The following is a 105,216-nucleotide window of genomic DNA, read 5'->3' as shown; positions in this document are numbered from 1 at the left end:
AAACAACCATTTAAGCTGTTGAATTTCTTGTAGAGAGGTTTCCTGCTAATAATACAAAAAAAAAAAAAAAAAGAATAAAAAAAAAAAGCTGTGTGGTCTAGCCCAGCCAGCCAGCGCTTGGGAAATGAGTCACGGCCGACGTGCGTGGGTGGCGTTTTTAAAGCCGGGCCCGCATTTCACTATGAGTCACTCACTCCAGCTGAACAAGGAGCGCTTTGTCGGTGGCGCGACACTGGACCACCGAGCAGCCGACTCCGCACCAGGGCTCCGGCAGCTTCGCAGCGCAGACATGGGCTTTAAGACGATGCTGTGTGTGCTGTGCACAGCCATGGCCGCCGCCGGGGCCGAGCTGCAGAGAAGTAAGAGCGTCTTTACAGCGCCGGGAGATGGTTAGAAAGGGACAGCTGAGTGAAAGTGTGCGGAGAGGTCAGCCGGACGCTGCTGCTCTCACTCTCTGAAGCCTTGACATGCTTTTGTCTTGGGGTTTGATTGGGTGTCCTTGTTTTGAATATGTATGTAGTATATGGCTATCATATTGAACATGGAGGGGTGTGATATAGCGGTTTGCTCCTTTTTATATCAGTGTGAATCTTATAACTGCTTAGGCGCAAAAAGATTATAGTTTTGTATTCTTGCTCAGGGGGCGGCAGAGTGTGTGTCCAGGAGTGACCGGGTCCAATTAGGGTTAATTGATTATAATTTTGCGTCTATGTATTAGGGCTGTGTTTGTTTGTTTGTTTTTTGCAGCTCTTCTGGTGGGTGGGATGATCTTGTTGTGGGTATAATATTACTTTATGTCGGTGTGTGTATGATTCAATCTTTGGGTTCAATCTACTCTGTCCCTTATACGAGTGCGGGACTGTCTTGAAGCTGCGGCAGCAGTGCGGTCGCCCCCAGTCGCAGGCGCTGTAAGGTCGCGTTGGTGTTGCGCGGATGTCCGCAGTGCTGCGCTGCTCCGACGATGGGATCGGTGGGCTTCTGCGGATCTGCGCAGACCTGCGGAAATCTGCGCTACAAGAACGCGTCCTAAGTGTGGGACTCGGGGAGCAGCGGAGTTTTTCATAGCTGGCAATACATGCTATATTGAATAGGTACTGTAACACGTGTAAATAAATGCTACGAACTTTAATTCATTAAACTCAGACTATATGTAGTTTTCCAGCCTTTATCCGTGTATGAGTTTTCAATTGCGATCATAACAGATGGCATGTTAAAAGAATGGTTATACTATATTATATAAGCGTGTGTTTTAGATAAATATTGTATTAATCTAGAAACCACACATCGGCCACCCCGACCAGACATTATTTCAATCGCGATGATCTTTTTCCTTCTTGTTGTAGCTGTTTAAAGTGACTCACAGAGCCCGCATTCCTCTCCTATGATTTCACTAATGTAGCAGCTGCATGGAAAGCGGTGGGCGGAGCCAAGTGATTGTTGGAACTCCATTCATTAAAAAGTCATGTCGCGCTGGTACGTGTAGAGACGGGATAACGTTCACCTTCACCTCACATGATTTTTATTTAATATTTTAAAACCCCACACCAAACTCCCTTGGCGTAAAGTTCATTTTTCTGCCCTTTTGAAAGAGTCGCTGAAATAGAGATATAGCAGTCCAGTAATACGCACCATACGTTGATTTTGGAAGAAGATCGTTTATTTTATTTTTAATTTTCTACAAGGAACACCTGTCAACTGTCCCTTATTTACCATGCATGTCTTTTATTTTGGAAACGTTTCGTCGTTAGCATTTCCACCCCATGTTCTAAAATTGTACTGTTGCCATATGCTAACATTTTCAATAGAAAGAACATAAGAAAGTTTACAATCGAGAGGAGGCCATTCGACCCGTAGTGCTCGTTTGGTGTCCATTAATATCTAAGTGATCCAAGGATCCTATCCAGTCTATTTTTAAATGTTCCCAAATTTTCAGCTTCTACCACATCGCTGGGAAGTTTCTTCCAGATTGTGACGCTTCTCTGTGTGAAGAAGTGTCTCCTGTTTTATGTCTTGAATGCCTTGAAGCCCAATTTCCATTTGTGTCCCGGGTGCGTGTGTCCCTGCTGATCTGGAAAAGCTCCTCTGGTTTGATGTGGTCGATGCCTTTCATGATTTTGAAGACTTGGATCAAGTCCCCACGTAGTCTCCTCTGTTCCAGGGTGAAAAGGTTCAGGTCCTCAGTCTCTCAGTAGGACATTCCCTTCAGACCTGGAATAAGTCTGGTTGCTCTCCTCTGAACTGCCTCTAGAGCAGCGATATCTTTCTTGAAGTGTGGAGCCCAGAACTGTCCACAGTATCCAGATGAGCTCTAACTAGTGCATTGTACAGTCTGTACATTACTGCCCTTGATCTCAATTCTACACTTTTGACAATATACCCTAACATCCTGTTTGCGTTTTTTATTGCTTCCCCACATTGTTTGGATGGAGAAAGTGAGGAGTCCACAAACACTCCTAGGTCTTTCTCACGCGTTACTTCATCTAGTTCTATTCCTCCCATAGTGTAATTATAGGTGCAATTCTAACATAATAAGCATATCCCCCTTTTAATATTGTTATTAATTCCACTTAACAAAACACTTAACACAGCTATCCCATGTTAGGTCAATTTGAAAGCATGTTTTCCAAAGTATGTGTTTTCATAGTTCTGAGTCATTCTCAGTTTCACAGGCTTGCACATAAGTGAGTATGTGGTGCTGGATATGTCAGGCTTGCTAGCTTGTTTTGAGGAAATCTGCACAGGCAGAGAAAGAGTTCAGATACTGATCGTTAATTTGGCCATTTTCTCCTCTCCTTGAGAAGATCACGGAATAATCCAGAATAGAACAAAGCACTTGAGAATGGGGACTCTCATCTCTTATATGCTGCTTAGAAGTTCAGAGAGAATCAAATGAAAAGTAGGACATCAATAGGGCAAATGAATGGTCTCCAACAGCCCTCTGTGCCCCATAATTTCCCAACACAGAAACCTGTTTTTTGGTCATCGATCAATTAAACCAATAGTGACTCATTTTGCTCAGTTGAATGACCTCTTCTTCAGGAGGGAGTGCTCAGCATTCTGAAATGCGTTTGTTCCCAATCAGTTTTTCATGACTGATGACTGATGGACCAAAACCCTGACAGCTTGATGTTCCCAGACTGAAATGCTTCTTAGAAATAATTTAACATCTTAAGGGTGGTTTCTAAAACCTGTGGGACCTGGAGATCCTGTGTAAAGATGCATGGCCTCAGTTCCTGGAGGGAGCGCAGCAACTATCTATTCCAGCTGGAGCTCAGTTACTGATTAACTTTTATTTTTAAACCAAGACCTGTTGTTTTATATTTTTAACTATTTTAAAGTCTATATTATAATATATCAGATATTTTAAGGTCTCAGGACAATCTGAAATAGTTTTCACATTTAAATATTGTTTTGATTTGAGATGCACCGCCTGGAACGTTACTTGTGACCTGTAGAGAAGTATTTAATTCATTCGGTTTAATTGGACCATTTAAGGAACTGGGTTGGAATAAGAATAAGAAAACATGGCAGCCCCTGAATCTGAGTAAGAGACCCCTAGTATAGATACATCCTTTGTATCAGTGATGGCCAATTCCAGGGGGGCAGGTTGCTGCAGGTGTTCAGAACTGGAATACATGGCTGATTTGAATTCTTCTCCTGATAAAGACTCTAATTAAGTAATTGAACACAGAGGTGGAACAGAAAGCAGAACCGCCCCTCCAGCCCTCGAGGAACAGAATTGCCTCCTCCTGCCAAACGTCTGTTTATCTTATCAAATATTTCACATTGACATCAATCAATCAACAAGTAATCCAATGAACTAGTCTGTTATTCCCCTGGGAGCTTACAGGAAGTAGTGTCTGTATGTATTTTTTATTGTATGAAATGCAGAGTCAATGGTGGGACTTTAAAAAGTTGTGCAGTCTGTTTTGAGGTTTTCTTCTTTCTTTTGGCCTTTAATAGTGGTTAATTTGAAAAGACGCCTGTTTGGTTTATTTGAGCAAGTGCATATTTGATTGAAAGCAAGACCAGGTACGGTTTCGGTTTCAGGCCCGGTTTGTTTTGACGTCTCCGGTCCTCCTACGTGAACTAGGCGGCAGCGTTTCCACCCCACTGGCTTCTGTGGAACCACTGTTTCAGAACGCCCCAGCTGAGGCCTGTCTGCATTCGACAGGAAAAGGGGGTGAAAATAAACTAAAGAGTAATTTTCTTTAAATTTAAATATAATTTGTAATTCATAAATACGTATGGCAGCCAGTTCACTTCCTGAACAGCTCATTTTGTGATGCCTTTGCTGACGTCAAGAGGTATCGCAGGACTTTTTTTTCACTTTTTTTTTTTGAACTCTGGAGGCTTCTCGTTAAAGGCAGACTTGATTCATTAAGAAGAATTTGAACACGGGTGGAAAATCGCTCCTCCAAATGCAAATCGTCAAAGCTTCCTGTCTGCCAAACTGCCTGCCCATATAGGCTGCCCTCATGTCACAGAATAAGCTCTTCAGCTCAAAGCATTGACACGCTATATGCTTCCCACCAATGCCCTGCCATGCCTGTGTTGTAAATATCAGGGTGGCCTTTCGACATGGTCCGACTGGGCCAGTCCACCGAAGTTGCCATGTTTGTGCCTCCTCCCTTTTGTGCCTGGTGCTATGTCTCCGTGTTGTCAAGCTCATTTTAATGTACAGATCTATATAATAAGTGGGATGTGTGTATACACTATTTGTGTGTATATATATATGTGTACAATATGTGCATGTGTGCACATATGTTGGTATATCTGACACATAGGTGTATTCATGCATGGGTAAATACATAAAAAAAAAACACTGTAAAAAAAAAAACAATGAGCAAACCATTGTAGACTTAGCATAATTATTTTACAAGCCCCTTTTCCACTTCTTCAGCATCCCCCTACTCTTCAACTGAGTGATAATTTGGAGGACACTTGCTATTCGGCTTCCGCCCAGCACTTTGTGCGGCACACACTTCCTTTTTCCTGCCAGTTCCTAAGAAGTGCTCTCCCCCCTCCCCTTTCTCTCTGTCTTCACCCACAGCCTTGAACTGCTTACCAAGTGAGGGCCTTGCCTAGTCCTGGCAATACGGCTTTGATACCGAAACTAGCTTTGTTGTGCAACCAATCCTTCCTCGAAATGAAGTTGACCTCACCTTAGCCACCAGGTGTATTTCTCTGCGTGCATGTGTTCGTGTGCATTTCACTTAACCTCATGGAATTCCCCAACACGCTTCTCAAGAAAAAACAGTCTCCAACTGGTTAGAAAAAAGCTGTTTTCTGTAACCCCCCCCCAACCACCCCTTAGGTGTATCTGAAATTATGTACTTTTTCTTAGAAAACAAACCAAAGAGATATAGGGGCCGGGTTTTGGCTAGTGTGATGATTCTTGAGGACCTGGAGGGTGCATTTCTCACCATGCAACTCTTAATAATAATAATGTATAGCAACCCATCTATATGGTCTCACAGGACTTTAAATGTGTTGATTATTATTATTATGTTGATACAGAATGGAAACTGACAGATTTTGGGGCCATTCAACCAATCAACCAACCAATCAACCAACCAACCAAATCCTTGTTGTGCACCCCACTCCCAGAAAAGTCCCCACATGGTTCTGGCTTTTGACTGTACAGTCCTCAGGGTCCACAGCAGACCTTTCATGGACACTGAAAACAACCAAAAACTCTTTAAACAGGTATTGGCATCTCACCCGAACAGTTGAACAATAAATGAACTGGGAGTGACTAGATAGGAAATGCCCTGGTAAGAATGTGTGCTTGCAAAAATTTACTTCCTGTCTGGGCTTTTTTTTTTTTTTCCCCTTTTCATTCAGCAGCATCTTGATGACACGGTGCAATTGCTTGTAAGAATAGTCTGAAGTCTGTGAAAAGCACTTCTGGTTTTACTAGGCCTTGTGGCTAGTTTCATTTACAGTCATAACCAAAAACTATAATATATATATATATATCTGTAAGAGCAATGCAATATTAAGAGACTGGTTTAGTTTTTCAGAAGATCTTTTATTTCATACCTAAATGCTTTTTCTTTTGTGTGTGAGTGCATGTGACTTTCATATTTCCCTTGTACGTCTCCTAGAGAAGAAGGAAAGAACAGAAGTATAAAGGAAGAAATGCAAAAAGACAAACCAAAAGAGATTGCGCTTGGTTTTTGTTATCTCTCTTGCTACCTTTCCTAAACAATAAAGAGTTTCACAAGAGACTTTTAGCCCCTGGAAATGATCTTTTTGCCCCAAATGCTGTCAGTGTGTTTCTGCTGTGCAATATTAAGAAATGAGACTGGCTTAGTATTTTGAGATATTTTTTGTTTGTTTTGTGTGTCCGTCTGTGAGTGCTCTCTCCCAGTGAAGAAGGGAAGAACAGAAGTAAAAAGAAAAGCAAAAAGCAAATGGATAGAGAACACAAAAACTCCTAGTACTACTTCTCTCAAAACACATTTTTAAAAGTGTTTCACAGCAGATTGTGAACCCTCTGAAATGAACTTTGTTTTTTGTTGTCAGTCTGTTTTGGACAGAAGTCTTTAAAAGGAATTAAATGCAATTTAAATAAAACAGACATCACAGTTTTGGCAGACTTATCTCTGCAGGCTGATTAAAATATATACAAAGTTGGAGTAAGCCCAATATTTGTCTTTTAAAGGGGGTGTGAACATGGCCTGAAGCAAGAAGAATGCATTTGATCTGTATAACAACATACAGAGCATCAAAACGCTCACTTGGAAGGAATGAATCCCTGCACTGATTTGTTTTCCCTCACTGTTGAGAAGTGACTCATGACTCATACACTGTATGACTGTATACATGCATAGTGATCCAGTGATGGGAGCGCTCTTGGGAGGGTTGCATTTTCTTGAGTTATGGGAATTGGTGAGTGAGTCACAAGCATTTGAAAGGCTCCCAAAGACCACAGTTGGGGCTGAAGAGGTTGTGTAATACTTTAAGAATAAGGGTCTACAAGACGTTTGTGCCCTGTGGACTTGGAATGAGGAACTGTCTCCTTTCTCTTTCCTAGAAAGCTCGATCTTTCGAACTTCAGGGAAGCTTATCATCGGTTTCCAGTAAACCGAGCACCCTCAACAGGGAAATGAAATCTGGGGTCAGTCCAACTGAGTTACACCCCATCAGAGTGAAATGACTCTGTTCACTTTGGGGATTCATGTAAGTTTCTTTTGTTTCTGTTTTTCTTCAGAAATTTTATGAACTTGGCTCCTCTTGTGTCATCTTTTGGGACAGTGACGTGATGTCATACAGCATTAAATTTCCCCCACGCTTGGATGGCGATGCGTTCACAGTGCACTAAAGAATATGAAGTCAATCTCTTCAGTCTCCGTTTCTTAGTTTGGGTTTGATTCAAAGACATTGCAGCCAGGCCTGACTTTTGGAGTGCTCGCAATATTTCCAAAAGCAGATGTAGTTGGTCCCAACCCCAAAAATAATAATAACAGAATAAAAACCCAAATCAAAGAACCAAGGCTGAGACCAAATCAAAACTTTGACCTAAACGCGAATTGCAAATTACAAACTTGCACACGGTCGCCTTTTTGATAATAAGCAGGCGGATAAGTGGCCTTTGACGACGCAATACACTGCCAGTGGCTTCAAGTTTGTAATTTGCGATCGGCAAACCAGGCACAGTCTCCATCTGGCCCAGGTCCGAGTGCGAGTGGTTAGAACGAGAACTTTGCAGTCAGCTGTACTCTACTCTGGCATACTAGTTCCCTTCGCTATACCACTGCCCTAATACCTTGGTATTATTTTATTTGTCTCGTATAAGGCCCTCCTATCTTTGGCCCCAACCACTCTCTGTAAAGTAGGCTATCTCCTTCCACAAGCCTCTAATTTTGCTTCGTTCCATCAGTTTTGTTTTTCAGTTTCTCACCCTATTTTTCAAACTGCATTTTAGCCCAGTCTGCTTCCATCCCCTCAACCAAATCAATAGCGACGGGTTTCTGTTCTTAATCATTCTAATATACACACGCCAGCTCCAGAATTCAGTCTCCAGCCACTGTGATGCTGGTTGCTATGGAGAAGTAATGTAAACTTTTTTTTTCCGCCTCGCCACATGAAAGTCCTGGCAAGCTGTGTGCATTAGCCCAGTGTTTCCTGTGAAGGGCTGAAAAGGTTTTATAGTCTTTCTAATAGAACAGGAGTCTCTTTTTCTTTTTTGAAGATTGGAACGGAAATTACTGCAGGAGGAGGGGTGGGGGAACTGGGGAGGAGTGATTGGGGGGGGGGGGTGGTGGGGGTTGGGGTAGATGATGTGGTTTGCAAAAGCACTGAAATTACCAGAATATGCAGCACAAATGCAGGTAAGAGAAAGAAGAAGAGAGCAAAGTACTGAGAGAAAATTCTGCTGATAAGACCACAGCCTCCTGTCACCATTTCTTTAAACATTACACAGATACATAAAAGTTGTAGGTGCATTTGACTCAGAGACTTTGAATGTTGAAGGTCTGAACTCTTTCTTGATGTCAATGGGTGGTAGGAATCTGAGGATGCTTTTGAACAGGAATGACATACAAACTAGGTTGCAAAGCTGATTTTGAGTCACTGAAAATATAGCTTCTAAGTAATTGTGTCATGTAACCCCTTGTTGAACCTTTAAAATGTGTTGAAGGGTTTCAGGCTTTACAGATCTTGTTGCAGCCTAGTATTTGCTGTGCTTTAGGACATATCAGTTTCAAGGCAGTGCGGTGTGGGATGAACATCACTGATTAACAACTCCGAAAAGCTTGTCCTGGTAGTGCTGATATTTGATTGTATTTTTGTTTTGTTTGCCTTCTGTTCTATTTGTTGTTGTGTCTCTGCGCTTCCCCTTCACTAAATGTGTGAATATTGGGTTTGGTTCTTGATAGTTCCCCTGGTAACCTCTCAATTAAAACCACAGGGATGTTGTCTGCCTCTATACTCTGTTGGTGGCTGTGGCTTTCAGAAGGCGGGAAAAAATACAAAATAAAATCTCTTTTCACTGATACACAGCTTTTATTGTTTTTTTACATCTTATTAGACTTCATGTAAAAGAGCATTTTTAGGGTTCATGGCATTAAAAAACGGCCTAGTTTTAATTCCACAAGAACAATGTTAGTATGCAGTAGTATTGTAAACAAAAGGAATTATGCTAACACACTTTACACTTTACGTGCACCACATTGTCTCATACCATGTAGAAGTCACGAATCTGCGTCTGCGGTGTGTGTTGTCAACATGACACACTTTTTCAGATCTCCTGATGAAAACAAAGCTATATTTTACGTACAATATGCTAACCGAAGCACCAAAAAATACCCTACGCCATCACACAACTCTGATAATCTCTCTTGTGCTGCCGATTTATCATCATGTGGTTGAGGCAACCGGTTTCATGATGAGTCTTCCCAGGATCTGATGAAAGATACTGAGTGAGTTTCACGTCCTGCCGTGGATCTGTGGCGGCCGATATTTAACTGCTTACTCAGAACTAGATCACAGTGCAGAATCAGAGAGAAGAGGCTCCCGATGTCATATCCAGCCTAGAAGGTTAGACATGACGGTTCATGTCAGGTGAACAAAGTTGGAGGGTTTTGTTTCCCAGTGCCTCACAATGTAACTTGTTAAACTGGGACAAATTGTCTATTACAATTTTCTAAGGGGAGAACGGAATCGGGTAACATCAGAGCTCCACCCACTGGGCTAATGGAATGCAGTATATATAGGTAGTGTCTGTGTGTGCGTGTGTGTTTCATCAGCTGAAGCCAACCTTTTCTCTTGGCCCACACACAAATTCAGTTACCTACTTCCTTGTGCCCTTATCAATGCAAATCAGAAAGTAAGCCCTTCTGTTTTATGTAAATTATTTTTTATATTGATTCATAAGCTATTACCTGGGAATTGCACTTAGGATACATACTAAAGCAAAAGGCACCTGTTTCCCCTCTTCAGATTACAGCCTCCACTCTATGATATGGGTGAAGGGTTAAATGCACACTCCATCTTTCAAAGTTCTGAAAGGAAAAGGTGTCTGCGTCTGGTTCTGTCTGGTTCATCCCTGTTGAAAATGCTTGGTGCCCAAATGGTGGCTTGTTTCTTTGCTATAGCCCCTTATTAAATATGCATGTAGGAAATGCAGGTCTGTTTCAGTTTTAACTGTAAACTTAGATGACCTACTTTTGGTTGAGCACTGCTTTAAACATGAATGCACCTCAAGAAACGGGTATTCCTGCTTTTGTAATGGCTGTGGTGTCACAATACGGTATCATTACTGTTCTTGCTGATTGAAACTTCACCTTCATGTCAGACCACATCAGAGCTACAAAAGTTAAGCAAATGGCACTGAAGTATTTTATTTTTTCGTTAATTTTATATGAGGAGATTAGATTTTAGGGCAGCGGTGTTTCAAACAGAAACTTTGCCCACATAATTTCGATGCCGATACACCACCTGTTGCCGGGAACTCAGGCCCTTGCCGTGCTCAGTGCACACTCCTTTCTCGGCTCCAATAAAGGATCAGGAAATACTGCTGTTTGGTTAGTGTTTTTCCGTGTTTAGCTGGCGTACTGAAACATAAGTGTTATTTCCGTCTTCCTGATTGAAAAGGCCATAAGGAAGGAGAGATAACGACCTTCTAATCACTGACTGAATTGTTTTTTGGTTCATTATTTCTGCTAGGAAGTGAACATAGAAATTTGCCATTTTGAAGGTCATACAGTTGGACTTCGATTTGATACTTTATGAAAAAGGTATGGTAACACTTTAGAATAAGGTACTGGAGTTCTGATGTTGAGCACATGAACCCTAACCCTAAAACCTAACCCATGTGATTAACATAAGAACTCAGATGAAGTGCATGACATATTCATGTGTTTATCCTGTGATATTCATATATTAATTCAAGAGTTATACTGGTACCTTATTGTAAAGTGTGACCAAATATATTTTAGTGTATTGGATGTTTAGCACAAACCTAGTATCTAAAACACCACAGTGTGGCTTCTTCCATTTGTGTTTTTGCCTAATAGCCTATTGCATTTAAAGAGAGGGCTCTTAAACCAGAATGCAATGTTACGGTTAGAGTCTGATACCTCGGCAAGTATCAGGTAGAGCCGCTTTAAAGTGTCCATGATTTCAACCTGGTCATTCTTGGCTCTTAAACATTGTGGAGATCAAAGCAGAGCAGTAATGTGACAAAAACAACCACAACTGGGGCTAGAATGAAGGCATAACATTTACATTTCTGGTAAAAAACTAAAAGTTTGCATAACCCTGGTCGCCTGGAGTGGAGGCAGCCATTAGAACTCAGACGGTAAGAGACTTCTTCTATCCCCAGGGAGTTTTTGGATTTCTCTCCTCTGCATTTAATGGTTCATTCATGTATTTATAGACTTCTACCTTGTGTAGACATGCTCTCTGTAAAGAGTTTGGAGGCAATTCCTTTGTGAAGGGAGACGTATTAAATAAAGATTGACTGATATGTTGTTTGACTCTTGAATCCAGGCCCAAATGAATCCCACATGATTCTGACCAGTATTCGCAACATCCTGGATGTATGCAAACATGAGACACCATACAATTTTGGGACTCTAGAAGGTGAAGGGCCACCTGAATGAAGTACAGGGCCACACATTTGGAACCCTGAAGTAGCCACGCAGGCCACCTCTGTATTCGTCTCTGTGTTAATTGTGCTTTCTAATGGGCGCCTCTCTGTGTAAAATTCTCTACTAATAGTCCATTCTTTTGCCTCAGCAGATCAATGCAACGACACACAGTTTTGGAACAATGAAATTGGACAATGCTTGGACTGCAATATGTGCAAAGAATTCCCCAAAATGCCATCTTGTGACACTTGTAAGTAACACCCATGACCACACACCACCTAACCGAATGATAGGTTGTTTAATTTCCTATTGGTCTATGTCTCCAGTTATCTTGCTACCATTCCCACTCACAGTGCAGTTCCTTTCCTAGCCTATAATAGGCAAGCTGTGTTTGTGTTCACCTCAGATAGGTACCAAACTGCTAGGACATCCTCTCATGCAACCAGAGGTGTTCCTGGAGTTTTGGGGGCCAAAAGCAGAAAGCCCTCTGGGGGGGCCCCACAAACCTGCTTGTATGCACCCCCCTTTGAGATTTATCTTGAAAGTGATTCTATAATATTTTATAATACCACACCATCATAAGTCTCAAGGCCGGTCATCTTACTTACCATTTTGACTGCCTGTCAGTGCATCTCAGAATCTGTCTGTGGCAACCGTGCTCAAAAGACTGTCAAGCTTTCCAAAAATTTAATACATTTGTCAAATAAGGCTTTTAGGCCTATATTGTTTTGTTCAGAAAAAGGACTCGGTTGGAATGAAAACCAGCATGCACACGGCCCTCCAGGAATTAAGTTTGACACCACCGAAATACATGATCAATCATAATTAAAAAAAAAAAAACCAAAACCTAGATAAATCCCCTCCCACTTAAATTTGTTTTAAACCAGCAACTAGGCTAAATAGTTTCTCATTTGAGATCTTGAAAACACTATTGACAAAGATGAAAACATAGTGGGCTGTAAGAACTTTCAGGACACCGATAGTTCTCTCTCCTTTCTCATACCCTGTTTTTTGTATGTCATGATATCATATAATTATCATCCTTACAGTGTAAAATATCCATGATGTAATGGCGTTTCATTATCTAATCGTTGCTAACTCTGTCTAAAACAAAAGTTCAGCTCAGGGCACCAGGCATTTGCATAGTATGCCTACCCCCTAGCTACTCCTCTGCATGCAACTGTACCCTGGTCAGTGTGCCATAGGATTTCTGCACATTGAAGATGGTTTTACTGGGGTTGTGCCCTAGCTTTACAGTGCATATTCTTTTAACATGCCTTAACTGGCTTATCCCATGAATGAACCCTTGTCTACCATAGTCCACAGGCCTTAGAAATATGCATCATTGGTGTCCCCATGGTCCAATGTTAGTGAAGCACAGTGCAGGCAGATGGAACACATAGGACACCACTGTAAAACAAGGGTACCATAACCAGTACACCCATCTTCAAAGAGCAACAATCCTATGGCACATTTTCCATGGTAAACTTGCATAAGGGTTAGGCCACTTTACTGAGAATCCTGGAGGTTCAAGTGTCCTCCAGCCCTAATGGATTGTGTCCTGTTTTAAGGCCTGAAGATGGAGGACCCCAGTCCCAACATGTGGAAAGTGGTTGCCCTGGTCAGCTTCTCTCTCATTGCTGTCTTGGCCGTGTTGATGATCGGTGTTTTGGTACATCACTGCAAGTCTGAGAAGAACAAGCCTTTACGAGGTAAGGGTCCCCTGCTCAGTCCAATGGCCCAGTCCTATTGAGGAGGGCCTCAAGTGCTTAGCTAAGAGGAGTAAAGCAAGGGTTTGGTTTATCACAGAAGGGATCTGCAGAAGTTTAACCAGGTTACAGCCACCACTCAAAAACCGGGGAGAGACATGTATTTCTAAATGGTGCCGGTTCCAATCTGGACGATGTCATTGGCATCAGTGGGGATTCATGCATGGTGGGGGGACTTGGAAGTCAGAGTGGTGAGTCAAGTTGATGAATAAATTGGGAGAGTAGAAAATAAATGAATTTGTGATTCTGAGATGAAAACTAAAATGTAAACACTCCTAAAAGATGCAGTTACATTCCATTGAATTTCTGGAGTGTTGGGCATAGTTTGTTAGTCCATGACCTCTACAGCATAAGCCAAAATGCCTGCACACTACAACATCTCTATAGGAACAGAGTGCATAAAAGTTGAATCGTGGAACGTCATGTTACATTTCCTTCCTTTTCTAGAGCCCATCGAAGAGACGGCAGGACCACTCTATGCAGCGGTATAAACATCAGAATAAGTGAGTAATATGTGGGCAGATGGGAGAAATGAGGAACTGAGAAATCACCCAGACAAACTTTTGTTGGGCTTTTGTGAGGAAATGGATATGAACATTGAGGGGCAACCACTTGGACTGTTTTGCGAATGGAGAACCCAAAGAAAAAACTAGAATTGCCTAACCTAAGCAATGTCTGGAGCTGTGGGCTCCCACCCAGTTCCTGGAGAGTCCCTGTCAGACTTGAGTCGCACAGAATCCCCACTTGCAATACACTGGGAGTTTTTGATCATTTAAGTAAGCACAGTCATTTGCTCAGTAAAGGGAACTTTGGTCCTTGAGTAGCCAGTGAAGGTTCAGATGTTTCCTCCCAGTGATCTGTGAAGGACGGAATATAGAACTTATAAGTTGATGGTTTCATGATAACTAATAAGCTCTGTTAGACTGGGGCTCCCTAGGATACAGTTTGGATATATCTGGATTACAGTGTGTGTTTTTTCTTTAGTCTAATATTATAATGATTACTATTATGTAATCATTTATATGAATCTCAGTATACACCACTTATTCCCATTTATTCACAAAGCAACAGCATCACTCAACATGACAATAGAAAGTCAATTGTTAATGTTAATTTTTCTCTTCTTCAGAATGCTAATAGTTTCTCTTCCCTCTCTTTTCTCTAGAACCTGACATACTTGAGATAAGGGATGAAACTGCAGGACAGTAGAAAGAGAGCAAACTGGTCTTCATGATTAGTTCGGGACAATTTCGGACCATTTCTAAGATCTGACCAGTTGTGTTTCTGAGATGGCCTTCCAAGCCATTGGATCTGCTGCAGCCTCAGGCCTGGGATACTTCTACTTTAGTGATTTGTTTTATTTGTTTCTCATGCCCAGTTTAGGCAAGAAAAGAAACACTGTCTGCCTCTTTTCGTCATCGCAAACCATTTTTCTCCCAACTGTAAAAGGCAAAGGCCTTTGGGCTTCCCTTGAGAAACTCTGTGTTGGGAGAAAAATGTTTTTTTTTCATAATCTTTTCTTATTTTATTTTTTTTTGTATACGAGAGGGTTTAAGCCCTGAACGTATTGCATTCAGATATTCAGATGAAGCACTATTTTTAAATGGAGAACGGCAGACATCTGAACAATGGGCCATTTTTGTTTCCTTGTTTTTGTTTCTAATTTATTTATTTATTTTTACCTAGAGCTAAGCTTACTCAATTTGGTTTAGTTTTTGTTTGTATAGTTGTTTTGGCCACTGTACAGAACACACAACCTGCCTTCATTAATTTGACCCAATACATTTAATTGGATTTTAATATTACGGATTTTATCCAATGTGGGGGTCGGGGGAGAGCATATATTTCATATTTTGTTAGTTTCCATTGTGTTTCATGATTTCTGCCGGGTTTCATTTCAAAATATTTCCAAGGTTCCTTAGCTTTCCCCTTCCCTCCATTTTGCGCCTCCAAGAGTCATTCTCTTCCCTCTCCATTTTTTTTTAATGCTGTAGGACAGTCATTCCTGAGAGTCTGTTGTATTTATGTATTTATTTATTGAACAGAAGAATAAGTCACCAACCTCCTTTTGTGACTCTTCCCTTCCTTTTGCGCCTCCATTTTTAGCCACTGCTCCATTATTTCGTATGGAAGCTCTGAGAAGGGTTTGGCCACTTTTTGTCACTCTTTACCAAAAATCTGCTGGGCCCAGAGTTGACTACAGTTGCTGGTGCAAAATTAAACTACTAAAAGGATGGTCTTTAGTAAAACAGTCATCATGACGGGAAAGAAAATACACTAAAGCAATGGTGAAGAAATAAAAACCCAGTGTAGAAATCCAAGAATATTTAACAGAATATAGGGAAAACAAGCAAGCAAAATGGCTGACAAAAAAGTGAATGGTTAGTTTGGAGCAAATGTACATCCTCAGTTACAGTAACTTTTCATGTCTTCAATTGATATTTTGAGGCAGAAAGCATTCAAATCACAGTTGCACAAAACAAGAATGACTGCTTTGAAAGTCCTACTTTTTAAATCCATCAACATCCATAAATAAGACTATTTAACATGCATTAAACATGCTCCTGGGGGGGAAAAAGATATTAACCCACATCTGCAGCGTTTCCTCCAAGTTCCAAGACATTATAGTGATTAATCATGCATATGAAGTGGTTACGCTTAATTGCCTCCCTTTGCCCCACACAGACAATCATTAGCACAAGCTGCTGTTTGGTCAGCGTTGGAGAAAGTGGAGCAGTTTCGTACCCCTATGACAGAGGTCCCGTGAGACTTCATGCTTCCACTTCCTTCAGTTACTTTTATGTCACGAAACTCGCCGTGTTTCGGAGCGAGAAAGGGGCCGTTATCAAAACAAAGCACTTGGAGCTTTTGCTGAATCGGAGAAACTCAATCTCACTCTTAATGAACATGGAAGGGAAAACTATATATATATATATGTAATAACTTTAAATACATAAATCACATCCTTACAGGAGCTCTTCAGAGGAGAGAGACCTACACCGCATCTGTTTTTGCAGCTTGTGGAAATGGGAAGCTGGTTAATTGTTAATTGCCTTAAGGACCTAGTCTTTAAATGATTTCCCTGCCCACACAGTGCGAGACAGTAAAAGCTTTCAAAGGGGCTTCAAAGGGGCTCTACAGCTGGGTACAATTTGACATTAATTGTGGGACAACTGTACTGCCAGCTATATATGTCTCTCAGGCGTTCTCTGGTTTGATTGAACTTTCCTTTGGTTTTGGGTTTGGTTGCAATGTGCGCCAAACTTTAATCTAGGACGGGTTGTGTTTCCTTAGCAGTAACCGGTAGTGGATAAGTCAGAGGTGTGTGTGTGTGTGTATATATATATATATAAATAAAATAGCATTTTAATTTCTTCCTCTTTGCAAAATCATTAGGAGCCAACTTATGCTTAGGCTGGCTTTGTTGTACAATATTCCCTTAGGTGTGTACATGTGTGTGTGTGTTTTTTACATACTGGCACTATTAGCCTCCTGGTGAGGTCTGTGCAGATGCAATGTAAATTGATTCTGGCTGTTAGTTTCGTATTTGCTGCTAAAGATTGGATAGGTTGATTATAAGCATTGTTCCCATGAATCTCGTAGCGTGGGAGACTGACAACCAGCAACAGAGGGAGGAGCTCATGTAGCTTTTTCACGTGTTTTTCCTTTCTGCGCTTCCTGTCACCCTTTTCATCTCCTTTTTGGGATCCTCAAAAACCCATCAGCCTTTTTTCTCCCCTTACTAGGCTTTGAGCTGCCACTGGTGGCAAGTTGCAATGGGGAAGCATCCCTGGCTGTGCTTTTTTAACCTGTCAGTCTCTCCTGTTTGAATGCTTCTAGAACAGTTTCTGGGCTGTAGAATAGATATCCTTTGTGAGATTCCAGTGCCTCTCTGCCACCTAGCCCCAGTCTGCATGAACAAATCACAGCCCCTACCCTTCTGCAAGTTAACCATGGTAAATTTACCATAGGAGTCCCATTTCACATGGTTTCACTGTGCTTGTGGCCTAGTGTTCCAGTGGTCTCCTATGGCTTCCACCTGCCTTCACTGGGCTTCACTAACACTGGACCATGGGGATAGCAATGATACACCATCAAGGCATTTTTATAGGCTTTTGTATTACCCCATGATCCAGTGTGGTAAAGTTTCCCTAGGAAAGCACTGTAAAACTACTGTACAACCGAAGTAAAATAAAAAGTAAGTTAAAAAGCTGTCTGGGAGAAACGGTTATGGGCGTGAGTGCAGGCAAACGGGTTTAGGCTTAAGAGAATATTTAGGCTTGGAACTCCATACTGGGACCACAATGAGGGTGTGGCTTGGTTTGGGTTTTGGACCCTTGGCAGGACCACACTGGTGACTTTCCCTGTGGCTCAACATGTGAAACCAGAGCACAGAGGAAGACTACTGTACTGTACTTGCTCAATCAAGTAGCAGATTTATTTTGTTTATTTCCTATTTTTATTTTTATTTTTCTGTAGCATGATCACACAGTAGCAAGGGCAACCAGCATGTCCATCACCTTTTCTGTACATCTGCTGTGAAGCAGTGTCGAGGGCAAGGTGCTCGATGTTCTCTGCTTGATCCCTCCTTGTATGACTGCCATGTATTCCTCTGGATGGAGGGTCTTGAGTCCTGCTCCTGTACAATAGCTACATCCCGGTGTCCTCTGGTTCTCATGGCAGTCGAGCTCTGAACAAAGTCAAAGGTGAAGGTGATATTCAAGCCGGAAGCTGATTATTATAGGCTACAGGAGACAAGTGCATTGTGGGAAAATTGGATAATGCCAGTATATATATTAATTCTCTCAGTGAGGTAGTTAATTATTTTAACAATGCAGGATGCTGTAGATCTCTGCAACCAGGGCTACTGTCTGCCTCTTGTGGTCAGTGTCTGAATGTTCCCAGCAGACACACATGTTCAACAGCTGGGTGACTGATCTCTGTAAGAAAGTCATTTAGCTGCCTTTTAACACTCATGGTGGGTGGTAGGGGAGTGGTCTCTGCTTCTCAGGCAAGAGTTCAATCAAGTGTAAAACCAGATGACACCGATTTACTCCTTCTGACTCCCTTGCAGGCTTCAAAGGTGCTGCTGAATTTGCAAAATGTGCAGAAACAGTTACAATTTAAAACAATTGTTGCCCCCTTTTTTCTTCTTCTTTGCAAGTCTGACCATTACAATTCCGGACATATTAAATTATGTTGCTGCTGTGGGATTAGAAAGACAAGGAAAGGTAACGGACAAAGCAATGGATCCCAATGGATAGCTTGTGTCCAGTGCATAGGAATTGAAACTGCATACAGCCCATACAGAATCAAGTGTACATTGAATTTTGGCATCTCGAGCGTGATCATGTAACGAATTGGGACAGAAACTGAATGGCAATCGCTCAATTATATCAATTCCAAATAAACCCCAGGCCCACGGACTGTTTTTTCCCATCTCAGCAGTGTGCCTTTTGTGTTTTGTTTTGTTTTTCCTTTTGAACCCATTTATAAAAACTTATTACAAATCTTCCAGCAAGACGAATATATTGAATGAATGTGTTTTGGCTTCCTCTGTATCGATTGTTCTAAATGAATCTGAATAAACTGAGCACTTTTTTGGGGGGGTTATTTGAATCCATGTCTCTTGTCTTTATTCCATGCCATTACATGCCAAGGGCACAATGGGACAGAGTTTGCTCTGGTAGGAATAGATTGGTCTCCGATTACCTTTTTAAGTCCATGTTCAAGCAACCTGTCTGTTCCTCCTCTGCCCGTGGAGGAGAGCATTGTCAGACGCATTCCTGGTCGCTGACTCAGCTGCTTCTCATTGTCCACCAGCTGTGACTCACGCAAAGTGCGGCCACTGCAGACACGGACGCGCTTAGACAGGCAGCCGGCCTGAAAATATGTCGAAACGTGCGTCTGGCAAGCCATCAAAGTAGGTGCTGTCAGACTGTGCGCCATGTAACCATGGAAAGAGACATGTTTTTTGTAAATACAAGCTAGAAAACTGCCATCCACGCCACGATGGAGCTAATCATTTTCAAACGATTCAAAACAAATGTACTTATCTGCTTATTTCCTAACTGTTGATGTTTGCAGTGAATTCCTATGTTGAAACGTATAGGTTTTCAAAGCATTGCAAAGTGCAGTACATTCAGGACACACTACAATCAGCATGCAACCCAGTACAAACGAGCTACCAGATGCAAACGTCATGGAGTTAAGACCCCGGTATGTGCGGCAGGGTGGGGTGTGCATAGGAGAAGTTACTGTTGGATTAGAAGAGTGCCAAAAATACATAAGTTATCAACAGTAGTAGGGAGCATGATTCAATATGAAAATGCCTAAGAGCAAGAGAGTGGGGTTGTCCAGGGGATTAGGAGGCCGTTTCACTGCTCCAGTCAGAACAGGTGTGTCTTGAGCAGACGCCATACCCGTCTCCAGTCCTGAGCCCATAGCCAGCATTTCACGCAGGTCAGTGGTCGGGCCATGCAGAGATCATTGGGAACAAGTGCATTCCTGCCACCCACGCTAGGCTTCACTGATTAACGACAGACTGCCATGTGCTCCCAATTTTCATAAATGTGATTTAGAGCTGACTGGGTTTGGGCTCTCGTCCAGGCACGGGGGCGGAGAGCACTGATATTAAGTTTGAAGTTATGATATTTCTTCTCCAAGGCATGTATTTGTAGGACATGGGTCACACCAATCACTGGGCTTTCGTTTCTAGTGGATATTGTGGAAGAGAGCCAGAGACGTCACTTCCTGGGGTTCCTTCATCCCACCACCAATTTATCCTATGATCACCCCTTCTTAAAAGGTGGGAAACACACACACACACACACACACACACACACACACACACAATTTCATGTGTTGTTATTAGCTTACATGAAAAGCCTGGGAGATCTAAGTTAAGACCACATAGTAGCATGGACACATTCTTGATCTGAGGAATTTCTTCAGATGTCTGGTTCCTATACAAAAATGCGGTCACATTCTTATGCACGGAAACCTTTGCTCTAGCGAGGCTGCAATGAGGCTTGACATGTGAATGAACTTTTTTTCTTTTCCTCTCTCCAAGACCTGTTCAAACTAGTTTCTCTCTCCCCCTCTCGTTTGTAAATGCTTTCAATTAGTTTCGACAAAAGACCATTCCTTTTTTCCAGTGACCGTCTCCGGCTTTTTTTAGCATCTGAGTCACTCTTCCTAAGAAAAGAGATGCGGGCTTATATACGAGGCCCGGCGAGCTGCGTCGTGGGCTGCTCGGAGCGGACCAATGGCGGCGTGGGAATGGGGTGCCCGGCCACGCCCCCTCGACTCCGGGTGCCAACCGGGCATTGCGCCGGCGTGAGCTGTGCGGCAGGGAAAGGGCAGGATCTGGGCAATAAGCACCTGAGGCTGACTCATCCCGGGCTGCCGGGTCATGCGTCCAGCTCCACACTACTCAGAGAGTAACTACTTCTTTAGTAACAGCTTCAAAACAACAACAATAGTGTAACAACGACAGTTTTAGTTGTTTTTTCCAACATACAAACGCTGGCAAGGCATCGACTGCTCTAGGAGTTGGTTGCATTTTAAGATATGGGCAGATAGGATAGTTAGCTAACTTTATAATAGCCTCGTACGATTGTATTATAATTGTTGTGGCTATATTATATACACACTGGGTAAGAGCCCAGATATAAATAAGATCATTATAATAACAATATTATTTTGTCTAGGAATTATTATTATTAATAATAGGAATTAAGCTTACAAAACGACCGCTTTTGTGTTTAGATTGCCTCTTTCTTTATTTAAACGGTCTATGATATTCTGAACCCAAGTGTCTATGTGCAAATATGAGAACCGATTTTAATATCTCAGTGCCATTAAACCCCAATTCCGTGACTTCTGTAAGGCGGACATTTGTGTCGTCTATGAGACACTTTCTTCATTCGAGTAGCCATGCACAGAGACACAGCTTGAACATGACTTTTCAAAGGACGGTATTCATAAAAAGAAGATAAAGCGACCCTGGCATCTTGTGGACAGTATTGAGCATTGCAGCGGAGGTGGAGAAAGAGCAGTTTACACTAGTAGCCTTTTCAAATATGGTTGACTTACATACACGCTTGTCTTGTGTAAAAGAAGATATTTTATTATCGTTGATAGTAACTTAAAATACACTGATTTGGGGTTTATAGCAGAAATTAGGACTACTTTAAAATGTGTGCAGTAGTATTTAAGTTGCTTCTTTTGAGAAATCATAGGACATAGTAGGACATAGTACACCAACTCAAACCCCTACACATTCAACTCAAGTTAAACTATTGACTTTTATAGTTGTATGTACTGTACCACACTGTCACCACTGTTCTGTGTGTAGGCTAAACTATACCATATTTTGAAGTGCACAGTGCATTTTACCCTATTTTTTTTTACCATGGTACACTGTATCATGTTGGTACCATGTTTGTAACATGCTTTTGCATACTATTGCATACTCCCTCCATTATTCTCTACAACTATACCAAAGATAGACTCATCCTGCTTTCTTTCAGCACCACTGCCAGCTGTCCGCTTTCAATGATTATGAACATGGAGCATATGTCACGGTTGCTTCGTGAGAGCACCATAAAGCTAATAGAGAAAGGACCCAAGTGCAGAGCTACTACACTGAGCAGACAGAATCCAAGGAGAATCCAATAGCGAGGTTGAGGTCACAGGCAAAAGGTCGAAGTCCAGGAGGTCACTAGAAACAGGTAAAGGACAAGGGGCTAAGGCGAACAAGGAACCAGGAGAACAACGGCTCCGTGAAGCAGAAGCAGACAACACTTTGCCAAGAGTGAGGGCAGTGAGGGGTTTATAAAGGAGAGCAGAAACTAGGAAGACAAGAGCAGGACCAATGAGAACAAAGGACAGAAGCAGAAGTGCACAAGGGTGAGGAGGAATGTTAATTGATAGAATGAAAAAAGGAAAGCAGTGAAGGGAGCAGGAAAAGGCAAGGGAACATTGGCGGCCTCTAGTGGAGGAAGAGGGTCAGGGAACTGTGACAGTATATATGTATTTGATGTTCATTTTGTTTTTCACATCTGACTAAATGACCATGGCATAATGTAGCCACTAGGACTAGAACACAGTAGAGTGGAAGGACGGTAGTGTTAAAAGCAAAGAGCATGAAATTCTGACAATACATTAATCTTATAGCCTTATAGAACATTTTCCTTATTGATCAATTTATTCTGATAAAGTTTCTATAAATTTCATACACACAATGTTGTAATATTGTTTGAAATAATGCTTCATTAGTTTAATTTTGGGAGTGGTGTCAAAAAGTTGCTTGTTGAGCCACCATTCACATTTTGGTTGTTGTAAAATAATACAAATGTTTAGAATTGGATTTAGGGCCGAGCGCACCAACAAAGATTAAACAAATCTTGGTTAAGTGCTAACCTTGAATTAGTTAATCCAAGATTACTTTTAATCATGGTTGCAATGCACCACAAAAAGGTAAATCAGGAATAATAATTTATGATTAACGACGATTTTTGCAATTGCATATTGCTTATTTTAAAATGATAATGCATGTTTTTGCACCAATGTTACATACAATACTTGTATACATTTCTTCTAATTTAAACAATATAGTGGTTAATGATTTTATTTGTATTGTATATTATGACCATTATCAATACATTGAGATACCTATGCTAGCACTTTGCTGCTTCTTCTATTTATGGTTTATGTACGTTATTTTATTAAATATTATAATTTACATGTTTTTTTGTGGTTTGTTTGCTTGCTTTTTTTAAAAATGATATAAGTTACAGGTAAAGTTAACAGAACTTGTACTTCCTCATGAGAAATCTCTTCTGTTATAGCAACAAGCCTGATGAGAGCAGATAAAAAGGAAGACACCGGTACAATCTAATTTAATAAAAATTGATATCTCAAACTAAGCAGATCAACACATTTTTGAGAAGCACCTGTTACTGCATGCATTGTACAAATGTAAACCACCTCCAAGCCAGGTTTCAAATGAATCCACATTTCACATTTAAGCCTGGGTTAAAAACAGTGGTGCAATATGGTTTATATTTTAAGAAATGTTTAACCTTGGAATAATATAAAACCGATCAAATATACAACCTGGATTTTTGCAACCTGGTTGAAGTATCTGAGGCCACTCTATCCCAGTGGGGTTCAGTAGGTTATGGGATTGAGGTTGGGATTCCGAACAGATGCGCCCATCTCCTGGCATTTGGCTTCATATCTGCACCAAGGACTACATTGTCATTTGTTTTGTTTTTTGTTATTTTTAATTATTTTTAACACTACCAACAATTAATTATTCATCTATTTTTTTCATGATCTAAATCCTTAAAATGATTCCTTCCCAGTCCCGTATTCTTTGCCCCTAACAAAAACACACACACAGAGACCAGTATCACTCCTACGACTTTTATTAAGTCCCCTGACTAGAAGAAATTAAAAATAATTATAATAATAATAATAATATTAGTGCAGACTCTCAATCACAAAATCAACAGAAACCTTTTAAAGAGCTCCCCATTTTGCTTGTCAAATTTAAGACATTCAATAACCAAATAGCCAGGTAATTAAATACAATTATGAATCCATAATAAAAACTTTATGCCAATATAAAGGGTATGAGTTTGATGCTGAAATGCACCCCAGTATAATATAAATATTAACAAACTTACATTTTTGGTTCAATTAATTTCACTTATGTCTTACTTTACAACTGATGACTAAAATGAGTTTTGTACTGGGAGGTGTAAACTTTGAATATATGTATTTATTGATTCGAGAGTAATTGAATAATTTATTTACACCCGGCTGGCATGAGACAGGAGGCAAAGACAGCAAAAAACACACACACAAAGGTTTATATTAAAGGATCTGTTGATTATGTGAGTTGTTGTGCAATATCAATGCTTTGAATGATCACCAACATTGGACATCGATAACATTGACTATTATCTATGACAATGTGAAGGATATATGAGAAAGCCACAATCTTCCAAGCCACTGTATATAGGCTTATAACTCAACAACAGTAATAATATAGTATGGATTCCCCAAAAAGTGCAAAACATTGCAAAAAACATCAGAAGAGATTCACCCCAAATCCATATTGGAAAAGAAAAGAAAGGAAATCTAAATATTTCTTACTTTTCAATTATTATTTTGGATAATAATGGCTGTGAATAAAAGCTTGTATAGAAACAATAAGCAGTCAACAAAACATTGCATCCCTATATTCATCCTTTTTTAAAAGCATAGTCTACAGGATTACATATTAAAATCTCTTTTAAGGTTTTTAGTTGATGAAAGTGAACTCCAAGTTTCTTGGGACAGATCAAATCGAACCTTTGACCCACCCGCTAATAGCAAACTACAAACCTGTACATCATAGCGGTTACATTTTAAGTCATTTTCTTATCAATGTCACAGGCAGATACAGACAGAATCACATCCTTTTTTGGCCCCGCTGTAGTGTTTGTTTGAAGGATCATCTGTCATTTCCCGGTATGAATATGTTTGTGTTTCTAAGAATGTATTCTTGTGACAGATAGCACAAAGATTAAAGATTACCTACCGCTTATTTAATCACACACTATTTCTGATTTGCAGAAGTATTTGTTAGAGACACTGTTATTAATGGCTGGGAGTGGGGAAGCGGAAACATGCTACTGTCCTGACTGAGTGATCGACTGTGGCATAGATTCTGCAGACATTTTGCAATAAGGGCAAGTAGGATTATTCTTTGCAGCAGAGACAAACAGTGCAGACTACTTTTGGAGGGCAGTGGACCCCATCTTGTCAGGTGTCTCTGAAAGCAATAGAGGTTAAATTAAAATGCAGAACCACTGTAGTATAAAATCGTGTAACTATAAATTCTTGATGGCACAGGTATTGTCACAACTTCGAAGTAGGATAGGATCACAATTTTGACTGTTTGGGTTAATCCATTGTAACAATTGTGTCTTAGGACCTTTCTGATTGGATGGATTGAGTTTTGGTTAACTTGTTTTCCAACATTTAAATCCCAAACTATGAAAATCTGTAGTCAGCCCAGGACTTTTTGAGAAGTCAAGACAAACACCTCTACTGTCATGACCTATTGACCAGCATGTCAATGCCAGCAATGGAGTGAAAAGTTGAAGTTATGGAAAACATAAATGATAAATACTAATTAAAAAACAGTTTAGTCAATATACTTACAAGTAGCCCTCAGCTCCAAAATCTCTTACATATCAGGCTCTGCAAATGAACAAAGGGGAAATAAAAGTCTGATCATGTATTACTTTACTAATTAAGTGCTTAATTAATTCAGATATAATAAATAAATAAGCTCATAATAAAATTACAACAGGCCCAAAACATACTCAGAAAGCGGCCTCCTTATATTAGCTCCATAGCAACACCCTCTGTCTCACTCGTTAAGGCTTAATGATTACCTTAATGAGAACTGAAAATTAGTGTAAGGACACCTGGAAGAAAAGGGGCAGGCCCCACTGTCTCACCCCAGCTGAAGGTCTGGCCCTCGGGGATGGTGCTGTGTGTCACTCTGCAGGAGTACTCATCACCCTTCTTGGGAGTGAAGGGCGCAGTCTTGGTCAGGTGGAAGCGCCAGCCCTGCTCGAAGGCCAGGTCGGACTGCTTGAAGTCAGTGATGGGGTGTCCGTCCTTCAGCAGGTCGATCTTGATGTCAGGGGGGTGGAAGCCGCTGACGTGGCAGATCAGGGTGTTATCCTTGTCGAACTCGCCTGGGTTGCGGCTGTACACCTGCACCTTGGGGCGTTCTGTGAATGTACAGAAGAGGGACAGACAGAGAGCAGACCTGGGGTCAGTTCGTTAAAATGAAAAATTAGCCAAAGGGCATTTTTTTCAACTGCAGTGAGATTTCAGTTACAGTCATGCCAGACTCGTTCACAACTTTCAATGGACGCCAGGAACGCAGCTTCAAATATTAAACCCAATGCACCAGTCACCCGATTCTTTGTTTTTAATTATTATTAACCCTAGGCTGCAGCTCTGGTGTGCAGGAAGTCCCTCCTTCTATTGATTACACATATATTCTTAATAATTAGCTGAATTTAGTATAAGCTTCATTTAAACTGTTAAACCCCAAATGTCAGGATTTGAAGAACACCGCTCTGGTGTTATGTGTGTTTCTGTCCGCAAGGGGGAGACCTCTACCCCTACCTGCCGTACAAGGTTTTCATGAAAACATTCTTTTAAATCAATTATTAGAGGTTGCTTTATTAACAATTTCAATAACCAACTAAGAGACAATTACTTGAATAAATAAGTCAAGATTAATGAATTCACTGTGATAAGTAGTCCATCCCCGCCAGCTGTTCCCTTCATCCCCGGGCCGATTTGTGCGCACGTCACTGCCCACTATCGTAGGAGGCTGGACATTGATTTTGTACTTACAGATACTAAACCATTTAATAGAAACAAATCTAATTTCCGTCAGTTATATAGTTACATTACATTAGTAATCATTATCGTATTATATATATATATATATAAAGCCTGTATGTTTCTCTTTTTGTAACTGGACAATAAGGTTTTTATCTTAATTGAATTTGTTTTGTAAACGACCGTAAAGACGAAAAATAAAGTCTGGCATTATATATATATATATATATATATATATATATATTCGTGTCACGTGCTACCGCGTCATAGCCACTTTTTAGTTTTTTAAATTGCTGTTCATATGCTTATTGATTATATAGGATTTGTGATTATTCTCCATATGTTCTCTTCTCCTATTGGTTTTTGTTTGGTTTGACAAAATGTTTTTTATGACTAATTTGCCCTGTTTTTGAACGGTGTCCATGACATTCGTAGTGGTGTTTATCCCCAATAGTGACGTGTTTACTATATTACACTGTAAACGTGGCAATAGTTATAAGACATTGGGTCCAGGTCTGCGCAGTCAGACTAACACAAACTAAATCCAGCAAAGCCACGAACGGGCCGTAAGAAGTGGGACTCTGCAAGTACTAACCTGGCAGTTTGTGTTTTACTTACCCTGTACTGCCGCCGAGTTGTGCACGACGACGCACAGCAGAGCAACACACAGGACGATCTTCATGTTTAATTCAGCTTTGGATTTCTCTTCAGACAAGGAGAGCAGCGTTTCTTAAGCTCCTGCCACTTTGTAACGAAGCACACGCGTCATAAGTGCTCAAAGTGAAAGTAAACGCGTCTGTGCTGCCGGCTTGTACCGCCCGGGTTTCCGCCAATGAGAATCGTGTTTTACTGTCGCTGGGACAGGGTTTGTGGCCAAGGTTGCTGCTGTATCCTGACTCGCTGTTTTATTCTGCAGTTACACAAAGATCCGTGAAAGTTACCCAACACAGCATTTAAATAATAATCATCATAATCATAGTACACTCAATTAAATGTAACACATTCAGAGATTGTTCAAGGACACCACCACTTCATTTTAAAAATGACCAACTTAAAATACAAGAATGTGTTTCTCACACACAGACTTGTTTAAAAGACACATTATCGTGTTGTGCTTTGGTCAATTTTGAACACAAAGTTGTTGTCTTTTGAACAAACACACATTGTTCAATTTAACACATAAGTTCTAAGAGTGTATTGTCGGCATCATATATAAATAAAGTAGGCTACATATAAATATATACATATTGATTCCAAAGATAACAAACAAATCACCCGCAGTCATATTCATTTAAGCACTTCACATACGTGGTGTAAAAACGACCACGTCCTTGCAAAGTGAAAATAAAACTCATACTATTTGATCGCCAGGTTAAACAGGTTAAAATGCCAAACCCATTCTCTCCTGATATCCCAAAGGCAATTCAGAAAGCAATAGTCTAAATGTCTTCATCGTTCATAATAACAGGTTATAATGTTTTTTTTTTAAAACAGATTAGTTTAATCTGATAATATAAAGTTTTTAAACCTATAATAAACTAATTGATTTAACTCAAAATTAATTATGTTTCAAGTATTTGAGGCAGTTACCTATACGACTCTTCTTTTGTTGCTTTAGTCATTTTTTAATGTTCTTGACATATTTTTTCCTACCAAAAAAAGAGGTTAACTTTACTCTGCAGTCATTAACAGTCCTGTGAAGGATTATTCTTCGTGGTTGCCGCCTTGTAATTTACAATTAGCAAGAGATGGGCAAAACTGAGAAACGTCCCTGGCATCCACTCAAAGATCCCCTCTAAGGTTATTTACAAAATTACATTTCTTTACTTGGGTGTTGTATGTGTTTCATATAACCATTAAAAAAATTACCATATTACACATGTATAAGAAATGTAGGCCTACAGACCCATGCCAGTCAGTAGGCAAAGCAAGTCAACATACCAGTCTGATATAGCTTGAGTGGCTTGGTCTGAATCTCACATAGAGCGCAGATTAACCCATTAATTGGTAATTAAACTAGTGTATAAACCCTAGAATCGAATACCACATTTGCGAGATAATTACAATGTTGCTGCATGAAGGTGGCAATCTGACTAGGAAGTAGACCAAATCAAAACTCTGGCCTACATACAATTACAAAATGTGTACACAGTTAAGTCTTGATTTATCATTAGAAGCCACTGTCTAGTAATGATAAATAAAAATGTGGTTGGGTACAAAGCTGTCACATGAGATTAGCACAGGCAAAGTTTGGATTTGGTCTAGGCCTGAATTTAAAAGTGATGATTTCATTTTTTCCATTGCATATGTTTTCTTCTGCAGTATCACATGAAAAAAAAAGACAGAAGAACAAAAGTTCATTTTTGTATTTTTTTTTATTTAATGAAAAAACAAAATGTACACCCTCAGCATTTTTCAGAATACCCTAACAGCAATCTTACAGCATAATGTAGGGAAAAAGAAGAAAAAACAATCATTATTTACAATGTGATTGTTTGTGAGAGAAAAGTATCTGTGTTCTCCAATAAGTGAGTTTTGACACTTATCTGCAAATGCTCTGAAAAAGTATTATTAAATTACAAGCAGATTGTGTGTTACTTTGTAATTAAATATTTTTTATATATAGAATTCGATTGACATATTCCAGATTTTAATATTTTAACATTTAAGCCCCTGCTTAAAGTAATACATGCAATTTTTGCTTATAAATCTTATATTTCAGAGGTAGTCCCCTGGCAAAGAGCCGAATAACAGTTGGTTTTGCGGGGGACAAAATGTGATACTTATCACATTGCCTTTGAGGAGAACTGAAGTGAAAGAGCATGTCATAATCTACATTAACTACATACTTGCATGGGTATGAAGGGGTCTAGTGGGAAGTGGTGAGCGACAGTGCTGTCTACCTCGACCAACACACAAAACACAAAGTCAAAAATGTCTCATGGTTTGGTTGAGAGGAGCTTGAGGGGTATGACATTTTTAATATGTAATCTTATGACTTTTCCTATACAGGTGTTCACTGTACTTTTCTGATACAGTATTGCAGGTGGAATGTAGAAATGATCAGCCTCCAAATTGATCTAATTTTGTTTCTTTAAAGCCGCAGAATCCCAGAAGAATATAAGACCAAGACAAGGATTTGACACCTACACCTTTTTTTTATTGCATCACTGCATCATAACTGGCAGACGACATGTAAACACAGTCTATCTGATCTTCCATGGAAGCCCAATTTCTACCACAGCTTGTTTTAAAGCTTCAGGTTTGGGCAGGTTTTCAGGTTTTCCATGTGCTACATTTTCATTTTCATTTGACAGCCCAAACTCACGCCAGACTCCTAACCCACCTGAATGGAAATGTGTGAACACCGATCAGGTATCAAGATGGTAGATAGAGTTAGAAGACCAAAGCGAAGAGTGGCAAAGAGGTAAGAAAAGCCCTGTAAGAAAAGTGTGTTTCAAAATCTGTCTGGTCTTAAAATCTCCTAAGATTGTAGGCCCTAGTTCGTTATGGCTTGCATTCGGTAATATGCACACTGTACAAAATCAACAGATAATCCCGTCACACACAAATATTTCTAATAATAAAAAGGTGCACTATCCCTCTCCCCTACCATCCACATTTACAGAGCCTCCCCCCACCCCTACAATCCCATCCCAGAGTCTAAGGTCAGGAAGATCACATTGGAAACTGAATTAGTTTTATAGAAGAGTCACAATGAATTTATGATGTGTTATTGGTAAAGACAGTTGTCCATACAGATTGGAGAGAAACAAAATGAGCTACAGCCAGTTGGTTTTGGTGTGATCTCAACCTGAAACACAAGAAAGAAGAGAGAGAAAGTCAGGTATTTGTCAATGATGTCAGATCTGCAATTATTATAAAAAAAATTTTTTAGCAGACATATTAATCCAGGGCGATTTACACTTGTTACAATATATCGCATTATCTGCACAGTGGGGCCTGTTACAGTTAAAGCAAAAGATACACATTTTACTGTTCTTGTGTGTTTTTCTTCTCTGCTCAGTGCCGAAATAATTAAAACAGCCTTTGATTTAGTCATCTTCCTCTGTTTATTGCCTGGCATCTGCACCCGTTTGTCAGAAAAGCATCATAAAAGATGTGATAAATTCATTTCCAGAACGAAAAAAACTAAAAAATGTCTTACCATAGATTGAATGGTGATTCTCTGATGGACTCTACATGTCGGGCTCTGAAATACAAAGAGATCGCAACATTAAATAACTATATATTTTTCTTAAACCAGGGAGCAATACAATAATATCAGGGTCTATCAGTTACCTCTATGAACATTAAAAGTACACCTAAAAATGCCCTGACACAAATATGGTTGTTGATTTTGAGTCAGGCTTTAATACTCCAATTTAAACCTACTTTTCACTGCTGCAGACAGTTTTCTTTTAAATAATTATTTCAAAATGACTGACACATTTTACTGAAGAGCAGATGTCAGACAGAGACAGAGTATTCTGATCTTTCACTCAGTTACTTCCTTATTTATGTGGCTTATGCGAGATTATCAGATCTTATTTGTACAGGTAATCATTTAAAACATGGTGATTTCAGACAAAACATTGCAGAGTCTGGCGAGGATTGAGGTAGAAAATGCAGCACTGCAACACCAACTAGAAGCCACTACAGCTCTCTGAGACTGGACACTGTAACCCTGGTTTCAAAGCACAGCATCTGGCACGACTGACGCTCCTGAATGCTGCCAATGCACTGAAGTCCTGAATTGGGGTCAGCCAACCCTTGACTGGGAGAGCCACACTGCTTTCTGGGTCTTTTGCTGCTTAATAGAGCTAGTTTATGGGCTTTGTTGGTCAAAGTTTCCACATGTTCAAGGTGTCCAGCGAGGGTTAACTGAGAGTGGGAAAACTGCAGGACAGTGGCTGTCACCCCCCCCGGCCAGTTCTGGATCCACTGAAAGAGGGAGTATAGAACAGGCAGAAGTGTCTCACCCCAATTGTAGGTCTTGCCCTCGGGGATGGTGCTGTGTGTCACTCTGCAGGAGTACTCATCACCCTTCTTGGGAGTGAAGGGCGCAGTCTTGGTCAGGTGGAAGCGCCAGCCCTGCTCGAATGCCAGGTCGGACTGCTTGAAGTCAGTGATGGGGTGTCCATCCTTCAGCAGGTCGATCTTGATGTCAGGGGGGTGGAAGCCGCTGACGTGGCAGATCAGGGTGTTATCCTTGTCGAACTCGCCTGGGTTGCGGCTGTACACCTGCACCTTGGGCATTGCTGTGAATGTACAGAAGAGGCACAGAGAGCTGGGGTCAATTATAGTTGCAAACCCGTTTTTAAATTAGACACAGCAGGTTTTTCTGAGTCTGAAAATTAGTGTTTCCCCAACCATTATACCGGGGAGGTGGAGCATGTGTGCTTGGGTGGTTATGTTTTTTCTGTCATTCAAGAGGGGGCAGCTCATGAGCTTGCCACCCCCTTGAATGATACAAAAAAAGAAAAGAAAAGCTCAAAGGCACATGGTGCCACCCCTTTCTCTTGTTTAATATTGGGAACCCCCCAGTCAACAGTCCACCTGAATGTCCCCCAGTCAACTACAGAAATTATTTTTTGGGGGTGATATTTATTTACAATGAAGCTGCACAATTACAATGGCAATAAAGCAATAGCAATAGCTAAATAAATAACATTTGCATTGAGAACAAAGAGGGTCGGAGTCTGCTCCTGTAGTTGGGCTCCTCAGTTGGGTTTATATTTCACACTGTCCTTTTGCAGCGCATAGCTTTTAGTATGAGTCCATTATGACAGGTATGGTACACAACAAGACATTCTAGAGTCTGGAGAGAGAGTGTTCAGTTCATCCAATTTATCATTTTATTAGACCACTTGTGGAGCTGAAAGCTGAGCTGGTACCACAACCAGAATACACTTAATAATCCTCAAGGAATGAATTCTCACTACAGACTGGCTGCAGGTATGTCTTTATCTTACAGATTTTCCTATCAGGGGCCTTATTTGCACTGATTTAACAATATGTGTTTGGCCCTGGATTGGCGTGCTGAGACGGAGATCACAGAGAGATGCTGGTGGGATTAAGAGCTCCAGGTGTTTCTACACTTTATACATCTTGCCAGCCAGCACCATCCAGGGATGGCTTTTAATAGTGTATTAGTTCTGGGATCTGCTGGGTTTGGGGTGGGTAAAACAACAAGGCCAATACAGAGGCAGCCATCTTGGATACAAGGGCGTCAAAGCACGTGACAGAAAGCAAGGCAAAGAGATCCGTAAAATACAACTGAATTAAAATAGATCAATGTGAAGGCACACATGATAATAATACAGAATCTGTGCATGTTTTATTTACACTTACACTTACATACCTGGAAGGTTTAAATACATTTGATCTTTTCCTACCTGAAGATTTTCAATAGGCCTACTGTACTTGATGTAATGATTTAAAATGCCAAATAAATGCTTAAACGTGTTTCATTTTTGTGTTTAAAATGAAAAGAACAAGGAGCTAATGATATACCTTATTCCATATAAACCCACAGAATATTTTAGCAACTTGCCAAGGAAGCATTACAAACTGCTACGGAATCGCTTCTCAGTTAATAAGTAGCAGAAAGTGAACTCCAACAATGAAATAAACCGCGATCAGGAACAATGTATTGATTTGCAAATGAGCAGGTAGGGGTAAAGTGTCTCCCTGGTCTCTATGAAGTTAGCGCTGCCTGCTGGCTTCACTGCTCTGGTGCATCACGAACTCATGTGGTTTCTCGGAAACCAGTACTGCAGGACAGGGGGCGCTGTTTCGCTAATAACACATACATGCCTGTTTATTGTTATATTAAAAACGTGCTAAATTAAGTAAAAACTAAATATTCATAACTTTTAATCGTATTGTTCTCTTCCAGAATTAGTCACCTTTGTATACATTAATACGAGCTACTTAGGTTGAATAAACTGTAAGCGGTGAAACGTGTTTATTTACTGATCGTATGTATAGCAGCAAAACCGAAAGTGCTTTTAACTTGGCTTTGAGGGGAAACACCTGACACTCCGCCAATTGCACCATTCGCCGTGACAACTTGCATATTTCAACTGACTGTTGCCCCCAAATAAACGAATGGGGGTTTCCAATGACACACCACATTTGAAAATATAGCCATAATAGCAATTCACGGTTTTAATAGATCATTTGGCTATGCGTTAAAAGAGTGTAAATTAATGGTGTAGATCATTGACTTATTTTAACATAAATTCGTCTTGTAGTAAATAGTATTAGATAGTAACATACATACATACACCAATAAATAATGTATATTACCATAAGAATAAACCATAACCACAAGACAATTCAATTACGTCATAAACGTTTAAAACCTCAACCTCCTTTACTTATTAATACAAAGATGCAACGAACATGAATGATAAGCAAGAAGGGATGACACAGAAAAATAAAGACAGCTATAGCACGACCACAAAAACTTATGACATTGTTATGAACTCCACATGCAGTTAAGTGGATGTTTTAATTTGATAAAGTACACAAGATTACCTTCAATCGCGTCGCCGGTCTGTAGATAAGCAAAACAGGCTACAAGCGTAGCAAAAATAGTAAATTTGAGCTCCATTTCCCGGTTTCGTGTTTTGCAATTGTATGTGACTATCTATGTGCAGCACCTCTGTGAGAGAAAGCACAGAAAATGTGGAGCGGCGGGGCTGGACACAGTATAATAGCGCACCGCTGAGAGGCGGATCCGCACGCTTCCACCAATCATGGGCTGCAGTCTCCTATGATAATGGAGTACCCAGGCAGAGTTGATCATTTTAGGTTCAGAGCACCCATAGTGAAAGAAAATACAGACTCTTAGACAGACCAAAACAAAAAAACATAAATAAAACTAGTTACATTCTTAGAACCACGCAATAGGCTACTTTGTTGATGGTACGCCATATAGACCACACCACATATTCAGCAATCTTTTACTTGTTTCATATCTTTATTATTATTATTATTATTATTATTATTATTATTATTATTATATTAGTAGTAGTTATCATATTAGTGTTTGCCCAGTTATAAACTTCTTATTTGTGAATTCATCACACTGGCAACTGTCCAGGGTCCTGTCCGAAATTGTTTCCCACAGACCCCTAGTCACTATTCAAATAACGCTCATACAAGTACTTCTTCATGACCTCCCAGGTTCCTCGGGAAACGGCTTTGTGAGATACATAAGTAAATAGGCTAAAGCAAAAGGCTATAACAGGATTTCAAAAGACACAAATACTTTATTTGACTTATGTTTTCTATTGACACCGCTTCAAAACACACCAGCCGACCCAGATTGCTACATAACTGCAATTTAACTATATCTCTGTACACAATGCAGTTCTCCCTTCACTATACAGTAAATGTACACTATTTAGCTGTCAATGGCAATAAAGAGCATTAGGTTGGAAGATGGCAGGCAACACTGCCCTCGAAGCAAATTGTATGTTTGCGCCACAGTTAAAGATGCTGAATCAAATTTCCATGATCACTGGTACGTATTTTCGTGGTGTTGACCATCTTTTTCGAAACGTTTGTTGCTATAGAAAATGCAGTGCTATGTAGCGATCTGTGTAGGCTGATATGTGTTATTTAGATTCGTCCATGAGTTGTAACAACTGAGTTGTACTTTTAAATCCTGCTACAGACTTTTGTTTAATGTATTTGTTTAAAGGATATTGATGACAGTGTATTCAGCAGTCAATAACACCATTTGTGTTGTGCTGTAAATGAGATGGAGATGTGTCTGTTAGACGGAAGGATTTGATTCTGTTTTTCTGTGGCTGACGTCGTGTGACGCTCGCTGCACTAAACAGCAGCACAATTAGCGCAGAAAGCGAAAGTAAATGCAGGCGTGGTCGCGGTTTTCCCCTTTGAGTCACTGCGTCCTCAACACACAACAACCTCGCGTTTATTGCTTTGCAGTTTGATGGCGACAGGGAGTTTTTCTTGGGACTTTCTACAACAGGCATGAAAAAAGAAAACTCTAAAGACTTCCTGCATATTTACTGTCAAATATAAGATCTAGGGGGTCACTAGTAACCCACCTTAAACTCTTATCAAATTGTGTATTTTGTAGCAAATACTGTCTGCTTATAGCGCGACTATAAATAATGCGATTTAACACGCATTTAAAAAAAATCTAGTCTATATTTAATCTACAGAAGCCAGAATTCATTTTTTTCTCAATCACTTCGAGCTGGAATTCAGAAGCGGATGATTAGTTTTTCCCGTGTAATGCGTTTTAACGCTGCAACTGAATTACTGCATGACATCATGAATGCAGTTACAGCCGTCTCTTAAACTGAAAAGTTGCTGTATTTTGGGGCGCATATTTCAAACGTCCATCTCATCAATTGCAATACATATTAAGTGAAATGTTATTATTTAACACACGTATATACATAGTTAGTAAGATTTGTCAAATAAACATTACATTGTTTTTTAGTTATATTTATTTGTGAGCATATTTTTAGAACCTTGTATTACAATATTTAGACTCGGGCCCTGCAGTCTCCACATTCCTGTTGCTTCAATGCATTGTTGCCACAGTGCTATTTGGTTAGCCAGGTATTTATATCTTAAGGTGAAACACACTGTGATTCAGTCATTGATTATGTTTGAATTTGGAGGGAAGCATTGGGACAAATGAAGTTACACACTCTGGTGACATTTAAAGCATTTTAATGAAAGGTAGTGTGCTCTCAAAACCAGCTGCAATTGTCATCATCGTCTCCTTAGCAGATTATATTCAGAATAAAAACAAGAGTGATATCCAGTCCTTATTACAGGGAAACACTAAGGTAGCTGCTATTATGCTGGATACAGGGGGAGGTTATTTGATCAGCCTTGACAAAAAAAAAAGGCATCTGGACTTGGCTGGAGCATTTTTCTGCCCCCTGTACATGTTTGTGTTTATTCTTTTTACAGATGTCACTGATTTTGTTTGAACTATATCCAAAAATACCGTAGTTGGTAACTGCACAGTTCTCTTTGCTCCAGTTTTGCTCTGAAACAAGTATGGTGTTCAGATTGTCAGAGGTTCAAAAGACTTGTGCGATCTCGAGTGTATGTGTAAAGGCAAGACACTGAAGGGGCTAAAGGGCCTGTCAGTTCGACTTGACAAACAGGATTGATCCAAGATGTCTCCCCAAAGTGCGTTTGGTCCAGCACTCACCGGGTAGCTGATGCCCACATGCGTCACTCAGTCTTATCGATGAACACGGTTGTGGTGGTGGAAAGGGTCTGGAAGGTCAGGGGGACGGTGAGTGGCAGGGTTTGGGCATCTGCAGTGGGGGAGGCGAGGCCCTGGGGCTCGGTCTGTGGCGAGGGGTAGGAGTCCCGGTGGGTGCGCTGGTGCTTGCGCAGGTAGGCGGCGAACAAGAAGGCCTTGCCGCACTGGGGGCAGGTGTGCGGCCGGTTGGTCGAGTGGATCCGCTCGTGCTTGCGTAGGCCGGCCTTGTTCAGGAAGCCCTTGTTGCACTGGGCGCAGGTATGGGGGCGCGCCTGCGGGTGAGATTTCTCGTGTGCCCGCAGCTCTGCCAGGGTGGAGAAGGCTGCCTGGCAGGTGGCGCAGGTGTGGGTCCCCGTGCTCTCTGGCCCCGGGGACGGGTGAAGGGCCTCATGGGAGTGGAGGTCGGCCCAGCTGCTGAAGACAAACTCACACTGCTGGCAGGAGAACTGAGGAAGGGTGGTGGTGGTGATGGTGGTGGCGGCGGCATCGGAGGCAGTAGCATCGGAGGCAGTAGCAGTGGGATCCGGGGGACAATCTGAAACAGGGATGGCCACGGCCTGGGGCCTGTCGGTGAGATGGGTGCGCATGTGCTTGCGCAGGCTGGACGCCACCACGAACGCCTTGAAACAGAAGGTGCACTTGAAAGGGCGCTCGCCCGAGTGCACCCGCCGGTGCTTGTTGAGGCTGGAGCGCTCGGCGAAGGACTTCCCGCACTCAGTGCAGGAGAAGGGCCGCAGCCCCGTGTGCACCAGCATATGCCTCCGCAGGTCCCAGGAGGCCACGAATGCCTTCTCACAGCTCTGGCACTTGTACGGGCGTTGGCCCGAGTGAACGCGCTGGTGCACCGCCAAGTCGGCCGGCTGCCGGAAGCGCTTGGCACACTTGTCACAAGGGTAGGGCTTGAAGCCGGTGTGGGCCCGCTGGTGCCGGCGGAAGCTGGACGGGTCGGAGAACATCTTGCCGCACTGCGGGCAGAGGAAGGGCTTCTCCCCGGAGTGGGTGCGCAGGTGGCTCTGGTAGGAGGAGAGCTGGGTGAAGCCCTTGCCGCACTGCTCGCACTGGTAGGGCTTGCTCTGGGAGTGGATGCGCAGGTGGCAGGCCAGCGAGGATGAGCGTGAGAAGGCCTTGCCGCAGTCCGAGCACAGGTAGGGCTTCTCGCCCGTGTGCGAGCGCTCGTGGTTCTTCAGGTCCTTCAGCTCAGTGTAGGTCTTCCCACACTGGCTGCAGGCATAGGGGCGGTGTCCCTGGTGGTTGCGCCGGTGCTTGCGGTAGACAGAGGGGTCAGCGAAGCTCTTGCCACATTCCCCGCACAGGTACGGCTTCTCTCCAGTGTGCGAGCGCTGATGAACCTTGAGCTTGGAGAGGGTGGGGTAGCTCTTGGCACAGAAGGGGCAGGCATGGGGCCGCTCGCCGCTGTGCTGGGTCATGTGGATGCGCAGGCAGATGGCCTGCATGAAGGCCTTGCCGCACTCGGTGCAGACAAAGGGCTTCTCACCCGTGTGGCTGCGCAGGTGGTTGCGCAGCTCGGTGGCCGTCTTATAGGCCTTGTGGCACTGCAGGCACTGGAAGGGGCGCTGGGCCGAGTGTGAGCGCTGGTGCTTGGAGAGCTGTGCCCGGCTAGGGAAGGTTTTGGTGCACTGAGCGCAGGCATGCAGCTGCTGCTCCTTGCTGTGGGAGGTCCTGTGCGAGCGGAGCAGGGCGGCGCTGGGGAACACCTCCTGGCACACTGAACACTTATAGGAGCGTGCCTGCTTAGTCTGCCTTCCTCTTCCTTTCCCCCCACGCTTCTCCTCCTCCTCCTCCTCCTCCTCCTCCTCTTCTTCTTCTTCTTCTTCACCCTCCTCCTCTTCCTCCTCCTCCTCCTCTTCCAGCTCCCGTACTGGCTCCCCTTCCACCTCCCCACCCCCATCCCTCTCCTCCTCCTCCTCCTCTTCTTCGTCCTCATCCTCATCCTCCTCCTTCATCTCCTCCTCCACTGCCGGAGGGGTGTTCTGCTCTGCAGGGGGGGAGACCCCTGACTGGGGAGATGCCATCTGTTCTGCAGGTGGGAGGCACTGTCTCACACAGATTGAATGGTAAATGGGGCCACTCTGTGAATAGAGAAAAACAGAAAAGAAACAGGTTGGAGTTGATATACTTAGGTCTTCCTACTTCATGTACAGGTCAGTATGCAGTGTCCATCAAATTGATGGCTTATGTTACACAGAGAAAGACGCATCGGAATGGTTCCTTTCTCTGTGGGCCCTTTATGTATTTTGCTACAGAGGGATCATTCCAGGGTGATCCAGACATACCTGTTACTACCGATTTATTACCCTTTATAAAATATTACTTCAGTTAAGGGTTCAAATTTCCTAAATCAGAGCCTTTTAATTATTTTAAAGAGTATGGGGTAAATTAAGAATAGAATGGTATAAAGAACCAACTATTTTATTACACAATTTAAAAAGTAAAATATAAGCAGAATGTTACTTCAGTTAAGGTTCAATAAAGTAATTGAGAGCTCGGTTGGAACAAAAACCAGCAGGGTAGTTGTTCTTCCAGGACTGATTTTAACTGGTTTAAAGCATGTTCTAGTACCCGTCTCAGTCAGACACTGTTTGACAGCCAAGTAGAACTGCTACAATTGAACAGTGTTTACCTGTAACCCAGTTAACTGCCTCCTATTAGCTGAACTGCTCCAAGAAAAGGTGCCACCTACTGGACAGTATGTTCTGATGTGCCACCAAGCAAGCATTGTAGTGAGCGACACCTTGTTTAGCACAGACTTCCGAGCAACAATGGCTCAAACATAATGATTTGCTCATTTGAATTAAATTGAATGTATTGATATAAGTTGACAAAGTACAATAATCCTTTGCAAAACAATCTATTTCATTTTATTAATTATTTATATATTTTTAAATTCACTTTGTATACTGTCAGTTACATGCAAGCATATTAGTATTATTTTAAATATTTTTCATATATATATATGCACCACATATGTTCAGTTTTCTACCGATGTCTAAGGGGTGTACAAACTTGTCGATAAGTATATACATTATAAACTGTAAAAGGCCTTTACAATGTTGCGTTAAGGTGTTTCCCATTACATGCATCGCTACTAAATCAATAAGACTGGATTGGGATTAACATGTATTGTCTACGAGGCAAGAAATAAGTGAATGTTATAATTAAGTACAGGCCTTTAAAATCTATAGTCTAAAACATAATAATCAAGAAGCTTTGTCGAAAACACAAAATGGCGGGCTCTAGGACCTCAGGGAGCGGGGAGAGGAGCTGCTGGAGGAAGTTAAACCATCGCAAAGCCCTCCGTCGTTTTGTGCCATAAAAAGCTGCGCTCTGGTTGCGTTTTAAGACATTAAATAAGCACATTATGAAACAAGATAACATCAACCCCGCAGTTAGGATGCATTCAAACCAGTCCTCACATCTCCTCGGCTTCAACACAACAAAGCAAAACAACTTAAGAAAAGGAGAGAAAAAAAGAGCAGCAGACAAAATGGCTGGCTTTAGGACCAGACACGACAAGGACCGAGTCAGACGCACAGGCGGAACCGGTGCATTTTTGCGGAAAGCGTGGACGCAAAAAAAAATAAGACAGACAGAAAAGGGCAGCCCGGCCGAAATTAACTATCATCCTTACCTCTCACGGCTCTTCTATATAAAAAAAGACCCAAAGGAGAGAATGGTTAATGTCACGATGTTTCCAGGCTGCTGTGCGGGAACAGATAGCGCCGAGCCAGAAGCGGGCTGGTTTTAGGACCCGGGGGCGCACGGAGAAGGGGCGGAGAGACAGAAGTGGGACAAGATGCGCAAAGTGGCGCTTCAGCCCCGGCCTGCGCTGCACTTCAACTAATATCACCCTCATACTCCACCATAACAACAACAGGAGGAAGAGTAGTGACTGGACAACTGGTTTTGTAGGGGCTGACAGCCTGTGCTAGTTAAGTCCTCAAGTCTGGCTTCAGCCACTAAACACTAAATGTATATATAGCCTGACCTCCCTCACTAATATGGCGCAGTGTAGCTTTAAATTGTGTGCTACTCGTGTCCATTGTTTACAACAGCCAGTGCCTGTACCGCTGCAGCCTATGCGGACATCAGGATATTTTTGGTGTGTTATAGTTATATATGATTGCTATTCAGAAGCACACTGGATTGTAATTGAGCTTCACTATTGCTTAGTCACATTTTCCTGTACATGTACTATTATAATATATTTTTTTAGGGAGGGGGTGCTATGCATGATGATAATAATTGATTCGGCTGCTAATTAATTTTGGTATTGATGTTGTCGCCTTGGATAAATGCTTCTGTTAAATGACACACACAGCTCATTATGTTATTTGTTCAATACACAAAGATGTATAAGATTACTATATTTAATCTATTCATAGATAGACGGATTATTCTTGTAAATGTACAATTTGTATCCTGTATTATTGTTGTACTCAATCTATGTAAAGTTTAGTTATTTGCTGTAAAGGCTTTATATAATCTTGTCATGCCAATAAAGCTCTTTTGGATGGATAGGTAGACAGTAAAACAATTATGTAGGACAATTAAGTATAGGTCTTAGGAAAGGGATGTAGTATTATATTTTCCTACTCATTACACTTTAAACTTTAAAGCGACCTGAAGCACAATAAGTACAATTTCTACCGCACTTTGTGGAAATGGAAGACTTTCTGTGCTGCTTAATTTCTATTAGGTTTGATCACCCCGACCTGGTTTCGTTTGTCATGTTATTGGGTCAAACGCATGCAACCTTTAGAGGAACCAGTTTTTCCTTTACACTGTTTCACATGGCTGCCTTACAGGGGGCTAAGCGAGGCAAACACGTCTAGCTTTTGTTCGCTTTTAAGTGCAATTTCACACGACACCCGCCGACACAGGAAACCTGGCCATTCAGTGAGCGACCCGTCCAGATCTGCGGCTCTACAAGTCTGAGGTGTTGGTTTTCATGCATCCATGATAAGTTTGCGCTCCTGCTTCGACTTATAAAGAACCCAGTCCTATTCAAAAGCATTTTTTTGTATTATTGTTTGTTAATATTTGTTACCCTTTTCACACTTTAATTTGTTAAATGCCACACACACCTACACACCCATTATATGTAGCACATTTCAATAGAACACACAACAAATACTTGTTTATTCTTCAATTAGTAAATGAAATTACTCAGCGACTATGCTATTTCTTAGTAATATATAATGTTTGGTAGAAGTTGATAGTAATATATTTACTTACATGTTACATTACTTATGTTCAGTAAACAAAACAGTTACTGTTTAATATAATAAGTAAAGTCACTTTAAAAAAGGGCCCTTTAATTAATAGCTGATGACAAATTCAAGTAATCCAGTGGCTTGCTTTAAGCACTCCTGAAAGAACAAGTAAATCCAGGTCAACCTGCCGTTATTAAAATATAATAGTATTTCGTTGTAATATGCAAGTTAATGATTTAATTGTTTCAAGTGAAATACAAATACAAAGCCATGTATTTTGCTGAGATTAATATAGAACACTGTGTGGGCGGAATACCATCATATGTTTTTTTTTTTTTTAAGTCGACCCATGGTGTAAAACAAAGGGGAAAATACACGCAAGCCGACTTTCATGAGCGCACAGACGTGCAAAACCCTGCATTTGGGCCCAACTGGAAAAGCTGACTAGCGCATCTGCGGGCCGGAGCGGAAGCGAGGGCCATGTGCCAACTGCGCCGCAACTGCGCCTCCCGCACCGGCCGCCGCGGACTCAGTGGGCCGCGATTTGCGCTGAGCTATCGGAACAGACGGCAAAACACGTGTAGACAAGCACACACGGGTATTTATAGCCCCGGGACGAGGGCGAGTGGATTTCGTAGCCGGGACGTCACCCCCTCACATCAGTCGCGGGTGGATGTGAAGGGAATCGGGCTGGAAGGTCACCGGTGTTGCGGGTTCGGCGCTGCCTGTCCTGCAGGAAAACACAGCAGCTGCGCCCCTGTGGGCACCATGTGTACGGAACCCCCTAAAAGCAACAAACGAGCAAATCCGCTTTATTGATTGAAGACCTTTGCCCACTTGGAAGAAAGTGCCCGGACGTCTTCGATGCGACTCGCCCGCCACCGCCGTCTTTCCTCGCACGTCGCTCGGGCCGGGGGTCCCGCACGGCACGGCGGCTCGTGCGCCGGGGGACACATTTCGCAGGGGCACATTTCCTGTTTCCTAGCAACAACAGCAGGAAGTATGTGGAATTGAAAAAAAAAGGAGAGAGAGAGAGAGCGAGAGAGAGAGAGAGCGAGAAAGGCAGTTCGTGGACCCGAAAGAATATCTGAATAAAATCCCAACTTTCGCTTTGAAACCCCCAACACGACGCAGTAGCGCAGGCCGGCCGGGCGGCATGGCGGCAGACGGGGTAAGTTCGCCTCGCTGCGCTCCCTCCGCACAGGCTGGATCCCCCCTCGTTTAAGTGTTTGTTTAGGGAAGCGAGCTTTGTGTGTGTGTAGAAATAACAACAGTGAACTAGAGCAAACCTAAAAATAACATTTGCAATTTGTTCCAAGCTAAGTTTACAGGGGCAGTGAGCAGCTGGGCTACAGCCCGGGTTGAAACATTGCGTTTCTTTGTGTTCCTGCAATTCTCCCAACATCTATTTGCTCCACATCAGCAAAACAAACACAAGTGACTCGCACGGCGGACGGGAATGGGCAGCCCAGCACACAGCGCCGCACCGGACCAGTGATATCGGTATAAGTTGTACAATGAGCTCAAGGGCTCTTAAAATACAACCTCGCACACTTTCTGATCGCTGCACTTTCATCGTGTTGAGTTACTGGGGATTAAACTGGACGACCACCCCGCTCTTGGAGGGGGATCCGAGCAGCGGGTTTGCCCTTGGTGTCAGTCCTGCCCGGGGATGTGTATCTCCAGTTCAGACAGTTGCTGAAAGTTTCTTTTTGTGCTCGGACTCATAGTTCCTGTCAGATGGGCAAGGGTGCTTTTGATGTCTTCCGATCAAATGAAACCGCACCGATATCTAGATGGTGGCAGAGGTTGGTTTCATATGGTGTGGGAGAAAGTGCGGACTCCTCCATCTCCCCCTAGAGCTGAAATAATGTCCCGCCTGTGTGGGTGAGCAGTAAGAGAAACTCGCGGTGCACTTCTTTATCGCTTTAATGCAAGCCGCTGATGGAGCATAACTACACCAGCAAGTGCTTATTTCCTGGATGAGACGTGCATTACACAGTCATTTCGGATGCGTCAATTTCGGCTCCCCGGCTTGTCGTTTCCTGTCCCGAGAATGAGTGCCGACGCGGACGACGTGTAGTTTTTCTTCTCCCGGGACTTTGTTACCGGGCAGCGGGGCAAAGTTGAAACACGTCGCTCGTATCTTAAATTGAGCCGGAGAGGGACGAGGTTGATCCCCGACCCCTCCCAGGACAGCGCCGACACGGGAGCGGGTTTCCGCGGCGGCCCGGATTAGCTGCGACGCGCCGGGCTGGGGTGAGCCGGTTTAAAGCCCCGCTTATTCAATATAGCGGCAATGCATGTCATGTCCGGCTGATAGATTCGTAAAATGTGTGTATGAAACTGTGTGTGTGTCGGTACACTTTCATTATAGCCGCTTGTCGGTGGCAGTGGGTTTAAAAAGTGAGTTTTAATCCTAGCCATTTATTTTGGGAGTGTAATACAGAGCTCTGCTTCATGACTCAGGCGCTGCTCACACTGGAGTCTGTGCTGGACACTTTCAAATCAGAGATGATGTACTTTGTTTTCAACAGCTAGCTTTTAAGTAGGTCTTATTCGTCTAAAGGGTAAATATGCACTTACTCTGAATAGTGAATGGAGAAGTCAAAGCCACCAGACGTCATAAAGCTGGGGTCTCAAACAAGGACCTCCCTGTGTGCTGCCTTTTGTCCTAGCCAAGCGCTCAGTAACTTAATTGGTCTGATTAGGTAGCCTACTTAAATCAATGAATTAAATACTTCCTTACAGGCTGCATATTATGTGTCAGGTAGTGAACCCCAAATCAAAATCATATTGTGAGCCATTGACCTGTAAAAGACCTTTAAATAATGCTAAGGGAGGAAATAACTAGGTTAATTAAGTAATTGAGAGCTTACAGGGAGAGCTTCATCTGTCAACAGTGACAACAAGAGAAGTGGAAGCGTTTAAATCCATAAGATGACCAATATTACACAACAGTGCCTCCCGAAGTGACCACTTTGTCAAGCAAAGCACAGTGGAATCTAATGATCGTCTTTTTAGAATTGTAAACTCTGACTAATGTTTGACAAACCACTGCCTCCGAAGCCTTGCATCCTTAAAAATAGATAATATGCATGTATTTTTAAATTGAAAACGGGCAGTCTTGCTTGGCCGTCTGTGTGTCTCAAATGCCAATGCTAGTACCAGTTAATCAGATGGGGGAGGTGCATTCTTCCCACAGTTCCCCACATGTCCTTCTCTCTTCCTCACTACTGAATAACAGTGAATAAGTGTGAATGATGCCAATCGTTTGTAAAAAAACGGAAAAAATAAAAAGATTTCTGAATCTCGCAAGGATGTCAGAATGAGACAATTTTAGAGGTGTTTCTGAGTAATCTGAAATGCATGTGACCTTGTAGTTTCGAGAAATAAATAAGAAAAATCATCTGTGACAAACGGGTTGCTGTAGGCTTTAGTTTCCATGGTATAGAGGTGGGGTTTTAAACATGGGATGCAACCTCAAAAATAAAGACGAGGCCCGGGACCCTGCATTTCAGGTTTGCGCTGGGATACCTACATCAAACAATCGTTCTGGGTGCTGTGATACTGCAATGATGTACTTTTAAGCTGCTTATGAATCTGATGAGCTAATCAACAAATGTATCTGACTTTGCATCAACTAGGCCAAAACAACACTTAGTGGGATATATGCAGGATGCAAGTGATCCCTCCCTACACTGAATTCACTTTGTGCAGGGAAGGCACTCCCACATATACATTAATACAGGAATTGAGACGGGAGGTGGTGTAAACTTTGTACTGCCACCCCATTGAATTCTATGTAGTCAACCGTTTACCCTCCACTCCCCTCTTAACTCCGTTTAATCAACTTGAATCTTTATAGTTCCCTAGGGCGAATCAGTGCTCCGCAAAACAAAATAATTATAGTTTAATTAGCAATATTTCATATACCAAATCGATTACCCCAATAACAACAGCTGCATATATATTTGTGTATGCTTTTTTTTTAAAATTTTTTGTACTGAAATGTATGAAGCATCCACCCCATCTTGTGTATTCTTCCGCGCTTCATTCTCACCAGTATCTCCCACTACCAGCATCATCTTTCGCTTTCTTGTGTACTGGTCATAGTAGTGTGTGCATGTGGTCTCGTTGCTCTGTGTTAACTTAGCATAATTTAGATGTTGCAGTTATATTTCAGTTAAAATCATGGCCCCTAAATGTGTGATGAGTACATAAAACAAAACATAACTTTTTATTATTTAATACAATAATTACTGGTTACATTACCCAGTATGTCATGGTATTTGCATTGCATTGCTTTTATGTTATTTTGTTTTTAATTTGTGTTTAATGAAGGAAAATGCAACCTAAGACTTTAATAAGTGTAACTGGAGCCATAGAGAACCTAACCTCCTATTTCTCATGTTTCCCATTAGTATTTACCAACTGTGATGTTGCCAACCAAAAACATCAACCCCTTTTCTGAGGGATTGTTGTACTTTCTAATACCTTTGAGAGTGCAGTTTTTGATTGGCTTGACACTTGTTCATGTAGAAATAGCTGTACAACCCCGTTTGCAACGTTGACCTGTATATTTTGCAGTATCCCGATTGTAGTGCTGTGATCAGTGAAAAAAAATCTAGGTCCTGCTTGTATAGTGATGCAAAACATGCGTTGCTTTACTTTGGACCTAACAGCAGCCTTCCTTCTTTGATATAGCGCAGTGGGTACACATGAAGTTGCATATTAATTATAATGTATGCTAATGAACCAATAGTGATTTCTGGGTAGCAATACTTTTTTACATTTTTTGTTTTCCTTTGATAGTTTTAACAACGGATAAGTATCCCTCGGGAAAGGAATACAATTTTGCTTCAGTGGATGTCTATGAAATTGTGATTTTAGCCATAATTACTGGAAGGGGTTGAGCTTAAACTTAACAAGTTGTGTTTTCACATGCATATAATTTCACAAATCAAAGCACAAGTAGACAATTTCAAAGCCCAAAATATTTCTCATTTAAAAACTTAAATAAAAACGGTGTAAGCAGCAACGTATCAGTGTGGGTCTGGTGTAGAGTCTTTTTGTAAGCTTTGTTTGTTTTCTTCAATTTATAACACACTCAGTATTGCCCTGTGAAAAATTATAAATTGCTTTCCATTTGCAATGTACTGCAGCCAGGGAAGTTCTAATGAGAAAGGGAATCATGCCAGTGCCATCATCTCTTAGTGTTATTTTTGAATTGAGAAGTGGAAGTCCCTGATTTTAATAAGCTAATTGGTACACAATGTGACGCCAAAGTACTTCTTATTTATAGTCATAAGTTCTGCTCTCTGTCAGTGAATGCAAATGAGCTGTCTTCCATTGATCTTGTTCGAGTGCCACTAAATGTTTGTCAATTTAGAGGATAAAATAGAACTCTTAAATTGGTACAACTGACTCTATATCTGTCCCCAGGACATTATAAAATATAAATAGTAAATATTTGTTTTTCCAGTAATCTTCAAGCATATGCCAGCTTGCCTCAGGTTTACTGAAAAGGTGCTAATTTTTATTCCCCTTTTGTGTTTTCACAGCTCCCAACTCTTATGCTGTCTGTGCCGTCAACACTCAGTATTCTTAGCAATATTCCTGGGAGAATGGCTCTGAACGTCTGCTTGCTGAAGGGTGAGCTGGCTCTTTGAATGCATCGCACTTTTGAGCAATGCAGAGCAGCCAGACATAGCATGCGGACTCTGAGACTAAGCTAACTGGAGTGGAAGAGAAACTAGTTTTGTTCTTTTATTGCTTCCAAAACCTGCCTTTGTGACCCCCACCCACCAAACCCTCCCCCGCAATGCAGGACCAAGGACGGACGATAGGCTTCCAGTGTAAGCAGTGTGATACGGTGTGCCCAAGCTGGCCCAGCCTCTTGGAGCACGTGGAGAGCCACTACCAGCACGAGGAGGAGCGCAGGTTCAAGTGCAACCAGTGTGGGCGTGGTTATAGGCACGCGGGGAGCCTGGTTAACCACAAAAAGACCCACGAGGTCGGCTCTTTCCAGTGCGCTGTGTGCCAGCGGGAGCTCACAAACCCTTTAGCACTTAAAAATCACCTCCGCATCCACACGCCGGGCAAGAACTTCCCCTGCTCGGTGTGCGGGAAGGCATTTCGGCTGGCCACCCAACTTGCCACGCACCAGAAGGTCCATAGCCTCCGAGGCTCCCCGGGCAAGTCCAGACGCTGCCCGGCTGCGGATGAGCGACCAGACGATTCCTATGCCTTGCCCGGCAACTCCAGTTTGACCGCAGACGCCTCAGACGTCTTTTCTGCAGATGCAAACGTCACCCTGGCTGTTGGCGATAGTTTGCAGCTCCACCCTTTTCTGAATCAGGCGGATGACATCCTCGATGACCACGAGGGTGGTGCCAAGCCGAGCTCGAGTCCGGGGAATGTGCCAGAGACTGAGGACTCTTCAGATTCTTCTGGGGAGAGCCAGAGGAACCACGCTGTCAACCTAGACGATGCTGGGACGGAAAAAACAAACTCCGATGAAGACCGTCCTTTTAAGTGTAACCAGTGTGAAAAGACATACCGGCACCATGGTAGCCTAATTAACCACAAGAAATCCCACCAGCTTGGGGCCTATGAGTGTAATGTCTGTTACAAGCAGTTCACTAACCTGGCAGCTCTGAACAGTCACCTGCGCATCCACACCAGATCCAAGTCCCGTCCCACGGCGGTTCCTCTGTCTGATCCCCCCACCGATAGTTCTGTCCCCCAAAATGGCGATGCTGCCAATTTCTGCCATTTGTGCGAGGTGGCTTTCTCCAGCGAAGCAGAGTTTCAGGATCACATTTTGCTGCACAACAACGCATCGCTATCGTTAGCGCTGCCTGATGATTTCTCGGAGGACCTTTCTTATGAGTACGGGGCAGGTGGATCCCCAGATGTGGATGGGTACCAGCCAGCCTTGAACGACTCCCTCCTGGACAACGCTGATAGTAAAGGAGAGGCCTACGATCAGGATCTGAGTTCAGTGAACGGTCAGCTATACACCTGCGCCTACTGCGGGGAGGGCTACCCTGACCTCGATAGCCTTAAAGAGCACTACCTGACGCATGACTCAGGCTTTCAAAGTGAGGAAGTGGTGGCCGACATCAAAGAGGAGGAGCCACAGCGTTCTGAGGAGGTGGCAGTGACTGTGGAGGAATCTAAAGCCAACATAGCTGCCACCACCGACCAGGCCGAGTCGGGCGAGAGGCGTTTTAAGTGCCAACTCTGTGGCAAGAGCTACCGACATGCCGGCAGCCTCATCAATCACAAGCGCTCCCACCAGACTGGCATCTACCAGTGCTCCATCTGCCGGAAACACTACCCTCACCTGGCAGCCTTAAAAAGCCACCTCCGCATCCACAAGTCCAAACCTTCTATCCTGCCCCTGAGCACGGAGGGAGACGACTGGCTGTCCCCAGAACCCCTAACCCTGGAAGGGCAGTGTTACGGCTTTCCCTTTTCCACCCACGGCGAAGAGAATGAGTTGGACATGCCCGAAGACATCGGACAGGGTGACAGCGCCGACGACCTAGAGAGCTTGGAGTTCCCGCCTTTTGATTCTGAGCTGGCTGAGAGTGCTCCTACTTCTCCCATCCTGCCGGATACAAGCTTCCCGGTGGAGAGGCACATGTGTGCTGACTGTGGGGAAACGTACGCGGATATCGCAGGCATCAAGGCCCACCAGTGCCCTCGCCGGGAAAGCATGAATGGCTTTGTGCATAATGTAGACTTCCAGGATCTGGAGGAAGGGGTTGACCATGACCACGATCTCGGCCATGACGATGAGGACAGTCAAGGGCCCGTGGGGTCCAAGCGACGGAAATGCGGCCCAGCCCAGAAACGCGTGGATGATTTCGAGGACCCAGAGGACTATGGTGAGATCTACCAGTGCTCGGTTTGTGGCAACCGCTACTCTGGCTTGTCGGCTTTGAAGAGCCACATGCGCTGTCACACGCACCCCCACGACACCCCCAGCAATGCAAGCCGCAGCTCGTCAGTCTCCACATTGGACGACGAGGCCAAGGTAGAGAGTGAGGAGGAGGAGGAAGAGGAAGGCGGGCTTCTCATCTGCAGCACGTGTGGGGAGAGCTTCTCAAATGAACGTGATCTGGAGGCCCACCAGTTATCACATGGACCACACGACGCTCTCCATGGCAGCCTTGTGCCGATGAAAACAGAGGACAAGAGCCACATCTGTGGGGATTGTGGTGTCACCTGTGCCAACTATCACGAGCTGGAGACCCACCACTGCGTCCACGAATCTGCCACGGCTGCCATGGAAGACGAGTTCGATGAGGAAGGAGACGCCGGGGAAGAAGGAAAAGCGGACCCTGGCTTAACTGCAGAGAGCCCAGGCTCTGCTGATCGACCCCACCGCTGTGATCAGTGTGGACGGGCCTATCGCCACGCCGGCAGCCTCCTCAACCACAAGAAGTCACACAAGACCGGTGTCTTCCGCTGCTTCGTCTGCCAGAAGCGCTTCTACAACCTGCTGGCGCTCAAGAACCATCAGAGGGTCCACTTTGATATCAAGAGGTGAGACTGGCTTTAGAGGAGCAGGCTATGGGGGAGTAGGTGTAAGGGAGGAAAATCGGGGGGTGATTGTTGGCTCATAAAAAGGTTCATATAAAGCAGTAATTCTGACCTGTGTTCCTAGAGGTCTTTTGTGTCAGGCCCGTTGCCAGCTATGTGCCTGACCGATCTCTCCCCTGTTTTAAGAGTTGACAAGTTTGAAATAGGACAGTTGTGAGTTCAGTGGGAAACCACAAATGCAGAAGCAGGTTGGGGAAACGCTCATCTAAACCAGTCATTCTAATATGAAATACTTTTGTTTACTTGTTTGAATCCCCAAATGATTAAATCTATAGTTCAATTCTGTCATGTGTGTTTTATATGTGTAAATCATTGAAAAGTTCAGAAGGCCCAGTTTTTTTGGAAAACTATCTAATTCCATCATTTGGGGTTCCTGACAGTTAAACATATTTCATGGTTTAGCGATAGATTTACATGAACCTCATCATTTGTCAGCTACAGATGTCTTTATTTTATTTTAAGCAGACAGAAAGCTCCAAGCCACTGGCAACAGTCAATAGTTTATTTTGCTGCTGTTTGTCAGTTACAGATGTTTTTATTTTTTCTTAATGAGGTAGAATCCCAGGGGGATGATCACTTGTGGTTGTAGGGTAGCTTACTTTGAAAAGATTCAGTCACTCGCCAGTGTGTGAAGGAGAAACTGACAGAGCTACAGTTTGAAGTGATTCTTAAAGCAAACGCTGATCCTCTGGTACAGTTCAAAATTCCTCTGGAGGCGGCTCACAAAGCTTGATGTTTGCTAGTTATAAAATAAATAAAATAAATAAATAAATAATACCCAGTTCACACAAGAAGTGCAAAAATATTTTCCTAAGGTGTCTTAGCTGAGAATGTGCTGTTTTTTAACCTGTTAAGTAGAATCTGTGTGTAGCCTAGATCTCCACTTATTGATTTTTAGCAAGTGCAGGCAAGTCACTCCACAGCTTGAGATGTATAATAGTCTGCTCTAAAAATCATATAGGATGTATATATGTGTATGTATATATGTAAATGTGTTGCATTCATTTGATCTAAGTGTGGGATGTCTTAACTGTTTAACCCAAGTGCTTTTCCTGCAACGTTGGGCTTGCTTCACAAGAATATTTTGCTAAGCATTATTAAACAAATGAATTGACACAAGACAAAGAAATCTAGAGTAAATATTTGAGCATTTAATGCACCTTATAACATGAGCATAATTTTTGGCCAGGCAGGATTATATAGATACTTAGGATTATACTTCTTGGTGTAATTTATGAAGCTTATTTTGAAATCAAATGATCTCTAATGAGGTGATTTGCAGTTTTCACTTTCCTTGGCCCGAGGGATCTGCATGTTCCCTGGCTTTTAACTCATCACTCATCAGTTTCAGTTTGAGTTACGACTGCAGATTAATTAAATGAGACCAGTTTATATCTCGAGGCAGTGTTTAGTTGCAGGGTTGAATCAATGCTGACTGACATCTGCCTACTCTGTTGCAGCGCTGTTGAATCGAACCTGTAAATGGCAATTCCTAAGGCAGTTCGAGTCGGCTGAAGTTTAATAGTTTAGTGGTACACCAGCAACAGTCTTGCTAAAGCAGTGCTCGTGACAGACCATGTCAATCAAAAGCTACCTTACCTGTCCAACCTACATCCATCTGCCATGAAAACCAGTTGTAGTTGCCCGCTAAAAATTGAGTCTGGTTTCCCCTCTCACACAATCAATGAAGTGGATCGGATTAATCGGCCATTCCCAAAACCGGTTTGGACAGAAAAATGACCAGGAGGCAAACTAAACCGTAGCTGGTCCACAGACAAGCACTTCTAGTCATTTTGTGACTGATGGAATTTAATCATTACCTTACTTCTGCATGTTTGAGGTGCATCTTTATTGTAAATTGGCCATCTGCTCTCAGTGGACATTCCTGCTTTCATAAAGATCAATAAATACATGGTCCTAACATTACTTTTGCACTCTCTCTCCCTACTGTAGGCACAAGTGTACTGAGTGCGGGAAAGCCTTCAAGATCCAGAAGCAGCTGGTCAACCACCAACGCATACACGAAGAGAACCGGCTCCGGACCAAGGAGCTCAACCTCCAGCTGCAGCACCTGATGCAGCTGAACAGGGCCGCCATGGACCCTACCGCTGACTTGCCCTCACTGCTGCAGCATTCCCTGGCTGGCGGGAGCAATGGCACCTCCTCTTGGCTGCAGTGCGGCAAGTGTGGGGGAGCCCATGACCCAGAGGGGGGCTGCCCCGGAAGGGGTCACCAGGTTGCGCATGCACAGTCTCAGACCTCGTCCTCAGAAGCCGTGGTGAAGAGTGAAGCCCATCTAGCCCCAGCTGCAGAAAATGATGCCAGTGCTAATGGGGAGGGCGTCAAGCTGGAAAAGCGTCCCTATTCGTGTGATCAGTGCGGCCGGACCTATCGGCACGCGGGCAGCCTGGTAAACCACAAGAACTCCCACAAGACTGGCCAGTACTACTGTACCATCTGCAACAACACCTACCCCAACCAGCTGGCCATGCGTAACCACTTGCGGCTGCACTTCGCTGTCAAGAAGTTTGTGTGTGCCGAGTGTGGCAAGGCCTTCCGCGGCCAGAAGCAGCTATCCAGCCACACTCAGGCACACGCCTGCCGCAAGAAGAAGGCCAGGGAAGCAGGGAGAGGCAGGAGGGCCAGCCAGGGTCGAAAGAGTAGCGGGGGGGACTCTGATGGCAAGCTTATTCCGAGTACCCGCTGCGTGGTGTGTGACCGCAATTTCCCCACAGTGGCCGAGTTTTCCACTCACGATTGTGTGACCAACCCCACCCGCCTCCTCCCTGCCAAGGTGGAGAATGGCAGCCCCCCCGCCCAGATCCAGTCCCCCGAAGAGCGACCCTTTGGCTGCGACATCTGCGGTCGCACCTACCGCCACGCCGGCTCACTGTTGAACCACAAGAACACCCACAAGACCGGCAGCTTCAACTGCTCTGTGTGCCTCAAGCCGTTTACCAACCCCATGGCCATGAAGAACCACCTGCGCATCCACACCCAGGGCAAGCGGCACATCTGCGCAGAGTGTGGGAAGGCCTTCCGTCTTGCCAGCGCCCTCCTCAACCACCAGAAGGTCCACTTCGGGGACGTGCAACACCGCTGCCCTGACTGCGGCAAGGGCTTCCTGGGCAAGTCGGGTCTCAAGCGGCACCGATGCCGGGTTCGGCTGGCGGTGGTCAAGCATGAAGCCAGGGAACAACGGGGGGTAGTGAAAATGGAAAAAGAACCGGGAAGCAGTGACCGAAGATACACGTGAGTTCCTTAGCCCAGCAGAGGTCAGGTCTTTTACATGCCTCAGAGGGGCTTGGTTTGTCTTGTTTGTCTACACTAAAGTGCTGTAGGGCTGGGTGATATGACCTAAAAATAATATCTCTATTTTTAAAAGTTTGGGTGATGCACAATATATATCTCTATTTCTTGTTTTTCACCAAACAAGCTACAAGAAAATACAAAAGACATTCAAACAAGTTTTCCTTTAATCATTAAATATGCAAAACTAACAAATTCCACATGCCATTACATTAAAAACCTAAATATATTAAATAACAATAGAAACATGCCTATAGTATTCCTGTAAAAACTATGTGCAAAATGCTTGCTATCAAACTACATTTTGACAAAAAAGCATGGAATACACTCAAGCCTGCAGAATAGACTTCATGAAGCCCGCAGAATGCAACACATTACAGCGCATGTGTTGCATGATTACTAGTACTTGTGCTGTTGCTATGTGATGTACACACACAGAGCTCAGCTAACACACAACGTTGCCACAACTTTCTATAACGTTGTGTCAACATAAATTACGTTCCTACAACGTTGTGGCAACATTGTGTGCTAGCAGGGAGTATTGTTTACTATCACATAACAACAACAGCACAAGTAATTGTAATCATGCAACATATGCGCTGTAAAATAGTATAGATTCAAGTATATTTACCACATCCAGGTTCATATTGGTGTATTTGTCATCTGTTCTTGCTAGACGGGTACATTTCTTCTCTATGATGGTCGAGTTTTGATTTTAAATTTGGTACAGCACTGTGTAATGTTATATTTCAAAATATTGTTATTATAATCAAAAAAAAATTTGGTCACCTTCTTAATAAAAAGAAAATGAAACATTCTGCATTATTTTACATTGCCTTGTGATGCCTTGTAATTCACTGTATTTTTGCACTTTGTTTGCACTTATGTTGTAAGTCGCCCTGGATAAGGGCGTCTGCCAAGAAATAAAAATAATTGCTTTCAACTTATAAGAGTGCAAACAAACTTTATTATTCTTTAATTTAATTATATCTAAATCATAGGGGGGTGCAGGGTGCGATCATGTATTGTCGGCCTGCTTGCATATCGAGTTTGCCCAAGGTGAACGAGAGCGGGGCAGTGCCTGTGCGCTTGTGCTTTAGTTTCTTTTTGTTATTATTTTTCCCTCAAACTTATATTTGGCCAGGTGGGCTGCTTAGTTTGAATAGTGTTGCAGGAAACGCTGTATATTTATAAATCCGTATTCGCTTCTGTTTTTAGTATCTAATTTAAACATTTCATTAAAACTAGATAACTTTATTATTTTGTTCATTCGCTTCCATTGGTTTAAAAAATCGTAATATATCAAGTGTAGCATTCAAGATCATAATTCCACTAACCCATCCGTTTTATAAAATTGTAAAACTTTATAAGCAGTTGCATCTCCCAATTTAAAGACCTCAAAACTACTCATTTACTAACATCAACATAACTTATTCCATAGTAACACACCACAGAGACACATTTGCTCTCTCCTCTTCATTCCTTCTCCCACCTTACTTTTAGAAGGTGATTGGCCAAATACAAAATGACTGATAAGTGTCTTCTGTAAGTGATTGGCCATATAAAGATACACATTTACAGTTACTCCTGCAATATTCCATAGTTTCCAGGTCTACAGCTATACATACTTGCAAAAAAATGACAAAAACTTGATTCTCACAATATGTAGGTATTTTGCAAAATAATATATCGAGTATATCACAAAAACTCGATATATCGCACAGCCCTAGGTGCAGCCCTTGAATATGACTGGCTGTAGTGGTTGGGTTTGTCACTGTTATTGTAGAATTGATGGAGATTAATTAATGACCTGTCTCTAAATTAATCATGCTGCCAAAATCACCTTGCCCTCTCCCAGACCCAGGGCTGCATCAAAGGCTTAAAGAAACAAGATCTTACAGTGAACAGACCATTTTATAAAGTTTTTACTTGCATTTAAAGCAGAACAGGCATGCTTTTATTCCCTCAATGGGTCGAATGGCCTCCTCTCATAAACTTTATGATCTAAGAATGTATTTATGTATTTATTTAAAATGTCGTGTCTTGGTTCCCTTTTTTGCTGCAGGTGCGAGCAGTGCGGCAGGTCGTACCGGCACGCGGGCTCCCTCCTCAACCACAAGAACACCCACACCACCGGTGTCTACAACTGCGCGGTGTGCCTCAAAGAGTTCTCCAACCTCCTGGCCCTCAAGAACCACAGCCGCATCCACTCTGAGGCCAAGCGCTACAAGTGCCTGGACTGCGGCAAGGCCTTCCGGGTCTCCTCGCACCTGCTCAGCCACCGGCGCGTCCACACCAAAGAGCGGCCGTACTTCTGCTCCCCTTGCCAGCAGGGATTCTCCAGCAAGGGCAGCTACAAGCACCACCTGACATTGCACCGCACCCGGCCCCAGGACTTCGCCAATCAGAGGCTGGCGGAGGACCACGGAGACGGCCAGCCCCCATCCCAAGACGGAGGAGGAGGTGGACCCCCGTTCGCATGCGATCAATGCCAAAGCCTTTTCGGGACGCTGGCGGAGCTGCAGGAGCACCAGGAGGGCCACGGAGGCGAGAAGCCCCATGTGTGCGAGCACTGTGGCCGCACCTACCGCCATGCCGGCTCCCTGCTCAACCACAAGAACAGCCACAAGACGGGCTCCTACTCCTGCGCCGCCTGCCAGAAGGAGTTCTCCAACCTCATGGCTCTGAAGAACCACAGGCGCATCCACACCGAGCCCAAGCGCTACAAGTGCCCGGACTGTGGCAAGGCCTTCCGGGTGTCAACGCAGCTGATCTGCCACCAGCGCGTCCACACTAAGGAGAAGCCCTTCTCCTGCCTCCAGTGTGGCAAGAGCTTCTCTAGCAAGTCCAATCTCAGGCATCATCAGAAGGTGCACAAAGCCAGGCTGGGAGCACTAGGTCTGGATGCCCCCTTGGACATGGGCGGCAGCAGCCTGCTGGGCTTCAGCATGGACCTCCTGGCCGATTGCTGATGAGAACTGTCACGGGAGCGGTGGAACACATGGGAGGTTCAGGGAAAGACCCGCGGTCCCGGTTATCAAGGTTTTTAAAGCCTATGACCCACCCTCACCTCTTTAGCAGTAATTTAAAATACTTTTTTTGTTTATTTTAATAAGGGCTTCGGATCATACTATAACATTTACCGGACAGTTTTTTCTTGAATTCCTTGAAAACCTTTTTCTTTTAATATATTTTTCTTCTTTATTTATTTTACTTCTAACATTGAGATCACTGCTTGAAAGGAAGTCTGCCATCACACTGGGTTTTGAATGCTGTTTCTTTTAGAATTCTTTTTTTTTTTGTTTAAAGAAATTACCTCGAATACCCTGGAAATCTTCCTGTCTGATGAACACACCCCTTTGCTTAGAAAAGCAAAACTAAATTGACGTCCCTGAAGGAAGCGTAAATTATACGTCAAAACACAAAAATAATATTAATAATCTTTTCTGTATTGGTAAAGAATGAAAGCAATGCAATGGTGCCCATCAGTATTAGTGCCAGAAAAAGGTAATCTATTATATGTATTTATTTACCAGTGCTAAATGTCAGCTATGAAGGTCAAGTTAAATTCTCCAGTAGTGTGTTTGAGAAAACTGTACTGTACAGATTAGTGCCCTTTGGTGTGAAATGGCATTAACCCAGTTCGATAAGGTATAGAATAAGTTTTTTTTTCGGTTCTGATGCAGAATTATTTAAAAGCAGAATGTCTGTCTGTTTGTGGCCCCAGTGTAAGTGTGGGTGAGATGTAGACTGTACAGGTGTCCTCCAAAACGCAAGCTTCCTGGACGTATGCGATTTTCCTGTCCATGAGAGGTGCACCTTTTTAACCTTGCGATATATATAATTAAAATTCTTAATTTAATGACTTGAGTTTAAGTGACTCCACACGGTACATGTACAGCTGCATTCAAAATGGTCTGAAAGTGAAATACTATCCAAAATATAACATCTTAGCGTTAGGTGTGATTTTCCACTCTTATTTACTTGCATAAATAGGCTTAAAGGGAAATGCAAGCAGAACAGGATATACAATATATTTTAAACCATGCAGAATAAGTATTTAGACTAATGTGAACTTCCCCTGCTTTTGTCTCGGCTCGCAAGTTTATTAAGACAAAGCTTTGGGAAAATATACAGCTCTGGAAAAAATTTAGACCACTGCACATTTTTCTTTAAATCAGCATTTCTACATTTATGGCAGCCATTCCATTCCTGCATGAATCAAACCACGTACAAGGTTGTCCTGGAAGAAAACTGGCTTCCTGTTTGTTTTTTCCAGCAGGACAATGTTCCATGCCACACAGCCAGGTCAATCAACCTTGTCATGGCCAGCCCAATCTCCAGACATGAACCCCATTGAGAACCTCTGGAATGTGATCAAGAGGAAGATGGATGGTCACAAGCTATCTAACAAAGCTGAGCTGCTAGAATTTGTGCACCAGGAGTGGCATAAAGTCACCCAACATCAATATGAAAGAGTGGTGGACAGCATGCCAAGACGCATGAAAGCTGTGAATGAAAATCAGGGTTATTCCGCCAAATATTGATTTCTGAACTCTTCCTAAGTTAAAACAGTATTGTGTTGTTTAAAAATGAATATTAACTTATTTTCTTTGAATTATTCGAGGTCTGACAACACTGCATCTTTTTTGGTATTTTGGCCAGTTGTCATTTTCTGCAAATAAATGCTCTAAATGGCAATATTTTTATTTGAAATGTTGTCGGTAGTTCATGGAATAAAACACAAATGTTCGTTTTACCTGAACACATACCTATCGATTGTAAAACCAGAGAAACTGATCATTTTGCAGTGGTCTCTTAATTTTTTCCAGAGCTGTATTTACTGTCTCCATTCAATATAGTTGTAGGATGTTTGGGATCACCAGATCAGATCTCCCTCATTGTTTTTCATGACCACCCTTAACTTAAAACTGTAAATAGACTTTTTTTTAATTACTTTTTCTATTGTTATTATAATAATTGAATGTCCTCATAAGGGAATTAATTATTAATATTTGTGAGCGTGTGTGTGTGTACATATGGTCACTCAGACCTTCACAAAACGGTGATCAGAGTTAGAAATAATATATTTTTGGTGGTAGGCGTTTTATAGTATAGTGAATTGAGATGGTGGGTTTTCCACTTTTTGCTGGGGAAAGTGGAAAGGTTTTTCATTCAACAAGGGGTGAGAACAACCATGCAAATGAAGTGGAATCCACCAATAACATTTCACCTTCAGTGATTCCTCTGGTGTTGCGACGTATTAAACAAGACCAGCAACGAGGAACACAAGTTGGGGCTACAATGTTCCCAGTGCACTTAAGGCAGCTAAGCTTTGACAATGTCTTTTCAACTGTTCAGGTTCAGGTTCAGTGACTGAAGATGCCTACAAAAGCTTTTGAATTAGGGCTCTCCAGGATCAGGGCTACTGACCACCTTTCTCCTCATCTCCGTACTTTAAAGGATCAATTTGTAGGGACTCGGAAAAGGCTTAAACGTGTTCCAATGAGGCAAGTAAGCTGTCCGTGACGGTTATACCGTGCAGAGTGGTGCACGCCCACACACAAGGGAGCACCCAGAATATTGTCATAACACGCGTTTATACACATCCAATATAGGAAGCAATAAATATATAAACGCCATCTGAACAAGAATTTAAGTAATAGTATAATATATAGATTTTTTTTAAATAGGTGTACCTGAAGTTTTTGTGACTCACAGTTCTAACAACAATATCAATGACACTTAGGTTTTTAGGTTTCAATTTGTGTTTTCTAGTCAGGCTTTTAGATCATCACTGTTACTAAATAATCATAATAATAATAAATAAATCTTGGTGGGAATCAAATGAAGTTGTAGTTGAGATCTCCTCTAGTGAGAGGCCTTACTTTTGGGCACCACTGTACTTCACAAAGATTGTTTTTACTGTTTGTTTTTAAAATATATATATTTATTTGTCATCATTCTGGTTTCATTGAAATGATTTGAACAGTTTACACATTGAGGGTGGGGGATGGGGGGAGCTTGGATGATTGATAGTTCCCTCTAGATGGATTATTGGAGAACTCTTATTTTAGAGCAATGCATCCCTTTTTGACACTGTCCTGCACACGATACCCCTCCTGTTAGACATGTGTTTGGTTGGCTAATGTGAATTTAAAAGAAAAAAGAAAACTTAAAAAAAAAAAAAAAAAAATCTATTTTATTGAAACTAATGGGCCATTTTAGAATCTCTGTTAACTGTACGTTAGGATTACTATGGGTAAAAAAAATTAACATAAAAATAAAAACTCATTGCCGAGCCTTAAAAAGTCTCTTTCCATTGAAACGTGTGTCCGATTGCTTTCCACTCCAGGTGAACTCCCCAATGTGCTCCTATTGGGCCTTTTTATTTTATTTTTCTTCTAGCTCTGAAAGTGGTGACAAGATTTCAAATAAAAAATGAAAATTATTATATTTTCAGACGCTGAAATGTTACAGAGCTCAGAGACGTGTGATCAGCCCAGCCTGAGGACATCGGCTCACATATCGAGAGCTTACCTTAAATGAGGGCCATCTGAGCACTGGCCTCGAACCCAGTCTTCAATCCATTGCTGAAACTCAGGCTAACTTTGTCCAGTTTGAACCAGTAACTGGATGGGTCATATTATTGTGCTCTGGGTTTAAAGGGTAGCACGGGGGATGCCGAAGTGGCACGTGCACAACTGACATGAGTAAGAAAAGAAGTTCATTATCAGCCTTTCCAATGCACCCAGGTGTAAGTTAAGATGTTGAAAGATGTGGTTTAATGGGGTTGTTCAGATGCAATAACAGTTTAGAAATCTGTTGCAGAGTAGGCCACAAGATGGCAGTATATCGTTTATTTCCTTCTCCATCTTGCAAATAACGCTACATGCCTTCCTTGTTAAACAGACTTGCAAGGCAACAGAGCACAACATATTAATTTGGTATGTGTGTTTGTTTCCAAATGATACAACTGCTTCTTCCTGATAGATGCATAACTTATCTTTTGACTGTAGTTACAAGATTTTTAGAAACCGTGTCGAGTGATGCATTAGTTCAGGGCAGCTTTGCAAGGGACAGAGGAGCTAAGTTTGGGGGGGTTGTATTCATGGCAGTCTGGGGTCGGCTGTGGAGTTTGTTGCTATCTGCTTCTCATTATGCGAGGGCCCAGCAGCAGGTAGGCGGTGTAGCCCACGCTGGCTAGAATGTTGACCGAGGAAATGAAGCCCAGGGTCACGATGGCCATCTGTTTGTCCGAGCGGCCCAGCACCACACACTGCAGCTTGGCACCCGGGCAGTAGGAGGTGCTGGTCTGGCAGGCCACGGTGTGGGGCGCCAGTGTACGGGCGTGGACCGCCACCAGCACCCACAGGAAGGAGACTTCGATGGCCAGGAGGAGGGTGAGGAAGAACAGGAGAGGGCAGGGCCGAGGGGCGAGGGGGCGGGCAGATGGGCTTCCCTCTGGTGTTTGACAGGTCGGCTTTCCAGACGGCATCATGGCAACTGTGATCTGTGTGCCTTCGCCTGCAGGACACAGAACTGAGCATTATGGGCCTGTAGCATGCTGATGTTACTGGTACGTGGTTTTGCACAAGATGGATTGAACCGTTCTGAGCCCTCTGATCTCCTCTCAACTCACAGTGTATCTTCCAATCCCTGCTCTTAACCTTTACCTGCAGTAACAATTTGGCTACTCTGAGCTTTTTCAGTATCTGAATCATTTGGAGAAGTTCAAAATTTATAAGGCGCTTGAGCTTTCAAACTTGTAAGCTAAACAATTTAAATATGAAACCAATTTATTTCAATGAAGTTACAGAGGGCTTGACTGGAACAAAACACAGCAGGATGAGAACCACTGCTGCTACTCACCATCTACTGGGCTGCTTTCATGTCTCCGCTTGGTGGCCACCTGAAGCAGAGTGGTGGCCACCAGGGCGGCCAGGAAGCTGCAGCTCCAGAGGGCAGCGGTCGGGAAGGAGAAGACGTGGTTGAAGCAGAAGGCCCGGCAGAACTCGGTGATGTTGCGGTTGCAGACAAAATCTTCTCTCACACCCCGCCAGCTGTTCTCGGCGCTGAAAAGGGCCAGCAGGCGCAGGGTGAGGAGGCCGTACCACACCGCTGGGCCCCGGCACTCCAGTACCGATGCCACCACAGGCTGCAGGAGGCGACCCAGGCCTGCTGTCAGGGAGGCCATCTGTGGACCGGCAGTGGTCAGGTCAGTGAAGAGCAATTCGCTCACATGAAGGTCAGGACCTGCACTCCATTTTAACGGCTCAGTGGTTTCCCATTCTGACTGATATTTTCAAATGTGCACTCAGCATTTTTGGTGTCATGAAAATAATTAATTTGCCCTCAAGGATGCACAACGTTGGAGGGGAAACCATTGTATTCAGTAATGTGGGGACTCAAGGGTACTTAGTATTATAGAACACATTTCCCCGACCATGCACACACACACACACATACACACACACGCACACCTCAAACCCGTCTGTTGTTTTTCACTCCAACTGAGCTCTTGACTGGAGTAGCTGACAACAGCTGGGGCTGGGACTGGAAAACTAGCAGATGCAGGGGGGTCCTCTGCTTTAAGTCCCTCCCTTTTAAAGGTGGTGTGCTCTACAGGTGGGGTAGGTCTGCTCCAGTGCCTGGGGGCTACTTAGCTGTAGTCATTATAACGATAAATGGTCAAATCACCTGGTTTATTCCAGGTCTGAATCAGTGACCGATTTAAATTATCCTGTTAACCTTGCAGGAACCCAGCCCCTGAAGTCTGGAGTTTTCCATCCACATGTCAGCGGTCAAGTCTGTGTGGTGCGCTGTAGTTGATAAACAAATCTGATCCATTGAATTTGTAGGGTGGTATAACTATTCTAATTTCAGGTCCAGCGTCCTACAAGATTATCTGCCCTGAATATCAACTCTTTCCGGGCAGATTTGCACACCAGTTCACAGACAACTGAATCTGGTACAATGTAAATCTCTTTTTGCATGGTGCTTAAAACCAAGAAAACCAATATGAAACCGAAGAACTGTCATCTGCAATGCATTCACAGAACAACACTGATCTTTGTAAGGCCCCTTGCTGTACCATGTGATCTACAAATAGCTTCTGCTTTCTCAAAATGAAATAATGTATCTTACAAGAAGAGTCGAATACACTGAGATTTTCTTATAGTAGTTTTAGCACTGTCACACCTTCGTTTTATGTCCATCCTTTATGATTACATAATTTTTAATTATTTCATTAAGATCATGGTTCCCCTCAGCTTTATTCACTATTGGCTGCTGAGATTTTAACATAGGTATAATTAGAATATGAATTTTCGACTGGAAGATTGAGCTTTGAAGACATTGCCCTGTTCCTTTCCCACAGTCCTGCAGTGTTTCTAGATGTCTTTAAATTCCTACCTGCTAACAACCTGAAACAATGTTGAATGGCTTCAATGTGGCATATACATAGTTTTAGTAAAGTAATTTAAAGCTCAGAATAAATAAAATGGCAACTCTGTACTGTACTGAACTGCAGCCCTCAATGACTGCTCTCCACCCAATATAGAGGTCTAATAAGTCTCTGCTTACCGTTTTTTGAAGTGTGTCCTTCAGCTAAAAGAAAAAGTTCAGTAGATGGCAACTGACTTCATATGATTAACATATTTTGTGAAGGATGTGAAACCATCTGAGCTGCTGTTTCAGGAAGATTCAGACAGTCGCTGGGTTGAAAACTTCATCTTTCTAGGAGAGCTCCTCCCCTGTTCCAGTTCCTCCTCAGCAAGACACAACCACATTTGATCTTCGCCTCTGGTTTCCAATCGAGCAGCATTTTTTGTTTGTTTCTTTTAACCTTTTCTACTTTAAGAAGCAGTGTATTGTGTTTTGCTGTGTTGCTTTGGGAAAGTAATGCATGTAGTTGTGGTGGTTGTTTTAGTTCTAACAGAGTGCAGAAGGTTTTATTGGTAGTTTGCAACAAATGTACTTTGCTGTATGTTTGTGGTTTATTTCATTTTATTTAACTGGCAATGTTCCCCAATACAGATCCCTTTTCACAAGCAAGTAGATAACATCCCATACACTGTCTGTTGTGTGTGCATCCCTGACCCTGTTCATTGTTTCACATTTGCTAAACTGCTGGTGTTCCCAGAATCGACCACTAGTGGTCAGTAAAGCAAATAACATCAATTTTAAAAGTACATCATGAATGATGGGATAGGACTGTCTTTAAGATTAGAAGTCTTTTTCCATGTTGTTTTTGATTCTGTAAAATGTAGATCAATTATTTTTACGTATGTAATTTTTATTCTTTCCTCATGATTCTTTTCAACCCTTTTGTACTCAAAACACATTTTAGTGCTTTGTCTGACTGGGATGTAATTATATGGAGATCCTTATGTTTAATTCAATTGACTGATGTTAATAATGAGGTATGTTTAAATTCCCTCCAATCACACATTACGTGGCTGGCTGCTTTGTGTTTTTCAAAAAATACTTAAAATAATGTCTGTTCAGTTGCTGTAACTCTGCAACTGGTCCTGATGGAAAATTCTCAATTGTAGCCCTTTGCAGATGTTTGTGAACTAAATTCTCACACTACAGAAATATAAGCCCTGCACATATTCACCTCAGTTAAAGACTCAGACATGTTCAGTGAAAGCACCAAGTGTTTTTATTCACAGGTTTTCTACACATAAACATTCTGGGCTAAAATGTTCTTCATCAGGCTATACATAATATTCCCCTTTTTAAAAAGTACAACACCTGCATTACATTTAACACCAAGTCAGTTGTGGTTAAAAGGTGTCACAATCTAAACCGCACTGTCCTGCAGAATACGGTCAATCCAGAGATTTTATTCTCCACATGAATAGGTAGTGTAAACAACTAAGTGGAAATTATCAACAAGTTTCAATTATGTCTATGATTCTGTAAACAAGAATCTCACTCAGTCTCAGTCATTCAAAACTTTCTTTCAAAATAAACAAACATGAATAAAATAATGTAAAAAAATGTACTTCTCCATGTCAAATCAAATTCAAACAAACAAAACATGCAAGCAAATAGAAAAATAATAAAGCATACAACCATTGCATTCTCTTCTGATACAGTGTTATAAAATGTTATTTTCTTTAGTGAACTGACAAACTATCCATGTATAGGCTATTAACACTGTGGAGAATCTCCCGGAAATCCTCCAGAGAAAGGAAAAGTCACAAAACAATGTAGTTCTGAGAGCTGTTAATTTCATGATGGAGGGAAGTGTACTGCCTGTGACAGAATAGTGTCATGGGAGTAACCTGGGTGAAATGCCAGTAAGGAGCAAATTATGTTTTTTTTAATGGATATGAAGCATTTGATTCAGCCAATGGTAAAGCTTATATAATTATGTTGGTTTGTCAGTACATGTTGTGTACAATATGTGTAGTGTTTTAATATTACAGCCGTAGGCAGTGATTATTTGTAGTAGCAGTAGTAGCAGCACCAGCAGCAGTAGTTGTTGTACAAATGTCTTGTGTTGCTTCCACCCACTACATTTCTCCTTTTGTTGTCTGTAATGTTTCATGTGAACCTCTGAAAATAAATTAACCCATTTATGAAGCATGTAAAACTAAGCTCCAGGATATGGGAGAGTAACATGGGATGTTAATAACAATAGATACAATTTGGATGTACCTTTTCAGAAATATTTTTTTTTTTAAAAAGGTTGGAAAAGCTTTGTAAACAGGGGGTGGGTGTGGGGTGATGCCAGCGTTTGAAGTGCTTTATTGACTGAGGTATTCGTTCTAATCTAGCAAACTGTCGCCTGGGTTTAGGAGACGCTCTCCACCCAGGCAACCAAGCATTTCCTAAAACCACTGAGGTGGCGTCTTTTTGACATGGGGGCTCTGTATCTCAATAGTCAACTTCTGGTCAAATCCATTTGCTAGAGGCTAGGCCTGCTACTTCTCAACCTGTTTTTGGCCGTACTTTTTCCCAAAATATCAAGCGATCTCATGAACCAATCCAACCCAATTGAAGTCGAGTGCCCACTACTTGCAGACACACACACACACACAACAATGTCCAGCTTATCTGTTACCGGCTGCTCTTGTGCTTTCCTATAATCAGGTAGTGGCACATAGAGTATAGGAAGAAGAAGAGGCTGGTGATGACGACCACAGCAGAGAAGGAAGCCAGGGAGTAGATGGACATGCGTTTCTCAGCGCACGCCCGCACCACGCACACGTAGGTGCCGGGACACAGACTGGTCCGGCAGATGATGGGTGAATCGTCCACTTTGGGGAGGTCCCAGAAGAGCAGGGCGTACAGGAACCAGGCCTCAATGGTGCCGCGCAGGAGGACGCAGAACAGGTAGAAGAGCAGGCTGGCCTTGTGCTTGTGGAAGTCGATGACCATCTTCCTCTTGGGCCCATCCTGCTCCTTGGTTTCTGTCAGGCTCTCCTCCATCTCAATCTCTGTCCCCGCATCCTTGCTGGGCTTCTTCTTGCCCTTCTTGATCATCTTGACGGCAAGGAGCTCCATGATCAGCACCGAGAGCATGAGGAGCACGTAGCAGAAGTTCCACGCCATGACAATCGGCACGTCGAAGTGTTGGTTGTAGCAGGCTCGGTGGCATAGCTCACGGTTCGTTGTGTTGCAGCTGAAGTCCGTGTCCAGCTTCGACCATGGGAGCTGTGCCACAAACAGGACCACCAGGCGGATGCTGAGGAAGCCGAACCACAGCGTCCGGCCCTTATAGTCTGAGGAGGCGTCCACTGCTGTGCGCAGGATGGGGATCAGACCTGTCATTATTGCCGCCATGGTCGCTCCTCACAGTTCTTGTGTCACTGAGATTCCAAGAAGCAAAAAAATAAAAGTTAAATTAAGATACTGTAATAATTTTGTAATTATTTTACTTAGGGTGTATTTAAAACCATCAATACTATCAGAAAATGTAACGCTGAACTGTTCTGTGCAATAAACACACACAAAGCAGAACAAATTGGCCGTGTCTTGGGTGTGTTTGCATCTCCTTTGCTGCCTGATGCTGCTACTATACCAGTCTAGATTGTTGACATAAACCATGAAGGGCAGTGGCAGTCAAAACACAACCTTGAATATCGATTTATCGCTATCGGCTGCCCTCTCATTACTACTCAATCTGCATTACTCTGGATTCACCGCCATTTTCAGGGTGAAAACAGCCCACTACTCGTCTGGAATTAAAATCCTTCTATAAAACATACGACAGATTTATATTTTAATGCCATACCAAACATCTTTGTTAAACATTTAGTAAATTTGCCACCTTTTTTATGAATGAAATCTAAGGCTCCCTTCTTAAAAAAAAAAAAAAAAAAACGACCTCCCTTAGTCTTATCCAGGCTCACGTGTGTGAACTTGTCTGGCTTTCTGGGTTTTGCTGCAGCTTGGGGTCAGGAATGTGCAGAATTTTAACCGCAGGAGACTCCGGCCAATTAGTATGTTGTCACTTGTAATAAACCTTAACTACAAAAGGTGGTTTTATATTTGTTGCCACCACTTGGAAAACCACTTTAACCAGTTGTTGCTACCCACGTTCGGCACTTTAAGTTTGGGTGCCTAACAAACTGAATTCCTTTGCATTCTTCTCAGATTTCAGATGATTCAGATAAACCCTCTGAATGATGCAGTTTGGATCTGCTAGTGATAGTCTGCAGAGGGCTTCCAATTTTAAGAGCAATTCATCTCTTTAAACTCTAAATTTCACTTGCTTTCATTATTATTATTATTATTATTATTATTATTATTATTATTATTATTAATTATGTAGCCTATTTCTTAGCAGACGCCCTTATCTAGGATGACTTACAAAATATAAGTTCCTCATTTAAAAGTCTTCACATAATTTGTAACTAATATCGGGGCAGGAAGGATTTGTGATTTAGATTTAATTCTTTTTAAAAATAATATTTTTTATCTTCTGGGTTGTGGGGTAAAACAGCAATGTTGTTTATTCCAAGTTTCGAGTGGGTTGTTTATTTCGAGGAGCTCTCCTTGGGTGCGTTTTGGAATGCAAGGAATGGTCTCTCTGGCAGAACAGAGTTTCTACATATGAACCAGGGGGACAACAATACAATCTTGGTGACTGTGTTTATTTCAACCCCACCAGCAACAGCACATACTGTACTTTGTATATAATTGTCCCACCTGTTGTAGATCTGAGGTGAAAAACTGGGTCTCAGCCGTGTTGTGACTGTCTTCCTGTTTCAGTCTTTTGCTTAGTGTGTAGTTAGTCGTTTGAAATATGCTGTCAGCTCGAGATAGTGTTCATTAAATTGTTTCGGAGGCTGTGAAAGAAACAATTTTAATCCTGTTTATATGGTAACACAGGAGGCTGCAGTGGGAATAGAGCCCCATTCTCTTGTGGCCTAAATCGTGTCGCCTGGCAAGGTGGAAGTAAGGGGCTACGAGCTTTTTGGGCCTGCTTCCAAGGCTGCATCATACAGTGTAATTCAATATCTAAAGTAGTTATTTGCATCTAGATAATTTCCCCCGAATACCTTGACTATGAATTAATTAAATATTATAATTATCTATTATGTGTGTGTGTGTTGGTCTTTCTTTTAATGTATGTTCCAAAAAGCGTATTTGCTTTGTCTTTAAAATAGTTTTCAAACATGCAAAGAAGAGCCCATTGACGTGTACATATACAGTGAGGTCCATAAATATTTGTCATCATGTTGGCTCTGTATGCCACCACAATGGATATGAAAGGAAACAATCAAGATGTGATTTAAGTGTGGCCAAACTGGAAGCACATCTTGATCGTTTCCTTTCAAATCCATTGTGGTGTAATTTGATACAGAAAATACTCAATACTTTGGCATTGTGGCCAACAGGGAATGCCCTGCAGCGTCGTTTCTGCAACACAGTTTCAGTGAACGTGGACTTTGCCGCTCTGTTTGGCAGGTTGGCATACACTCTGTATGTAATATCATTACCCCCTCCCCCACCCCCCACCACACACACACACACACACACACACACACACACACACACACAACACACACACACACACAACACACACACACACACACACACACACCACACACACACACACACACACACACACACACACACACACACACACACACACACAACACACACACACACACAACACACACACACACACACACACAGGAAAAAAAGCTGACGAGGGCAATAACTCACCCCGATTTGTTAAACCGCGCAAGCGCAATCAATAGGTGCGTTAATAATCCGACACGCAATTAAAATCAACGTGCAGAGCGCGTCTGTGTCCAGTGCGGTAAATACAGGACCGAGTGGCAGCAGAGACAGCTAACACTGAATATCTACACCCTCGGCTGCCTGTGTGAAGGTAAAGCATGGGCGTGGGTCATATGTCATAACAGTCCATAACATATGGAAATACCTGTCTGACAAGGTACGCCGCTCTTGTTGGTAAACTTAACCCTTTCCTGGCCCTTCTCTGGCAGGGAAGCGCCGAGGAATCGAGCAATTTGTCTGATCCATTAGTCATGCCCACTCTTCTGAAAGTTATTGATTCACTGCTAATCAATTTGTTGTATCCAGTCTTTTTTTTAATGTCAATTTGAATGGCTCCAACGCGTCTCCGCGGATTAGTAACATCAAGACTGAAGATCATTTAAAGGTTATCCTATAGAACTGGTTTTGAGAAAACGAAAAATCTTTCGGTTACCATAAAGTGTATATTGTTTGTTAGAATACAGCATGGGAAGTCAAACTCAACAAACGTCTGCAAACTCTTGAGAAAGGTGTGTGTGTGTGTGTGTGTGTGTGTGTGTGTGTGTGCGAGTGATAGAGCAAAGGGAACTTCGTTTGGAAGCGCAGTCGTATCACCAGCACCGCCCATGCAAATACCCACCAATTTCCATACAACGAAACAAATCGGAGCCCTGCAGCGTAGGACTACTGCAGACACATGCATTGGAAAAAAGCAAATGTGTCATCCTGATAAAATGAGACATATGAGACACATATGAGTGTGTTAAAGGCATTGTAAGGGCAGGATGCACAACACATAAACGTGTAGTCTGCAGAGACCGACTGCTCCACAGCAACAGTCCCACAGGTGTCCGTTTACGCGCGGTGCTCGGAGACGGGTAACTGAGTCGCGGTCTCGGCGCAGTGCTGCAGCTTTTACGCCTTGATTTGTATGGGAAAACGGTGAATACAGGAAAGAGAAGAGAGGGTTTTGAATCCTCACTACCTCCTCACGCCTGCACACTGCTCGCTGATGTATTTGGACTATTTCAATCGCTTGTATATTATTTTAATTGCCTATAAAAATTTAAAAATAAAGCTGATCTAGTCGGCTATTCTTTCCCACAACATCGCTTACCCACATTTCTCTCGGTAAAAAACCCTTAGACCAACCCCACCACCGGGGCCACTGAACCAGAACCAGTGTAATCTAGGGTCTTACTGGAGTGAACATCCCCCCACTAACGGCAGGACCTTGCAAACTGGTTAACCATCCCCAGCGACTGCGTCACAGGCAGCTTGTGCTATTCTGGGACAAATTCTGATTTTAAAATATATGTTTTGAGATATTATAAAACATGTTTATTTTGTTATTCACGCTAAATTGAATGTGAAACTTTGATTGTAAGATTGTGAGAAAAATGTGCTAATATTTTCATAGTCGTTATGAATGTCCATATATTATCAGTAATATGTGTATCCACCTGTTGAAGAGCAACTAAAACAATTCAGACAATACACATTACTAAAAGATCGAAATCACCACTCAACATAATTATCTTTCACAAAATGGATAATGTGTTAGGCCCATATAAATAAAACACTCCTATTACATGCCCGGGTCATTTTGACCCAGCGTATGCATTATTGTGGGGTCAAGTTCACTATATGCATCCTAGGGCTAAAGTTAATATTTTATTCTATCTCCTTTACCACTAGAGGAACAGCGGAGTAAGCAGGACCGTTATGTCATTTTAAGACCTGGAACAAATAAAGCGAAGTAGCTTAAATCCGGAGTCAGACAGTATAGGCTATCTATGCAAAGCCAGGCAGCCAGCATAGCGGACTTCAAAAAGTACAGCAGTGATATCGACCTATCTGCATCAAGGGCTTCCTTCCATTCATTTCTAAGTGAATGCACGTAATTCACAGCACAGTTGGGCTTAGAGATGCTGTGCGTAAGAATTTGCATAAAAGCTGTGGTGGCTATATTCTGGAAGCCCAAAACCTTTTCTTTTCCAATGCACCCGACGTCTAAATTGTTTAGACTGGCTCAATGATAGATTTAATAGATAATAGGTCTGCATATAGAGATGATTCAAAGCACTATAAACACACACAGACGATTGTGAGCCCTTACATTCTAGAAGAGAACTACGAAATTATAGCCTTTGCGCAGATGGACCTGTGTGCGTCCACGCTGACCACAGCTTTGCGCAGTCAAGTCAGATCCTTGTCTGTTCATATTTATTTTGTATTTCTTGGCTGACGCCTCTACCCAGTGCGAGTTAGTTTCACAAGAAACAATTTCAAACATTACAAAGTGCTGTAAATCCTAGTACAAACATTCTAATACAAATGAGCTAACAAGTGCAGTCATGCAACCGGTCCTTATGGGTGGGGTAGGCAATGCCATATTAGAAGTTACAGTCAAATTGTAGAAGTGCTAACACTACATAAGTCATCAGGGGTATAGTTTAGTAAAGTGCATAAGAGCAAAGGTGCAGAACAGCACAGGAGATTAGGCAGCTGTATTATAGGTACAGTCTGAACAGATGTGTTTGGGGTCATCTGTATGTTGCGGTATGTTTGTTGTATGTTTACAACTCTGGAAAGCGCTCTGTGGCTACCCTGCTAAGGGCGCTATACAAATAAAAGTGGATTGATTTATTGATCTCTGGAAGGTGGTCAGGGAATGTGCAATAATCAATGAAGCGTACAAGTAAAACATCGGGGGAGGGGGTTACAAAGGAAGGTTTAGTTTGATCTCCTAACATCACCCAGATTTCTGTTCAAATCTGCGAGGGGGTTCGGTAATTATACACACAAACTCCATCAGAGAGATTTAAAGAACGGCCACAGGCATAATTAAAAGAAAAACAAATACAAACAAAAAACAAACATTTAAACTGTTTGCAGATTTAATCTCAATACAAAGTTACTTGCTCTTAGATTTTTTTTCTCCCCACAGTCGGAATACCCCAGATTACGCAATGTGTCATTTCATAAAGTTGAAAATCCTCCAGACCGGGGAAAGTAGTTTACCAAGAGGCGAAGCTCGTTTCAATTTCGTTTCCCCTGTGTGTTGGCATTGGGGGAAATGCCCACCCCTTTCATGATTTGATCAGTCAATCCCATCTGCATTAAGAGAAAAGGTGGGTCCATGTATCCCGCCCGCTAATAAGGAAATAAAGTAATAATAATATAAAGTTTATCGGAGACGAGAGCAGACACGTCCTGGGACAGGGATATAAGATTGAACACTATTGGTAGACCATGTATATCGCGGTGGTCGTGATTCTAATACTATTCTGCAACAATTCAGTACGAAGTGGTAAGTATTATGACTATTATTATACCGGTTCTCTGGTCTCTGAAGTCAAGGGTTAATCTCAGGTGGGGGTGTCTGCTACTGTACACTTGAGCGAGGCGCTCTAGTAAAAACTCTATATACATTGCATGTAAAAATAATGTGATATTGTTACAATTGTAAATTGCCCTGGATAAGGTTAACATATAACCTATAATACTAGTAGTGGTGTTCCTGTTGTGGGATTGCATGTTTGTTTTATTAGCCTATACCAATGTCTCGCAGTTGGGAACATTAGTCCCATAATACAACTGATGGAAACAAGTACAGTTATCATGCACATAATTCAGAATAATATATCAGTTACCAGATCGACTACGGAGCCCGTCTGTAAATGCACAGTTTTGGAAAGTTTAGGACTGTGACTCCTATCTGAATGCGTCTGAGTTGTAGAGAAGAAAATAAAATAAGAAGACAATAGGATAGGAAGAATAGGAAGACAATGGCACTGAATGCGCCACCTCCCTGAGCTTGTGTGCGCTAACGGGTTTGATCGCCTGTCTGCTGACTGTCTCATTATCTGACGCCTTGCAGCTGCTTGAGAAATCCTTGTGTAAAGCTTGGCACAGCTGAGCGCAGTTACTGAATTGTATCCGGGTAGTGTGTGGATTAATTTGCATGTTTGTGCAGCGCAGATGTCCGCAGTTCTACGCTGCTGCACCAATGGGGTCGGCGGAATTGTGCAAATCTGCACAGAACTGCGGACATCTGCGCAACAAGAAGGCGACCTTTAATAACAAGTCACACCATGCATTCCGGCAAAGCTCACAAGTAATGCAGTTTCATACTCGTTTAATGTTTTTCTTCTATGGAAACAAACGAACATAGCACTGACATTTCCAGTTTCCAACTTTATTACATTTGAGTCCAATTTGTTTATATAAGTATATAGGCCTATTGAAAATCCATAGTTTTCTTTTATTTTTATTATTTCATGATGTATAACATAACCACATTTCCTAAGAATAAAGTGTTCCTAAGTCTGGAACTAAATATTGATTCCTACATAAATGTTCACCCTTATACTGCTTTGTTCTGACAGTGATAGAAAACCCCATATTAAAGCCCTGTGGCCAGTTAAGCACTGCACAACCTCACTCAGATAAAGCAGATGATCCCTTAACTAGAGGTATTGACTTATATGTGCTATGGCCCTTTTAGACAGCACCCTCACACACTTTAGGGGAAACATAACTAACTAACAGAAATCCAATACCATTTCCATACCCAGCCACAGTCAAGACAAGCACCTCTACTGTAATGAGTCACAACTTAGTCACGGGCACACAGACCCAGACTATGCCTAGATACTAGCTCAACTGAGCTCCTTATTGGCGTATTAAGACCACTGGTCGATTGGGTGCGACCTGTACACTCCCCAAGGCCTCCAGGAGTGGACCTGTGTTCTGATCTGTGTGTGGGTTCTGTTGGGTTTCAGATGTCCTGTGCGATGAGGCTGTGGAGATACAGGGGGGCACAGTGGAGTTCCTGGGGGGCCGGGCGGTGGGCAGCGTGCTCCAGTACGTGTGTCCCCCAAACTCCAGGGCACAGCCGGTGTCTTGGAGGGTTTGTCAGAGCAGCGGGAGCTGGAGCCCCCTGAGATACCCCAGGATGGCTTCCTGTGTGCGTGAGTATGGAGAGGTGCCTAGAGACACGCACAGAAACACACACTTACACACACACACACACACAAACACACACACAAACACAGAGATAGAGATACAGACACAGACACACAAACACACTCACACACACACACACACAGATACAGACACAGACACACAAACGCACATTCACACACAGGGACGCAGAGATGCGCACAAACAGGCACAAAGACACAAAGGGGCACACAGACATGGAGACAGACATGCAGGGACAGTTATCACACACTGTGACAAACAGACACAGGGACTTACACACACAGACGCACACAATTTAGACAGTCTGACAGATACACTAGCTAGATCCGCAGCAAGTTATCATATATCATATTCTGGTAGCTCAGTAAAACATGTACAAACAGTCTAGTGAGAGTTAGGCATATTGACATTCCTAAATAGTTCAACGTTGAGCTCTAAGATTTGAAAAAACTAGAAAACAGAAAAAAAAAACACTAATAATAATAGTATTAATAATTGTAATAATAATTTACTTAGTTGTGTATGGATACTGATCTCCTTTCCTGGTTTGGCTTCTCTGACAGCTTACCAGTGCAGCGGCCCGATCACCCTGGAGAATGGCTGGTTCTCCCCACGCAAGGCGCTATACAACATCGGAGACACAGTGCAGTTCCAGTGTCGGGGGGGGTTCATGCTCTTCGGTTCCCCCAACAGAACCTGCCTGCCCACCGGCAAATGGAGCGGCCAGACCACCGTCTGCGACACGGGGAGTGAGTCGCTGCCACTCTGTCTGGGGCTCTTTGAGCTAAACGTGTTGTTCTGGGCTGTTTTGTGTAATTTCAGCTTGTGGTTTTCAGCCCTGGACTGTTCTCCTGGCTTTTGATCCAGCTGAGCTCTCTGATTTGACTGAGAGTTTGATTGAGCTCATGATTTGGACTTTTGGACTATTCATATTTTCATAAAAAAAATTACTTTATAAATGGCTCACCTTGCAAAACACTGGATGAAGTTTTAAAAAAGTGTTGAGAAGCTCAAATTGGTGTAAACCCCCTATAGGAATGTATGGATATATATACAACAATTAAATCTGAAATTCTATTTTTCATTTCAATAATTCCTATTGGAAGTACATTGTTATACATTGCATCAACAGTTTAGTTTTTAATTTTAACAATTGTGTTTGATATCACCATATTTTTGATATCAAATATTATATTACTGATATAAAATATGGGACCTCAAATTTGAGGATTAAATTCAAAATGGCTTGCAATACTGTCTATACATATATAGCTGATTTAGCCTTTTGGGGGCAGGGAAAGACCCACTCCAGTACATTGTTAACACTGCGTCTCTGCTGGGGGGGTGGGGTTCTCCTTCACAGACTCCCTCTGCCGGAATCCTGGGGTCCCTCTGGGGGGTCAGAGGGTCGGCCAGCGTTTCGAGCAGGGCGATCGGGTGCGCTACACCTGCTACAGAGGCCTGGTTCTCAGGGGCTCTGCGTTTAGGACCTGCCTGGAAGATGGGAGCTGGTCGGGGCCGGAGCCGCTCTGCGAGGGTACTGTCTGAACGCACACTTAACTGCTCTAGTATTCTGGTCTAGTCTGCTCGCTCTGCTGTCTGTGATTGGGTGTGTCCTTTCGGTTGTTTCTTGTGTTCCAGAGCATGTTCGTTGTGTGTGAGGAGCTTTGACACTGTGCTTGAACCGCCACTCCCTCGAAAACAATGAGTGGCAGCTGAATAATGTTCACACACCTCTGTCTAAACTTGGTTCAATGAGCAGGAATCTTTACATTCTTTTATATATATATATATATATATATATATATATATATATATATATATATATATATATATATATATATATATATATATATATAATGTTTCCTCCAAGTTTGTTGAACACTGATTCAGCATATATATATATATATATATATATATATATATATATATATATATATATATATATATATATATGCTGAATCAGTGTTCAACAAACTTGGAGGAAACATTATAGATAATCAAGTAGAGTTTCTTGAACGACTAAAGTAACTATACCAAACGCCAAATAACAGTTTTAATCAAAGTTGTGAATGCCTTCAACCACAACTGTTTGTATGGATGTTATGTTATGTATGTATGTATGAACACTGTTGATGAAACCGTCTTGAAGTCAGTTGGAGAGAGTATATAAAAGCAAGACAGAAATAACACTGCTGTGTCACTTAGTATATACTGTATGTATTAATGCCATTGTGATTTTTATTGTTGTTCTTGTTTTCCACAGGCCAATACTCCTACGACGAGCCAGAGACTCTGACCAAGCACCTGGCTTTTTCTGAAGAAGTCCTGTTGCATCCAGATAAAGGTTGGTGCTGCTGACGATGTACACCAGTGGCTCCCATGGCCTGGTCCTGGATGTCTCCATGTTGTTGTCATCACCTTCCTGCCCTGACCCCATCTCCCCCGGGTTTATTATTATTTTGATTATTATTATTTATTTATTGGCAGACGCCCTTATCCAGGGTGACTTCCAAAACACTTTAAGAGTAAAAAAGGACTGACCAGGCTGAAATAAGACCATAAGACCAGGAGTTCAGTCAGGGGTGCCGATAAGAGCCTGGCTGCCATGAACACAGTAGAGTAGAGACAGGCCCAGGTTTAGGGTTGGGAAGCACTGATATATACACACACAAGTGGGCTGCGGTCTATTTGCAATAAGGAAGACATTTATATCTGTTAATTATTATCCTTCGTATTATTTTCTAATGCATAGTGCTGAGTTTGCTGATCTGGGATCTACTAATGTCTCACTGAGTTCTTTCTTTTTCTTGCTTGCTTGCTTTCTTTTTTGGTTTTGCTTTGTTGCTTTCCCACAGAGCTGCACATTTACTTTGTTGTAAAAGCTTCCAGCTCCGTGGGGACTGAAAATCTCCTGAAAGCCTTTGATTTTGTCCAAAATGTGTCAGGAAAGGTGAGAGGAACCTATGACTTTATCCTGCTTGTTTCACCCAGATGTCAGTCTTTCAATCAATCAATATGGATGTTTAGCTCTAGCCAGTATCACTGTATCAATGACAGTAGAAACAGCTGCAAGTATTTAAAACCCTCTACAGTGCCTGGAAGTGCAGACAGAGCTCTACTGGAACTAGGCTGCTCATACAAAGTATAGCTGAAAGGCACTGTTGTACATATGGCAGTGTTCATGCAGAAACCATGTTCAATAGTTTTGTCTGTCTTTATAGAGACTATAAGATCCTCTCCTTCTCCACTATTTCCCCATTGGAAGCGGTATAAGGGCCGGTCCATGTTTTAGTTTGGTTGGCCAGTCGATTCCCATGTGGGCCGGTCACCCCGTGCAGACACCCGGACCGCATATAGCCAACACCCCCCTACCAGATTGCACTTCTTCAGCACCCACAACCACACTTTGGCAACACACACCCCTCCGGACCACACTTTATTGGGACCCAGACTTCACCAGCCATCGCCCCCCTAGGTAAAAGTCCAGGGCCGTTTTTTGGTCCCTGTCCACCCCTGCATCCAGCCACTCCTGTTTTTTCCTGTCATTTCTCATGTGTAACACTAATAGTCAGAGCAGGTCCAATACTGTGTTGCAGTCTTGAGTGCGTCATTGTTTAAGGAAACATGGTCACCACATTTTCACTTATTCCAGCTCTGTTCAGCAGTAGGAATACAGTCTTTGTCATCATAGCTAATGAAGTTCATCAACTCCCCACTAGATGGAAACAGAGGCAAAGATTTTCTATAGTTTGGTGTTGCAGATTCTGAAAGCAAGACAATGGTGGGTTATTGCCCCTGTTGTATTTCCAGGTTAAAACAAGTTCTTATGTTACACAGCTAAGATTAAGGTCAGGGATTCAGCCACATAGTCAGTGCTTTCTGCTTAACTTGTATATCATCAGGGTAACAGCGTCTCTCTCCCAGTAAAATACACAGCCATGACAGGGAAGGAGGGTTAATTCCTGGGGAAAAAAGTATTGAATTTTATTTGAACACAGGTGTAACCCCCCCCATCATCTGTCCCCTCTTGCAGGTGATGGAGTTCTCTGGAAAAGTGAAGTGCAGTGTGGTTGCATTTGCCTCTTCAGCTCAAGAGCTGACCCCGCTCACTGCAGACGCCATGCCATTGGAGGAAGTGGGGAGCACTAACTATACAGGTCATTATGAATCTGCCTTGCTAGTAACAGAATACACACATGGAGTTTCAAACTAAAGTTCAGAAGGGAGGACAACCGCAATCTTGTGCCCAACTCCCGTCAACTCAAGCATAAGTATCTGGCAACAAACGCAATTACCCAGCATTCATTGCTTTGCCACAAACTCCGCCCCTGCAGCAGCTCATTGGCTCTTTCATCCCAGTGTTCCAATTACTTCAGGTCAGCATTCCCTCAGTCAAGTGATTTGAGGCCAGAATGAACTATTTACCCATTTCCAGAATGTGCTACAGCAGAAAACACAATTCAATATCAAAAAACACATTCATTCTAATAAGCACACAGGGCAAGACCAAGTAAAAACTTTGCCCGACGCAGAAATCACAATGTACAAACTTGTACCTGATCCTGTTTTGTTGGCTTCTGACAATACATGAACCACAATAGGACACAGGATTTGGTCTAGCCCAGGGATGGCAAACCTATGGCACGCAGAGCCGTAGTAATTGTCAATTGACTATCTGCCTTTTTTGTTTGTGCTGTTTTTTTGCCAGCCCGCCTGTCAATTGTCTAAACTGATTGGCACTTTAGGAATCCAGTCAGTGTATTTGGCAGTGACGGCACCGGCCCCATGTAATTGAGCAGCGCTAACGTCATTGTCTGAATATTCATGTTTTAGGTCGGGCTCTTGTGCGCAGATTTTCGCAGTTATGCGCAGAACTGCAGAATCCCCCGCCCCCATTGGTGGAGCAGCGCAGATCCGCGCAGAATTGCGAACATCTGCACTTCACGGACGTATGGAAGCCCATTTCTGCCACGAAAAAAAAAAAAATGCGCCCTTTTTTTTTCTTTTGGTCAATTTGCTAGCTCATAATTTCGATTTAGTATCTCGTTATTATGACTTATGCCCGCGTCCGGCCCCGGGCGCTTAAACGGCCGTTTCCACCGGCGGAGCGTCCGGACGCGCCTGTTCAGAGCCGGTTAACAGCGCCGTGACGTCCGTCCACTGAGGACACGAGTCTCTATCAGAGGAGCGAGTCTGACTGAGACACAGGAGGACAGCAGACACAGTGTGAAGATCTCATCTCAAGAGCCGAGCGATCACCAAGAAATGACAGCATGGAGTGAAATCCAGTACAGAGACAATGACTGATACAGTTCATACCAGTGCATTAAACACTGTGATTCACAGACTAGTGACAATAAACTGCAGGATAATAATGTATTAATATTGAATGACAGCTGTGTGTGTGAATGTGTGCAGGACAATCCAGACACAGTCAGTGTGAAGGAACACGATTCATTAACGTGTGCATTTACAAGTTAAATTAATGAGTAAATTAATACAGCAGATCTGGGTTTCCTCTAAAACATAAGGACTGGATTCATAAATGCGTCCATAAACGCCATGACTGAGACGCGCACTTTAGTTCATTAAAGCTGCTATATTGTATCTGGATGATTAATGTGAAACGTGTGGATTTTGTCTCAACTGTAACTTGCCCTGGTTAAGGATCTGATAAGTACATTATAAATAATACGGCAAAAAGTATCGTTTGCATTACAAATCTGTAGTAAGAGTAATAAGTGTGCGTTTAAAATACATATATATACCAGCACAAATGATGACGATATTAATATCAATACATATTCGCTATTTAGTATTATTGTCGCGCATGGAAACGTATTCTTATGGGAACATGCTTGTGTGAATATAATGTCGTCTCTACACGTCCAGCTCTTCTAGTATCTCTAACAGAAACGTGTATTTATTCGCTGTTTCCAGTCCTGTAAAGCACAAATAATAAAACAGACACACAGTCCTCTCTCGTCAGGTGAGTCGCAGTGTTTCTGTGTGTTTTTAACACGAACACAAATCAATAATATATATATTATTTATTATGTTTTTATTATTTCGTATTATGCTTAGTTAATTTGCATTTGAGACTATAACTCCAATAATTCAGCCATATATAACTAATCAGGACAATGTTCTTTTTAATTAATAGACTGTTTTATTTTATTACTTTGAATATATTTCCTTTCGTTACTTATTTGTTATTAAAGTCAGTGCATATGTGGATGCCCCATTATTATTGTTATTATTACTGATTTGTTACAGTTTGCCTGAATTCGATTAATGATCCACTGTAACTGGATAGCAATGCTCTTTGTTCACTGAACCGTAATTCTAATTAGGAGAAGCTGTGTAAAAGCCTTATTAGGTGCTTTATACTCGTTCGTTCTACTCCAGGGAATGATATTTATATATATTTTCAAAATAATAAAATAAATCCATAGATAAGAAATGACATCTGACCATCAGGAATCGAACACACAACTCCCGACTCAGAAGGGCGCGTCTTAACTACTCTGCTAGCTGACATATAGCCCTTACTTGAAACCTCACTACTCCTGTTGCAACCGCCTATTGGCGCATGCCCAGTCCCCGTAATAATAATGCCATAATTATGACATGCTAAATCGAAATTATGAGATAGCAAATTAACCACACACACAAAAAAAAGGGCGCATTATCTCCTGTATCAAATGGAGAAATGGCCAAAATCATTCATATGTAACACTCCCACAATTTAAACACTTCATAAGGTTGGCAAAAGAAATCAGTAAATTCTCAAAAATAAATAAAGTATGCCTTTGATTTGTAGAGTACATTTGTGCATACGCATAATCACGATAGAGTGATACCACGTATTTTTTTCTTGAAACAAGTGGCACCCAATGGCTATTAATCTACCAGTTTTAGTTATTTTACAAAATGTAAACGCAGTAGATATTAAGTAAATATACGCTGAAAACAACGAAGGTGCATTGGTAATGACTGAGTGCAAGTGCAAACGAAACAAAACAATATGAAGGGTTACTAATGCTGCCAAATTAACAAACTACTTCTTGTATGAAACGGCAGGGCAATGGGGGAATCTGTGGGACTTTGTTTTGGGGGGTAGATCGTGATTTTAATGCGTTTTTAAATGAATTTTAGCATTATAATCCTCAAACTTAATGCGTGATGAAATGTGATTCATGCATTTGACTGCACTGTAGCACTACTGCAACATTTACATTATGTATTCATTGTATGATGCACTTATTCTTTATTCTTTAATGTTGTGACATGCTTTGGCATGCTGTTCCATTATATACAATTAAGATTGATTTATTTAATCTGAATGAGGATTAAAGATTCTCATTATCCAAAATGAAAAGGGACATATTCCAAGCTAGTGAAGTACTATTACTATTCCTTTTTATATATGTAAACTGACAATAATCTGTGAGCAAAAATGTAACCTGCATATTTATAAAATTTATTTGGGAAGATTATGTGCCTCTCTTCATTCAGCTTCATACTCTGCGGCAGACTGCCATTAGCAATTAATAACTTAATTGCATCAACTAAATAAATATAAATATTGGTTAAAACAATGCCGTTTAGCCCCTGTATTAACTTTAATATCCCTAATTTGTCATTGGCACCCTTTGGCACTTAGCAAAGTATACAAAGCAGACTTTGGGCACTCCATTCAAAAAAGGTTTGCCATCCCTGGTCTAGCCCATCGAGTAGTTATTGTTAATATTGATTTTATTTGTTAACAAAAATATGTTCAATAGACTTTATGAAGCTTTCTCTTGCCCTTGGTTTGCTAGACCTCCTAAACCAGTCAGGAGTGAATACTGGGGAAGCTCTGAGGTTCGTCCTGCAGTCCATCCATCACAACGTGAAATCCACTGTGCCTCCCAAAAATATCATCATCATCCTCACTGACGGTACAGGGCACCCACACAAGCACAAGATTACACAAAACACATGGCCCAATGAAGAAAACAGTTTGACAATCTTGTCACATTTGTCTTATTTGTAAAAAACTAAATACGACCAAACCGCAACCTTGCATGATGTTGTCAGAATTAAATATGTTAGATAGATAGTCACCAGATCTAGAGATTGTATATCAAGTCTGTATGTCTAGTGACATACGTATAGTCCTTTCAGTGTGTGTTCTCAGTACTTAGAACAATTTTATTGTTTTAATGTCTGTTTATCAGGTAGTAATGTATCCAATTTAGAGGATCCATAGCACTCCGAACTGTTTTAGACTTTGCAAATCAATTTCAGGCAGACACAATATGGGGCCCAGTCCTTATTCCATTATCCGCAACATGACGGAGACCATTCCTGAGCCAGAGAAGAACCTGGGTGAGTTCACCATCTGAGCCACTGTTTGCTCCTTGTTGGACTAGTCTGCTAGTCTATTTCAAAATGCGTCCCATATGCTGAGCAGGCAGGTCCAGGGGTGATGAGACTTGCCCTGTGTCACAGACATCTTCACCATCGGGGTAGGCGGTGCGAGTAAAGAGGAGCTGGACCAGCTGGCCTCCCAGAGAGCAGAGCAGAGAGCCTTCTACTTGCCTGACTACACCAGCCTGGCCAACCTCTCCACTGAAGGTGAGTCTGATTGATCATCAGGGATTCTGAATGTAGGGTTTTACTTGCCTTAGCCTTACAATTTTACATGATTTAGAAAAAGCAATTGACCTGAAAGATTGACCCCTATTCATAACTAAACAGATCATACCTCATCCGCACCCATCTTCTGTTTTCTGTGGTTGTCTTCTATATACCATTAATGTAATTAAACCAGGGTCATCCAGCTAAAACAATAAGTAAATGTATGTTGTCAACAAGGAAACCTGATAGTGGCATCCCTTATGAAGAGCATATGAGCCTTCTTGGAATACAGCAAGCATCCACTATCACTTGTACTAATAGTTCTGATCAGTGTCTAAGTGCTGGACCAAATCAAAACTTTGATGTAGCTGCGAATTGCAAACCAGAGATGAGTTTCCTATCTGTGTAATTTATTGTTTCAAGCTGCTTTCTACTATTTAAAATGATAGGTTGCAAATGCAACCCTGGTTATCTGAAAAAGGAAGCACTGCCCAAGGGGGAGGGGTTTCTGGGCACTTCCGTAGGAACCCAATCGAAAACGTCACTCTATCAAAGGTGCAATTGGCCCCTGTGCATGTCACTCAAACAGGTCCATTCCCACTTACTGTTTAGTAAAAGAAGACATCTGCGCAGGTTCGTCCTCTTTTGCCGGGAGCTAGGACTCCGGTGGAAGTCGGAAGCACTGGCCAAGGTGGAGGGGTTACTGTATAACAAAACCGTCACAGGGGAGGAGGCAGCGAGCTGACAAGGGATCCTGCACTGAGGCGTACTGCTAGGAGGCCTCAGCAACACAACACCAGACAGGAGCTACAGAGGCCCCTTGGGGCCACATCTGGGATGCCCAGGAGCGAGGACCACAGTCATGCTAAACCAGTAACTTTCTGCAATCAGCATATACAAAGTGGGGCTACAGAGGTTAACTCTTATGCCCTCTGCTTACAATAGCAAGACCGGCTGCTCTACTAGTGCAGCTAGGAGCGAGGATGTATATCTATTTGCACTATATATGGTGCTGGCAATCAAGCAACTTGTGCGCTCTCTGTGCATTAAAGTTGCAGTGGCACAAGGTGCTAAACATCTGCCAGCAGTAGGGAGCTCTCGCCGACTGAATAGTGGCTACTACTGCATCTACCAGACCCCAAGCAATCAAATGCTCCAGAGCTGGAGTAGGCCCAGATTGGGGTGCCAAAGCGTGTCCTGCACCTGGGACAACAAGCCCGCTCTCACTGGGAGCTGCCAAGGCTCTCCGTTGAAGAGGGTGATCAGGTCTGCAAACCAGAACCAGGCCACTGTGGGGCTATCAGCAGAACAGTCGCTCATTCTCTCTCTTGACCGTCTCCAGGACCACCAGGAGAAGGGGGAATGGTGGGAACGCATAAAAGGAGACAGCGCAGCCACGCTTGAGGTAGCGAGTCGATCCCTAGAGTTCCTGAGTGGTCTTGGATGGAGAATCATAGTGGGCAGTGGGTGGACACTGCTGAGGCAAAGAGATCCACTTCTATTCTGCTGAACTGGCTCCACAGTTGTTGTAGCACAAGCGGGTGGAGGCGCCATTCCGAAACCGGGGGGCCTCCCCAAGAATGGAGGTCCGCTGCCGTGTTTGGATAGTTCGGGGAGGTGAACTGCTCTGATGGCGCGGAGCCATGGCTGTGCCCACAGAAGCAGATGGCATGCTAGACAGTACAGTCTGTGTGACCGGAGATCTCCTTGCCTGTTGATATTGGCAACCACCGCTGTGTTGTCCGTCCGAACCAGCACGTCTGTCCCGTAGGACTGGCAGGAAATGACACAGTCCGAGGCGCACTGCTTGTAACTCCAGGACATTGATATGGAGGGTGCGTGCGGGCTCCGCCCACCTGCCTTAGACACCATGTCCGTCGTAGACTGCTCACCAACCTTGTTTGCAGGCGTCTGTCATCATCACGAGTCGGTGGCAGACTAGTCCCAGTGGCACACTTAGGCACACTGTTAGGACAGGCCAAGTCACGTGACTCCGTGGATAGTGGGGTTAAGGAGACCAGCATGGCGATGGTGGAATTCACTTGGGAGCTGTAGTGCAGCGCAAGTCAGTGGAGGAGCACATCTCGCAGGCGAGATCTCTTACGACAGACTGAGACTTAGGTAGGGCCTTGGATTTTACTGCCACAGCTAGCGCTCCTGTTTTGGAGGAAAAAGCCCTGTGGACAAAAAACCAACACAGCAAGCAAATTGGATAATATATGGCACTATATTAACATGATTATTTTTTTGAATGCTCTATTTGTGAACCGAAACTGAATCCGAAAGTGCAGCCGGAGCTCCGGTGCACGGACAGATAGAACGAAAATTAGCTCTAAACATTATAAGTGAAGCCAGCCAGCCGAAATGTGCAGTTTTTAAGGTCTGATGCAACACACAGACACAGAAAGCTCACATTCTCGGGTTCAGCGAAATGGCAAAAGAGGACGAACCTGCGCAGACATCACCTTTTATCAAACAGGAAGTGGGAAGGGACCTGTTCTGAGTGACGAGTGCAGGGGCCAATGGCAGCTTTGATAGAGTGACATTTTCGATCGGGTTCCTACTGCAGTGCGCAGAAACCCCTCCCCCTTGGGCAGTACTCAAAATGTGATGGGGTACAGCTTTGTCAATGTTTTGAGATGGTCTACTCTGACATCTTTGCTACATTTCCTTCACTGCCATTACATATTTGTGCTGCCTCAAGGGGTGAATTGCATTCCAGATTAAAAATAAAGACTCTTGCTCTCCTTCTTTCACCACCCCCTTCTACATTTTTATTCTGGAACTCTTTTCCTTCCATGGTCAGAACCCCTAGAGAGCTGTGGGATCCGGGGGGGCCAGGTCCGCCGGGGCCATGGGAGGGTCTACAAGGGAATAAAGGCCAACGACAAGCAGTGGCCTTGGCAAGTTTTGCTGCGAATCCAGGTAATTAAAGCCCTCTGCTTTGGTAGAATTTTCATAGGTGCTTGTGAACCTTCCAAGCTGCTGATCTAGTTAAATGCAGAGTTAGATCCATACTTGTTAGCTGTTTTCCAGCTATCTGGAACCCCCTATATCCCCACTGTAATTATATTTAATTTACTTTAACCAAGAGGGGGGTTTGACTTAATGCACAGGGAGAAGATTCAGGCGGTGGATCAATCATTTCCAAACAGTGGATCCTCACCGCGGCTCATGTCTTGATTTGCTACAAGTCCAAGGAGGTGGTATGTGAGCCAAATGAAGTTGAAGTCTTTGCAGGTGAGTCTCTATCCAATTAACCTGGCAATCCACACTTTTTCACACCAGTTTAAAGTTGTCTCCTTCTATACCAGATCCTTTATACTGCTATCCCTCACTGTCCCAAACCTTGGTGGTATAGTGAGGGCCCAGCTAACACATTTAATTCCAACAACATTGTGTGAGGTTGTATGTTGGTTGTTTTTTGCTTCTGACAAATATGATATGAGAGAAATGTCACACAATGCATGAAGAAATGCATGTCTTTCCCTGTGTGTCTGTGTGAACAAGGTCACGGTCTTGCTGTGCTACGGTACTGTGCTATAGTTCAACCCTGATACCCAGAAGAACAAAGCCTAATAAGAATCAGTTTTCACCAGTAATTTGGGCTTGATACATCATACAACCCCCCCTTATATTAAACATTATGTATGCCTTCATTTTACCCCAGATTAACCATATATGGGTCTGTTAAGGTACAACGCTTCAGTTGAAGCAACCCTTCGGATCCCATTGAATCAGGCACCCCAGTCAGCGCTTCCAGCAACAGTGGAGACTTTTAGCAGGAGACGGGCCTGGGAAGGAAAGTCACAGACACCAAAGCCAGTTTGTTTCTCTTCAGTTTATTGAAAGTTTCACACGGTCTTTTATACATTTACAAGCAGTATTTCACAGGAGTTTCGGGGCCGTCCCGAACCTGGATGATATTTTCTTGGCATATGTTCCGGGGCAGTTCCAAGACACAGGAAACAATATTTAATAAGGTATTCTTTGTAATTAGTGCAGACATGGAAGCGCTGATATCAAGGACACAGTACACATTGTACTGAGAAAAACATGTTATAGGTAGTTTTGGTTCTTTACCCAAAGAACGGCCACATCAGCAGAAATTGTTTCCATCTGCCACGCAGATAAGTCTGAGAAGAGAAAACATAATACAAGCAAGTATTTAACTAGTAACTTACTGGAAAGTTTCTTATATTTTCTAACAATTATACAGTGGGTATATACAATACATAGGGGGCAATTTTACCCCAACCAGGTCTTCCTGAGCCGTTGACGGTGCAACAAAACACACTATACATTTCCATGCGGGAAAATGTATCAACGCAACTAACAGGGACTAATGTAATTAGTGCAGTATAAAAGACAATCTAACTGGAATCACATTTTTTGTTTTATTTTCTTCCATGAATGATTAACTCAGGGGCTGAGCCCCCCTGTTTACTGTTCAGCAGGGGCTGAAGCCCTTGAGCCCACATGTAGTTGGCGCCTATGTCTAGACCTAAGTATGTTTTTATTTAAGAAAGCAAGATATGTACCTTTATGTGCCTTCCTTTGTTCAGGGAATTATGGCCAGTTAGCCACTGTTTATAAGTTTATAACTTCATAATAAATAAAAATAAATGTTATGTTTTGCATGTTTTCTTTTTCCACTGTAACGAAATCGTACCGAACCGTGACTTAAAATCTTAGGTACGTACCGAACCGTGACTTTTGCGTACCGTTACACCCCTAGAGACCACTGATCTAGGCAGTACACACTACCATTCAAAATCTTGGGGTTACTTTGAACTTTCCTTGTTTTCGAAAGAAAAACTTGTTATTTTAATGTGCAAAAAAAATCAGATTGATCAGAAATACAGTGTAGACATTTGTGAAAAGAAGGCCGTCTGTCACAGCACAGCTGCTGCTGACGCACACTCATTAGGTGCTCATGTGCTGCAGCCATATTGTCCGCTGCCTCGCAAACAGCCTGCGATCTCACGACTGCAGGCAATGAGCACCGAGACAATTGTGATGTCAGCACCAGCTGTGCTTCAGCTATTTATTCTCTCTCCTTCCCTGGGTAGTAGATGTCCAATGCGGAGGATGATTGACCCGTGTGCCTTGCAACTGCCGGAGCACCATTTGTTTGTTGTTTTCAACCTTTTGTGCTTATTGTGATTTCCCCTTGTTGTTTATTTCTGGAACTGTATCTGAACGGAAGCCCTGTAATAAACCGGACAACGCCAGTAACCTGAAGACTCCTTGTGGGTTTTGTATCCGGCATCTACAACATTGTTAATGTTGTAAATGACTATTGTAGCTGGAAACAGCTGATTTGTAATGGAATATCTACATAGGCGTACAGAGGCCCATTATCAGCAACCATCAGTCCTGTGTTCCAATGGCACCTTGTGTTTGCTAATCCAAGTTTATGTAAGGGAGGATTTTGTGCAGTCACTAATGGCCAGTTCCACCCCAACAATAAGCTAAATAGAACTACAAAATAAACTACAAAACTACAGAATGAAAACTTTTCAAACTACAAAGTTTTTTTAGATAATTCTTTATCTGAGACACAGTACACATCATGCAGCTGGATTAGTGTGTAACATAAAAGGGTATATATATTCAGTAATATATTATAACAGTGACACAGTAGCATGACCACAGTAGAACAAAAAAAAACAGAAAATATATAAATGAGTCCATTTGAAACAATGTACAATTCGCTATACACACAATACATTCATATGTATTTTAAAATCTAATTCTTAGTTTCCATTCAAACTCATGTATGTACCAGTTTTATTCACTGAACACCGTGACTAATCAATACTACCTCAGCACTTTAAAAGTAATCTGTTGCATCCACTAAAAAACCTTGAGCAATAAACCTAGATCTACTGTTTCACATGTTACTAAGCTGTACAGATAATTGAAAAGAAATAACCGTTGCAAAATAATAAGTATTTTCATTATATAACTCAAACGATCACAATATTGCCGTTTAGCCATTATACAAAACAGTAAAAGATTGTTTTACTTGTTCACAGTACTCTCTTAGACTTATACAATCGTTTTTAACCAGAAAATACTTGTGCATAACTTTCAGTTTTAAACGCAATTTCTACTCTTAATGCAACATGCGATTGTAAACAACACGAACGCTTTTTTTTTTTTTTTAAACTAGGGCTTCCTACCAAAAACAGCTTCCCAAACTCGTGTACATATAATTAACATATTATGTAAATTGAGCATTCAGAAAACAATTACAAAAGGTATTGAAACAGAGACATACCTGAGACACTGCGCACAACATGCAGCCCGATCAGTGTGTAATAAAAGGACCCCAACAGCGACCATAATGAAAGAGGTCCCCAGAATAGGATTAGGGCTCCCCAACTGACTGCTTTACCAAAATTATCACTACAAGAGAAATAAAAATAACTGCTGCATTATATAAATGTTACATAAACAACAATTAAAGGGCTAACTGATCATTAGAAAACCCTTTTGCATTTATGCTAGTACAGCTGAAAACTGTTGTGTTGATTAAAGAAGCAATAAAACTGGCCGCCTTTAGACTAGTTGAGTATTGTGGGTTCGATTACAGGCTCAAAATGGCAAGAAACAAAGAGCTTTCTTCTGAAACTCATCAGTATATTCTTGTTCTGAGAAATCAATCAATCAATCAATCAATCCATTTTTATTTGTATAGCGCCCTTTGCAGGATAGCCACAGAGTGAGTGCTTTACAGACTGATAAACATACAACAAAATTCATTAATACAATAAAGTAAAATAAATATAGACCTGTAAATATTTTACGTGATCTAAAATAAAGTAAGTGAACATTTAAGTAAATAAACCATTTAGGCACGGAGGAGAGAAAAACCAAAAACTATGGATGGCATAGTAGGTCCACGGCTTAGGGCCTAGGCCTAATGGTTGCCTCCCCTCCAGGCAGTATAGTTAGTACAGCAGCAAGGAGATCAGAAAGTTCTTTAGCGGTGCTGCTGGCTGTGCTCTTCCCTCTGGAGGAGGCCTCTTGCCGGCCATCGGGGGTGGGGGGGGTTGGACCATCAACAGACTTTGGGTGGCGATGGCTCGTCACACCTTGGGTGTGGATGCCCCGTTGACCATCCGTGATGGGGTGCCTCAGAGGAGGGTTGTGCCAAGTTAGACTTCCATGGTGGGGGGACGAGGTGCCTCAGAAGGGGCTGTTGCTGGAAGCCAAAAGACAGTTGTGCTCAGATACTGCTCATGCAGTGCAGGACATTTCCAAAGACAGTTGGGGCCCTATAACTGAATGCTCTACCAGCTGCGGTTTTCTCGTGTATTTTAGGGATTACTAAGTAACCGGCCTCCTGTGATCTCAATGGCTGACCTGGAGTGTATTCCATAAGAAGATCTTTTAAGTAGGGAGGTGCCAGTCCCTTTAGTGCTTTAAATGTTAATACTGGAGTGATGTGATCATGTTTTTTGTTTTTGTTAGGATTCTTGCAGCAGCATTTTGGACTAACTGAAGTGCAGAAATAGCTCTGTTTGTGCCGCCTGAGAGAATGGCATTACAGTAATCCAATCTAGATGTAACAAATGCGTGAATCAATTTCTCAGTGTCCTGTAATGAGAGGAATTGTCTTAGTCTAGCAATGTTTCTAAGCTGGAGGAAGGAGGATCTCGACACATTCTGAATGGATAGATTATGATCACAGATGACACCCAGGTTTCGTCTCCTTAGGGGAGAAATTAAAGTTATCATTACTCAATTTTGTCAGTGCATGATGAACTGTTCGATTTTTGTCTCCTAAAATTAGGACTTCTCTTTTGTCAGAATTTAGCATTAGAAAAGTTTTTGTCATCCATGTTTAAATCTCAGACAGACAGCAAATTTGTTTTTCTATGGTATTGTCAGGATTTACAGATATAATTGTGTGTCGTCTGCGTAACTGTGAAAGTTAATATTATGTCGTCGTATGATATCACCTAAATGGAGCATGTACAATGAAAAAGTATAGGTCCGAGGACTGAGCCCTGTGGGACTGCGTACTTAACCTCAGTTACATTTGAGTGGTTCTCGTTAATCTGTACATATTGGAGTCTGTTTGACAGGGATAGTCAATTATTTTTTGTCAGGGTCCACATTTCTTGTTCAAGGTATAGTCAAGGTCCAGACTCCTTTCCAACACACACACACAATTCTGTGAATTAGTAATATACCCCGTTGCTTACATTTAGTACATTAATTCGACAAAGTACAAAAATAAAACGTTTAAATAGATGTAAATATAAGTATTAAAGAGCTTTCAGACCACTTTTAATTGTTGTAATTTGTTAAAGATTATTGTAGGCATATAGATAAACATAATAGAAACGTTCAAGCATTTTGTCTTATTAGATTCAAGTCATTACGACTTCCCTTTATCATGGTACACTGTTCAAAATTAATGTTGCAAAATGAGGGCAAAGATGATTGAGTAATTCAGGGCGGGGGGTCTGGTGGTCCTCCCCAGAAGATTTGGACAATTGGAGACCTGAAATGTGTGATTCTGAGTCATTTCGAAGTCGAAAAATAGCTCAAAACCTTCATGAAATCTATGAAATCAGGCAGATCTGGACTCAAACATAGCTTTGCTTCACAACTACACATCACCAGCGAAAAATCACACATCAGCAGAGATTATTCATGCAAACTAATCGCGGTTTCTTGTGCTTGTCAATCACAGATCTATTTAGGTGGAGCTCTGTAATTAAAACTGGTGAGGATGCACAATTTTCTATTTGTGCGCTGCTAAATACGCGTCTGCATTGGAAATCAGCTGTTTCCACCCGTGACGTAGGAGTTCCTAGGTGAACACAAGCTATGGCACCATGACCCCCCAGACCCCTCCCTGGTCATGTGGATGCACTTTCATATTTTGGACGTGAGATTGAAATATGTCCACAAGTCAAATGGTCCGCAGTTTAGCTGTTTATTAATAGAAATCAGGAACACAAACTGAATAGCTGTATTTTTGACGAGTACAAAGCCGCTCTTGCCCAGTCCAGACCGTGTAGAGACGCCGAACAGGGACTCTGCACACAATATTTTTAACAGGGCCGTTTCTGTACTATGGCCGGAATGGAAGCCTGATTGATGATCAGTTAAAAAAGCTTGCAGTTGGTTTGCAACTACTTTCTCTAGAACCTTAGAAAGGAAGGGAAGGTTAGAGTAGGTCAATAGTGTTTTAGTAGGTTAGGGTCGGCACTGGATTTCTTAAGAAGTGGTTTAATTACAGCTATTTTAAATGATTTCGGAACAGATCCTGAGGATAAAGAGACATTAATAATATTGTGTATTCTGTGAATAATTAATAATTGTTTTAGCAGTTTGGTGGGTATAGGGTCTAGTGCGCAGGTTGTTGTTTTCATTTTAGTAATTAAGGAGACCAATCCCTGGTGATTTACTGCATTAAATGAGTCCAAGGTAGGCAGGGGCTGAGAAGGACTGCATGTGTCAGCTATAGTATCTGTGTATGTTTCCTGTTCTATCTGTTTTCTAATGCTGTTAACTTTGCTATTGAAATGATCCATGAAGTCACTACAGTGAAATTGGGGGGATATCCTCTGAAGGTTTTACCTGCTGGTTAGTAAGTGTCGCTATTGTATTAAAAAGAAAACGCGGGTTATTCTTATGCGTCTCTATTAAATTGGAGTAGTAGGCAGACCTAGCAGAGGACAGGGATGCTTGTATCTTATTATACTGTCACTCCATGCCATGTGGAAGACCTCTAGTTTTGTTTCTCTCCATTTACGCTCACATCTACGGTATTCTGTTTTAAGTGAGCGATTGTGTTCGTCAAACCATGGCGAGTGTTTCATTGGTTTAATTTGTCGTGTCCTTAATGGAGCTACTGTATCTAAAGCAGTGCTTAGTGTATTATTGAAATTGTTTAATAATTCCTCTATAGATCCTGTTTTGATAAAGCTAGCATTTGGCAACAGGGTAGTGAATTTATGAATAGCAGTGGGATTTAGGCAGCGAGTTTCTATTTTCCTCTCCTGTGTGTCTGTTGCTTCTCCAGGTAGCTCAAATGTAATAAGGCAGTGGTCAGAAATCGTCTGGTTTAGTGGTGATATTATTAGGTTGTGAATCTCTACCCCAGGGTAATAACTAGATCTACTGTGTGATTGTGATGATGTGCGGGTCCTGACAAATGAAGGCTATTCCATGCGAGAAATGTATGTATGTATGTTTTCATGGAAAACAAGGAAATTTCTAAGTGACCCCAAACTTTTGAACGGTATAGTATGTTGAAAAGATTATTTGTTTTAATTTGACTTCAGCTGTTTATTCTGTGTATTTTTAGTATTTTGTCATTTGTGAATATTGTTTCTCATCAATTAAGCTACAGATGTCAATCTCTATCACTGTTTCAGAATAGGACTGCCCCCTGGAATCCACAAGCCTCTGATTTCTGCAACATCGGTTTGTTCTGTGTTCATTTTATTGATGTAGCTAGCAGGTGGAACACTGTACTAAGTGGCGGATCATCAGCCTCCTGTGCCCGTGGGTCAAAACATGTATTTGTGCCCCCTACCTCCTTCTCATAACAATATGTAAAATCACAGAAAATTCCAATAGGACATAGCTATTGTTGGGAATGTTGTTATACGAAGGGATCCTGAGATCCATGATGGCTCAACTGGAGTAGATCTACCGGCAGAAACAAATCAGTGGAAGCAGGGACAGGTGAATGTGGGTATACACGGTGGGCATCCAGAGAGCAACAGTTCACCATTACAGTTTACATGGTTCTGCCAATAATATGCTTATTGTAGTAACAAAGCTCCTATCTTGAGATCCCCATGCTTGGCATCTCCAACTTGGCACCCCCCCTCCCACCTCAGCCCAGGGGCAAAGACAACCTCTGCCCCACCCCCTCTCCATACATCTGACTGTACTTCAGGATCTCGTGTTGGATCCAGTGCTCCAGTGTGTTTTTCATTCACTTAATTTGCTGCATCTCCAATGTCTGGGTTTGTCTTTTTACCTGTCTTCTAGGTATCGCAGACAGAAGCCAAATTGGAAAGCCCCTGGAAGTGGAGAAGGTGTTTGTGCACGAAGAGTACAGAAACAATGGAACCTTTTACTATGACATTGGGCTCCTGAAGCTCAAAAGGGAGATCCAATTTGATGGCAGACATAGGTACAGCGGTGATCAGCTTTTCCTTTCCAAACTCAACTGTATGTGGTGTCCCTTTGCAATGACCTAGAGATGCCCCAGATGTTTGCGGATCTCCCTGTCATAATAACCTATCTAATCTCCTTTACATTAGCAAGGGTCTTTATCCTTCTGGTTAGTCCTCTACTGTAGCTCCCTAGTACCAGGGCTGGAGACCCCTGCTGTACTGAATCTCTCCTGGCAACATGTGTAGCAGTTTACATTGAGTTACCCTCTGTTTCCTTGTGTCTGTAGGCCTGTGTGTCTGCCCTGCACTGCCCCGCTCTCTCGGGTCCTCTCTCTCCCTGATTTGGACTGGCACGTACAGTGTGAATTTCAAGGTATAAGAAAAAACTTGAATTGATTAATTGAGTCACAGAAATATATGTCTTATATGGTTTTTTAAACATACTTTTGTGTAAGTTTGTTGCAAATATTAATATTACTGATTTTCCTTTGAAGAATGAGACATAATGATCTATTGACACTCTTGTGGCAAGTCCTGAAGTGGAACAAAATGTTAGACCTAGAAGCCACAGTGCTGGTGGGTGACTATGATGGAGTGACAGAAACATGGCTTACAGAAAATGGTGGGGATGAATACAAGTTAAAAGGATTAGGAGAGTTTATGAGAGACAGGCAAAATTGAAGAGGTGTTGGGGTAGCATTATATATCAGAAATGACATTGAGGCAGAAGAACTCAAATTAGATCCCACTAACGAAAGAGAATCTTTGTGGGTTACATCAGGACACACAGGAGGATTAGCGGTAGGAGTGTGTTACAGGCCACCCAATTCAGATATTCAGAAATATGCTGCATTGTACAGTGTAATCAGGACTGCATGTAGCAAGGATGTGGTGTTATAATGGGGGATTTCAATTTCACAAACATAGAATGTGAAAGCCCAGTTGGGACTACAGAAGCAGAAATAGAAATGGTTAAGATGGTAAATGACTGCTTTCTAACTCAATTTGTCCGGGAACCAACCTTGAAAAAGCACATATAAAAATGTATAGGGATAGAGAATAAAGAAAATGCAAAGAAAATATAAAACTGCAAAGAGATGTTAAGAGATAGCAGGAAAGCAAAAAATGAACTAGAAAGAAACATAGCTCTTGGAGCTAAATCTAATGCAAAGCTTTTTTCAATACTATAACAGCAAAAGGTAAAGGTAAAATAAAGGAGGAAGTGAAACAGATAAAGTGCAAAAATTGAAGTATATTAGAAAATGAACAAGATGTGGCAAATGTTCTGAATGAGTATTTCACAGAGGTGTTTACAAAAGAAAAAACAGATGACATGCCAGAGGTTAACAATCAGTCCAGTCAAACCCTAAGAGAGATCAGGATAAATGAGGAGGAGGCACTAAAGGGACTAGCAGAATTAAAAACAAACAAATCACCTGGACCAGATGGGATATTTCCAACAGTACTTAAAGAAATGAGGGACATTATTTATAAGCCAATTACTCAAATATTCCAAATGACACTTAGAACAGGGGATGTGCCAACTGACTGGAAGACAGCAAATGTCACACCAATCCACAAGAAAGGGGACAAATCATGTATTTGAGTTTTTTGAACATGCAACTGCAGCTGTAGATCATGTGAAAGCATATGATATGATATACTTAGATTTTCAAAAAGCTTTTGATAAGATTCCACACCAAAGACTGATCCTCAGATTGGAAGCTGTAGGCATTCAGGGTAATGGAAGTAGATGGATTATGAACTGGTTGATGTCTAGGAAATGGAGGGTGTCGATTAGAGGAGTTGCTTCTAACTGGAGTGAGGTTGTTAGTGGAGTTCCACAGGGATCAATAATAACATTCAGTTGTGGGCCGACACCTGGCAGATGAAATTCAATGTGGACAAGTGCAAGGTAATACATGCAGGTAACAAAAATGTCCACTATAATTACATTATGGGAGGAATAAAACTAGATGAAGTAACGCATGAGAAAGTGAGTCCACATAGACTCCTAGGTCTTTCTCCATCCAAGCAATGTGGGGAAGCAATAAAAAAGGCAAACAAAATGTTAGGGTATTTTGTCAAAAGTGTAGAATTTAAAACAAGGGCAGTAATGTTCAGAATGTACACTAGTTAGACCTCATGTGGATACTGTGTACAGTTCTGGGCACCACACTTCAAGAAAGAAGGGCAGCACTGTGGAGTAGTGGTTAGGGCTCTGGACTCATAACTGGAAGGTTCAAATCCCGGGTGGGGCAGTGCTGTTGTACCCTTTGAGCAAGGTACTTCACTTCCAGTAAAAATGCCCAGCTGTATAAATGGGTATAAATGTATGTCGCCCTGGATAAGATCCTTGGATCACTCAGTTATTTAATGGACACCAAACGAGCACAATGGGTCGAATGGCCTCCTCTTGTTTGTAAACTTTCTTATGTTATTGTGTCATACAGATCTGCTTTTGACGGGTCATGGTGGAGAAGACTACAGACCTGTCAACGGGATTATCACAGGATGGGGAAAGACCAAGAATTACCAAGGAACTTTGGCTAAAAACCTACATTATGGAAGCATCTCTATCCAGGTGAGCGGATGACAATAGAGACCACAGCAGTTGCAATGTCATAATACTTACATTGGGCTGGATATTATAACTACTGCCGTCAAAAGTTTACAGTCTTTACGCAGTTTAATCAATCAATATCTCAAGCCTGAATCAGAATTCAACTAAATCTAAAAAGACACAATTGAGAATTAGGTCTAGTTTAATGAACAAGATGTATTTAACTAAATACACTAATCTGTCAACTATCACAGGGACAGAGAAAGGGCAAATACAAAGACAGGTAATTTAATGATGTTTAAAATACCGTTAAACCCACACCCAAGTCAAAAGGTACATACTTATTAAACGCGTTTACATTTGACTAATACATTACTAACCCTGGCCAATACTGTAAATCACAGAATAAAATAACTACTTCTGATTGCTTTGTTTTCAGCAACGGGAGGAGTGTTCCAAAGTGAGAATACCCATCCCGTTCACTGCAGAGAAGTTCTGTGCTAAGGGAGACAATGTGGATGCTTGTGCAGGTGAGGTTTATATGACGTTCTGTATTTTCTCTTGCTTTCCAATACAGGAAAGGTTCTGTAGTGGTAGGACAAGGTAGTTGCAATGGTAATCACATTCATTGGGGACTGACGAGAGCACAGGTGCCTTTGTTCCTAAATTAAGTAAAATTTTTCTGTTACACTTTACATTAAGTGGGGAGTTTTTTGATTATGTACCTATAACTGTACATTTACAGTGTACTTACATAGTTGCAATATAGGTAATGTGTGACTGCTTATATTGTTCAATTTTTATACATCTGTATTAGTAGACATAAGTACACATCATCTGCAATGTAACTGTGTGTACCTACACTGTACCTACACTAAGTATATAAGAGGAATTACTTGTGTTACGTCCTCAAGGACCAAAGGAAAGGATCCAAGTGCAAGGCTTAGAGTTGAAGCAGATAATCCGATAAGGGCAAACGATAGAGAGTAAACAGGGACAGTCCAGGTCAATCGATCAAGCGAACAGGCTAGTGGGGAGATCCAAAAAGGGGTAAATGAGAGAGGGAAGCAAGAGGTCAATATACACGGTAAAGCAATCAAGAAACAATGCTCAGAATTGATCCAGGAGAGAATGCAAGACTTCACAATTATGCTGGGAAACAGAGGGGTTTAAATACTATGTAGGGGAGAGGGTTTGAACTAGGTGAAGGAGTGATTAGCCAATGGTAAAAGAGGAAGACAGAACAGGTGCACCTGGAAGGAAAGAATGTGGAGAAACTGGTTGCACTGGATAGAGGAAATGATAAGCACTAGATTAGTATTTGGGAGAGGGAGACCTCTGGTGGTGAACTAAGGTAGGAGCAGGGGAGACCGTGACAACTTGGTACTTAGACCCCCAAATTACCTATTTTGCGAAGAGAACCCTTAACTGGATCCCATGATCGTTTGCAGGTCAAATGATCCACCTACAGTGCTTTATTTAAGCCAACTAAGGAAAAACACATCATGCTTATTATCTCTAAATCACAAGGATCCAGAGATTTTCAAGCTGTTTTCTTGTGATTGTGAGCTACATTAAGTTGGCATCTGAAGAAAAGGAGTAATGATTGTTTTTGCTTGTGTGTCTTGATGTTTTTGAATTCTCCAAATCCTGACAATAAAGACACAAGATACCAGACCAGTGTTAATAAGAATCCCACAGGTTTAGATACTGCTGACACACAAACATCCTGAGGTCCTGAGATAGATTATCTTGTATTATCAAATGTATGTATTGTAGCATTTGTGCTAGCCAGCTGGATTCACCTGTTACAAAAGCAACAAATAACAGAAGGTGAGTCGAGGTTCCAAGTATCAGCTTTTATTTGCAGACAGACTTCACAGGAACAACGCTGAACCTAGTCTCTCTCCCAAACCAGAGAACCCCTACATATCTCCCAAATTATGGTGCCCACGCTTCTCCTGCACGGGGCTAATCAGGGCTGGCCATAGCTCAGTTCCCTACAGTGTGGCCATGCAGATGTGGTTTCTTACAGTGGAAATATATTTTTCTTTTGGTATAGATACTGTAATTGTATTCACTAAATGTTTCCCAATTGCTCTGCTACTTGGAACAGGTGATTCCGGGGGTCCATTTGTCATTAAGAAGAACGGACGATGGATTCAGGTACAGTAGAGTCTGAGAAACACAAATAGTTCAGTTTCAATTGTTGTTGTCATCGACAATTGAATTGTTAGAGAAGTTTGCTGGAGAGCATCAAGCCAGATTTCCTGGACTTGTATTTTACACAGAAATTAGATTAAAGCCTATTCATTAAAGCACATTCCAACATTATGTAGAAATTAACCGACCGACGCTGCAAGCTAAAATAAATGGGTCAGATGATCGAATGTAGACATTAGCTACTCACGTCTCTCAAGCTACAGCGCACAATACCTGCTTGCTGTCAATGTCACCACTGCAAATCTCGGCCTAATTCCAGTCTGAGTTCACTGACTGAGTCAATTTCTGAATGTGCTGCTGCAGATCGGCATCGTCAGCTATGGTCAGGAAAAGTGTGCTGCCGAAAGCATGGGATTCTATGCCAGCGTCCCCAGAATGATGCAGTGGATCCGAGGGAAAGTAGGGGAAGACATCTAGTTCGCCTCAATCACTTCTACAAGAGACCGGCTGATCACAACAGTGGCTTCTACAGACCCCATTTCCTCCTCTCACTGCTGTAATATTCTTGGTTATCAATGTTAAAACTGTTAAATTAGCTACACAGATATTTTTGTACTTTGGGAATCTCATGCTTCACCAGAAAACAACACCATAGCACACCTAGAACTGATTTGATGACTGCTTTCTTCAGGAAGATGAATCGGACAGAAATGCAGCTGCCTGCTGGGGTTGATACATTTCCAACTCCTTCTGTTCACATAAACACACGGCACCTTGCAATGCACCCCTGTCCTGTTGAAATAATCCAATGCCAGACACGAGTGTTGACTGCAGTTATTGCTCTGATATTGTTTCATATTTGAATAATCAAACTTCTGTTGGGTTGTAGGAGCCAGCGCTTCCACTCATTATAAACCTCTTTCAGCTCCAATACAGAGTGCTGTAACCACAATAAACAGACTGAAACCCATAAGCAATGTTTTAATTAATATGAAGAAAGTAGAGTTAATACAAAAATGTACAAATGTATGTTACTTGTTTATTATTTATATTTGTGGATCTGGAAAAAAAAGCAACTACAGCCCTGATGAGGACACAATTTGTATAGAAATTAATCTGCATACACCCATATCACACAAATAAAGACAGCAAAACTATTAAAAAACTAATGAATCAAATCTGAATGGAAACATGTATGCATTTATATATGCTACTATACAACTGAAACGCTGTAAATATGTAATAAAATACTTAAAAAGTGGTTTATGTAGAAACGGAACTAAAAAGTGCATAAGCCCCATGCAGCCAGAAGTGTATAATAAAAATAATATAAAACACAGAAATGCGTCTTTGGGTATATCCTGATTATTAAAAAATAAACAATGTGCATATATATTATATAGAAAACAACCATGTAAACAAAAAACGAAAATGTGAAAACTGCATTCATACAGATATAAGCTGAATTGTGTTTACAGTAACATAAATAAACTGGAATCCAGGTTTACAATCACAACAGCACAACAGGTTGTCAAAGAAGGCAGAGGATTCACATGCCTGCATGCAGTTATGATTTGGGCACAGCTAACCAATTTGCACATACATTTTATGTTTTCTTCTTTACAAAATGTCTCTAGTGGATTTCTATACTATACAACCACATAACACAAGAGTAAATAAATGCTTTGAATAGCTACATAGTACGGATCACAAAAACACATATAGTGTATGCAACGCTTCTGCTGGGCAGAATGTTTCTAGAGAAATGCTTTGGCTTTTTGCAATAGGTCATATTTTTTCTAGTTATTATTGCCTGCACAGTAAAATCACAATGTCTGTAATCTATTGCAAAGAATAAAAGTGTTAATGGCTGCAATATATGATAAACGAAAAGTGCCATGCACTCCAAAACACACATTTCTCTGGACATTACCTGGTGTAAAATACATTATTCATTGTATCTACACTTTCACTGATGGTAGGACCACAGAATGATCTAATTAGTTAATTATGTCGACACGAATGTCTTGGTTAATGCATAAAAATAAACAAATGAACACTATGTTGTATAAGCAAAATACTATTGCTTCCTATGAAATCAAAATGATGGCTTCTGGGTAAACTAGATTTTATATACATATATATGATTTTGTTGTGATCCTGCCTGTCAAACAATGTCAGGGCATTTAAAATACATATTTAGGAAACTTCAAGAACAGACAACTGCATATCCCATTAAAATTACACCCTTGGCAGATCTAGTATTACGTGTATTGAACACTGACATGTATATTGCGATTAATATAAAGCCATTTCATATTATTATTATAATTATAATACAGGAGGCAGGTACCCAGGTATCTCCCACAGTTCCTGGTTCCAGACTCTGTCCCTGCGCTGCTCTAATAACCCCCTGACAGTAACACACACTGGACACACTGGATGGCAGGTGACCTCAGTCAGTCCCATGAGGCTGTGCTGCCTTATAGGGCTGTGTGGAGTTACTTTGGCTCTAAGGATGGAGACACAACAGGACAATGGTGTCTCCACAGCTGCCGTCACCAGGCAAAGCATTCTGGGAGCAGCAGTGCAGGAGCAGCAGTGTGTCCTCAGTGGAGAGCAGACCACACTCAGATACAGGACCACTGGCAGCTGTGCCAGACAGACCCCACAGCCTGAGGACCCAGCAGCCCCAGTCTCTCACACAGACTCAGTGTGCGGCAGCAGGCAATACTATAAAACAGCGATACACTGGGGAACTGATCTGATCTTGTTATTGACACTAATGCTTTTAATGATTATTTCAGTAGTAACCATAGCAGTAGCAATACTAATAATACTTAAGTCCAGTTAAAATCTCACTAAATACACAGTATAGAGAGTATCAGAGTGTAAACAGGAGATTATCTGTGTGTTCAGTGTATCAGCTGTCAGACTGGCTTCAGTCTCTGATCTGTTTCATCTACAGAGACAACAGGAGGCAGAATCACAAGTTCTCTGTTTCTGCATGTCAGTGAAGGTGTAGATATTTAGTCACATCAGCTGTGGGAAAACAATAGAAAAGACTGGGAGTACAGACACAATTCCAGCACACTGTGCTTTTAAAGCTGCTTCTGCACTGTGAACAACCTAAACTGAAGTGGAGAGAAAAGGGCAGATGAAGCTCTATATGTGTAAGTGAAAGACTGTGGAATGACAGATAAGATGCTACGAGGGCTGAGCAACAGCCAGGTGGAGAAACAGCCAGTTGGAGAGCAGTGAGATGATCGAAATAGAAGTGAGAATTTCCATTGAGTGTGTGAGGTGTGTTAGGTGTGTTTTGGGTGTTAGGTGTGTATTGTATATATATATATATATATATATATATATATATATATATATATATATTTGTTCTATTCAGTAGTCTGCATTTCCCCCTCCTCATTGTCACCTTTGTGTGAAATCCCAATAAAGAATTATAACTTATTTATTCTATGGTAACAGTGTTAAAATGATCAGTGGTTTGTAGTGCATTCAGTTAGTTTAATGTATTTCCCTACCATTCCTTCCTGGTTGACCAAAAGTGGTGGCAGATTTTATACTACCTGTTTCTATACAATGCCTGGTCTATTGCAATTGTATACCAATAAAGTTGCATTGTTTTTAATGGCATGCACATAAAGTGAACAAGTGAACTATTTGTTGAATCTATGGCTGCTTTACTTTTTCATGCATATTTCATGACCACAACGCAACATGATGTCAGAAGTACTTAAAATGCGTAAATGTTGAAGATTACGTGTCTGGAAAAAAGTAAGTAAGGGAAATTGCAAAGGCCAAATTTAATCCACCGGAACCGCTAAACTTTTCAAAGCTGCCTGACTGTCCTGACTGGAAGCAGTGCTTTACGAGGCACCGGACCGCTTGTTGGCCAAATCTGAAAAGATTCAGGTCAGTACGCTCATGGTATATGATATGGCATATGATATGGCAAAGGAAATACGATGTGGTACTGCAGAAGTACGATATTCACTTCATACCAAAGTGTAATGTTATTTTCGCGAGAGAAAAGTTTCACCAAAGAGTACAAAACATAGGTGAATTGTAGAAGCCTTGCTGATAACTGTGACTTTTGAGCACAGAAAGATGAGCAAATAAAAGACAGACTGGTGATTGGCATTAAGGATAAGGAAGTTTCACAGAAGCTACAGATGCAAAGTGACCTTGTAGCAACATAAATGGTAAGAAATTCAGAGCTAGTGGAAACTCAGAATACTTCAGCTGAATACATTAGCAAGTGGAAGAGAAGAAGAATGTGGTAGATGTAGTCATGCACATTCAAGAAGAGACCAGTGCCCAGCTTAAGGAAAGAAATGTAATAGCCTAAATGTTGTAAACTATGTCATTTCACAGTAGTTTGCTGTACTTAATTAGTGTATAAAGTTCCACTATTTCTGGGCTTGGTTACACAAAATAACCAAAGTGTTGATGCAGTTATTGAAGATGATGAACCACTGTGGCACACAACCCTCGGTATTGCTGGAACTCCTGTTATAGTCCAGAGCCTGCCCTACAGACTTGTAAATCCAACTAAGAAACTATTTGATCTAGAGGAGAAAATTAGGTGTCATTCACCATTAAATCAAGGTTGACTCATTGATTTAAGTGTTTTTAAGGTTAGTTGGGGATCTAATTCACAGCACAGCAACCAGGTGAAATTGTTCAATAATCATAACAGTTGTTGTCAAATCAGAAGGAGATAACCTGCTCAGCAGAGCTGCTGGTGTTAACTTGGTGCTAATACAAAGAAGTCAGTGTTTATGTTGATCTGGGAACCAGGGACATGTAGAGGGGGTGCTGGGTTTGCACGAGCCACTGTCCCTTTTCTTTCTCCTGCCCTTTTTTCCTGAAGTGCCCTATTTGTCCCTATTTGTCTCAGCCACTGCCCCCCCACAAGGCTGTGCACGTCACTGCTGGGAACATTGGAAGCGAACCAGTGAGGATTATTCTGAAAGATGATGCACAACCTTACAGCATCACAGTCCCTCACAGAATTTCCATTCCTTTATTGACAAAGACTGAAGAGGCACTAAAAAGGATGGAAATTAAGGGAATCATGGAAAAACTAACTGAACCAACCAAATGATGTGCGCCTATGGCCCCTGTAATAAAGAAAAATGGAAAGATATGCATTTTTATGGATTTGAAGAAACTAAATGAAAATGTTAAAAGAGAAAAATACATCCTGACCAAAACTCTCTCATATGCTGCCGAAGTACTGTATATTCCATTTTAGATGCAGTGAGTGAATTTGGAATGAAAATAGTATAAGACTGACCACATTCATTACACCGTTGGGGAGATTCTGCTTTAGAAGACTGCTGTTTAGTATTACTTTGGCGCCAGAGATATTTCAACACAAAATGGCTGAGCTGTTGCTTGATCACGAAGGCACAGTTGTATATATGGATGACATCCTTGTGTTTGGATGAACAACACAGGAAGATGATATGAGATTTCACAAGGTCATGGAGACCATCCGAGCTTCAGGAGTGAAACTCAAAGAAAAATGTAAGCTGCACCAACCTCAACTAGACTTTCTGGGACAAGTGATCAGCAAAGAAGGCATTACACCTAGTCCAGAGGGATGCAGCCATCACATGTATAAATCCACCACAAAATGTAACAGAACTACAGAGGCTTCTGGGAATGACACATTATTTAGGGTGTTACCTGCCAAACCTCTTCAGTACCTTACATCCTCTGAACGATTTGTTAAAGTTAGACACAGCATGGTTATAGGGTCCACAGCAAGACAGAGCTTTCAACACAGTGAAGGACATGATATCCTCTGCGGATGCAAGCAGCTATGGTTTAGGGGTGCATCATTTTCCAGGAAAATGATAAGACACTGAAGCCAGTAGCCTTCTGTTCCCGTGTTTTGATCTGTAATTCTAGATTGTATTGAACTTTTATAATGCTGTTATGTTTTGTAAGTCACCCTGGATAAGAGCATCTGCTAAAAATAAATAATAATAATGAAGTTCAAACCAATTGCCAAATACATTCCAGGTAAGAACTTGCTTGTAGCTGATGCACTATCAAGACACTCAATGAAAGATACTGAATAGTCAGAACTAGAGGCTGAAATACAAGCATATGTCAATGAGATTGAAGAACATCGACCAGTGAACAAATCTGTACAGGAACAGATCAAACAAGACAGCCTCGCTGACAAACAGCTGCAGTGTGTATTG

General features: G+C 42.1%; 7 protein-coding genes across 10 annotated transcripts; 2 read left to right on the top strand and 5 right to left on the bottom strand.

Annotated features, from left to right (window-relative positions):
* Positions 1-17,844: 17,844 nt before the first annotated feature.
* Positions 17,845-27,601, bottom strand: LOC136767942 (beta-2-microglobulin-like). 2 transcript variants are annotated; one of them, XM_066722032.1, is made up of 4 exons: positions 27,416-27,601; positions 25,894-26,172; positions 25,592-25,630; positions 17,845-18,059 (listed from the first exon to the last, which is right to left on the bottom strand). In XM_066722032.1, exons 1-3 carry the CDS (start codon positions 27,477-27,479, stop codon positions 25,617-25,619), a joined length of 357 nt encoding a protein of 118 aa, XP_066578129.1. In that variant the 5' UTR covers positions 27,480-27,601; the 3' UTR covers positions 17,845-18,059; positions 25,592-25,616. The 2 variants fall into 2 exon arrangements, with proteins under 2 accessions (XP_066578129.1, XP_066578128.1); XM_066722031.1 differs by lacking the exon at positions 17,845-18,059 and adding an exon at positions 23,790-25,199 and having other exon boundaries at positions 27,416-27,599.
* A 1,552-nt stretch (positions 27,602-29,153) lies between these two features.
* On the bottom strand, positions 29,154-34,502 carry LOC136767937 (beta-2-microglobulin). The gene is made up of 4 exons (XM_066722023.1): positions 34,343-34,502; positions 31,780-32,058; positions 30,966-31,010; positions 29,154-30,611 (listed from the first exon to the last, which is right to left on the bottom strand). The coding sequence occupies exons 1-3, from the start codon at positions 34,416-34,418 to the stop codon at positions 30,997-30,999; spliced, it is 369 nt and encodes a 122-aa protein (XP_066578120.1). The 5' UTR covers positions 34,419-34,502; the 3' UTR covers positions 29,154-30,611; positions 30,966-30,996.
* Positions 34,503-36,506: 2,004 nt separating this feature from the next.
* On the bottom strand, positions 36,507-43,242 carry znf668 (zinc finger protein 668). Its single transcript, XM_066722039.1, has 3 exons — positions 43,135-43,242; positions 39,053-39,163; positions 36,507-38,917 (listed from the first exon to the last, which is right to left on the bottom strand). Exons 2-3 carry the CDS (start codon positions 39,104-39,106, stop codon positions 37,040-37,042), a joined length of 1,932 nt encoding a protein of 643 aa, XP_066578136.1. The 5' UTR covers positions 39,107-39,163; positions 43,135-43,242; the 3' UTR covers positions 36,507-37,039.
* On the top strand, positions 43,236-60,546 carry znf646 (zinc finger protein 646). 2 transcript variants are annotated; one of them, XM_066721672.1, is made up of 4 exons: positions 43,236-43,478; positions 47,872-50,866; positions 52,877-54,175; positions 56,298-60,546. In XM_066721672.1, the coding sequence occupies exons 2-4, from the start codon at positions 48,132-48,134 to the stop codon at positions 57,202-57,204; spliced, it is 4,941 nt and encodes a 1,646-aa protein (XP_066577769.1). In that variant the 5' UTR covers positions 43,236-43,478; positions 47,872-48,131; the 3' UTR covers positions 57,205-60,546. The 2 variants fall into 2 exon arrangements, with proteins under 2 accessions (XP_066577769.1, XP_066577770.1); XM_066721673.1 differs by lacking the exon at positions 43,236-43,478 and adding an exon at positions 44,252-44,566.
* Positions 60,547-61,057: 511 nt separating this feature from the next.
* LOC136767923 (uncharacterized) lies at positions 61,058-63,975 on the bottom strand. Its single transcript, XM_066722005.1, has 3 exons — positions 63,818-63,975; positions 62,105-62,429; positions 61,058-61,759 (listed from the first exon to the last, which is right to left on the bottom strand). Exons 2-3 carry the CDS (start codon positions 62,427-62,429, stop codon positions 61,377-61,379), a joined length of 708 nt encoding a protein of 235 aa, XP_066578102.1. The 5' UTR covers positions 63,818-63,975; the 3' UTR covers positions 61,058-61,376.
* A 900-nt stretch (positions 63,976-64,875) lies between these two features.
* On the bottom strand, positions 64,876-69,562 carry gjz1 (gap junction protein zeta 1). Of its 2 annotated transcripts, XM_066722002.1 has the most exons (3): positions 69,422-69,562; positions 68,399-68,538; positions 64,876-67,056 (listed from the first exon to the last, which is right to left on the bottom strand). In XM_066722002.1, exon 3 carries the CDS (start codon positions 67,028-67,030, stop codon positions 66,305-66,307), a length of 726 nt encoding a protein of 241 aa, XP_066578099.1. In that variant the 5' UTR covers positions 67,031-67,056; positions 68,399-68,538; positions 69,422-69,562; the 3' UTR covers positions 64,876-66,304. The 2 variants fall into 2 exon arrangements, with proteins under 2 accessions (XP_066578099.1, XP_066578100.1); XM_066722003.1 differs by lacking the exon at positions 68,399-68,538.
* Positions 69,563-72,495: 2,933 nt separating this feature from the next.
* LOC136767758 (complement factor B) lies at positions 72,496-100,323 on the top strand. The gene is made up of 18 exons (XM_066721742.1): positions 72,496-72,791; positions 74,266-74,454; positions 75,031-75,216; positions 75,831-76,004; positions 76,734-76,814; positions 77,326-77,420; positions 78,504-78,627; positions 82,294-82,413; positions 82,763-82,843; positions 82,967-83,092; positions 85,902-86,020; positions 86,212-86,335; positions 94,127-94,271; positions 94,542-94,627; positions 96,708-96,838; positions 97,257-97,347; positions 98,934-98,983; positions 99,344-100,323. The coding sequence occupies exons 1-18, from the start codon at positions 72,734-72,736 to the stop codon at positions 99,455-99,457; spliced, it is 2,094 nt and encodes a 697-aa protein (XP_066577839.1). The 5' UTR covers positions 72,496-72,733; the 3' UTR covers positions 99,458-100,323.
* The last annotated feature ends 4,893 nt before the right edge of the window (positions 100,324-105,216 follow it).

Source organism: Amia ocellicauda, chromosome 14 (assembly GCF_036373705.1).
Source record: "Amia ocellicauda isolate fAmiCal2 chromosome 14, fAmiCal2.hap1, whole genome shotgun sequence".
Lineage (NCBI taxonomy): Eukaryota > Metazoa > Chordata > Actinopteri > Amiiformes > Amiidae > Amia > Amia ocellicauda.
This window is presented reverse-complemented; position numbering and strand designations above follow the sequence as displayed.

Excerpts from the sequence above, each read along its gene's own strand:
- znf668 (XM_066722039.1), bottom strand. The coding sequence starts at position 39,106 with ATGGCATCTCCCCAGTCAGGGGTCTCCCCCCCTGCAGAGCAGAACACC. Across the intron at positions 38,918-39,052 it reads CAGAGCAGAACACCCCTCCG|GAGGAGGGTGAAGAAGAAGA; the intron begins GCAGTGGAGGAG and ends GAGGAGGAAGAG.
- gjz1 (XM_066722002.1), bottom strand. The coding sequence starts at position 67,030 with ATGGCGGCAATAATGACAGGTCTGATCCCCATCCTGCGCACAGCAGTG.
- LOC136767923 (XM_066722005.1), bottom strand. The coding sequence starts at position 62,429 with ATGGCCTCCCTGACAGCAGGCCTGGGTCGCCTCCTGCAGCCTGTGGTG. Across the intron at positions 61,760-62,104 it reads TGAAAGCAGCCCAGTAGATG|GCGAAGGCACACAGATCACA; the intron begins GTGAGTAGCAGC and ends TGTGTCCTGCAG.
- znf646 (XM_066721672.1), top strand. The coding sequence starts at position 48,132 with ATGCAGGACCAAGGACGGACGATAGGCTTCCAGTGTAAGCAGTGTGAT. Across the intron at positions 50,867-52,876 it reads GTCCACTTTGATATCAAGAG|GCACAAGTGTACTGAGTGCG; the intron begins GTGAGACTGGCT and ends TCCCTACTGTAG. Across the intron at positions 54,176-56,297 it reads AGCAGTGACCGAAGATACAC|GTGCGAGCAGTGCGGCAGGT; the intron begins GTGAGTTCCTTA and ends TTTTTGCTGCAG.
- LOC136767758 (XM_066721742.1), top strand. The coding sequence starts at position 72,734 with ATGTATATCGCGGTGGTCGTGATTCTAATACTATTCTGCAACAATTCA. Across the intron at positions 76,815-77,325 it reads CCTGTTGCATCCAGATAAAG|AGCTGCACATTTACTTTGTT; the intron begins GTTGGTGCTGCT and ends GCTTTCCCACAG. Across the intron at positions 83,093-85,901 it reads GGCCAACCTCTCCACTGAAG|AACCCCTAGAGAGCTGTGGG; the intron begins GTGAGTCTGATT and ends TTCCATGGTCAG.
- LOC136767937 (XM_066722023.1), bottom strand. The coding sequence starts at position 34,418 with ATGGAGCTCAAATTTACTATTTTTGCTACGCTTGTAGCCTGTTTTGCT. Across the intron at positions 32,059-34,342 it reads GACCGGCGACGCGATTGAAG|CAATGCCCAAGGTGCAGGTG; the intron begins GTAATCTTGTGT and ends GTACATTCACAG.
- LOC136767942 (XM_066722032.1), bottom strand. The coding sequence starts at position 27,479 with ATGAAGATCGTCCTGTGTGTTGCTCTGCTGTGCGTCGTCGTGCACAAC. Across the intron at positions 26,173-27,415 it reads CAACTCGGCGGCAGTACAGG|AACGCCCCAAGGTGCAGGTG; the intron begins GTAAGTAAAACA and ends GTACATTCACAG.